The sequence below is a fragment of the Meriones unguiculatus genome, chromosome 14 (genome assembly GCF_030254825.1).
Source record: "Meriones unguiculatus strain TT.TT164.6M chromosome 14, Bangor_MerUng_6.1, whole genome shotgun sequence".
Lineage (NCBI taxonomy): Eukaryota > Metazoa > Chordata > Mammalia > Rodentia > Muridae > Meriones > Meriones unguiculatus.
This window is the reverse complement of record NC_083361.1, coordinates 14,099,843-14,214,034: the sequence shown is the minus strand read 5'-3', so window position 1 is coordinate 14,214,034 and position 114,192 is coordinate 14,099,843. Positions and strand designations below refer to the sequence as shown.

The window sequence follows — 114,192 nt, the reverse complement described above, 5'->3', positions numbered from 1 at the left end:
CCATCAATATCAATCATGTTGTGTGTGTGTGTGTTCGGTCTTTTTGACACAGAGTCTCTCTATTATGCAACTCTTACTGTCCCGGAACTTTTTAGGTCAACCAGGATGGCCTCAAAGTCCCGAGTGCTAGAATTAAAAGCATCTGCCACCACAACCAGTTTTATTTTATTCTTAACACAATTCATTTAGTCTGTAAATATTTATTAAATAAATATTATTACTACGTCCAGACAGCAAAGAGATGGCAGAGGACAAACCAGCCGCTCAATAAATACGTTGCAGTATAATGCGTCAGATGCATGCCAATGCCCTCTTAAGGAATGAACAGGAATTGCTGCAGGACAGGACTTCCTTCCTGCCTTGCTTAAAAGCCTTGCGAAGATGAAGCTTCTCTTAGCTGAGGTACTGTAAAATGCACAGGGTGGCGAGATTGTTATCTGTTTGTTCTCTTCTCTTGTAATCCTGCCGCGCTGTTTATGAAAGTTCCTTCAAGAATGAAATTTCTCTCTGGGTACCGCCGCATCTTCTAGTATGTAGCTTCTAGTATGGTCGGGACTCAGGAACCGATTTGTCAAATAATAAATGCTCATTTAAAAATCAAACAAAACCCTCCAAAATGGCTTTTTTTAGAGAGAGAAAAAAAAAAAGCTAGGACAAAGCTGTAAAGAGCTGGTAAGAACAGTTCATGATGGGATTGTAGAGGGTTAATTACATAACTGAAGCGTGTTTGCAAGAGCTGGGAGGAGAGTGCATTTAGTCAAGGGGACAGGACAGACCAAAGCCTGGGGATTCCCTTGTGTAGCCAGAAGTGCTTTTTCATGGTCAGAAAAGGAAGAGGAGTGTATCCAGATGACAGAGCTGGCTGCTGGCCCTTGCCCTGAAGAGCGGCCTCCTCGGTTAAGTGACTGGTAGCTCTTAGGATCTTTGGTGGTGTTTGGGGCGATAGGGAGTGCTCCTGGAGCACCTCTTCTTTGCTGTCTGCCCTGGGATTGGGTAGTGTATTCCTTTAACCTCAGGACTGAGGTAGATTCGGGATCTCCGCGAGGCCAGCTTTGCTCTACATACCAAGTTCCAGGCCAGCCAAGGCTACAGACAGACAAAACAGACAAAAAACAGACACCATAGGCAGGTGTAGTGGCATAAGCCTTTAACTCCAGCACTTGGAGGCATGAGGTCAGGAGTTCAATGTCAGCCTGAATGCAGACAGCACAGCCTATGGGCTGGAAGGCCTCAGCACTTATGACGTCCACGTAAGATTTGCCTTTCGAGTATGCTAAGTTTATTCACAGACGCATTCCTTATGATGTCACCCTGACAGAGAAGTTAAACAGGCGTCTCTCCAAGCGAAGGACAGTTGTTTAGGCAGAGATGCTGCTGAAGGGATGCCCTGGGGAAACTTCTCTGGTGAGGACCCTTCGGAAGCAAGAGTGGATCGACCCAGGACTGCCAAGCCCTTCAGCTATGACAGGCTGGGAGGATGGCACTGGCGGAGGTCTTGAGAGCATAGGCCAGTGGCTAACGCTGACAGGCCGGCCTGTGTGGGCTAAGCGGCAGCGATGGAAGTTCAAGGGTCACGCACAGAGCCTCAAGTCTTCTTGTAGACGGGTATTGACACAGAGGCTAGGAAAGCTGTGTGGTCCTGCAGACCCACTCCTAAATTTCTAATTTTTTAATTTCCCTGGGTGGTACCTTTGCACTGTGAGGGCTCACAGCTTGGGACTAGTTCACTAGCTTATCAGTGCCAGCTTGGGGTTAGTTCCTTAGCCTATCAAGGTCTGCCCTGGGCTAGGTATCTGAGCCGCCAGATGCCCTCTCAGTGGCTCGCCTCTGAGGTCCAGCCTTTGTCAGCACTGGCAGCAAACTGGTATCTCACGTGCATTGTATTACCCTTAGTAATACAATGAAATGATTTTTACTTGAAATGATTTTTGAGTCACACAAAATGGTTTTAAGTTATTTTCCTTACATCCCACCCCCTTGCTCTTCTAGGACTACATGGAGAGATGCTCTCAAGAAACAAACAAAGAAACAGAGATCATTTGGCACACCTTACCATCTCAGGTGCCTGATGCGCCTCTGTAATGCCCCTGGCCCTCAGGATGCTCTAACATTTAGGGGTTTTGAAATAACACGTCTTACTACCATTGCATATAAATAAAAGCAAACAATAACACAGCCAAATTCAGAAGTTTTATAATACCACTAGTCTCTCTGTCCCAAAGTCAGGACCAGCCTTGGGTGAGAAATCCAAGCCTGAGCTTTACAAGAAGCCAGTCTGGGGGTCTCAGAAGCCATGCAGTTAACCGGCATGGTTCGCTAACGCTTTCAACATCCTGTGTTATTTTGAGGACAGGCACCACAGTGGTGAAGTCATGTGTTTGTTCTGTGTGAAAATTTAGGCTATCATTGTTTTTGAGCTGCTTTACGCACTTCTACTTTTTAGTCATCTTTTAGGTTATTTGAAATTTGTTGCAGGACTTTTTTTTTGTGTGTGTGTGGTTTCAGAATGTCATATCCTCCTAAAATTTTGGCAGTGCTGTTAAGTATCAAGGAGAAAGAGGACGTTTGGTAAAAATTTCCAACACATACTTTCCAGGACCCACGTAAGCTGGTGCGATCTTGGTTAAGCTGTGACTGTGTTTGGCCTTTCTGTGTTATAGTTTTATTATGGTGCATAAGGACATCAGAGTTGCTAAAGGGACAAACAAGCCATTGATATGGACTAGGATTTAGGAGCTGCTTGTTATGTGGGTGGATGAGGAAGGTTTGAGCTAAATCTGCAGCAGGTACAGGTCTGAGGCCAGCCTGGTCTACAGAGCAAGTTCCAGGACAGCCAGGGCTACACAGTGAAACCATGAAAAAACCAAAAAACCAAACCAAAACAACAACAACAACAACAAAAAAAACCAACCAAACAAAAACAAAACAAAACAGTCCTCTTTAGACGGAAGATCTTTTTCCCATTTTTGAGACCAGATTGCCAAGGCCCAAGAGTCAGGGAGCATGCGTGCCATCTGGTGGCCTTCCTTTGAGGGTTGCTGTGTAGCCTTCCTTGCCGCCTGGGATTCTGCATGCCTACAGGCTTGGGTGGGCCACCCTATGTGATGGTTTCACCAACGGAGGGTCCAAAGGCAGCTTTCAGACAACCACGTTGCTTGTCACCACAACAGAGCCATTTGTGAACGAGGCGTCTTGCAGGTCTGAGATCCTATAAGGAGTGAGCGTTCTCCGTTCCCCTCCCCTCTGGTGGGGAAACCTCTGTCGCTGAAAGCTCTTCAGTCAGGTGGTCTATTTCTCGGCCCTGTGTGAGTTTCCTTGCCTGGTTGTTTCTAGGTTCGTAGCGTTGGTTCCATCTGTACTCTTGGAGTGCTTCTCCGTCATTCTGACCCAAGGTAACAGTGGTATGTGGCATTATATAGATATGGTTTGGTCCAGTAGCAGTGGTTTGAGGGTTTTTTTGGTTTTTTTTTTAAACTTTTCATTGATTCTTTGTGAATTTCACATCATGCACTCCAATCCCCCTCATCTCTCAGGCTCTTCGTATTCGCCTTCTGAACTTGCAATCTCCCTCACAAAAGAAAACAAAGAGTAAAAATGAAGCAGAAATTGAAAAGCCACCTTGCCTCGGAAGCTGTAGCGAGTCGCACAGTGCATCCTTTTGCCCACACAGCTTTACTTGCAAACGTTCATTACAATGAGTCAGTGGTCTGGTTCGAGGCCTCTGGCTTCTGCTACACCATCAATACTGGATCCTCACACAGACTCCTCTTGCATATCCTGTTGTTGCCCTGTGTCATGGAGATCCTGCAGCTTTGGATCTGCAGGACTGACCCTTCACACACTCCAGTAGTTAACAGACTGGGGTAGATGTTGGGGTAGGCCAACTCAAAGCCCCAGGTCGAGGTGGAATTTAATTTAGTCAGCCCGGCCAGCTTTCCTAATTTGCCCAGGTGAGGGGCAGGGACGGCTCTCTCACTCTCCCACCCCTGGGGTGGGCTCTCTATCTGCCTGCTTCTGCAATCCGAGTGCTGGGATTAAAGGCCTGTGCCACCACTGCCTGGCCTGTTTAACATTTCTTACTCACGTAGGTCAAGTTTGCAGATAGGACCTGGCTATGGGTCTTGCCTTAGAGTTTCTGTTGCTGTGAAGAGACACCATGATCATGACAACTCTAATAAGAAACAGTTAATTAGGCTGGTTTACAGGTTCAAAGGTGTCAGTTCATTATCGGCGTGGTGGGAAGCGTGGAGGCAGGCAGGCAGACACGGTGCTGGAGAAGGAGCTGAGAGTTCTACGTCTGGGTCTGGATCCACAGGCAGCAGGAAGAGGAAGACACCAGGCCTGGTTTGAGCATTTGAGACCCCAAAGCACACCCCACCACTAACGACACACTTCCTCCAATAAGGCCAAACCTCCTAATGACACTCCCTAAGCATTTAAATGTGAGTCTGTGGAGGCTATTCTTATTCGAACCACCTCAGGTCTGCAGGGGGAATTCAAACCCTGCGGTGTAATACAGCATGTAAACACTTCATCACACTCATGGAGCTTTGGGTCAAGGACTAGGCCCGAGCCAGGCCGAAGTGGTGCACGCCTTTAATCCCAGTACTCAGGAGGCAGGCAGATCTCTGTGAGTTCGAGGGCCAGCCAGGGCTACACAGAGAAACCCTGTTTTGAAAAAGAAAAGAAAAACAAAACAAACAAACAAAAAACAAATACCCCCAAAACTAGGCCTGAGGCATCTTGGTCCTTCTCTGAAGAGTCAGTTGTTGGAGGTAGCTGCCCAGCCTGAACTGAGCCTGCGCTCTGTTCAGTCACGAGTCTGGAGGGTGACAATGGCTCAGCGGCTTCCGGCTGGGACTTAGCTAGACTGAATACTACATGGCCTTCTTATACTGTCTCTGGGTGTGCCATTTTGAACTTTTTTTTTTTTTTTTTTTTTTTTTAATATCACAGCAGCTGAGTTTCAAAGACCCCAGAGTGTAAGGCAATGCGTGGGTTTTCCTTCTTTTTCCTCCTCGTCGCTAGGAAGCAAATTCGGCGACTTGGACAGTGTGGCACAGCGTGGTGCTCTGCACAGCCACCATCTTCATACTTGCTGAAGACATTACGGCAGTCCTCTCGTAGCAGGAGGGTGGGGAGGACCATGGGACCCTCACCTGAGGATCCAGCCACTCCTATGTAATTCTGCCCTCCTTGTATGACATATCCCTGGGGTCTTGGGGAGCAGCTAGAGCCTATAGACTGGGAAAACCCAGAGGAGGGCTCCACCTATGCAACTATGGCGAAACCATGGTCCATGCCGACTACAGACCTTCCAGAGAGGCGCCCAGGCTCCTGCCCGTAACCCTGCTCACAGCGCTACATAACCCTAATAAACCCATTGGTTCTTCATGGGGAGTTTTGGTGGACTAAAGGTTGGTTTGTTTATTGGGCATTAGAAAGGGGGCGATATGGAAGTTGCCTATTTCCGCCTTTACCATCCCCCACGGAGAAAACCCTCCCAGCACACATACGGGAGGCGTGACCTCCAAGCCGCCTAATCCCAGTACTTGGAGTTTGGTTGTCGTCCCGTGTGTATGTTTGTTTATGTGCAGGTAACACATACATGTCTGTGTGTGCGTCTGCACAGGGAGGTCAGCGGTTGACGTCTGGTGTCTTCCCGAGCTGTTCTCCACTTTATTATGATCCTGACTGTCCTGAGATACGGTTAGCCCTGGTTGGCCTGTAACCCGCAGAGATCCGTGTACTTCTGCCTCCTCAGGGCTGGGCTGGACTTGAGGACAGGGGCCCCCATGCCCGAACTTCCCTAACTTAAAATTTGTAACAAGGTCTGGGTAGCCCAGGCTGGCCTTGAATTCCTGATTCCCCTGCTTTTCCCTTCTGAGTGCCGGGGAGTATACCACGTTGAGGAATGACACAGGCGGTTTAGGGATGGGGGGGTTTCGATTGACTTTATTTTGGCAAAGCGCCACTTTGAAAGTTTATTCTTCTCTCGTACATTACAAACCCACCACAGTTTTCTCTCCCTCTCCTCCCAGTCTTCCCCCCACCGCCCTCCCTCTCCCCCGGACCCACTCCTCCATTTTCCTTCAGGAGAAGGCCTCCCAGGGACACCAGCCAAACATGGCCTGTCAAGCTGCAAGAGGACCAGGTACCTCCCTCATAGTAAAACTGGATGAGGCAGCCCAGTAAGACAAAAAGGGTCCCAAACACAGGCAAAAGAGGCAGAGACAGCCTCGGCTCCCACTGTTAGGAGTCCCACAAGAACACCAAGCTACACCACTATAACATATATGCAGAGGACCCAGGTCAGACCTATACAGGCTCCCTGGTTGTCGGTTTAGTTTCCGTGAGCTCAGGTTAGTTGATTCCGTAGATTTTCTTGTGGTGTCCCTCTGCTTGATTCAGTCCTTCCTCCTCTCTTTCACAGGATTCCCTGAGCTCTGCCTAGTGTTTGGCTGTGGCTCTCTGCATCTGCTCCCATCGGTTACCGGATGAAGACTGATGATGCAAGGCTCAGGTCTACGAGTACAAAAGAGTTTCATCAGGAATCATTTCATTGAAGTCAGAGTGCTGCTTTTATGTGATTCTGTATAAATACGGCCTCGAGGTAGGTAGGAGTTCATCTCCTCCCGCTCCTGTCTGCCTATGTGTATTTGTCTGCGGTTGTACCTGCCTGCATGCGGCTCATCCATACACGTGCCTGGGTGCTTGCCGGAGGCTGACTAGTGAGGTGCCCCTCACCCAGAATGCGTAGAATCTGTCTCATCTGCCTGCCGTTCCTGCAAATCTCCCAGTCTTCCAAACTCCCATAACCTTCCTCCTCTCCTGGCATCAGAGCTTGGACCTCACAGGAGGCCCATGAGAAAAAGCTATTTCTCCTGCCTGCCTGCAGACTAACATTCCAAGCTAACAGTTGGGTAGATCAAAAAAGTGAATCCACCTTAAGCCACCTTAAGCTAATGCAGTAGGAGGAAAAATTATCCCTTTAATGATACAATGCAGTGTTTCTTCCCAGAATCTCCACCCATAGAGAAGTTGCTCATGGAGCTGAGCCTCGTCGCAGCTTCAGGGGTCTGCCGTTTTTTAAATTACTCAAAAAAGTGTAACTTTTCTTTCTTTTTTTTCCTTCTATCTCTCTCTTTTTAAAAAAATCTTTTCTCTTTAAAAATGTATTTACCTTTATTCTATGTGCATCAGTGTTTGGCCTGCAGGTTTGTCTGTGTGAGGGTATCAGATCTTGGAGTTACAGACAGTTGTGAGCTGCCATGTGGGTGCTGGGATTTGAGTGCCCTTAACCACTGAGCCATCTCTCCGGCTCCTTGTTTTTATCTCTTTTCATTAAGATTTTACTTTTTTTTTCTTTTTAATTGTTTATATCTGCGTCTGTGTGTTGGTTTGTACACCTTAAGTATAGTGCCCACGAAGGCCAGAAGAGGGGTCAGATCCACTGCAGTTGGAGTTAGAGGTTGTGAATTGATCAGCAGTGCCAGGAACCCAACCCTGCCCTCTCCAAGAACAGTCTATCGCCTTATTCCCTCTACCTCTGCTCTAAGCATGCATTCCCTAAAACTCGGGGCCTCACTCTTTCTCCAAAGCTCTCTTCCCCACCGTCCGACTGCTTGTCCACAGCCACGTGGCTAACCTTTGTGCCCAATTCAGGGGGATATGGCTCTCTCTCTTCTCCATCTCCTTCAAGCACCTGCAGAGAGATTTACGCCCTGTCTGCCCTGAGGTTTTTCTCTTAAACTCTTAAAAAAAATTGTCCGAGAGCTTCCTTTTGAGTCTGTTCTTAAACTCTTTTATTAATGAGACTGAGAGCTCCGAGAGAGGAACCTCAATTTCCATGGTAGTAAGTGGCAACATTGGTGGGACTCCCCAAATTTTCCAGTGATAATGAGAGTTGAAGGCCATCCTGGGCTATCTGAGGTCCTTTCTCAAACAAAACAAAACAGAAACAAAAAGGAAATGAAGATTTGTAAGTCTGGCTCAGTGGCACATGCTCGGGATCCCAGGAGAAGAACGCATCGTTGGAGGTTAACCTGGGCTAAACAATAAATAGTAAGACCCTGGAGAGAGGGAATGGGGGAGAAAAAGTAGAGGAGGGGAGGAAAGGAAAAGAAGGAAGTTACCATGTCTTCTTTCCAAGTTCCGGGCCCCTGAACCCCTCGCATTCTCTGCCAAGCAAAAGGACCAGAGGTTAGTAGCCTTTTCAGTCACAGCTGTATTTGACTGAGGTAGCTTCTGGAGAATGAGGCTGGCCACCAGAGAAACCTACCCTGAACTGGGGGGGTGAACTTTCAGCCATCACCTCCCCCCACCACCAGGGAAAGGGACCAGAAGTTGAGTTAAATCTTCAAAGGCAAATAAGCTGATCTGTGAGGTCCAACTGACCGTAAAAACCTTAATAAATAAATAAATAAAAATAAAAATAAAGAGATCTGATGACATGCAGGATGGACTTTACCTTCTCACCTCCCTTTCCCCCAACTCCCTCCCCCCGTGCTCTGGCTCTTTCTGAGTGGTGACCTTTGTCTAAACCACTCCACACAAGCCCATGTATCCCTGAGTTTTGTGTACCCTTTTAGTAAAGGATTGAGCCCTAGGGGAGGGTTCTAGGGAGCCTAGCTTGTGTTGCTACCAGGAGGCAGGTTCTGCTGACAGGGGGACGAAAAATGAGGGCATGCCATGTGGTAGAGAGAAGGTGACAAGGCTCCCTGAGGGGACTTCAGCCCCGGAACAGAAGGAAGAGGTGAACAAGCTGCTCGCTTAGCAAAGACAACAGCAGACTCTGATGTTTCTGGACTGACCTCAGGCAGCCGCCCACTGGTCAGGGGCACAATTTTGAAAAGTAATAGTATTTCTCCTCCCTGTGCACAATCATTCTGACCTGGAAGCAGGCTGGCGGCAATAGTTCAACCCCCGAAACTGAGCTCCTTCTATGGTTGATGTCACCTGCTGCTGTTATTATTACTATTTTTGAGACAGGGTTTCATGTATTCCAGGCTGGCCTTGAACTCACTATGCAGCTAGATGACCCTGGACTTCTCACTCTCTTGTCTCCATCTCTGGTTTATGGGGTGCTGGGAACAGAGCACAGGGCCTTGGGCATACCAGGTGAACACAGTACCAACTGAGCTATATCTCAGCGCCTGTCTTTGATTTTTTTTTTTTTTTTAAATAGCGTTTCCCTGGGCTGTCCTGGCTTGCCTTAAATGTATAGCAGTCTTTCTGTCACTAATTGTTGAGATTACAGGCATGTACCACCATGGCCAGCATTTGCTCTTCCACCCTCACAGAGCTCATACAACTTGGACCTTGGGCTTTACCGTATAGCCAGGGCTGCCTTTGAGTTCTAGATCCTCATGTTTCTACCTTTCCAGGGCTGAGCACACAGGCCACCCTACCTGGCTTCACGTCATCCTCTTCCATAATTGTTTTGTCTCCTCAGGGTTGGTTTCTGCCTAAGGGTAAGGCTGAGGAGGGACTGGTCATGCTTCAGCTACTGAGCTGAGAAAGCCCAGGTGTGGGGAGAAGAAAGGGTTCAATAGGCCAAGTTCTTTATAGTCTTGGACTAAACACTTCCCCCATTAGCAGCGTGTCTATCTGCAGAGCAGAGCAGAATTTAGTTCAAAGTGTGAGGCAGCAAAAGGGCCACAAACAATATGAAAAGAGACTTGCCAAGCCTCTTATTTAATTTTTGTGGTCCATCTATAGGCTCAAGTGATCCCGATGCCCATCAAAAAGCAGCCTGCAAGTTCCTGCAAACAAACCTACACAGGCCCGGCACAGTGGCCCACGCCTGTGATCCCAGCACTCAGGGAAGCAGCGGCAGGTGGATCTCTATGAGTTCGAGGCCAGCCTGGTCTAAAAAGTCAGTCCAGGAGAGCCAAGGGTACACAGAGAAACCCTGTCTTGAAAACAAACAGACAAACAAAAAAAAAAAAAAGAAAGAAAGAAATTAGTGATTTTTAGGTCAATGAAGAGGAAAAAGGGGTTGAGAGTATATCTCAGTGACTTGAGCTATATAGCATGTGCCAACGCCCTGGGTTCAATTCTCAGCACCGTGAAATACATACACAGGCGTGCATGCACGTGCACAGAGGCCTTGTGGGTTTTGCTTTGACATACTGACCAAAATCTGAGTTGATTTTGGGGGTTTACCGAGGGCATTTTACGGGACAAAGTTTTTCCTCAATAACAATTCCCCTCCGCCTTTGTCATTTGTATACCCAGCTCTACTTCTAATTTCGGCTTGGGTATATCACAGGGCTCTTCTCTACTCTATAAGCACTCTACCCTGATGGCCCAGCCTGGCCTCCACTGGCGAAGCTGTTGGACAGTGCAGGGGCAGAGGCAGGTCATGACGGAGATCATGCAGCTCATTCGTTGCAGAGGGCCCAGAGCTGGTTCACCTTTGTGTCCCCTTGTGGTAGTCCCTGGTCTGTCTCAGTGGGGCAGAAGCACGGAAGGCCTAGGCTTTGGCTTGGCCTATCCTGTGAAGTCTTCATTAAATTCCTATCGTGACACCCCCACAGGGCCCACAGCAGGTGTCCACAGAGAAGTGTAGGATCTATTGGCGTGGGTTCGGTGTAAGAACCGCCTGACAATAGAGAGAAAAACAGTGGGTGGCCCAGGGCAACCCAACACTTCACCTAATGGGTGCAGGGACTCCCCGACATAGGATGGGTTCAGGCCTCGATGAGCTCACCGCTCCCCGTATGCTGAAAACATAAATGGGAAGTGCAGAAGTTTGGGGCGCTATCACACGCCCACACATTAGCACTTGGGAGCTTGAGGCAGGCAGATCATGAATTCCTGGCCAGCCTGGGCTACGCTGTGAAACCCTGCGCACTGGTCAGTTCTATTGTCAACTTAACACAAGCTCTAGAGTCGCCAGGGAAGAGCGAGCCAGCCTCGGCTGAGGAATGGCCTAGATCAGACGGGCCTGTGGACACGTCTGTGGACCATTTTCTTGACTGCTGACTGATGTAGGAGGGCCAGCTCGCTGTGAGTGCTTCCCTAGGGAGGTGAGTCCAGGCTGTCTAAACTGAGGGACTGAGGGACTGAGGGACTGAGGGACTGAGGGGCTGAGGGACTGAGGGGCTGAGGGGCTGAAGGGTTGAGGGGCTGAGGGACTGAGGGGCTGAGGGGCTGAGGGGCTGAGGGGCTGAGAGGCTGAGGGGCTGAGAGGCTGTGCTCAGCAGTTGAGCACGCACATGCTAATTGCAGATGTCTCCAGTACGGCTCATGACCACCTTTAACGACAGCTCCAGGGGGCCCAACTCCAGCCCCTGCACTCACGGGCACTTCCGCATTCACCTACTCAGATTTAAAAAATGACTTTAAACAGAGAGGAAAGCAAGCAAGCTGGCTGGATGTGAGCAGAGGGAGCAGGAAGTAAGCAGCTCCTCCGTGTGTCCTGATTGTGCTGCTTGAGTCCCCGTGCTGATGTCCCTCGGTGATGGGCCAAAGATGAGATAAACCCTCCCCATGTTGGTCTTGGTCCTAGTGTTCATAACAACAGACGCTAACTAGGACTTTCTATTTAGAAGCTTGAAGAGTTCGTCCATTGAGATTTTTTGAACGAGCTGGAGAGACGCCTCGGTGATTTAGAACATTTAGAAGAGCAGCAGCTCTTCCAAAGGACCCCTCAGCAGCTTACAATTGCCTGTATCTCCAGTTCCAGGAGATCCAATGCCCTCTTCTGGCCTTGGTGGACACTGCATACACATGGTGCCCAGACATACATGTAGGCAAAACACCCGTATACATGAAAATAAAAATAAATATTTAAAAATATATAATAGGACGTAGGAGAAAACAAGTAACAGGACAGGAGCCTACTGCAGTGGGCCTCTGAAGGACTCAACCTAGCAGTGTATCAAAGCAGATACTAAGACTCATAACCAAACCTTCGGCAGAGTGCAGGGAATCATTTGAAAGAAGGGGGAGTTAGTATGATGTGCAGAGGATAGGAGCTCCACAAGGACAAAATATATCTGGACACGTGGGTCTTGTCTGAGACTGATACTCTACCAAGGACCATGTATGGATGTAACCTAGAACCCCTGCTCGGATGGAGCCCGTGGTAGCTCAGTAACCAAGTGGGTTTCCCTAGTAAGGGGAACAGGGATTATTTCTGACATGAACTCAATGGCAGGCTCTTAGACCTCCCCGCCCCCAAGGGAGGAGCGGCCCTGCTAGGCCACAGAGGAGGACATTACAGCCAGTCCTGAACATACCTGATAAAACAGGGTCAGATGAATGAACTTGGAAAGGGGCAGGGAGGAGATGAGGGAGGGAAGGTGGGATTGGGAGGGCATGAGGGAGCAGAATACAGCTGGGACACGGAGTTAATAAAATGTAACTAGTAATAAAAATGAAAAAGAAAAAATATATAATAAAAGAAGTCCAGTGACACAGCTCCAGGGAGAGGCACTTGCCACCAAGTTGGAGGAGCCAAATGAATCAACTCCCGGCTCCACAAGCTGTCCTCTCGCACATGCGTATTGGAGTTGGCATAACCTCCCCGTACATTAAACAAGTGAATAAATAAATGGCATTTTAGAAATGGAAAGAAGCTGGTCGCAGTGCAGCATGCCTGTAATCCCCACACTCAGGAAGCAGAGGCAGGAGGATCTCTGTGAGTTCCAGGCCAGCCTGGTCTACAGAGTGAGTCCAGGACAGCCAAGGTTACACAGAGAAACCCTGTCTTAGGGGAAAAAAATGGGGAAAGGCAGAAAATGGCTCAGCAGGTAAAGGTGCTTGCCATCGAGGCTGCCCATCAGAGTTCAGTCCACAAGGCCTACGTGGTGGAAGGCAAGGACTGACTTCTGCACTTGTACCAAGTACTATGGTACACACACACACACACACACACACATGCACGCACGCACGCGTGTACACTAATTAAATAAATATTACATAAATAAATGTAATCTTAAGAAAGTCAAAATGCTGAGTCGGGAATGTGGCTCTTTTGGCAGAGCGCTTTGCTCGGCACGCATCAGGAAGCAGTCGTCTGCCTATTTTGGGTGGGTGGGGGGAGACAGGGCCTCTCCGTGTAGCCCTGGTTGTCCTACATCTCACTATGTAGATCAGGCTGGCCTTGAACTCACTGAGGCTCTGCCGCCCACGTGCCGGGATTAAAGGTGTCCGCACTCATGCTGGGCTAGCGGGGTTCACCTGTGAGGGCAGCGCTCAGAAGGTAGAGGGAGGAAGAGCAAAAGCCCAGGGTTTGGCATGACAGGACGGCTCAGTGGACAAAAGGCGCTTGCCAGGCGGTCTTGGCAACCGTAGTTGAGTCCCAGAACCCCAGTTAAAAGGAGAATGAGACTGATGAGAACTGATAGACTGAGATCAGAAAGGAGAGGAGGACCTCCCCTATCAGTGGACTTGGGGAGGGGCATGCATGCAGAAAGGGGGGGTAGGGTGGGACCGGGAGGGGAGGAGGGAGGGGCTTATGGGGGGATACAAAATGAATAAAGTGTAATTAATAAAAGTTAAAAAAAAAAAAAGAATGAGAGAACAGAGGCCTTAAATTGTTCTCTGACCGCGCACACACAGCAGCACCTGGGCCTTCCCCTGACTCCGAGCATTAAAAATTAAAGAAATTCAATGTCATTCCCAACTAAATATCAAACTCACAGCCTGGGTGACAGGAAGCTGTCTCAAAAGAAAATAAAGTACACTTCCTGTTGAATGTGAATGACTGTGTGTGTGTCAAGGTTTCTCTGTGTAGCCTTGGCTGTCCTGGACTAGCTTTGTAGACCAGGCTGGCCTAAAACTCACAGAGATCTGCCTGCCAGAGGACCCGGATGACAGTGGTGTGCCAGCGCGCCTGGCTGCGAATGACTTTTATACCACTGTAACGTGGATGAAAAATAAAACTGAGGCCAGGCATGTCTTCAGTCCCAGCATTCAGGAGCCAGAGGCAGGAGGATGCCAGCTAGAGCCACACGGTGAGAATTTGCCTCAAAATAATCAACAGCTAAATTGAACTATGGTAACTTGGAGGCCCTCCATCCACGGACAACACTCGGTACTCGTTTCCTTGTTCTTCCTACCACGTCATGTTTCCCGCTGCACACAATTGTGACTCTTGGTCTTTGTAGGAAAGCACAGAAACTGTTTTAAAAGATTCATTTGTTTAATTGGATGTATGTGAGTGCTCTGTTTGCATCAGATCCCGCCTGTCATAATGGGATGGCTGTGAGCCACCATGTGGTTGCTGGGAATTGAACTCAGGACCTCTGGAAGAGCAGCCAGTGCTCTTAACCACTGAGCCACCTCTCCAGCCCTGAACATAAACTTTCTGTTGTTGGATTTTTGTTTGTTTGTTTGTTTTTGTTTTTGAGACAGAGTCTCACTAGGTAGCCCGGCTGGCCTGGTATTCTAGGTAGACCAGGCTGCCCGTGAACTCACAGAGATCAGTGTGCCTCTGCCTCCTGAGCCCTTGGGATTGAAGGCGTGTGCCGCCACCACGCTCGGCAGGTGAGCTTTCTGAAGAAGTTAATTTTACATCTAAGTCTGCTCTGTTTACTTTGTGTTCGGAGACGGCGGCACACCCCTGCCTCAGCCCTCCAAGAGCCGGGGTGACAGCTGAAAGCACCATATACGTGGCCAGAGTTAACTCACGCTCACGCCGCCTCACTACCGCTTCCTAGTCAGGGTGGTTACGCCGTTTCCCATCTAAGCACGTTTGAGTAAAAAAGGCAAAGGGGTGATTTCTCAGTGCTAAATAAATACACACAGCATGAGTGCCCCTTGGGGCAAAACTGGAAGGATCGCTGTGTGAGAGATGACGCCGGGGAAGCCCCGAGGCCCCCGCCATGGCAGCTGCTATCGTTACGACTGTTACTGACATTACCTTTAAGGGGTCCAGTTGAAAATTAACATTGAGTCATCCTGAAATCTAAATATATGTGTATACATGAATGGTGCACATTCACACACACATCACACACACACATCACACACACACACACACACACATATAAGCCAGCTTTTGAGGAAGGGCTCATTATAGAAAAACCAGATGAAAAAAGATACTAAGCTTCTCAATTCTTTGCAAAAGGCCAGGAATCCTTTCAGTTATGGAAATCTCAGAGAAGTTTCTGGAAGGCCCTGAAGGGAAAGAGGTCAGTGATTTCTCTAGTTCTAGTGAGGAATCCCCGAAACTGAGGGTATGCGACCAGTTGAAAAAGGGGTAGGAAAGAGGGGTGGAGAAGAGGGACATTCTGCTCAGGGTCATTCCTGATCTGAGATATCTGAGGTTCTAAGAATTACTGTAACAGTTCCTGGAACAGTCTGGACCGGCCTCCGGGGCAGAGGCTGTGCCAGAGACGGTTGAGGCAAAGGGCTTTCAATCAGAGGCCAAGGTTAGGTGGTAGTGTGTGCGTCTCCTAAGAAGCAGATGCTAAAAGGCCCAGCAGCTAGGGCCGGCCGTGAAAGCCGGGGACAGGGTGCTCCTGACCTTCATTTTCTCTCTGACAGAGGGAGGCTGCACCCTGATGGGGTGTGGAAATGCATCCTTAGGAGAGCTACAGTCTCGTTCCCAGGCCCCTGTGCTTCTTAGGTATACCACGAAAGGGGGACAGGTTGGACAGGCCTGAGCTTATAGTCTCACGTGCTCACTGGTTAAGGCGGTGTCATGAGGCACAGCTTAACTTACTGCGTATAGTGTAGTGTGCCCTTGTGAAGCGGAGTTTCTCCCAGCCCTGTCAGATTCCTGTTTGGAAAAACGGGAGCACCAGCAGTACGTCCCAGGGGGATACATAAGGATTAGATGAAGCATTGCAGGGCGGGTGCCAGTGGTGGGCTGCCTTCTTAGCATGTAGCCCTGCATTTGATGTCCCCCAGGATGCAAACCCTACAAATAACCCAAACCTGCCCTAGGGCAGCAGCTGGAAACATGGGAGCTGCTGCTATGGTTTCCGGAGCCGACACCCCCATTGTACCGCTGCAAGCCCACTGCCCAGAGGGCCTGCTGCCAGCTGTGTTCTGGGTTCTAGAGCTGACAGTGGTACCTTGTGTCCTTCTTTACAGACTCTGTGCTTTGGTCCTGCCCTGGTAAAATGACAGGCAACTAGCAAATGTCAAAACGATGAATAATTTTGTCTAAGTATGGTGGCATATACTTGTTTGTTTGTTTGTTTGAGACAGGATTTCTCTGTGTGGCCTCGGCTGTCCTGGACTTGCTTTTGTAGAGCAGGCTGGCCTCTTCTACACAGAGATCTGTCTACCTCTGCCTCCCTGAGTGCTGGGATCACAGGCGTGTGCCGCTGCGCCCGGTGGTGGCATATTCTTTTAATCCCAGTACTTGAGAGAGGCAGGGGCAGGCAGATCTCTACAAATTCATGCCTGACTGGTCTATGTAATTCCAATACATCCAAGGCTACATAGTGAGATCCAATCTAAAAAACAAAACAACGAAAAAACCAAACCCACCCATCACCCCCACAACAACGGACGATTTTCACAGACAGAGAAGCCGTGGGAGATTGGAAAGAACCACTTGCCGAAACATCTGGCAGCCTGTTAGGCTGGCATGGCGTCCCAGAGACACCTAACAGACACCGGGAAGATGCTGAAGACACGGCTTTTGACTCGGCCTTGCAAGCTGGACGACATCACAGGCATCCTGGACAGAAAGGGTGAGAAGCTGCTTCCAGAGCAGGTGGTTGGTTGGTGTCAGGCTTCAGTCCACCCTTCAAGGGAGCCAGTCTGTCCCTCACAGCAGTAAAGGAACCAGGTCCTCCTGAGAGCACTGAGGGGGGACCAGGGACTTTTTTTTTTCTTTTCTTTTAGGATGTCGCTATGGAGTCCTGACTGGCCTGGAATTCACTATGTAGACCAGGCTGGCCTCAAACCCATAAATCTCTGCCTGCCTCTGTCTTCCGAGTGCTGGGACTAAAGATGTGTGCCACCATGCCCAGCCAGGCCAGAAGTTTTTTGTGGGTTTTTTTTTTTTTTTTTTTTTAATTTTAATGTACCCAGCTGTACAGAAGGTAGCTGGATATGGTCCCTGAGAGTTCTAGCTGGGTCACAGCCTGCTGTGATGTTATTGAGTCTGTAGGTGCCCTAGGCCCTGGCCCTACCTAAGTACAATGAGCTCTAAGCTCTACAAGTACAGTTTATGTGGAGAAGGAGCCAAAGGCTCAGCCCAGGCCCGGAGCCAGGGCTCTTCCCTTCCACTCCGGCTGGGTCTGAGTGTGAGTAATATTTCTTGCTCATTTCTCCCAGTTCTGCCTCTCCTTCCTCTATTAAAACTCCGCCCTCACCTACGCTTGGGTTAGCACATGGCTGGGCAGCCAAGTATGTCATTCCCAGCCTCTCTTCAAACTGGTATAGTGTGCGACTAAGCTGTGAGCAGGTGCCGCGTGTCCTACACGCAAATGGTATCCTTATAAATGAATAGGTTAAGTGGGAGTGCTGGCAAAGGCCCAGAAGAAACCCAGCCTCAGGACCAGGAGTTGGAGCCCAGCCTTGCTAGCGTGGAATTGTATCTTAGGAATGTTTTCTCGTGGAGCTCTTATGTGTGAGAGAAAAGAGCTTTCTATCTTATTTTGACTGCGTGTCAGTCACTACAGCAGCCCAAACTCAGAGCTCAGTCAACTATCCACTGGGTTTCAACCGTCTTCTCGTTTGCTCCATATACTCTCCTGGAATTCTGGTCCCGAGACCCACCATGCTCCAGGGGAACCTTCTCCCCAGACGACACAAGCACCCTGTCCTGGAAGCCAGCCTATTATTCCATGCTTGGATTCGAGACCTCAGTCACTTAAAACAAATTCTCCTCATATCTGAAATGTCAGAGCAGGGCTCGGTGGCACAGGCCTGTGATCCCAGCACTCTGGGAGGCAGAGGCAAGGCTGATCTTTGTGATTTCGAGGCCAGCCTGGTCTACTAGGACAACTAAGGCGACACAGAAAAACAAAATAAATAAACAGATATCAGATTGTGAGGTTGCTTGTTTTTTTTAGGTGCTGGCCGGCTTGCCTCTGGGGCGGCATTGCAAAGAAACAAAGCAATTTCCTCAGAAGAGACCATAGAAACAGGCACCCAAAGCATATGCGTACATAGCAAGAGGGCAACACTACCAGAGGACCGCCCACAGCCTCCAGTCCTGCATACCGAGGAAGCTCTCATTCTAGATGCCTTCTCCCAAGAGAGAGACACCACGCACACAGCCAGACACGGCACACCCAAACACAACAAAGACAGCACAGGACACGCGCGGAAACTGCCACTGCTGTACTGTTTATTGTCACTGCCTGTCTGGGGCATCCGGTTTCTTCCACAGTTCTTTCTTGGGAGCGCCTTCCTAGCCCTACCCACCTACCCCTTGCTTTTTGCTCCCATCTTGCGCTTTTGCCGGGTCTGGAAGGACTTTTTCAGTATTCCCCCTCCAGAACCTCCCTTAGGTGGGAGAGAGTCAAGCACAAGCAAAGGTCCTGCCTACAGCTGCTAATTTCTCCAAGGTCCTGTTATCCATCCATTGTTGGGCGTGGTGTCCTGTATCCTTTGCTGGGTGTGTTGTCCGTGGTCTGGCCTCATCTGTAGAGAGGGAAAGCAGGCGGTGAAAGGGACAGAGACCTAAGTTTGAAGTTCAGCTTTCCTACTCATTTTTTTTTTTTCTCTAACCTTAGAGAGGTACTGGCCTCACTTTCCCTTTCTGTAAACCGAATTTCCTCTCAACTGGAAAGGCTCTATGGGAAACTTTTTTTGTGTGTGTGGTGGTGGTGGTGGGGGCTCAGGTCCCAGGGAACTCAGTCAAATACGGGTCTCATTTTACTCCAGATGTAGATGGCGACAGTGTTTTTCCATTTTTTGAAAGGTGATTATGTGTGCACATACGTAGTCTCACGGGCATGTGCCACTGTGAGCATGTGGAGGTCAGGGGCTGTGGGGGGCACAAAGGTCCTTGTACTCTCAGAGAAGCACTAGGAGAACCAGAAACGTTAACCACGCAGGCATGTCTCCTCAGTGGAGGAGAGAAAAATCAAAAACCTGCCTTCCATCCAGCAAGCTGAGAGTGGATTTTGTTAGCGACCCAGTGGCCTTTCTGCTATGTGGGGAAGGCAGCCCTCACCCACCTTTTTGCTGTATAGCTCACCCAAAAACCCCAGAATGATGATCCCAAATTCTACACCTCTCCAAACTGTTACCCATCTGTCCTGTGGACTTGACGGCCAGCTGACCTCTGCATGTGGTCAGAGACCAAAACAGACTCAAGGCCTTTTAGCTCTGAGCCCACCCTCACGGTCACATGTACTCTGTAAAAAAAGAGTCTGTGTAGACACACCTTAAGCTTTATTGCATACCTAAAACTGGGTAATTGTTGCCTGGAAACCTCTTCCCAATTCTACTGTGTTTTAAATATGCTGACAGTGAACTACCCGGCGTCAGCCTTCTCTAAAGCCTGATCTGAATTGACGGAAGCTGATCTGCACGGGGTTCCACACTGTCGTATTTTCCCCGCCCTGATGCCTGCAAGGTGTCCCCTCAAGAAAACAACTTGAACCCGTTCCTCCCCCCTTTCATCACCTGGGTCCCAGATGCTTTGTGGCAAGTGCCTTCACCTGCTGAGCCATTTCACCCTCTGGGACCAACTTTTGACTCCCCACCTGGTTGCACACTCAGGCCGCTAAGCGAAGCTACCTTTACCTGCTCGCTGGCTCTGGGCGCCTCACCTGCAGCTCTGCCTCAGCGCCAGGCCTTTTTCCTCTCGGAGTTCTGGAACTTGGTCAGCAGCTTCCTCTCATGCCCGCCGGGGCTAGGACGGTTGGTGTTGGCGGCAGCTTCTCTCTTGGTTCGACCTTTCCGACCTCCCCCGGCTGGTGGAGCAGGAGGGAGAAGGGACAGGGGCAGAGGAGAGATGTGAGGTTCAGAGGGCAGGCCAACGGCCAGGAGCACAGAGGTGGGAAGGGCAGAATGGCCAGAGGGTGGTGGTCGCTGTGTGACCTGGACACACTGCCCCCTGGCTGTTTACTCGTGTGGAGAATGAGGGAGGCTCAGATGTGACCAAGGAGCTGCCAAGCAGGTCTTACCGACGCAGGGGTGGGCCAGACTGTACTGGTCATACTCATCCAGGACGCTATCTTCGTCCTCTGGGTTAAGAGGTGGCCGGGAGGGGCTGGCTGGTGGTGGCAAGGTGGCCATTATGCCTGGTCTGCTCTCTCCAGGGCCTTGACTGCGTCTTGGTTCCTGCAGATCTGCCTCTCCCGGTTCCCTCACCCCTCTTTATAATGCTGTCTCCTCCTCAGACCACAGGCTGGCTCCCGCCTTCCAAGCCCTGTCTGATGCAATCTGGCCTTTTCCGAGAACTGGGCCCACACACACCAGCCCTGAGCAGAGAGGCACACCCTCCCCTACCTCCTCCCTCATAAGGCTCACCCTCACCCGCCTGTGTTTTTCCACGTGGAAAACTTCTGTCTCCGGCGGAGGAGGGAGCAGGCAGGATCTGGGCATAAACAATCTTTGGGAAGTTGGCCAGGGAGAGCAGAGGGCCTCAGATAGGCCATTCCTCTTGGCCACCAGCCCCTCCTGGGCCTGGGCCATAGCCACACATTACCCCCTCCACTCCCCGACACACTCTCAGCCCTGGTTCACACTCAGGACTTGGTAGCAGCATACATAGTGAAAAAGGAGAGAGGAGGGGACACAGACACACTCCATGCTAGGTCAGCAGTTCCCATCCTTCTATTTTTAGCAAGTCCCTTACTCTACTTCAATAGAGTCTCCAGGGACTTCTGCCTCATCCAAGATGGAGGCTGGCTACCTGGTAGAGACAGCAAGTACCCTGCATTCAACACTCTGCCCCCTGATCCACCTCCCTCTGCCCTTCCTTCTGACAGAGTCTTCCTGTGGAGCCCAGATGGGTCCTCCAAACTGCAATTCTCCTGCCTCATCATCCCAAACGCTGGGATTGCAAACTCAACAAGTCAGCTCAGATCCAGTGTCTCCTGTGTGACTTCGGATGCGTGTTCTCCCTCTCTGATGGCTTCTGTTTCCTCCTTTAACAGAGGATAACACTAACTTCCTCCATGGGTGAGAGGCCAACAGTGACATAAATGCCTGGAAAGGCCCTGGCAACCCTGGCAACAGTGTAAGGAGGTGTCCCAATTGCCCATGGCTTCCCAAAGAGTGCCCTCATTTCGACAAAAAGAAGAGTGGAAAAAGAGGAATTAGGAATAAAATTGTAGGCTGGCAGGACAGTTCAGTGGGTAAGGAAGGCATGGACTTGCCTGACCACCTGAGCTCAGTGGTCCTCAGGACCCATAACTTGTCCCCTGACCTTCACAAGCTGCCCCCCCCACACTAAATATAACTTTTAAAATTTAATAAAATACTGTATCGATGTGCATAATAAATAAACAGGTCTCTGTGCCCCTCCCCCACCCCTTTTGTTTGAGTCTCACTTTGTAGCTGTGGCTGGCTCAGAACTCCACCTGTAGACCAGCCCTGTGTAGAACCTGGAGATCGGACAGCCTCTACCTCCTGAGTGCTGGGATTAAAGGCATACCTCACCACACCCAGCCAGTATGAATTCAACTATGAATTAAACATTACAATTTTAATTTTTCCAGTCCATACCGGCCTCCCCTGTGTTAGGATTACAGACGGGCACATGCCATATCACCAAGCTTAGACCTTTTTTTTTTTTTTTTTTTTAAGACTAGCTTTCTTTATGCTGCTCAGCTTGAAGTCAATGTCCTGGGTTGAAATGATCCTCCTGCCTCCGCTATGACTTCTAATGTATATAGATACACCACCAAACCAGGTCCTAAGTGTGTATTTGATAGGAATTAGCATGAATTTAAGTTCAAATAAGAAACATGAGAAATGGATATTTTTGTTTGTTTGTTTGTTTGTTTTTCAAGACAGAGTTTTTCTGTGTAGTCTTTGTTGTCCTGGACTTGCTTTGTAGACCAGGCTGGCCTCGAACTAACAGAGATCCACCTGCCTCTGCCTCCCTGAGTGCTGGGATCACAGGTGTACGCCACCACTCCCGGTGAAATGAAATTTTCTACTCTGTTTTTTTATTGGAAAAAAAAAGTTTTTGTACAATGTATTCTGATCAAGGTTTTCTTTTTCACAGACTCACCCCCACCCACTGAACTCCTTATTCTCTCTTTAGGAAACAAACAGCTATAATAATAATAATAATAATACCATGAGAAATGTGAATGAAAAATTAAAAATGGAGGACATGACTGCTCCTAGATATGATGGAGAAGGCTTATGGAACATATGAGGGAAAACACAGCCAGAGCTATCTGGAAGAGTCCAGAGTGAACATGGGCCTTGTGAGAGAGACAGGAAGAGGCAGGGCGGGAGAGCAGAGAGAGGGGAGAAAGGGCTGCGAGTGGAGCCTGAGACCAAGTGGTCAAAGGCAAAGAGAGTATCTGGGAACCCAGAGATCAAGAGGCAATAAAAAGGAAAACATACTGGCATGGCCAAAATGACTGGGTTATACAGGAATCAGAGAAGCTGCGGGGAAAAAAAAGGCCGGCCTTGGGTTGGAGAATGCCAGCCAGGATGTCTCCATAACAGGCGCTGGCAATGCTAAGAAAGGTTGACCGGCAGCGTCTGCTTTTGATATGTTAACAGACACCTCGATTAATTGTTCATCCAAGGGCTGAGACCTAACAAAATACACGAAAAAAAATCCATAAAAACACAAAATCAGAAATGATAATGCAAGCAAAAGGCCAGCAAGACCAAAAAAAAAAAAAAGTCTGAACAAAACAACGTGAGACGAAAGGTCTACAAAAACACCGGTGTTCTGGCCATCTGCTGCTGCCTAGGGGGCCTACCCTTTACTGTGGATAAGATAGCCAGCGGGATTCTATTGGAGAAAACTAATTTTTTCTTTGTCAGTTTGGTTAGGGGTGGGAGGTTGTGTCCACTTTCCCCTCTCGGCACCGGGACCCCATGTGGCTTGAACCTGGGCAGCCCCTGGGCATGCTGCCACGGTCTCTGAGCTCATTTGTGCATCAGTCCTTTGTGTGTGGAAGACGCTGTTTCCTTGGTAGCGTCCCTACTTTCCGGCTCTTGCAATCTTTCCACTGCCTCTTCCGCCTAGCTCCCCGAGGGAAGAGGAATTTTCTACTCCTGATGGAAGGATCTGAACCCTGTGAGTCATGTTAGCCCAGAGAGGGTGCCCACACCAATTCCATCTGTGTCGCTGTCTCCGGGCAGGGAGTTAGACAAAACATTCCACATCTGAAAGCAAAGCAAAACTGGATCCCATGAAACCGGACCCTCTCCACCCGGGGCCGCCGTTATTCCTCCGCTCACTTCTCAGGCCGTGAGCCTCCTCATTGCTCTTCCATCTTTGTCCGTTCCCTCCAAGCCTGCTGCAGCAGGTCCCCGGATGCCCTGGTTAGGAAGACGCCGAGCTTCTATTTGCTGCTCCCTCACCTGAACCAAAACAAAACCAAGCTTCTGTCTAGCAGATCCCGGTGCCTGTGCTTTCCTTAAAGCCCCGGATGCAGGGGCTGAAGAGAATGCTTGTGGGTGAGAGCACGTGCTGCACAAGCAGGGAGACCTGAGTTAAGATCCCATCCCCCGGGGGAAAAGCCAGGCACGGCTGTGTGGACACCTGGATCCCCACACTGTGGAGAGCAGTGATGGAGACGGAAGGACGGCTGGGGCTTACAGGCTGCCAGCCCAGCTCCAGTTCAGGGACAGATCCTGCTTCAAAGGAATAAGGTATCCTCTGCCACCAGCGTGTGCTCACACACACACACACACACACACACACACGCTCACACACACACCCAGAGCCATGTGCTTACATCACAGTCACACACAAACATATTCATACTCAGAGAGAGAGAGAGTGATAGATAGGTGATAGAGATAGTTAGATAAATAGATGACAGAGATAGATAGATGATAAACAGAGAGAGATAATAGCGATAGATGATAGATGGATATGGAGATAGATGATAGAGATATATATGATAGATAATACAGATAGATGATAGATAAGTAGATAATAGATAATAGAGATAGATAGATGGATAGATAGATAGAAGATGGATGGATGGATAGATAGATAGATGGAGTAAAAGAAAATGTAAACTTAGAATATAAAAGTAAAAACAGAAGCTTGCTTGAATCAGAGCACCGTTGGGCTAGTTACAGACCTCACAATGAGATAAAAGAGAGAATAGCATTATGTAGCCTGGTCCTGGTATCACTGATGAGAAATTTCAGTTACTAAGGAGACTAAGGCAGGAGGACAGCAAATTCAAGGCCTGCCTGGGTTACAAAATGAATTCAAGTCTAGCCTGGGAAACTTGGTGAGACTCTTAAAATAGAAAGTTAAAAGAAGACTAGGGACAGAACTCAGAGTGGAGAGTGGCATGTTTGAGGCTCTGGGTCCAATCCCCGGTGCAGAAATAACCAAGGCACACACAAGTGAAGAACATTGAGCAATACTGCTGCTGTGGAAAAGCTAGAGATCCCAGCATTTGGAGGCTAGAGTAGCACAGTTTCAAAGTCAAGATTCTGAGAAGCTTTTTCTTAACTATCTAAGATGGCTGGCCCGCCAAGGGCCAGTATTCCGTAAATTCACCCACATTACAAATCATTTATGAAAAACATTTTAATGTTTCCCTAGCTGGTGTAACTCCTTTTATGCAAAGGCCCCACAACATCCCAGAACATGATGACCCAGAGATCTTGGTTCTTTCATTTCCTTTGTGCTTGATTATAAAGTAGTCAATATTTTCAGATTATGAAGTCAAGCGCCTACTACTGGGATGAGACTCAGTCTCCACTTCTGTTAGAATAAAAACTAAGCGAACCTCCTGCTCCAGTGTGCTTGCTCCTGGTTTGGGTCATGACACACTCTTTCTATAAAAAGAAATTGCCTTTCTGGTTCATGTTCTCTTTATTTTTGTAGTTCTTTATGCGACACTGAGATTCTTCTTTTTCAACAAGGCCAGCCTGGGTTACACAGAAGAGACCCTGTCCCAAGATCAACATTAAAACAAAGCACAAGATAAATAAACAAACAAAACAAAAACAAAACAAAAAAACCCAGAGCTAATGTGTAGTAAGAATTTTGTAATTTTATTTTATTTTTTTTAAACACAGAAATGTTATGGGAATATGTTTTTGTTTTAATCCCAGTTGTGGGGAATATGAGGCTGCGTCACAGCAGCTGACTATGATCTGCCTCGTGCTCTGGCAGGAATGTGTTTTTGCTGGCTCCAGATAATTTCTGCACTTGCGTGACATTTGGAATTCTGGGAACTTTTCAGAGGGAATATAAACGTGAGAGCCCTAGAAGGTGTGTGACTGGTTGGTGGCTGGCTTTTGCTGTTGGTTGTGCTTGGTTGTCAAGTAATCATGTGCAAAGAGATGAGAAGAAATTAGACATACTGACGGTGAAGTCCAGACTTGCCCCAAGGAACTCGACGCCCTTAATCAGAAGGAAGAAGTCTAATGAAAATGATGCCTCCCTTCCTTTCTATCCTTTTTTCTCTCCTATCTAATGTCAGAGTAGGGAAAGGGTGGAAGAAAGGAAAAGGAACCCACAAAGTAGCAAACACAGGCTACACTAATGTACCAAGAAAATGGCATTCTTGGGGCTGGTGGGGCTTTATCACCATGACAGCAAAAATATTTCTGTCCTATGATGTAGGTCGGAGTCAGGTGGTAGGGAGAGATATTGTAAATAAGCTTATTAGGTCCTAAATGTGGGACACGCGGAAACACAACTGTTCTACTTTTCTTTTCCTTCCCAAAGGCACACAGAGTTCTCCTTGCCTCATTGCCGAGCCCCGTGCTAGCTGTGAGCTTCCTTTGTTCCTGTATAAAGCCGGCACCGTAAGAACACCTGTCTGTGCGTGACAGAGCTTAGCCCAGAGCCAACACATGACATCCTGTTATTTCCTTATTCCTCAGGGAAGGAACACAGAGGCTCTAGGCTGTCTTTCTCAAGGTCACAGCGCTATGACTGGTGAAGGACCCATGATCTACACACAGACCCCGGCTGGGCAAACAGTGGCAAGGGTTTGCACTGTATGCGTGTAGTCATTTGCCAGGTGACTCTCTCTGCGCTCTCTTCCTACCCAGGCATTTGCTTCTTCTGTGGACCAGGCCTTGTACAGAGCGTGTAGAGAACTCCATGTGCCTCTTGAAAGCTCTGTGAGGTAGGGAGATAGCTCTTCAGTGTAGCAGTTCACATCCCTGTCCGAAGTTCCACATATATGCCAGCCATGGTGGCACTTGCCTTTAACCCAAGCGCTCGGGGAGCGGGGGGAGCTGAAGCAAGAAGGTCTCAAGTTCAAGACCAGCCTGGGCCACATAATGCGTCCCTATCAAATAAATAATAAATAACAGACCAAACCAAGTCCAAGCAACAACCCCCCCCCACACACACACCAACAGCTACCATCTCTGCTGTCACCCTATATTACTATCTTCACAGCTTCCATTTTACATTAGCCAAAGTATTGCCAGGCATGCTGGTGCACTTCAGTCCCAGCACTCGGGGTAGGTAGAGGCAGGTGAATCTCTGAGTTCAAGGCTAGCCCGGTCTACAAAGCCACTTCCAGGTCAGCCAGGGATACACAAAGAAAAACAAAACAGACAAAATAACGTAAATTTTCACTTGTTTATCTTTTCGTTACTTGTCTCTACTAGAATCAGACTATTGATTTGTTTAGTCATCGGTTAAAGGCTCTGGAATCCAGCTGCCTGGAGCCCAAGTGTCCCTCCTGTTGGCTGTGTGCCATCAGGTGAGTTATTTAATCTAGGTCTTTGCTTCCTTGTTTGTGGATGCTATTGGGGTCTTTATGTGCTTTAAAAGGACAATTCTTGGAGCTCATGAAATGGTTCCTTAGGTAAAGCCTGATAACCTGGCTTCAATTTCTAAGACCTACCTACTTGGTGGAATCAGAGAACCAATTCCCGTAGATTGTCCCTCTGACCTATATACAAGTTCTGTAGAGTGTGTGTGTGCCTCCCTCCCTCTCTCTCTCTCTCTCTCACACACACAGACACACACACACAGACACACACACACACTAACTTCAAAGAGGGCAGAATTCTTAGCTTGGTGCTGTGGTGCATGCCTGCAATCCCAGCTGTCTGGGAAACTGAGAAAGAGGGATGACAAGTTTAAGGCTGGTCTCAAGATGTAGCAAGATCTTGTCTCCTCCTCTCTGTATTATTCTCTCTCTCTCTATTACTTGAGACAAGGTCTCACTTTGTAGCCCTAGCTGGCCTGGAATTCACAGTGTAGACCAGAGGGGAAAAATCATTTCCACAACTGTCTGATTAAACAAGCTTCATTCAGAGGTGCACAGGGGCCTGGCCAGACAGCTGCCTCACCTTAAGCTGGGGTTTCAGAGAGAAGCCCCTCACTGGCTTTTGGGGTCCCTTTAATGGGGAATGGGTTAAAATTGATAGAAAGCAGCTGTCGAAGCGGGGTGGTGGTGGCACATGCCTATAATCCCAGCACTCGGGAGGCAGAGGCAGGTGGGTCTCTGGATTTCAAGGCGGCCTGGTCTATGGAGTTAGTTCCAGGACAGCCAAGGCCACACAGAGAAACTCTGTCTCAAAAAACAAAAACGAAAAAACAGAGAGAGAGAGAGAGAGAGAGAGAGAGAGAGAGAGAGAGAGAGAGAAAACAGCTGACTGGGGATGGGGGACTGACTCGGGGCTCAAGGCTGCTCGTGGGGCAGGTAAGTATGATAGAAAACAGCTGTCCGGATAATTGGCTGTCAGAAAGGAGGCAATAAAAATAAGTGTAAGAATACATCATGTGGAAGGAAGGTGTCTGGGAAGACAGATTTTGGTAAGGCAAAAGGGCAATCACGGGTTCAGGAGTCAGCAAGGAAAGGGGTGCGTCCATCATGGGGTTATAAATTTGGGGCGGGTTGAGAAACAAGGTCTTCAGGATACCTTAGACTTAGGAAACAGAAACTTACAAGGTATGGAGACTTAGTAACGATGTATAACAATGTGGCTCCCGTTTTGGTTTCACTCCAAGTCGAGAGATCTTCTGCCCCTTGAGCGAAGGGTTAATGACCCACAACACAGAGCCTCAGGTGAACTGAGAAACTGTGGACTGAGCATACTGATAAGTGCAGCTGCCTGACAAGAAAGTCAACCTCTCACGAGAACCTCAGCTGGTGTTTACAGCCTTGAGACTGCAGGGAACAGCTCTGCAGATGGAACTGTGTAGCCCTAAAGTTCCCTTTTCTGCCCTACAGTCCCTCCAACCTCCTGCACCTCCAAGTCTCTCCCGCATCCCCAGGAGACACTGTGGTCCCTCATTGCTCTGATCAAGGGCAGCCTGCCTCCGTGAGACTGGTCTTCCCCTCATTTATTTTCACGTCACCTCATCAATCCTGATGCAGTACTGAGTACTGGCATTAAGGGGGTTCACCATGCCTGGCTTTGCTCTTTGGTGAGGGGTATGAAACAGGTTCTCTCTGCATGTTCCTGGCTGCCTTGAAACTCACTACATAGAGCAGGCTGGCCTTGAACTCACAGAGATCTGCCTGTCTCTGCCTCCATAGTGTTGGGATGCTGGGATCCCCATATTCAACTTGCCTCTCGTTTTGTTTTTAAGACAGGGTCTTAATACTCATCACAGGCTGACCTAGAACTCACGTTTCTGCTAGGATTACAGGTCTGTGCCACTGCCCCAGCTAAGACTCCATCTTAAGAAGAGAAAAGGGGATGGGGGCATGTTAGCACAATGCCTTGAAGAGAGTATTGTTCTTCACCTGGACAGGCATCTTGTGTATCCTCCATGCCCTCAACACACAGTTCAGCAAACTGTCAGGCATGAACTTTGACAGGTTTCTCCAGTACTGTGTGTCTGGCTTCTAGATGCTCTGCTCTGAAGCGTCAGAGACACCTCAGCAGCTGGGCCTTACAGATGACCATGAAGATCCTGGGATCCTCTGCGATGGAGTGAGGGGAAATGTCCCCCGCTGGAATCTTGTGGGAAAACTCTAAAATTCCACTCAGATCAGCAGGACCTCAAAAGTGACTCATTGGAAAAACGAAGAGGTAAGTTTTCACATCCTATGGACTCCAGGTATGCATATAGTCAACCACAAGGAATTCTGGGATTTTGTTTTGTTTTCTTTGGGGGTGGGTGTTGCTGTTTATAATTCATTGTACCTTTATAAATTTCCAGGAGGTCGCCAGGAATACCTAGGACAGCCCAGTATGTGCCTGGCCCCTGGGACCCTCAACTCTAGGCAGCACTGGGCATTTCTCTTGGTTCTGTGATCTCATTTTTAGCATGAATGGATGCTGGAGTTAACAAGTGCTTAGGAAGTACTGGTGAGAGCTTGAACTGTGCATACCGCCCTGATACTCCGGTACTTCTTGCAGGAGTTTCTCCTATGGCAAGTTAAGAGGTAGGGGCAGGGCTGGGGATGGATTTTCCTTGGCAGACTGCTTGCCCAGCATACCTGAAGCTGTTGGTTCTATTCCCCGGAAACTGGGTGTGGTGGCACACACCTGTAATCCCAGATCAGAAGTTCAAGCTCATCCCTGATACTTCTGCTAAAATTCCTTCCCAGGAGACATAAACACAAGGTCTATTTATCCTGAGGTCCCAACAGAAAATGAAGGCATGATACTGCCATAAAGTTCACCTAGGGAATCAATGAGCTTCCTTCCAGAGCAGAGGTAAGAGGGGTTACCTTCCTGGACATAGGTGCTCCTTCTCCTACAACACCCAGTAGGGTAAGCACCGTCCCCACCCCGCCCCCGTGTTACCCCAGCCTATACACAGACCCTTCCCAGGCCGAGAGCAGTTAAGGCAGAGTTACAAACAACATGTGATAGGGTTTTATCACCTGGATGACAGTCTCATGACCTTCCTCACTCCTCCATGAGGAGGTGGAAACAGTCAAGAAGCCCAGCTAGGAGAATTTCTTTTTCAAAGGGAGCAGTTGCACTTCCTGATGGCAGATGCTTGGAGGACAGTCACTCACAACAGCTATTTGGCAAGTTCCAGGCTAGCCTGGGCTCTGTGACAAACAAACGTATCTCAAACAAATAAACCAGGTAGTATTTTTTTGCATGAACTTTGTGGTAATAACAGCGGACTATGAGTTATACGTGTCTTAGCAAAATATAGGTGTCATATATTTTTCCTGGTAACTAAAAAAAAAGGACAAATAAAACAACATAATAGAAGAATAAAGAATAAAAATTTGACTCCTAGATAGAGCTCCAGCAACTAGCAATCACAACCCTCCTTTTAATCTTTTCCAAAAAAGACTTATTTATTCTATTTTATGTGTATGAATGTTTTGTTGAATGTCTGTATCATGCACACCTGAAACTGTGGGCAATTGTGAACCACCAAGTGGGTGCTGGGACCAAACCTGTGTCCTCTGCAAGAATGAGAACTCCTAACTGCTGAGCCAACTCCCCTGCCCTAACAGCCCATTTAACAGATAAAGACATGGAATCCTACTTAACAGATGATGAAAGTAAGGCCCAGGGCTGAGGGTAGAGTTCAGGGCTAGAGCGTGTCCTCAGCCTGTGAAAAGGCCAGAAAGCAATGCCTCAACCTGCGAGACAAGATGATAGGAAAAGAAAACAAGCACCAGAGAGGCAGCATTCTCTGTTGCTTGCATGTTTAGGCACAGGCCACGGGCAAGACCCTTGCTTGGTGCTGAGGACATGAAAACAAAACCACCACCACAGCAAAAAAGGTGTAACACTCGGTACCTTGTTCTCAAGGAGCTCCCAGACTGAATGATGGAAAGCAGTGTCCATAGAGAGTAATGGGAGAAAAATTGGCACCTGTTCTGGAGAAGTCCGAGTGAGAAGGACAGCAGAAGTCAGCTGGGACAGCGGAAGTCAGTGGAAGTGTCCTAGGAAGTACAGGAAGTGAGTGTGGTTAAATCAGAGGAGCCTCGTATAGGGAATTCTACTGGATTTGGAGGCAACAACCCAATCTCAGCTCAGAGATGCTCTGAGAACCCAGCCTGTCAAGTCCACCAGAGGCACACACCTGTTGTTGTGACCTGCTTAACCCATTTAAACTCTATAGCCCCTCCGATGAGACCTATTTTAGTTCTTCACATAACTGAGGCTTCTCTGTTAACACCTGGTGTCCCCTTTAGCATATCAGAAGCCATTTTGTCTCCAAGTCTCCATTTTGATTATAAGGTGAAATTAAGTTCAAGTTCTCAGGCCTATGTGCCTGAGACCAGGATACAATTCAATAGTCCAATACTTGCAAACAAAACAATAGATGAAGGGAGAGATGGCTCAGTGGTTAAGAGTGCTGTGTGCTCTTCCAAAGGACCCAGGTTCAATTCCCAGTACCCACATGGCAGATCACAACTGTCTGTAGTACCAATTCCAAGGGATCTGACACCTCCACACTAAATGCACATAAAAAAAAAATAAAAATTAAATTAAAACAATAGATGATAAACGCATGTTCTGCTTGAATTAAAGATAATGTAAAGATAAATGTATGTTCTGTTAAAGTTAAGAGGGCAACATCCTGCTATGTTCCTTACTCCCAGAAAGCTGGAAAGCCCCCAAGAGCTCCCCTATGCTAAATCCTAGCCAATCAGCTTAAAGTGCTTTGTCTAGCTACAATACACTTGGAACACGCCCTTGAAACAAAATTGATTATGTTTAGCTAGTCAAAATGATATAATGTTCCCTCCCCCTAACTTCTTACACCTGGTTACCTGGTTATAGTTTTTTATGTAAAAAACCTGCCTTAGAAACAAACTGGCATCAGAGTCCCACTCTGGAGTCCAGATTTCGGCCCTGACTGGTCAGTTTTTGTTCAGCGTTCAATCATCCATCAGAGTCTGGTGTCCGAGCGGTTAATGTGCAAGTATTCCTGAACCCATAACACTGTAATTCCAGCTCCTGGAGGCTGAGGCAAGAAGATGATGAGTTTAAGGCCAGCCTGGGCAATTTGCTAAGACCCTGTCTCAAAAGCACAAAAATAGGCTGAGCCTGGTGACCCATGCATTTAATCCCTTAACTCAGGAGGTAGAGTTAGATGGATCTCTGTGAGTTTGAGGCCAGCCAGGGCTGCTAAAAAAAAAAAACCAAACAAAAAAAACAAACATACAAAAACTAGGCCAGCAAGTTGGCTCAGCAGGTAAAGTGCTGGCCATCAAGTCCAAGAACTCAACTTCCATCCTCAGGAGAGCAGAAACCAGCTCCTGCAAGTTGTTCTCTGTCCTCTACACGTGCGTGCTGTGACATGAGGGGCCCCCCAACCCCCACTCCACATACACTCACCGAATGGATAAAGAACCCAGTAAACACTACAATAACAAAAGCACTGTCTCTCTGCCCACAGACGAGCATGTGATCAGCACGTATTCAGTGCTATGTGGCTTCTTCTTATTCAGGGGGTAGAGATACTCAGATGTTCAAACCCTCTCATTTTAGATGTTACAGTTTTTAGAGAAGTAGTTCCTTCATAGTATAGACTCTCACTTGAGCTATGCAAGTGTATGCATTAGGTCTGTTAGCTTTAGAAGGGACGCAGTGGCTAGGCCCTGGGAAAGCTGTCAGCTGCCCTGACAGTCACTAAAGAGGTTGCTGTTTACAGAGAACTTAACTTTGTTTGATTTCGAAACAGGATATTTCTGCGTTGCCCAGGTTGGCCTTGAATCTCTCCGCTCAGGTGATTTACTTGGCTCAGCCTCCATAGTAACTGGTGTTACAGGCCCGTCACAAGAATTTAATAAGTCTGATTCGCTGTCAGTCTGCATTCGCTGTCAGTTCTCAACAGTGTCCCTGTGAAATACGCTCTCTACCAGGGCGGACTGCTCCTGGAGACCTTAATGCACTACTGTTTTGTATATATCCGCATAGTCATAAAACATTAGAACCCCAGGACTAGAATGATGGTGCAGGAGTGCCCATCTTCCCAGGAAGAGCTCAGTTCACCAGCTCACTTTAGGCAGCTGACAGCTACCAGAAACTCCAGTTCCAGGGAATCTTTCGACCCCCTTTCGCCTCTCAGGGTGTCTGTACACACACTTAGGCTGGGTCTGGTTCAAGCATGTACCCACACGGACCCCCATGAACACACACACACACACACACACACCCCTGAACATGGTGCTGCACACCTTTAGTCCCAGCACTCTGGAGGCAGAAGCAAGCAGATCTCTTGAGTTTGAGGCTAGGCTCAATTACATAGCAAGTTCCAGACCGGCCAGGGCTACATGGTGATAGCCTTCTTAAAAAAAAAAAAAGAAAAGAAAAGAAAAGAAAAAATATATAAAGATTTAAATAGATTTATTTATTTATGTATGTGGGTCTTTTGCATGTATACTTATGCACCAGAAGAGGGTAGGTTCCACGAGACTACAGTTACAGACAAGAGTGAGCTGCCATGTAGGTGCTGGGAATTGAACTCAGGACCTCTGGAAGAAGAGCCAGTGGTGTTCTTTAGAAACCTTTAGCCACCTTTAGAAATAACTCAGCATTGTTACTAGCCATTTGATTCATGAGTTTTGACATACAGTCTCTATCTGATTTTTGTCTTATAAATGTAAACAGCTTGACTATTCAAGATCATCCATGAGGGTAAAAAAGCAAAACAACAACAACAAAACCCTAACAGCCAGGTGTGATGGTGTACCTATGTAATCCCAGCATATTTTACAGATGGAGGCAGGAGGATGGAGATTTGAAGCTGGTGTGTACTACATGCTGAGTTCTTGTCTCAAAAGACAGTTGGAAAGATGGTCTGGCTCTCAGAGTGCATGCTGCTCTTGCAGAGAACCCAAATTTGGTTCTCAGGGCCCATATTGGGCCACTCACAATGGCCTGTAACTCTATGGAATATGACACAGCTTACTTCATCCAGCATTTGTACTCACTCCTGTGGGAACACACACACATACACACTCGTAAAAACAGACAAATAAATCTTTTAAAAAGATTTCAATATGTGTGTATGTGCACACTCTGTGTGCCTGGTGCCGGAGGAGGTCAGAAGAGGGCATTGGATCCCCTGGACCTGGAGTTACAGATGGTTGTGAGCTGCCCTGTGAGTGCTGGGCATTGAACCTGGGTCCTCTGCAAGAGCATTAAGTTGTCTGACTGCTGAACCATCTCTCTGGCTCCCTCCTCCAACTTTTGTGTAGGGGCAGGCTTCACTATGCTGCCCCAGCTGGCCTGGAACTCACTTTGTAAACCAGGTCAGCCTTGAGCTCACGGAGGTCCACTTGCCTCTGTAGGGATTAAAGGTATGTGCCACCATGTCTAGCCAAAAATAAGATAAATTGTTAAAAAAGAAAGGAAGCAAGGAAGGAAGAAAGAAAGAATGAACACATGATGTTTATTTTCCTAAAATTATGCTATCTGGCTCCAGTTATAGTTTCATATCCATGTCTAACTGTAGCCAATTTAAGCTTTCAAAGTGAGAAATCACTCCAAGCACTTCAGAGATTAATAAGGCGAACTCTTCAATAAAAGCATGAGTCTGGGGCCTAGATAATGCTCTAGGGTTTGAGCCACCAACAAAAATCTCCCATAGCTTATAGTTTGAGCTGTAACATTGTGATCTTATGTAGGCATTCATCTGGGGCAGGGGGATGGGGGAAGAGGTGGATTTTCGAGTTCTCACTCCAAGTTACATTCTCAGCAGTTAGGTGGGTTTTCTACAGATAGAAAGAAGCTGCCATCTTAGGTTATATTTAGATTTAGATTACACTTTGGGGGCCGAGAAATACAGATACAGTGCTCTCTCTTTCTCCTCTCTTTCTCCCCCCTCTCTCTGTCTCTGTTTCTCTCTCTCTGAGAAAAGATCTCTCCATTATGTGGGCCTGGGTGTCCCGAAACTACGTAGAGCAGCTGGCCTGGAACTCACAGAGCCCTGCCTGCCTTTGGCTGCAGAGTTCTGGGATTGAATGCCTGTACCTCCATGCCCAGGCTGGAGCTGACCTCTAAACAGCTTCTCCTCCTTGGCCTCCTGCACGCTGAAATCACAGTCCTGTGCCACTGTGCCCCGTCCTGGAGGAGGCTTAAATGTTCAGAGCCAGGGCGAGAGATATGTGGGTCCAGGCCCTGTAATTTTTGGTGATGGCCCCTTGAAGAGGACAGCAATCCAGGTTTAATTACTAACTGCCAGGTTAACACAGAGAGCCAGGAGCAGCGGTGCCAGGCTGTGTGTCTACAGGCTGGGGTGTCCCCGGGCGGCACTGTGGAACCCATCCCAGGCACTGCCCCCACACCCAAGAGTCCAGCTCGGAGGCTGCTCCCGAGCCCAGCACCACCCAACACCCCCAGCAGGCTTCTGTCTGTCTGCCTCTCTGTCTGTCTTTGACACAGTCTCAACTTGTAGTCCAGGCTGCCTTGAACTCTGACCCTCCTGCCTCAGCTTCCACAGTGCTGGGGTTCATTGTAGGCACGCGCTGCCACACCTGGCTTTGAGACGTTTTGTGTCAAAACGTTATGTTTAAAAATATTATTTATTTACTGAGCATGAAAAGGAGAGACAGTGAAATATATCTCAAACTCCCCATAGTGGATATAGCTTAGGCTAGGATTATGGAGAAGTTTATTTTCTCCATTATATATTGTGGACTGCAGGCTTTGTCCAAGTGTGTAAATTATGAACAGACACAAGGCCATTGCCCTAAGTTCCTGCATTTCACCCTTCCTTCTGTCCCTAGATTCCATGCATACTCTGCCACCTTCTGGTTACAATGTGGCGTTTGAGCCTGTGTGCACCAGGCTCAAAACACATTAAATTCAAATCAGTCTCCTCTACCTGTCTGCCAAGGGAAGCCATATATGGAGAGAAAGCCCCTTGTTTTGATCGAATGAGTACTGAGGGAGCATGATCAGGGAGAAACCGGGAGACATGCCTGCAGCTCCAGGCATGAAGGCCTTTCCCAGTGACAAGAGAGCAGAGGGTGCTGTGAGCGATACTTTTGCAGTGGAACTTAGCAATGCGAGTGGCTCTGTGAAGCAGCTCGGGAACTCTTCAGTAAAGATCTCTGTAACCCGTCCCCAAAACACACCCCCATTCCTCCCCTTCTCCTCCCCCTCTCCTCCCCCAGCTCGAAGTGCTAAGGACTGAACACTAGTCTTTGCATTCCCCACCCCTCTTTGTTTCAGACAGTCTTGCTACATGGCCCATGCTGGCCTGGCATTTTCTGTGTATCCCAGATTGTCTCAAACTCACAGTCCTCCTGTTGTTGGTGCTGAGATCACAGATACGGGCTGCCTTGCCTGCCTTTTCTACAATGTTTCAGGATTCTTTGGAGAAGGATTTGAATGTGACATTCCTCGGCCTTCAGATTATAGGGGAGAGCACGAAGACCCCGATTTCCTCACATGCCTCGGCTTTTCTAGGAAACTTCTGGTCAGCTCCACTGTTCTCCCCAAATGGCTCAGTGGACGCAGTCTCTTGCGTCATTGGGAATCTATTCTGAGAATTGGTGATAGACTGCAATTCCTGGTCCTGCAAAGCTGAAGACCAAAGTCTGTGACGGTCACCACACCAAAATGCTGCTTGCCATAGCCTTCCCAAGCAAGAAACAGCACCTTCATTTGCTCTTTTATTTAAAGAAAAAATTTTTTAATTAAAATTTTATTTTATTTTTTTTGTTTTATTTATTTTTTCTTCTTAGAGACGGGGTTTCTCTGTGTAATAGCCCTGGCTGTTCTGGACTTACTTTGTAGACCAGGCTGGCTTTGTACTTACAGAGATCCTCCTGCCTCTGCCTCCCATGTGCACCACTGTCTGGCTTATATAAGAAATATTTATATTAAATGCCAAGCCGAGAACACAGAAAGGAGCCTGGCCATCATGGAGTTTCCTATCCATGGAATAACAGACAGGATAGACAGGAATCAAATGCCACTGCTGTGAGACTGAGGCTCAGTGTTCGAGTGCTTGCCTAGCATGCCCAAGGTCCTGGGTTTGAGTCCCAGAACTACACGCCCCCACCACTGCCTTCACTACCTAAAACTGGGACTTTTGTGTTACTGTCACAGGGACAGAGATCTTCATGATATTGTGAGAGACTGGAATTGAGGATGAGCCAGTTGGGAAGGCCTTCAGTGAGTAAGAGCCGTAGAGGAAAAGGGGGAGAAGGGGCCGGAGACATGGCTCAGCCATTAAAAGCACCAGCTGCTTTTCTGGAGGACACAGGTTGGGCTCCCAGGACCCACAGGGTGACTCAACCATAGGTCATTCTAGTTCCAGAGGATCAAAAACCCTCCTCAGGCCTCTGTGGACACTGCACACTTATGAACACGTGTGCAGACAAACACTTTTGTGCATAGAATTAAAAAATGAACAAATCATAGAAAAAGGAAGGGGAAGTGGGGGAAGAGGGAGAAAGGAGGAAGAAGAAGAAGACAGGAGGGAAGGAGAGGAATGCTCTCTGAGCATTAACAGTGGCTCTGGGGGAGGAGAACACTGAAGAAGACCCAAGGGGCTAATGTGGAGCAGGGGTGAGTCGGGAGAGAAGGAAGTGAGACAGGAAATAGGGGTACCGGAGCATGAACATATTTGCACTTTCCAAAGGCCACTCTGGTCAGAATAGACTTTGAGAGACTCTCACTAATGGCTATACAGTCCAGAAAAATCTTCATACAGGCCACGAGGGGGCAGCATGAGGTTGTATAGCATGGCAGTGTTTGCGACTACCCAGAGTTGGCACTTAGCGGTGGGTTGGCCGTAAGACCTGAGGGAAACAGGGGTGTCAAGGACCACCTCCAGGCTCTGGCTCCGAAATGTACATCAAGTGAGAGGCCGTGAAGTGAAAACTGAAGTAGGATGACAGGCTGTTTTGTCTTGTGGCAGGGTCTCTACAGTCCTGGCTGTTACGAGAGCTTGCGACGTAGGGAGGCCGGCCTCAAACTCAGAGATCCTGCGTCTGCCTCCCAGGTGCTGCGACTAAAGGCATGCCCAGACAATAGGTTTGATCTGTTTGTTTAATATAGAATTTATTTTTATCTTATGTGCATAGGTGTTTTGCCTACACATATGTCTGTGTGAGGGTGCCAGCTTCCCTGGAAGTTGGAGTTACAAACAAGTGTGAGCTGCTACGTGGGTGCTGGGAATGAAATCTGGGTCCTCGGGAAAAGCAGCCAGAGCTCTTAACCACTGACCCATTTCTCCAGCTATATTTGTTTTTGAGGACAAACCAAGGGGGCTGGAGATTTGGCTCAGAGGTTAAGAGCATTGGCTGTTCTTCAACAGGTCCTGAGTTCAATTCCCAGCAACCACATGGTGGCTCACAACCATCTATAATGAGATCTGGTATGCAGATCTTCTGGCATGCAGGCAGAATATTGTCTAAATAAATAAATAAATAAATAAATAACTCTTTAAAAAAAAACTGCAAGTGGTGGCACATACCTTTAATCTTAGAACTCTTAGACTGAGGCAAGTGTATCTCCATGAGTTCGAGGCTAGCCTGGTCTACAGAACAAGTTCCAGGACAGCCAGGGATAGAGAGAGAAACCCTGTCTTTATATCCCACCAACCCAAATGAAGAAGAAATGTTGGTCCTGAAGAGATGGCTCAGCAGTTAGAAGCTCTTGCTGCTCTTGCAGAGGACCCCAGTTCACTTCCTAGCACACACATAGTGGCTCAGAGCTAGCTGTAACTCTAGCTCTGGAGGATCTGACGCCCTCTTCTGTTCTCCTTGAGTACTAGTCATACCTACAATGCAGGCAGAACAATCATATATATGAAATAAAGACAAACACACGTTTTAAAAGAATGGAAGGTGGTTTTCTTATTTGTTTTTTACTGTATTTTTAAGATTCATTTTATGTGTATGAGTATTCTGCCTGCGTGTATGTATATGCACTGCAGCAGAGGGTATCTGATTCCCTGCAATTGGAGCTATGATGACTATGAGCCACCATGTGGTTGCTGGGAATGGAACCCAGGTCTACCGCAAGAAGCGCTCTTCTTACTGCTGAGCATCTTCTGAGCCCTGGTTTTTGAGCAGGGTCTTGTTTATGCAACCATAGCTCGCCTAAAACTCGCTATGTAAACCAGGCAAGCCTTGAACTTACAGGTGATCCCTCTGGCTCTGGCTCTGCCTCTGGAGGACTATGATTGTAACAAGGCCCCAGACCTTAGTAGGCTCCCAGATCTTAGCACAACTGCCTCCATGATGAAAGTGCCATTCAGACTATAGAACTCAGTACATAGACAGCACCACCGGCCAAACAATGAAAACAAAGTCTCGTAGTTTGGGTTTCATTGCTGTGAAGAGACACCATGTCCACAGCAACTCTTACAAGGTGCTGGAGGAGCTGAGAGTTCTACATCTTGATGTACAGGGCTGCTAGAAGGAGACTGTCTTCCACGCTAGGTGGAGCTTGAGCCTAGACCTCAAAACCTGCCCCCACAGAAAAACACTTCCTCCAGCAAGGCTACACCTACTCCAACAAGGCCACGCCTCCGGATAGTGCCAGTTCCTATGAGCCATGCATTCAGACACGTTAGTCTATGGGCAGTGTACCCACCCAGACCACCACACACAGGCCTAATCCATCAAAGTCCATAGTTCTGGGAAAGTCTCTCAATGCACTAACCTTGCTCTTTGGCTTCTGTAGCTCTGCTTCTGTTCCTGTTAACTGAAGTATGCCAGCTCAGGATATGGTTTTTGTGTCTTTAGGCACAAAAGGCACAAAAGGGGAAAGGCTGGGGCTACACTGGGATCCCAAACACCCGGTGTTGTTGCCATTTCACCAATAAAGACTTTCTATTGGCTTAAACCCGTGTTCAAGAAAAAGCAACCTAGAGGAGAAAAGGGTTTATTTGGCCCTTCAAAGTGACAGTCCGTCACTGAGCAATGTTGGAACAGGAACTTAGGCAGGATATTGGAACAGAAAATATGGAGGATTGCTGCCTGCTAGTTTGCTCACTGGCTCAAGCTAAGCTATCTGCCACCTTCTTCTTTTTTTTTTTTTTCTCTCTGTTTGTTTGCGACAAGGTCCCATTGGCTAGTCAGGAACTCCCTATATAGAACAGGCTAGCCCCAAACTCACAGATACCTGAAGTGCTCGTTTGTTTAAACTCTCTATTTTATTTGGCATATTTAGGCTTCTACTTCACTTCCGCCAACCCTGCCCTGAAGTGTTGTTTCTCTCCTGTCTGTCTGCTCCAAACCACCACAGGGTCCACCCTTCTGTCTCTGGTCTCTCCAAACTGCCACTCACCGAAAGCCATGCTTTCTCTTTCTGGGCTCTCATATTTATATCCCCAGAGCCCTGGCCCACTCCCCTCTCCATGCAGCACTCGGAAGGCCCATAACAGCTGCAAAGACCATGCTCCACAAGAGACAATTAACAGCTGTGGACAAACTGAAGCCCAAACTAAAACCCCACGCTTGGGATTAAAACATATTTACATAACTGAGTTTACAAAGAAATCACAACGTCCATCATAGAAACCCGTCTGTCTTTGCCTTCCACATGCTGTTGATTAGCTTTCTTATGTAGCCTGAGGTCACCTTCCCAGGGAATGATGCCACCTATCATGGCTGGACCCTCCTCCAACGATTAACAGTCAAGACACTTCCCCAGAGACATGCCCACGGGCCATGTCTCTCTGGGAAGTCCCTCAGTCAGTTGAGACCACCTTCTCAAGTGACACCAGGCTGTGTCAAGCTGACGGCTCAAGTTAACTAGCACACCCGACTAGACAGACAGATCCAGCAGAAGAAAATTCTTTTCTTAAACTTTAAAAATTATGTGTCTCTGTGTGGGAATGTGCACGTGAGGGCAGGTGCCAGAGGGGGGACAGAAGCATCAGTACCCCGGGGCCTGGAATTACAGGAGACTGGCAACTGGGGTTTTTGCAAAGCAGTGTGTGTTCTTAATTGCTGGGCAGCTCCCCGGCTCCATCATTTTAAGGAAAGTATCTTGACAGCTTACTGTGTGCCAGGCCCAGTGCTGTGTACTCAAGTGCCTACATGAATGGGGCTGATCATCTTGTCCTTATAGAATCTGTGATTCTATCAGAGACGAACAACATGTAATTATAGACTTTAAAAGATTTTTTTTTTAATTATTTTGTCTGTGTATGCGTTTCTGTGTCTGTGCACCTGTGTGGTGTCCTGAGGCCAGAAGAGGGCACCTGACCCCTTGGAGCTGGAGTTACAGGCAGTCGTGAGCCGCATGATGTGGGTGTGGACATTCTAATTCTAGTCACGACTGAGGAGCAGGTGCTCTTGACCATCAAACCACCTAGACCTTTTAAGGGTTATGTCCGAATTACAAGGATAGATACTTGGGGTAGGAGCAGTCCCTAGGGATTGAGAGCAAGGGTCCTACCCCTGCGCTAACTCAGCCCACGAGGTAGGCCTCCCAAGAAATACCTTGGTAGGTAAGTGTCTGCGTGTCTACATTCATTTGCTGAGAGGATTCTGTAAAAAAAAACGTGACTTCTAAACCTAAAACTGCTTATTTATAATTTAAGAATGTTTTCAGATATATTTTAGGTTCACAGCAAAATTTAGCTTGAAGGGCAGAGTTCTCATATGCCTCCTGGATGGCCTTCCTTCGTTATCCCCATCAATCCGATGATTTTTCTGTTTTTGTTTTTGTTCCTCTGTTTTTCTTTTCCTTCTGGTGCTGAGGATCCGATCCCATCACCTCCCACATCGTAGGCCGAGGCTCCATACGTGCGGTCTTTCGGGTTCGCTTGGTTTCTATGAAAGCTTTCGGGAGAATATGCAAAGGCACGGAAAACGAGCATTCTGATCTATTAAACCATCGTTAAGCAGATCAGGGCACAGGTGTCGAAGTAAAAACTACGTTTCCCAGGGTGCAATGCAGTACGTCACAGAGAAGTACCGGGCATGCGCAAAGGAGTCCTCCGCGCTCGACCGCGCTCATAAGAGAAAATAGCGTGTGTGGTTCTTGACGCGCCGCGAACCTTCGAACACAAGTGTGATACTACCCTGCGAGGAAGCGTTCCAGCGACTCGCCTCTCCCCGCCGTCGCAGTCACCACCGCGACCTGCTGTTTCGCCCCAGGCTCGGTAGGTGGGATGGGGCCGTGGCAAGGCACCTCCAAGCAGCGCGGGGACGAAAGGCCAGCGTTCCTGCCCGGCTCCCGGCTCGCCGAGGCGGCTTCTGAGGAGACGCGCACGCGCCCTGGACGGGGAAGGGGGCGGGGCTGTGGGAGCCTTCGCCCTGGGGCCTGCGCGTGCGCCCTGCGTGCTCGAGGTGGGAAGCCATGGCTTGTCTAGGGGCGGCCGCCCCGATGAGGTCGTCGACCCGAGGGCGGGCGCCAGACACCAGCTCCTTTCACGGCCCGCTCAAAAGCCCGTTCATTTTCGAGGTGGTCTAGCTCCGTAGTCCAGCCTGGCCTCGAGATCGTAATCCTCCTGCCTCAACGCCCAGTGCTGAGGTTACAGGCGTGAGCCACACGTGCCCCGTCTTCCCCGACAGTAACTTCACCCTCCAGCTCACCCATCTGTCGGTGCACACGTGCATCCGTGCATCCAAGGACGTCTGCCTCGACTCTTTAGCGCTTCTCCTGCCTGTCTCTGGTCAGCCCTCCAGGGGGGCCTGGTCTCCCGCTGTTCCGCGGAAACGGCCCTACCAAGTGACTTCTGGGTTGCCAAGTTCAATGATAAAGACTTGGTGACATCCTCTTTTCATTGCCCCAGTTTCCCAACTCGTGGCTCCATTTCTTTATCTTTAATAGTTACACCATCAAAATGCGTAAACCCTTCAGCCCGCCCATTTGCTCACTTCCCGAGCGCCACCTATTTCACGCTTTAAATAAAATTTATTTTGGTGCCAACTCTCAATTTTCTATCTTTTAAAAGTACCTAGTGTGTGCGTGAGGGCAGGCATGTTCATGCCATGGCACTTGTGTGTAGGTCAAAGGACAGCTTCCAGGAGATGTTTCTTTCCTTGCACTATGTCGGTTTCTGGGACGGAAGTCAGGTCATCAGGCTTGTTGAAAGCACTTGTATTTACTGGGCAATCGCATTTAACCCTGAATTTTTATTTATTTATTTATTTAGAGGCAAGATTGTGTGTGTGCATATGTGTGTGTGTGTGTGTAAGTGTAACAGAGCCCTAGCTATCCTGGACTCACTTTGTACAGCAGTCCGGCCTTGAACTCACAGAGGTCCACCTGCCTCTGCCTTCCCAGGTGCTAGGTTAAAGGCCCGTGCCACTCAAAGTTATATCTTTAGCTCATGTCTTAGATAATTAGTAAATACTACTGGAAGGAATCATGAAGGTAACACCACTTCTGCATAGGTGGGAGGTAGATAGTCTCTTGGAAGATGCTGGTAATGAGCAGTTTTTTTCTGGAGACAGAGGAGACCTTGAGTAGCTCAGCCTCCAAACTTGCAGTGTTCTAAGCTGAAAGCCTGCCCTAAGGGGAGTTCAGGCCTCAGCTCCATCCAGGAATCTGATTTGAAGGCATTATGTGCCAAGGCCTGTAAAGAACAGAAAGATGGCTACAGTAGCACCCCTGCATTCTCCAGGTGTGGCATCTGGTAGGAGAGCTGTCGGTGGAACAGTTCACCGGATCCCTGAGTGACAAGTGCAGGAACACAAGTTTGCTCTGAAGGCCGAGACTGGAGAAATGTGAGTTCTGTGCTGGCCTCGACTATACAGCGAGACCCTGTCTCAAAAGCAATAAAATAAGTTGGGCATGGTGGCACACACCTTTAATCCCAGCACTGGGGAGGCAGAGGCAGATGAGTCTCTGTGAGTTCCAGGCCACCCTCTCTGGGTTCCAGGTCTACATATCAAAATCCAGGACAGTCCGAGTTACATGCTAAGACCCTGTCTCCAAGCAACAATAAAAACTTAACGAAACAAGAATAGAGTATATATGCAAGGCTGAAGGACTCTCCAGAAGTTTTGATTGGCCATTGCCTTGGGTTACATGGGGAGCCTATGGCTGTTTGTGAGCAATATTGTCCTTCCCCCAGTTGCTTGTATCAGTAGTGTGTTCTTGGAGTGCCACGAGGTGAAAACAGTTGATAAACTCTACTTTTAGAAGTTCTGTTTTGTTTATTTTTAGAGACAGGGTTTCTCTGTGTAGACTTGGCTATCCTGGAACTCGCTCAGTAGACCAGGCCGGCCTCAAACTCAGAGATGCACCTGCTTCTGCTTCCTGAGTACTGGAATCAAAGGCAGGCACTACTACCCCCCAGCTAGAAGGTCATTTTGACAACTGTGATTTAAAACTTTAAAGTTGAATAAATTAGAGCGACCTAGAAGGGAGACAGCACTAACAGGGGGAAGTGTGTTCTTGTCTGGTAAAGAGTGGGCCAGGGTTCACGTGTGGTCAGTCAGAGAGAACAGATGACTCCATAGTTTTCGTACTAACTTTCTGATGCTAAAAGTGGGGACAAAGATACCTCTACCCCCACCCCAATGTCTAAATGAATGTGTATAAAGATTCTTGCAAAGGTTTTTAAAGTGGATCGTCTCTGTTGAAAAAAAAAAAATGCCAAGTTGGTATCACTGAAGTAGAAGGTAGTTCGGTGAACATTGACCATTGTGAGTTGGCTAAGGGAAGCTTGAGCATTCAGGCTTAGGTCACACAGAACTGAGTTTGAACCCCATCTTTACCACTTACTATGTGTGGACCTTGGTAATTTATTTCTCCAGACTCAGTTTCCCGCAAGTACCAAACGAGCAGTCCTTTTCAGGGCTGTTAGGAAAATGACCTTCATAAAAGCAGTTGGCACATGATAGTGCTTAGTGAGGAATGGCTGTTATTTCCCTGCTAGGTTTTCTAGAGAAACAGAACCATTAGGATGCAGCATGGATGTACACGAAAGAGTGGGTTAGCATGGGTTATGGAGCTGAGAAGTCCCATTGTCTGCCATCTACAAGCTGGAGTCCCAGGAAGGCCAAAGTAGGTCCAGCGTAAACCCAAAAGCCTGACAATTGCAGTTTGAATGTTGACCAAATTATCCTTTATGAGCAGGAAACATCCTCACAAGCACCTTAGAAATAATGTCTTATTAATTGTAGTATAGTCAGATTAACACATAAAATGAACCATTATGTTTTCCTAACCTTTTTTTTTTTTGTCCTGGGACTCAGACCCCAGGCCTTGAGGAAGCTAAGCTGTATTCACTGTCCAACAGGGCCCCTGTGCTCTTTACAGTTGCTACATTGACACCACCTGCTGCCAATGTCTTTCTTCTGTTTAATCATAGTGACAGGATCTGAGGACCCTGTAGCACTTTGCAGGAGACAAAATGTTTCTTCCATGATTTCCTTTCCTATGAAAATGCAGAATTGCAAGAAAACTTGAATTCAAAGGAAGAGCATAGGCTGGCATTTTCTGCCTTGTACCCAAATCTCAATTTTAGTGGTATTCCTGAGGTACTGGCCTTTCAGCAGCAGAGGACAGTGCTTTCCCATCTTCGGACTCTTAGCTCATCTGACCACTCTGAACCTTCTTTCTGGTAGCTCAGTGGGGCCTTTTCCTCTTTTCCTTTTTTCTCATTCAGCAGATAGCCTTTTTTTCCCTACTAGTTCTAAGGCTTTAGCAACAGCCTGTAGGTTGATTGTTCTTACATTCATAAATTGATAGTTCTTACATCTCTAATCTAAGCTCCTGATTCATTATATCCTATGAATCAAGACTCTTTTTTTTTTTTTTAAACCAGAGTCTATCTTGTCAAACATTTAACATGTTCTCCCGTCTGACCTGGAACTTGCTTTGTAAACCAGGCTGGTCTCAGATACACAGAAACCTGCTTGCCTCTTTCTCCAGAGTGCCAGAATTAAAGACACATGCTACCAGCCACAACCTGACTTTTTTCTCTCCCAAGACTTACTTATGTGTATGTGTTTTACTTTATGTACGTTAAGTGCATCATGTTCATGTTTTGTGACCTCAGAGGCCAGAAGAGGATATCTGATCTCTTGGAATCGAGTCATAGTTTTGAGCCGTCATCCGGAACTGAACCCAGGTCCCCTGAAAAGCAGCTTTGGTGTTTTGAATAGGTGTGTTTGAATGCCTGGCCATAGGGAGTAGCCCTATTAGTATGTGTGGCCTTGTTGGAGGAACCGTGTCATCGTGGAGGTGGGCTTTGAGGTCAGATATGCCCAGGCCATGCTCAGTGAGACGCACAGATTTGGACTGGGTCTTGCTATTTAATAGCCCCAGTTAGCCCTAAAGTCAAGTTACTCCTGCCCTGCCTCCTGTGTGCTGGGATTATAGGCATGCCATCATGGCTGTTTATACTTCTCTCTCCTTTTTGGTGTGTGTCTGTGGGGGTCATGGTCCCACTCTGTAGCTCTGGCTGTATTGTAACTTACTATGTAGACTAGGCTGACCTTGAACTCACAGAGGTCTGCTTGGAGTGCTGGGATTAAAGGTGTTCACCACTGCACTCAGCTCTTTTTTTTCTGGAACATATTCTTTGTGTGAAGATGAATAATTCTGTGGTGCTAAGGATAATTTTGTAGGGGCTGGAGAGGTGGCACCACAGCAGTTAAGAACACCTGTTCTTGCGGAGGACTGGGGTTCTATTCCAGCATTCACATGGCAACTAACAATTGTCCTTAATTCCAATTTTAGGGAATCTGACCCCTGTTCTGACGTTAGCAGGCTCCTTCATGCATGTGTATGCACATACATATACTCAGGCACACATAAAATTAAAGAAATATGAAAAAATAGTGTTGTGCTGAGCATTGTGGTGCACACCTTTAATCCCAGCACTTGGGAGGCAGAGGCTGGAGGATCTCTGTGAGTTCAAGGCCAGCCTGGTCTACATAGTGAGTTCCAGGACAGCCAGGGCTACACAGGGAAACCCTGTCTCCAAAAGCAAACAAGGACGGTAGTGTGTGTCTGCACAGATGCAGGCGTTCTAGAGTCTCACTGCTGGCAGTAAAGCAGCACATCCAACCGTGAGCGTCGTCTGGCTGTTCTTCTGAAGGCTCAACCCAAGTGATTCATTCCCCTCCTGTGAACAGACAGGAGCATGAAAACATGTCAATACAAAGGCTTGTGTAAACCATGTCACGCGGTTCGCGCCATAACAGAGGCTTCTCTGTGCAGATGTAGGTGGGTTACTGCAGCCCAGTGGTCTTAGGGGCCCACGAACCTAGTGAAGGTCTTGTCTCGGGAAACAGACTGGGTGTGGCATCGCATATTTCTAATCCCCGCACCCGAGAGGCTGAGGCAGAACTGTGAGTTTAGGTCCATTCTGGCTTCAGAGTGTGGCTGCTTGCTTTCCCCCCAGGTCTTGTCTCCTTGAAGGAAGGAACTCAATGTGATGTCCTTACTGGAGCAAATTAACACATCTTCTGGCACATGTTATGCAGCTATTGATCTAGCAAATGCCTTTTTCTTGGCACCTGTTCTTAATGACCACCAGAAGCAATTTGCTTTCAGTCGACAAGGCCAGCAGTGTGCCTTACAGTTTTACCTTAAGGATGTATTAACTCTTCAGCCCTGTATTGTTATGGTGTTGAAAACCAGGAGCTAATAGCAAGATGTTACAAGGTAAAAATTTTATTTTTGCTAATGGGCCAGTTTCTCTTGGTAAGAGAATGAAGTGGCCCAGACCAGAAATAGAAAGGCCTTTTTATACAAACAAGCAAGAGCTTAAAAATTGGAATTTTGCAGTTATTTTTATGATCATGAGAAAGGTACATGTTATGGATTTATGGTCAGACAGTTAACATACTTTGGTCAGTCAGTTCTTGGAACAATGGAAGCAATTTGCAATGTGTAATTTATAAGATTATTGAGGAAGAACAAGTAAATAAAAAAGTTGACCTCTAATAAGGACATGGTCAAAGTAACATTATTTAACTAAAAAGAAAAATGGAGTCAGCTGTCCCTTAACAGTGTCATAACTTAGAATTCTGAGATCCTGATTGTCTGTGTCTTCCATAAAATATTACATTGGTTCACAGTATTGATGACATTATACTGATTGGACCAAGTGAGCCGGAGGTAGAAACAACTCAGAACTTGTTGGCAATCCATATTGTGCATGAGAGGATGGGAAATAAGTCCAACCAGAATCCAAGGGTCTCTACCTCAGTGCCGTGGTGTAGGATGCAGAGATACTCCTTCTAAGGGGAAGGATAAGCTGTTGCACCTGGCCCCTCCCACCACTAGGTGTAGCTGGGTCCTTGCTACCTTGTGGGGTTCTTTTTTCCCCACCCCCACCCCCGTGTCACCCCCTAACACTAACTAGATAGAAGAGAAACAAGGATAGAGGGGACAGAGGAATTAGGAAAATCTCTGAATCAAATTTCTTTTGTTTCTTCTTTAACCATGGCTACTAACAAACTTCAAACAACCTCACTCAATGACCAACAACCACCTGACCCCGCCTCTCGAGGCCCTCAAATTCATGTACCCCCTGAAAAGTTCCCAGAATTCCAAATGTCACATAGTTACAGAAACTATCTACAGCTGGCAAAACCATGCCTTTGCTATAGCACAAGGCGAATTATAGTCAGATGCTGTGCTCAGTTCAAAGCAGCCCATATCCTCACGCCTGAAATAAAAACAAGAACACTTTCTTATACTAGTTCTGTTTTTAAAAAAAATTTTTTTTTCACTACATTCTCCCCTTCTGTTTTACGCTATTAATTGTGCTGTGTATGGAGGGTAATTATAAACAGAGACATTTTTCAATGAAATAAATATTTTTCAGATCAGTGGCCAAGGTTATCAGGAGACTTTTACTGTTCATTTCTGATCTTTGTCAGTTTTGATGGTATCCGCAGTTTTTCATCTCCTGTGGCTATGTAGGCGACTATGTGTCCCTCACTGGCTTCCCTTCTGATGTTAACACATCCATCCGGGGCCAAGTCGGCAGCCATGCTGCCTGCAGTGCCAAGTGAAGGGTTTTCGGTCTGCATGTTACTGTTGTAGAAAAGCTATTAATATTTACTATTAATATATATATATATAATTATTACAGCGGCTATTCTTTAACCCACTATTATATAAATAAGTATACACAAACACCTGTTAGATTTATAATATGCCTATACATTGGAACTGGGTAGAAAGTAACCCCCTGGCTATCTTGATATCGCCCAGCCCCACCTCCCATGCCGTTTGCTCTACCCATTTCTGTCTGGGCCACTTCCCGTCCAACATGCCATAAATACTTGCACATGTTTTCATCTGGGTTGCTTCTCTCCATTCACCAGTCCTCAGAGCAAGTTCCTCCTGGCCACTTATTTCTAGTTCATGCTTAATCCATGGTGACTCTGCTTTCTTCCTCCTCTTCTCCTGTACCCCTCTTTCCTTCTCCTCTCCATGACCCTTCTCTCCTCCAGACCAGCAAACCTGAGCTTCGCCCCCTCCCCCCGCTGTGTCTAGTGTAGGCATTTTTTATTGGCCAAATCAGGGATAATTCAGAGGCAAGGTTGCACAGCATCGCTTGCTGTGCGTGAGCGTTTGCTTGTAGAGCAGTAACAACGGTGGGGGAACAGGCTGTTAACACAGCAGCTGCAGACAATGCTGCAACATGTTTCTCCTCAGCTGAAATGACTCATAACGTTTGCTTCGGGGCCCAAGCCAGGCCCCCAAGACTGTTTCCAAATGGCAAGAAATTACCTTGAATATCTCTTTTGAATCTGCGTTCCTGAACCTAATGGTGGCCTTTGCCGAATCAAATCTACACCGAGGAAGACTGGGTGTTCTTTCTGTTTGAGATTAGGAAAACCTTTGCCCCTTGAAATGGCTCATTCACTTTTCCGGCACAAAGTACTGTTAGCTCACTGGGCATTTTGAGATCTGCTTCTTTGACCACAGCTACAAACAGCCACCAACCCCACCTTTGGGGGCTCTAGCATTTATGTGCCCTCTGAAAAGTTCCCAGAATTCCAAATGTCACACACTCACAGAATATCTTCATCTGGCAAAACCACGCCTCTGCTAGAGCATGAGGCAAACCATAGTCAGATGCTGCGGATAGTCAAGGCAGCCTCAAACCCCTGCAGCTGGGATTAAAAAGGAAACACGCTCCTAATATGTCTGTGTGTTTTTTTTTTTCAAAGAAACCAAAATTCCAGAATTCTTAAAAATGTTACTGCAACCAGGAAAGCATCGCAACAGGTAGTGGGTCTATTTGGATTCCGGAGCACATTCCTTGCTTGAATGTGCTACTCCATCCCATGTACCAAGTGACACGGGAAGCCGCTAGCTTTGAGTGGGGCTTGGAATAGTCAATCAAAAGATGAAGTCTATTTAGCAGAGCAGAACTTAGTAAACTAAACATTTCAAAGAGAGTTTGAACTGGGTGCGCAGACAGGGAGCAGGCCAAAGGGTTTGGGCTGGAGATTTTTAAGAAGTTTTATATATTAGAGTATCCAGGCCCAATTGCAAAATTGTCTTTAATTATTTTCCTACATGAATTTCCCTAAGTGTATTATTTACAGTAGTCAAAAAGTGAGTACAAATCAGATGTCTGTCAGTTGAAACACTGAGAGTGTTGCATATCAAAACAAAGGAATACTATTCAGTACAAGGAAATTTAAGTATAATATAGGCAAATCCAAAAAACAAAAACAGAGAAACCACAGTAGATTGGTGTTTGCCCACAGCCAAGGTATAGGTATGCCAGGGCATTGTCTGGATATTCAAGCTGTGCGACCTCTTAGCACAGTTTCATCACCTGACAGAAAAAGCCACGTGCCCTATAATATTCCCTTTCTGTTCTCGTTATTCCTTTCCTGCTCAGGTTTCTATATTCTGAATATTTCTTACAAATGGAAACACAGTCCAGGCATGGTGTACCCTAACCCTAACCCTAACCCTAAGCCTGTAGTCTTAGCACCCTGGAGGTTGAGACAGGAAGAGTGTGTGTTTGAAGCTAGTCTGGGCTACCTGGTAAGACTGTGTCTCAAAAAATAATACAAAGTGAAATGAATGTGCTGTGATTGCCTCCCCCACCCCCTTTCTTCTTTGGAGACAGATCCCATGATGTAGCCCTGGTTGGCCTGAGATTCACTATGCAGACCAGGTTGGCCTCAAACAGAGATCATTCACCTGTCGTTGCCTCCTAAGTACATGCTGCAATTAAAAGTGTGTGACACCAAGATTTGCGTATGACTTGTTTTTTTTGTTGTTTTGTGTTTTGACACAGGGTCTCACTATGTAGCTCTAGCTGGCCTGGAACTCACAGAGATCCACCTACTTCCCTTTGCCTCCCAAGTGCTGGGGTTAAAAGTTGTGTGCCACCACACCCAGGTAGTATGACTGACTAATTTTTTTTAAGATTTATTTTTATGTTCATTGGTGTTTTTGTTTCCATGTATTTCTGTCTAAGGGTGCCAGATACTCTGGAATTAGAGTTACAGGCAGTTTTGAGCGCCATGTGGGTGCTGGGAATTGAACCCTGGTCCTCTGAAAGAATAGCCACTGCTCAAAATGGTTTTGTTTTATCTTATTTATTTATTTATAGCCAAGATTTTAACTGAATAGCCCTGGCTGGCCTGGAATTTAGTTTATTTTAGATCAGGATGGCCTTGAACTCAGTAAGATCTGCCTGCCTCTGCTCCTGAGTGCTGGGATTAAAGGCATGAGCCACCACCATCCATCTCTCATGACTGATTCTTACGGTAATTTTTTTCAAATTTATCTTGTCAAAACCTATTTTAGTACTTTTCTTTTTAGGACAGGCTGGCCTGCAGCTCACTATGTAGCTGGAGCTGTCCCCGAGTTCCTAAAAGTTACCAGGTTAGAGTTACAGGCATGAGCAACCATAACCCGGTTTGTGTATTTATTTCAAGATATGTTTTATTTTATGTTTGTGTGTGAATCTGTGTGGAGGTATGTGCATGTGTATGGTCGTGCACGCCTTTAATCCCAGCATTTGGGAGGCAGAGGCAATCAAATCTTTGTGAGTTTGAGGCCAGCTGGTCTACAGAGAGAATTCCAGGACAGCCAGTGCTACACAGAAAAACCCTGTCTGGAAAAAAAAAAAAATTAAAAAAAAATTTATATGTGTGTGTGTGGGAGGGGGAGATATGTCCATGTGGTGCCTGTAGAGGACAGAAAAGGATACTGGATACCCCAGTCCTGGAGTTAACGGTTGTTGTCAGATTCAATGGAAATTCCATTTTCCCAAACTCCAAAAGGCGAAAGGGACAACAATAGCCATCTGCCTGTTAGTATACCAAAGCTCATGTCAGCCTCCAGGCTCCCTCGGTGTCACATGTACCTGTTACACATTTCAGAGTCCATGCTTCCATCCTAGCTCTCCTCACCTCCACCCCTTCCTCCCCCAGCCACTCGTTCTTCTTAATAGCCCTGCTACTTTGGCTATTCTTTCTCACTTTCTTGTCCCATCCAGTGGGAGTACAGTGGGTTCCTAAGGAGGGTTGAAAAGAATGGTGGACAGAGATGCGAAGAAGGAGGCCAAGTCAGTTTGTCCGATCAAAGCCTCATTTATTTGAAATTTTTACCCCACTTATGTAGGGAGAAGGCAGGAAAGGGGGGAGGCTAATTTACTGCTGCAGGAGATAGCAAGAGTGCTTTCATGGCTTGAATATTGCACCTACAAGATACCATAAGGATGTTTTCTTAAGCTATCTCAAGGATGCTCTAAGACAAACAAACGGATGTCCTCACAAATCTATCACCCATGACCTGGGGTCCTAGATAACTCTTCCACTAATTGGCTTTAGGTCTCCACTAAATGACCTTTGCTCACTATTTGGCTTTGGCTTCAGTAAATAGCTTTGTCTCCACTAAATAGCTTTGGCTCACTATTTGGCTTTGGCGTCAGTAAATAGCTTTGGCTCCTGGCACTTTCTCTCTTTTTTAAAAGTATATCTGCCTCTAGATTCTTAAATATTTATTCATTTTATATATGAGTGCTCTGTCATCTTTACACATACCAGAAGAGAGCATCAGATTGTGAACCACCATGTGGTTGCTGGGAATTGAACTTAGGACCTCTGGAAGAGCAGTCAGTGCTCTTAACCACTGAGCCATCTTTCCAGCCCATAGTCTCTTTTATCTACAATAAAAACCTTCTCCTTAAGCATACTCTCTAACTCTTCCCCCTTAAAAAAAAAAAAAAAAAGATAGCGGCAACAGGACCTGTGTAGCCCACATTCCTCTAGAACTCAATTCTTCTGCCTCTGCCTCCCACGTGCTGGAATTACAGGTATTTACCACAAGACCCCACAATACTTTTATTTTTAAAGATTTATTTATTAATTATACAGTATTCTGTCTGCGTTTGTGCCTGCAGGCGAGAAGAGGGGCCCAGATCTCATTAAAGATGGTGTTAAGTCACCATATGGTTGCTGGGAACTGAACCCGGAACTTTTGGAAGAGCAGCCAGCGCTCTTAACCTCTGAGCCATCTCTCCAGCGCCCCCACAAAACTTTTCTATTCTGTTTGTCCATTTTGTATCGTTTGAATAGTACAGTGCTGCATTCAGTGTGTCTGCATGCCAGCTAGCACTGTTCGTATGTTTCCTTTAGATCATACCATATGTTCCTGTGCATGTGATGTGGGGTGTTGTGGTTTGTTGTGGTTTCTTTTTCTTTCTGCAGTACTAGAGATTGAGCCCTGGGGTTCTCTTTAGGCAAGCACCCTTGACCTGAGCTACCTCTGCAGCCTTTTTTTTTTTTACTTTTGATATTGAGACAGGTTCTCTCTGTGCCCGAGCTATCCTCACATCCAAGGTCTTGCCTCAGGCCTCCTGAGAGGTGGGGGTTATAGACTGACATGTACTGTGCTCCTTGTGAATTTTTTTTTATTTGCTTTTTCTTGGATAATTTGCTTTTAAAGAGAGATAATGTTATTGTTTGTTGGCCATTTATATAACTATATAGGTGAGATTTTGTCTGCTTTGTTTTTTGAGCAGGGTCTCGCTGTGTAGCCTTGGCTGTCCTGGAACTCAGATCCACCAGCTTCCACCTCCCTAGTGCTGAGATCAAAGGTGTACACCACTACTCCTGAGTAGATTTGTTTATTCATTTACTTATTTAAGTGGGATGTACACCACTACTCCTGGATTTGTTTGTTTGTTTGTTTGTTTGTTTGTTTAAAACAAGGTCTTGCGAGAGCCCTGAACATGCCGTCCTCCTGCTTGATCCTGCTAAATACTGAGGTTTCAAGTGTGTGTTCCATAGTTGGTTTGGCTCCTGAGTGTCCCCATACAGGCCCGCATGTTAAAGGCTTGGTTGTCAGTGTTCAGGGAGGTGGTGGAGACGTCAGGACATAGGACCTAGAGTGTACAGATACTGGCCAGTTGTCATGTGCTGTTTGAGCACACTGAGAGGCTGGCTCCGGAATGGGGGTTGGCCCCACCATTTGAGACCCAAGCATGTTTGTCTCAGTGTCCTCTAAAGTCCCTCATCTGGGGATGGGATGGACTCCCTAACCCTGTGACAGGAGAAGAGACCAGCTAGAAAGTGAACAGTTTTCTACACAGGGTACCTTTGTGTATGGCATCCTGTGTGCCACAGTGGGGACTGAGCAGCCATGGGACGCTCATCCATGAGAGAACCACTCGTTTGGAAGCTCCAGCCGACTGCCTCAGCTTCCCCACTCAGTTCTGCTCGATGTTTCTGAGCACACAGTTTGATATTGCCTTTTGTTTCCTCTCTCAGTTAGACACCTCCAGTTGTCTCTCCTGGGTATTTGGGGGATGAATACATTTAATTGGTCATGTTTTGCTGCCTGCTGCTTTTACCTGCTACTTGCTGTTTATTCTTTTCTTTTGCTTGCTATATGAGTCATAATAAACTCACTCATTCACACTCAAAAGTGTGGTTAACAAAGATTATCTCCAGACTGTACAGGACAGGGCTGGGCAGTAAGTTAGGTCATTCGGGAAGGAAGAAGCAGGGCACAGTTGAAGGGACTGGACCTCAGCTCCTCTGCCGTTTGTTTCCTTGCTGTCATGAGGCAAGCAGGTCTCCAGTGTCATGGGTCTCCCGCCCTGGTATGTTGTGCTGGCACAAGTCCAGAGCAATACAGCCAAGTGACCATGGACTGAAATTCTGAAGTTGAATCAAAATAAGCTTTTCCTCCTCCTTATAAGTTCATTATATTGGTATTTTGTCACAGTAGCTTTCAGAAATTTTATTTCCCTATCATATTCTGTTAGTTTTATTCAGAGAGCAATCTAAATCCATTCTTCTGTATTCAAATTTTTAGTTGTCCCTAGCATCACTTATTTTTTTTCCTCACCGAGTTATCATTGCATTCTTTGTTGAAAATTAGTTAGCCATGGATGTGAACATTGATTTTATTTTACTTTTATTTATTTTATGTGCATGGCTATCTTGTCTGCAGGTATATCTGCATCATGTATGTGCCTAGCGCTCAAGGAGGTCATGGAGGTCATGGGATCCCCTGAGATTGGAGTTACAGACACCTTAAGCTTCCATGTGGTGCTAAGGATAGAATTAGGGTCCCCTGTAAGAACAGCCAGTGCTCTTAACTGCTGAGCCGTATCTCCAGCTCCAACACTGATTTTTGATCTCTGTGTTCTGTTTCATTAGTAGATGTTTTTCCCTAGTGCTACCATGCCATCTTGATGGTCCTTGAGGCAGGGGTGCCAGAGAGAGAGCCGGAGAACTGGGCCCAGTGAGGTGGCGGTGGTGCCATTTGAGTACCTGTCCTGGTTGGCTTTTGTGGTTTTTTTTGTTGTTGTTGGGTTTTTGGATTTGTTTTATTTTTTTGTCAACTTGATACAAGCTAGAGTCATTTGAGAAGGAAACTCAGTTGCGAAAACACCTCCGTAATAATGGCCTGTGGTTAAACCTGTGGGGCATTTTCTTAGTGACTGCTGTGGGCGGGCCCAGCCCCTGTGGGAATGCTAAGCTTGGGCAGATCGCCCTGGAATGTGTAAGGAAGCAGGCCGAGCAGACCATAGGAACCAAGCCAATAAGCTTCATTCCTCCATGACCTCTGCTTCACTTCCTGACTCTAGATTCCTGTCTAGAAGTCAAGTCCTAGTCTGACTTCCCTTCATCATGGACTTTAAGCTGAAATAAACCTGTCTTCCCTAAGTTGCTTTTGATGAGGGTATTTTATCACAGCAATAGAAACTCTTAGCTAAGATAAATTGGTGCTGGAAGTGGAGTATTGCTGTGTCAGATCTAACCATATTGTCTTCAGGAGGATTGTGGAAGGACTTTGGAACTTCGGGCTGGAGAAGCCATGGGTACTTAGAGCTTAATGGGCTGTTCTGTGGAGCTTGGAAGATAAGAGTTCTGGAGAAATGTAGATGATGGAGGCCTGGCTCGTAACATCTGAGAGCCACTCAAAGACTTTCAGGACAGTTTGTGTAATATGTTTGAATTAAGAATCTATGGTATCTGGTCAGTTGCGGCTGAAGAATCGGCTGTGATTAATAAGAGACCAGAACCACTACAGTGAAACTTCTGCTTTACTGGGACAATCGGTGCTTGTTAGCTAGAGTTGAGAAATACATAGTGATTAGTAAGAGGCCAGCGTTAGAAACTGATCCAGAGAGAGCCACAGCTGCATCAAGCTGGCAGCCAAACTTGATCCTGTGTAAGAGTCTCCCTCATGTTACTGGTTTTGGTGGCATGAGCGCTGTAGGATTTGAAGGGGTCGTGGAGAGCCCCTGAGGCCTGGTGTTGTGAGAAGTCATTGGTTAGGGCAGCCTCAGTTGCAGTGGAAGCTCCAGGATCAGAGGGGTCATAGAGAGTGACTGAGGCTTGGCGCCATGTGGCAGAGGCCGAAGCCATGAAGAGAGCTCATCAGAGGCTATTGGTGAAGATGTGGCCCAGTTGCCATGGAGACACCAGCATATTTGGAGAGGTTCCAGGATCATGGGATGAGTGCCCAAGAAGCAATGGATGGAGCTGGTCTGAGCCTATGAGACAAACTATGTGTTCTGTGGATAGCAGGACTGGAGAAATAGAGCTGTAAATGAAAACAAGGACACAACCACCATTCCAGGGTATGGTTGGGGAGAAGGATTTTTTTGTAGGTATGAGGGAGAGAACAGCCAGAGACATCTGGAAGGGTTCAGACTGAACTGGGTCATGAGAGGAGAAGGAGGGTAGAGCAAGCAAGAGAGGGAGAGAGGAGAAAGGAAAGGGGACCAAGAGGACGAAGAGAGAATGTGACCAAATGGCAGGGTTGTATAGGAAAAGAGAAGCTTGGGGAAGGGGAGGGAAGGGAAGGTAAAGGGAGGAAGGAAGGGGGAAAGGAAGGCAAGGCAAGGTCCTGGGCTGGGAGAGGTTTAATGTAGAGGGCAAGGCGAGAAGTGCTGAGAGGAGTCACAAGTGCTGAGTGAGCTTAAAGGCCAAGCGTACACTTTAGTATGGTCATGGGCACCAGGGTTGGCCATTTGTCCTGTTTTTCTGGGATGTGACAAGGTGCCTCGGTCAATGGAAGTCCAGAAGATTGAGTCCCAGATAATTGTGCCCCTTCTTAAAGTAAGAAAATATTTTTTAAAAAAGGGGGGAAGAGAGAAGCACAGTGAAGAGACCTTGGAGTATTAGACATTGGAAATTTTAGAGAGGTTTTTAGACTTTTTAAAAGACTGAACTTTTAAAGTGTTTGAATTTTTAAAGACTGGGATAAATCGGGGTTTGGAGACATATGACCCTGTCTCGAAAAATTAAATTAACTTAAAAAAAAAAAGAGTGTGGGAGCTGGGTGGTAGTTGTTATGAAATATAATGTGGTGAGGGGTTATCTTTGGTGGGCCCGTGCAGGGTGTGCCCCTGAGAAATTACACCATGCAACACATCTGGTGCAAAGGAGGTTTATTGGAGGAGGGGAGAGGAGTGAGGACCTGGAGAAGGGATGGAGACAGACAGGTGGACATGTAGGTAGACAGACAGGGAGCAGACAGAAAGCCGGGAGGACTGAGAAAGGGGCCGCAGACAGAGGGGGAGACTGAATGTAGAAAGAAAGAGAGCTGGGTTGGCTACTGGTCCTTTTATCCACAGCGCACACCTGGCGCACCTGGTGATGATGTAAGCAGTTGCAGTGTCCTGAGAGCGGGCCAGTGGAATTACATGTACACTAATAGTGGTGGGGTACGCCTTTAATCCCAGCACTCAGGAGGCGGAGGCAGGTGGATCTCTGTGTTCAAAGATATCCCGGTCTATAGAGTGAGTTCCAGGACAGCCAGGGCTACACAGAGAAACCCTGTCTCAGAAAAACAAAGCAAAACAAAAGACTGAGACTTTTAGTTTTAGTTTGCAGTGTGTTTTATATTGAGATACTGATACTAATATGAGATCTTTGTGCATGAACAAGAAAAGAAAGGTTAGAGTTGAATAGTCATGTGATTTGTGTGTCAGATTGGCAAGGAGTCTTGGTTTGTTTTTTGTTTTGTTTTTCTGTTTATCAACTTGAAGCAAGCTAGAGTCATCTGAGAAGAGGAAAATACAATTGAGAAAATGCTTCCTTAAGACTGACCTTTAGGCAAGCCTGTGGGGCATCTTCTTAACTAGTGATGGATGTGGGGTGGCCTGCAGATGGTCCTGGAAAGTGTAAGGAAGCAGGCTGAGCAAGCTACAGGGAGCAAGCTAGCAAGCATCATTCCTCCATGGCCCCTGTTTCTGTTCCTGCCTCCAGTTTCCTGCTTTGAGTTCCTATCCTGACTTCTCTTTGTCACAGACTGTATGCCAAAACAAAGCCTGAACCCCTGTTTTTGACGATGGCACTTTATCAGTGATAGAAACCCTTACTAAGATAGTTCCATATCATCTGATAATTGTTTTTTTTTTTAATTGTTAAATATTAGTACTTCAAACTTGCATTACATTCTCAAGATGATTTTAGGTCCTTTGACTTTTTGTGTGAATTTTGGTGTTTGTCAACTGCTGAGAAGCCAGCTGGATTTTGATTGGGATTGCATTGAATCCCGTAGACCAGCAGGGAAGTGCTGCTGTCTGAACAATATTCTGTCGTCTCATCCATGAAAAGAGATCCAGTGGGGCCCCTTCTTCCATTTATCTATATGTTTATGTAACTTATATGTGAGTGGTGAATGCCTACCTTGGTCTGCATAGAGAGGACAGAGGACAATCTTTGGTGTTTACCTTCCCCTCTTAAGGCAAGGTCTCTGTGATGATATAAACCAGGTTGTGCTGGCCTGTTATGTGCTGTGCAGACCTCTTGAGGTTTCCTGTTCAGTCTCTCCTTTCCTGTAGGTGTGCTGGGATTACAGGCACTTTATTACTGCCTCCAACTTTACATGGGTTCTAGGGATATAGACTCAGGTCGGTATGCTTGTGCAGCAAGCACTTTTACACACTGAGCCACCTCCCCAGCCCCAGTATTTTTCCAATTACTTTTTGTTAAACAAAGCCCCCCCCCTTTTTTTTTCTAATTTCTTTTTTCTCTCTAGTAAGAAAATAATGCCCCTTTGGCTTGGAAAACATCTTCATATAACCTCTTATTTGAAGTGGGGTGTGGTGGTGCTTGGTTATCATCCTGGCTACTCTGGAAGCTAAGGCAAAAACTCAAGTTCAAAGCCAACAATCCCTTGCTTGCCACCTCACTCCAGTCTCTGCCTCTGTTGTTATGTGGCTGTCTTCCCTCTGTGAGGTTTTTTGTTTGTTTGTTTGTTTGTTTGTTTGTTTGTTTTTTCCTCTTGTTGTAAGGACACAGTCACTCCAGGTAAAGGTCTTGTCCTACTCTTGACTTACATCTGCAAAGACCCTGTTTGCAAATAGGTCGTTTACATGCAACCAAGCACTAGGACTTCACATATCAGAAATACCGTCCAACCCACAGCAGGCAATGACAGCTTTCCCTCCTTTCTCTCCTCTCTGACCAGATGCCCTTCGCAGGCCCATCTCATGGCCCTCGTGTCTGCTGATTCCCGAATTGCAGAGCTTCTCACAGAGCTCCACCAGCTGATCAAGCAAACCCAGGTGAGAGCAAAGCTTGGGCTGTGGCCCTAAGCTGTGCAGAGCTTGGCTGTTCCGGGAGACCTCAGTGCACGAGTGAAGAGCGCATAAAGTGGGAGGCGGGACTCTTGTCTCCACTGCCGTTTCTGTTGGGTTTTCTGTCAAGTACAGGATTTCAGGTCCGCGAGGCTCACAGTGTGCTGCACGCAGGGGTAGAAGTCCACACCTGTTTAAGAGACCTAACTGCCCTGTTAGGTCAGGGGTTAAGCTCTTTTTTTCTCCCCCCACAATGGATGGTTTTAGAGTTGCTTAGCATTTTTTGCTGAGGCCTGCCTGACTCTAGAGGCCCTCACTGTCTCTAGGTTGACTTCCATCCTTTGCCTTTTTCCTGTAAGAGAGCTCAGCTTTGATCATCTTATCTAATAAATGATCTTTCCCCCAGCATGCAGCCCCTCATTGATCATGAATTTGTCTGGTCTCACGATGCACAGGCCACCTTCTGCCTCTTCCCAAGGCTCCTTTCTGTCTGTGGGCCAGTGTTTCCTCTGCCAGTCGTGTTCATATGTGTACCGATGGCCTGGGTACAGCACAAGGGCACACGTTTCATACCACAAAGTGCGTAGTGCCGTATTTCAGGACTCAAAGGCGACATTCACATGTGTCTGCAATTTGTCCCCGTGGGTACCAGGGAGTTGGGTCTGCCCGGTGATGGCTAGTGCTCTAATCTTTTTTCGGACTTTGATTTTTGATTATGGGTGAGAGCCTACATGTGTGTTTTGTTGGCTACATGCATGAGGTCATTCATCAGATTCAGAACCTTTGTCCTCTGGGATAATAGCCAGTTAACCTAACTGCTGAGCCATCTCTTCGCCCTTAGTGCTCTAAATCTCATTTCCTCCTATATTTTAAAATAGCTTTTTAAAAATATGTGGCATGTGTTTGTGCCTGTAGCATACTGTGACATGGTGGGCATGGTCTCTCTATGTAGACCAGGCAGGCCTAGAACTCGGAGACCTATCTGCCTCTTCCTCCCAAGTGCTGGGACCAAGGGCGTGTGCCACCATGCCTGGCTTATTGGCGTTTGTAGTCACACACTGGTTGTTCTGCTGAACCACTGGTCCAGTGAGCCAGTAGGAAGCAATTCCCAGAAATTCCCCTCTAGATACTACCCTTTGTAGTAGGTGTACCCTGAAAAATAAGTCATAAAATACCGGTGCATTCTTGCTAAGTGAAAAGGTCGCAGTGGCTTGCATATACTTCATTCCAGCTGTGTGACAGTTCCAAAAAAGACAAAACTGGAGAAAGTAAAAGGATAAGTTATTGCCAGAGCCCTGGGAGAACTGAAATGGGATGAGAAGTTCAGACTCACCTGGAGGCTGTTCAGAGCAGTGGGACTTCTGTATGATACCGTAATGATAGCTATACAGCTGAGCGTCTCTCAAAAGCCACAGGACGGTGTGACGCAGAGGGAGCCTTAATGTAGACAGCGGGCTGCTGTTAGTGTAAAAGGTCTGCCTCACGGCCTCTCGACCTGATCCTTACAGGAAGAGCGTTCGAGGAGTGAGCACAACTTGGTGAACATCCAGAAGACCCACGAGCGAATGCAGACGGAGAACAAGAGTGAGCGACCGAGGGCAGGAGAGGAGGGGGGTGGACGGAGCCGAGACCAGAGCACGGGTTTAGAGTGCCTTCAGAGCGATTTTCACTTCATCTGCCTATTCCAAAGTTGCTCTTTAGGGCCATTGTTTCCTTTGGCTGAATGACCTAAAGTGACAGGGGATGACGACAGACTGCCTTGCATCAAAGGACCTCAGAGATCCTCAGCTCAGGACTGGAAACTTGAACGTACATTTCTTGTATACATGAAAACTCTCCCTTATCTTAGAGCTCATGGGCACAGGGCTTTTCTGGAGTACAGCTAGCTGTGGCCTCCGAATAGGCCCCAAGGCAGGCCACACCCCTCGGCCTGAGGCTTTCTAACTCAGAATAGCTTTGGGCAGTGCATACTTCTTGGTTCTCTGCACTTGTCATGGTATAGACAGGTAACAGGTTAGAACATGCTTTTCAAGAACATGTCTTTACCATATGGAAATGTGACCATGTTGAGCAGGGAGCACTTTTTAAATTTATGTTGCGGGGGGGAGGAGTGCACATATAGGTACTTGTATATGTGTGTAGAGGCCAACCTCATGTTTAATTCTTCAGGCACCAATCCCTTTTTGGTTTGTTTGCTTACTTGTTTTGAGGCAAACTATGTCCCTATGGAGCTCTACCTGTCCTAGAACTCACTGTATAAGGCTAAGCTGGCCTTGAATTTGCAGATATCCACCTGGCTCTGCAAGTGCTGAGATTAAAGCGAACGCTACATCTGGCATGCCTGGCCTTTTTTTTTTTCTTGGGTAATAGAGTTTGGTTCCTGGTACTTGCAAAGCAAGTGCTTTCCATGCTAAGCCATACTAACCTCCTGGGAGCATGTTTGAACTCCTACAACCTAGAATTCAGGCCCTGGCCTCTGAGCTTCCTCAAGCCAATTCTGGTGGTCTGGAACCCGGGCCACATACTGCAATCTCCTTTTGCTCATACCTCCTCACCCTTGTGTTTACAGTTTCTCCGTATTACCGGACAAAGCTGCGTGGCCTCTATACAACTGCCAAGGCTGATGCTGAGGCCGAATGCAAGTGAGTACCACCCTCGGGTGCTGCTGCTCTGCTCCCGGCCTCTGGGGCTGGGCCACACAGAAGACCACAGTTTGCCTTCCACCCGTGAAGAGGCCCCTGCTTAGCCTCTCCCACTCTTGAACCTTCCCAGGCTCTTCCTTCCTTACCCATTCTTCCCCTTTAGCTTAGTGGTTTATAGAGGGCAGTAAAGCAGCGTCATGTCCCTGTCTGTAGTCTTCTGGTCATATGACCTGCCAGTCAAGTCACTTGAAACCCTGTTGCCCTGTCGTTGAAATCAGGATAATACCAGTCTACTAGATTGTGAACTACAGTGGGATTATGTAAAGAGAATGCCAGATTTCACCAACTGCTCTGACCCTCCCCCGCCATGGAAATACACTGACTATTGCAGCCTGTAATGACAACAGGGACCACCGTGTGGCACCACTCTGCTCTTGGTACCATTCCAAGTACCTTCTTTTTCTTTCTTTTTTTTTTTTTTTTTCTGATACAGAGCCATACTACATAGCCCTGATTGGCTCACCATGTAGACCAGGCTGGCCTCCAACTGTTAGAGATTGGCCTCCCTTTGCCTCCCTAGTACTAGGATTAAAGGCATGCACCCCCACAGCTGGCCCAAATACTTTGTATATTTGTTTATTTCACTTGATCCTCAAAGCACTCCTTTGTTGTAGTTTATAGTGTCCCAATTTGCTGTCAAGGAAACGAAATCATAGAAGGATTATAAAACCTGTACAACTAGCAAATGAGAAGCTTGGCTCCTAAGGCAGAAATCCACACAACTTGCTAGGTGCTGAACAGGGTTTCTCTGCGTAGCCTTGGCTGTCCTGGACTTGCTTTTTAGACCAGACTGGCCTTGAACTCACAGAGATCTGCCTGCCTCCGCCTCCCTGAGTGCTGGGATCAGGGATCAGAGGCGTGCGCCACAGCACCTAGCTAACAAAATGGATTCTTGTGAATGCCTTTCGCCTTCACCCGGGCCAGAGTAGCTTACATAAGTCAGAGTGCTGCATGTGTTTTTCCAGATTTTGTGTATTTTCCTTTTGTAGTGCTGGGGATGGGACCCAGCCCTTTAAGCACACTAAGCATGCTCTGTGCCAAGTTACACCCCCAACTCTTCATAGAGTGAAAAGCAAACTGCCCCTTCCTGTCCTCCTGCTGGCGGAGTGGAGCCTCAGAAATGAATTTGTTGTGAAATGACTCTGGCAAGACTTACCCAGCGATCAGCACTTTAGAAAGCTGTTTGGAAAACATGGGCCTACGTTGAAATCCTTTTGCTAATTTAAATTTTCAGGCTCTTAAACAATATAGTCAACCTGTAAACACCCAGAGACCTTCCCAACCCAGCAGCTGGGAGAAAGAAAGCAAGCAAGAGAGATGAAGCTGCTTGGTCCCACCACTCAGGGTACTCTCCATCTAGGTCAGACAAACCCGTGCCACTGGGTGACACTGAATTCATCCGGGTGATATGTAATCAACACCGTGCCGTTTCCTATATATCATGTACATTTTTAAATTTATTACCTATCTTATAAATTGAGACGTGATTATAAAAGTGAAATAGTCTCAAAATTAGAACATCAGTTCATATCTAAAACCGTGACCCAGAGAACGTATTCATGTTTCCTCCTGAGACAGGCTCTGTCATAGTGCAGACCTCAGTTGCTCAGTGTCTTGTCTCCAGTCTTGCTTGATCTGGACCAGCTTTCAGGTTCTCTTAGCCCTTTGTGATTGACCTGCTGGAGGTTATGCATTAGTTATTCTGCAGTAGGGCCTCCAGTGGGTGTGTTTAGTGCTTCAGGCATTAGCACCACAACAGTAGCTTTCTATTACAAGGCCCGAGGTACTATTTATCTCATTGCTTGATGTGGGATCTCCCAGGTTTTTGCTTTCCATTGTATAATCAGCAAATGTATTGTTGGGAAATGCTTTGTGACTATTTTGAATACACCATTTCACATTACCTGTCAGTTTGAATGTCCCTTCCGTTTGTTTGTTTGTTTGTTTTTCCTGGAGCATTGGGCTGGGTTCTGGGCAGGTTTTGTTGTTTCCTTTGATCTCATATAGACTGCAACTTTGGACTTACAACGTGAAACTATATTTTGCAAAGAGGCCCCAGCAACATCAGCCTTTCACAGTACCTTTGGCCTCCTGACCATTTATTGCTTTATGGGGGTACCTCATTGTCTGAGTCTTAACACTCTCATGCTAAAGATTTACTAAGGGTTTGTGGAACCAGAATGAAATGACCCACAGTGGAGTTGTTCCTGCTGATTAAGGTTGAAGCCTCCTCTGGGAGATTTCACTCCTGCCAGCTCGCCTGCCAGCCTGGAACCCTAGTCAATTGACTTCTGGAGGTCCAGGCTACAAGGCTGCACAGGAGTAGGAATGGCTTCAGTCTCACAGGGATGAGTCCCTGTAAGCTGGGGCTGCTCTGAGCTGCACTGGTCTTTCTAGGCCCCTGGGGTGTTCTGTTTCTCCCCCTGGAACAGCCCCTAGAGTTTCACTATCTTACTTAAACCTCACTGTATTGAAAATTGCAAAAGAAACCACTTAACGGAGGGAGGGTTTATTTTGGCTTCATGTTTTGAGGCCGAAGCATGTTTGTCATGGTAGGGAAGCTGTGGCAGCAGGGGCTACATGACGTTGTACTTAGGAAGCTCGGGCCAGAACCCATAAGGTCAGCAGTCCACCAGGCCACTTCCTTTACCAAGGCCCCACCTTGTTAAGGATCCACAGCCTCCGCAGAAAGCTCTAGCCAAGGACCTCCTGTTCAAACACACAAGCCCATTAGGACGTGGCATTCTCAAACCAGAACTTCCTTCTTACCATTGAGGAGTGTTACAGTGCAGAGTGTTACAGTGTCAGAGCTTTGGCAGGATTTCTGCAGAACTGGCGAAAGCAGTGTCAGTGACTCGCAGTGCACCTGCTTCTGAGTTGTGTCTTCCACTTTCTACTGCGTGGCCCTTTGTGCTTTTGTTGTTGTTTGTTTCTTTGTTCATTTGTTTTATTATTTATTTTTTTATGCAGCATTCTATCTGCGTGTGTGCCTATGCACCAGATCTCACTAGAGATGGTTGGGAGCCACCATGTGCTTGCTGGGAATTGAACTCAGGGCCTTTGGAAGAACAGCCAGTGCTCTTAACCTCTGCGCCATCTCTCCAGCCCCTGTTCATTTGTTTTTGACGCAGGGCTTCTCTCTGTAGCTCTGGCCGTCCTGGGCATGCTTTGTAAACCAGGCCGTCCTGGAATTCCCAGAGGTGCCTCTGCTTCTGCCTCCCCAGCGCTGGGACTAAAGGCGCGCCACCGTGCCTGGCTGCTGTCTATGCTTTCACAGTTGAAAAACAGGGTTGCCTAGCTTGCAAGTGGCCGTTGGTTCCTTCTCTAGCACTGAGAAAGAAATCGCAGTCATTGTTTGGTTAATGTTCTGAGACTCGTCCTTTGATGAGTATCACAGAGCCCTGACACACACTTAGAGGCGCTGACACCCACTGTGTCCTCTTACACGATAAAGAGACGTGTAAGGCAGCTGCCAGTGTCTCGTGTGTTTTTTTCAAGAGTGCAAGTTAGTAAATGTCTAAACCAGTGGCATAGTCATTATTGTAATCAAGGGTGACCGAGTGTACATGACTGGGTGTGTCCTGCTTGTATGTGACTGTCAGTACAGAGCATGTAACATGTTACACTGCGACGTTAAGCTGTACAATTTGCTCGTCTTTATTATCCCATGGGGCCACTGCCACAGGATTATGACATATACAGACCAGTTGACTGAGCTATTTGGGATAATATTGTCGTTTCCTTCCACTCTTCTTTATTTGTTATTTATATGATGTTGTGTATGCATGTGGTTTATGTGTTTATGCGGTATGTACAGGTCCGCGGGCACGTGGCTGAGTGTGCATGTGGAGGTCAGAGGTCGACATTAGATGTCTTCCTTGGTTATTGTCCTCCTTAGGTCTCTCACTGAGCCTGGAACTCACTGATTTGGCCAGGCTGTTTGGCTCGTGAGCTCAAGGGATCCAGCTGCCTCTGTGGTAACCCGTGCTGGGGTTGTAGGCGCACACCGTGATGTCTGGCTTTCACACGACTGTCAGGCTGGCACAGCAGGTCCCTAACTCCTTGGGGCATCTCTGCAGTCTCCTTTTGTGTTGGAAGCAAGGCCTCACTCTAGCCCAGGCAGAGCTGGAGCTCATTGTGTAGCTAAAATGACATCAAACTCAGAACAGGGTTGCAGCAGCCTCCTAAGTGGTGGGATTGCAGGTGTCAGCCATCACCCCGGCAAGGTCTGTTGTTCTCGGCCTGGACGTGGTTTGGGGAACCCAAACCCCATGAAGCCTATGCTAAATGCTCACCCAGCATGCTTTTCTCCCTTTCCTGCCCAGCATCCTCCGCAAAGCACTGGATAAGATAGCGGAGATCAAGTCTCTGTTGGAAGAGAGGCGGATTGGTGAGTGGGAGAAAATGCAGGCCTTTTCTTGACCAGGCAAAGTTGGGACTTGGGGGATAGCAGTCATGGTCCCTGGCAGGGGAGCATGGGACACAGTGGAGTCACCCCACAGGGCTGTCTGAAGCAGAGTTTGCCTAGGTCTCTGTCTCACCCCTCACACTGCCCTTGCTCATCCTTGCCAGGGCTGGTCATCTCTCTCCTTTCTACAATCTGTCACTCTTTGTATCCCCACGCCAGCCACACATTTGAAGCCGGCTCAGGCCCCTTCCAGGTCTCCTCAGGTACCATTTCCGTGGCTTCCTGACCTCTGTCTTGGCCCCGGGGGCAACTCTTTGCCTCTTAGTGCGATGACGGTACCATTTTTGGGTTTTTTTGGGTTTTTGTTTTGTTTTGTTTTGTTTTTGTTTTCAGTTGAAGAGTGTGATGAGCCATGGCTGACGAGGCCAAGGGTCTACACTAGATAACCTATGCAACTTTTGCAGAAGGTCCATACACTAATAGAAAGGAGACCCACATAGGTGTATCATTGCAGGAGTTTTCACTGACCCAGCAAAGTTACATATCTAGCACCCATCAGGAACCAGACTGAAACCTGCATCCAGGAAGCCCTCCCCCCATGCACATTTTTAGTTCTTCTTTATGAAGGGGCCACCCTCCTGACATCTCACCCATTTGTGAGTTAGACCTGTCAGTTCCTTAGACATCAGCCTCGGGTATCTGTTAGAATGGATATGGATGAGGTTTGGGGATCCCAGCGTAATGTGTTCCGCCTCAGAGCAGCTGTCGGGCTGTGACGGGGTCAGGCACCACCCACAGGGCCTCAGAGGTTCACTTGCTTCCCACAGCGGCCAAGATCGCGGGTCTCTACAATGACTCAGAGCCGCCAAGGAAGACCATGCGCAGAGGGGTGCTGATGACGCTGCTGCAGCAGTCGGCCATGACCCTGCCCCTCTGGATTGGGAAGCCTGGTGACAAGTGAGGGCAGGAACTAGCCAGGGAGGGCTGGTGTCGGGGGTCCAGACTAACAGGCTTTCTCCACAGGCCCCCACCCCTCTGTGGAGCCATTCCAGCCTCAGGGGACTATGTGGCCAAACCTGGAGACAAGGTGGCTGCCAGAGTGAAGGCTGTGGAAGGGGACGAGCAGTGGATCCTAGCTGAAGTAGTCAGTTACAGCCACGCTACCAACAAGTGAGTGTGCCTGACTGCATTCTCACCACAGCAGCTTCCACAGCATGGGAGGGAAACTTCCCCCAGAGGGTGATGGGTGGGCTCCCTCCAGCTTCTTCAGCCAGTCATCCTCAGTCCCAAATGCAAACTGTACCCTTTGCCCCAGCACCATTTCTTTTTTGTTTGCCCACAGGTATGAGGTAGATGACATTGATGAAGAAGGCAAAGAGTGAGTATCCAGGTGGGGCGCAAGCTTCACCAAGCTTCCGGAGAAGCCTTGCTGGTCATTCCTATATTGTTTCCCCCAGGAGACACACGCTGAGCCGTCGGCGAATCATCCCACTGCCCCAGTGGAAGGCTAACCCTGAGACAGACCCTGAGGCCTTGTTCCAGAAGGAGCAGCTGGTGCTGGCCCTCTATCCCCAGACCACCTGCTTCTACCGTGCCCTGATCCACACCCCCCCACAGCGGGTAAGGAGCCACCGTGGAAGGTCTTTAATGACACCAGACCCTTAAGGGTTGGTCCCCATCACTCTTCCGGATACCTGCCTGGTGCTTTCTTACTGTCCTTCGTCTCCTAAACATAGGCTTCCTCTTGACTCCAAAGCTCAAGAGGTAGGCAGGTGCATCTAGGGCTCAGGGCAAGGAGAGGCTGCCCTGGCACAGAAGCATCTTGACCAGGCCTTCCTGTGTGCGTCCCTCAGCCTCAGGATGACTACTCAGTCCTGTTTGAAGACACCTCCTATGCAGACGGCTACTCCCCTCCCCTCAATGTGGCCCAGAGGTACGTGGTGGCTTGTAAGGAACCCAAGAAAAAGTGAAGCGAGCTGGCAGCCTCATGGGAGAAGACAACAAAGAAGTTCCTATAATCAAATAAACACTCTTTCCCCTCACCATGTCTCCTGGGCCTCACTGCTTCAGACCCTCTTGCCATCCCTTATCAGGCACGTGGGATTGATGGCCGCAGGAGGGAGGAAGCCCAGTCAGCTCCCAGTGGCATTTATTCTTTCAGGTAAAATACAGTTTATCTCTTCTGTTTTTGCATGTTTGTACTTTGAGGTTTTTTTTTTTTTTTAAGTGCTAGGATCGATTGCTTTCCTGACACATGTTGATAGAGCCCTCTGCCTTCAGCTACATCCCCAGTCCTATTCATTCTCCTGGCTCAGATTTCCTGTAGGCACACATTAGTCTGGGTTGGATGCATCACATTTTACTCTTGAGGTCACGAGGGATCATGTCAGCTCGCCTTGGTTCCCAGCGTAGCCATATCCACTCACAGTTCCCAGCGGAACTTGAGGTCACAACCTGCCATCATCTTAGCATAGTGGGCATCAAAGTGCTCGTTCTGAGCCACGGTGAAGGTGTTTTTCCAGTCCCCAGCGATACCTGCAGGGAGAGACCGAGATGGAGAAACCAGATTCATAGCACAGGAGAGGGCCCACGTGACTGCATCCAACCTCCCTTCCACAAATACTCCAAGTGCCCATCCAGACGACTACCCACCTTTCCTCATAAAGGGAGAAACACCGTGGTCCATAACATCCGTGGGGATGGTGGTGTAGTTACTCATGGGGTTCTCCTTCATCTTCTTGAAGGATGTGTGGTGAACAATGAGATCCACGGTCTCCTCAGGCAGGGAACGCCCCAGAAACTCTAGGACCTTCTTGATCTCCCTTTTTGGGTTCTGGAGCAGGGAGAGGATCTTAGTTTGGATGCTCATTGGAATAAGATTGGAGGGTCACCCGCAGGGAGCAGGTCACTTCTCTCAAGTTGTTCTCAATCCTGGTGCCCTCACTCTGACTGAGCCTCTTTCCCTGGGGTGAAAAGGTAGCTTCCTATCCTGCCATTTTGGCATGATCCCTGTGGGTTTCTTCTGGGAGAGGACAGGGTGGCTGCTGGTGCGTAGGCTTGGCACCTCTGGAGCAGGGAGAAGCAAGAGCAGCAATAACGGCACATATGGCTGACACTTATTCCATGATAAGGACTGTGCAGCACTCTGCTGAGCTGTGCTGTGGTCCTACGTCAGGAGGTAGGATGGGAAGTGCTGGTCTGGAGTGGGGCTACGATAGGATTGGGGCCCAGAGGGCCAGGTGCGGTTGCTGCCCACCAGGTGTGACACAGGAGGAAGTGGCAGCAGGTAGTCTCACCTCCTTCATGTCTTCATAGAAGAGGTAGAGAATGGGGTGTTTGTGTCTCAGCTCCCACCATTCCTTCACATGCTGGTACCACGGCCCATAGGACACTGGGGAACAGGACAGGGGAAGGACACGGGCCTTGTCAACACCAGCTGTGACTCCTAGGTCCAACCCTCTGCTGCCTGCACACTCAGACCCACCTTTCCCATCCATGAAGTTCTGCAGGAAGCTGTCCCAGGTGCCCGGATCGGGGTGCAGCTTGGCCATGTTGTAGAAGTTATAATAGGAGACAGCCACATCCTTTGCATTTCGGGCAATGTAGATCACCTGCAGGGGCAGACAGTTCTCAGTTTTGGTTCCCCGTCCTGCTTTCCTGTCACCCTTCACAAGAACAAGTGAGTTGGGGTACCTTCTACCACACTTGGGATGGCAGCAGAGAAAACAGGCCTGGGAGTTAACTTACTGACATCTCGTGTGGGTGTCACTGACCTCTGATGCCAAAGTCCTGGCCATCCCATTAGCTAACTGTGTTCTATCTGACTCCCTGTGGTCAGCACATCCACACGGTAAGTCTGGGGCCCCACCAGCCCTTCCTCTGTGTCCTGTGAGCACCTAGACTCTGCCTCTCTAGTTTACATGGAAGAGTTCCATTTTCCTTGTCATGTGAGCCTTGCCAGACAACCAGGGACCCTCCGTATGAGACAAAACAGGCCTTAAGTAGTCCTGAAATCCCCAGAAGGACAAACCAAAGCTAGGTTGACCCCAGGCCCCCCCTCCCCTGAACCCCTTTGCCTCCTCTCACCCCCCCCTTCCTTTTATGGTCTTGAACTTGCTGCGTAGCAAAGGCTGACCCTAAACTTCCGATCCTTCTGCCTCTTCCCGATGCTGGAAGGTACCCCTATAATTGGGGGTTTTTGGTTGTTTATTTTTACCTTGACCTTCTGATCCAGCAGACTCTGAGGGAGCAAGGACAGGGGCAGATGTGTCTTCAGGAGCCGTGGGGCTGGTGTCTCTTCTAAAGTTTCAAGACCTACAGTTGAGCAGGAAACTTCGTTAAGCTGGGGCCTGGTCCTCCCTTTCTCCACTTGTTTCTAGCATCCCAGTGTACATACCTGAGGGAACCCCTGGGCATCTGAACTCAAGGAAGGGTACCCGTTGGTAGATGGGGGCCCGGCGACACTTTTCTAGCTTGCCACCATGATAGATCATGTCCAGGATCTCACTCATCCAGGTAGTACCTGGAAAGGAAGGAACAAGTGGTAGTGGGGCTCAGGGTCTGGACCTGCTTCCCAAAGAGTGTATGTAAGGGGAACCCCTCCTCACCAGACTTCGGGTATGTGCTGATAAGCAAGTCATCAGGCAAGGGTGTCAAGTTCTGCAATGGCCCAATAGCCTCTGCAAAATACTTGATGAGTGGGACGCCCTTCACAGGCACCAGTGGTGGGCGGGAATTATCCTCAATCAGCTCCATGTTGCTGCGTTGAGAACAGAGTAAAACCTTTTCTAGCAAAGTCACAATACCATGTGCTGAACTTTTCCTTTAAGATTGGGACCCTGAGGCTTTCACAGAGCTCACCAAGGTGGGCAGGTAGATCTGGGATCAAAGGCAAGTCTAACTTCGGCAAAAGTCGCTACTCTGGCAGCTATACCTCTGCTCACCTGCGGAATGCCCCATGCCCCTTGTGCCCAAGCAAACAGCCCAGGCATTAAAGCGCTCTGAGACGGAACCAGTACAGTGTTTATGCTTTCCGGCATATCCCAGCAAGCACTTCAGAAAACTTTGGGCAGCCGCTGGGTGTCTCTTACTGCTTCCTAGTGCAACTGTCAGCCCATGGCCTGTGGGTGCCTCCCCACTCTATTCCCCCTTCTTGGGCTTCATGTTACTTTCAGAAATGCCCCAGACCATCTAGACCTGATTTTACTCTGAGATAAACATAACCAGTTTAGCTATTAAGCTTGTTGCAGGGTTGGGAGAGACTTTTTATTAAAATGAAAAAGATTCTGAAAGCAGCCGGACAGGGGAGGGGACTCGGACAAGCTCCCAGTGCTTTTCTGAGGTGGGGTGTCCACGGGGAAAGAGCAGAGATCCTGGAGGCCCAGGCAGGGATCAAGGAAGACTAATCAAAGTGTAGAAACCAGCCGGCACTTGACGAGCGCTGGAACCAGTGTCTGGGCAGGACAATGGTGGCCACCCCGCTCTGCCACTCACCCGATCCTGAGGTTCTGAGCCTCGCCTCCCCGGTGCTCAGTGGTAGAGATCTTCGTGTGGGTGTTGCAATGTGGGGAATGCAGAATTGGTCTTTGGGCTGAAGATTTTTTAAGTCCCAAGTGGGAGGGAGTGGAAACAGTGCTAGGACTGGCTGTTCTCCAAAAAAAAAAAGGGGGTGGAGATGGGGCGGAACCCTGTTACCCCCACTGTGGACTGCACGTTTAGCCTGTAGAAAACAAGGGGGGGGGGACTAGGCAGAAGGCTGAAAGGAAAATGACTTTATTTCCTGCTTCTGGCTCCTTCCTTGCTCAAGATAGATCCAGGCCTTTTCTAGTTAATCGATTCCAGCAAAGAGAGGGAAGTAGCCCGATGGAGACAGTCATTCACGTCCTGCTGGCTCCAAGCCAGTCTTGAGGACACCCTGGGTTTAGATTATTGAAACCACAGCAATACCCGGAAATTCTGGCTCACGTCAGGGAAAGTTCAGAATGATGGGAGGGAGCAAGGTCAGGGAACTGGAGGTTCAGCATAATTGGGAAGGCTGTTCGTGAAATGTGAGTCTAAAGGCCCTGAAAGGTAACCTAGCCCTCATGCCTTCATGGCTACTGGCCTGCTTCAGCCAGTACTACATATGACTGGTGAAGGTGGGTTCCCAGGAGGGTGTTTAACCTCTGGACTTGCAAGTGGTTCTCCAAAGACAGGAAGAGGCTGCAGCTGGGAGAGTCCCAAGGCCCCGGGATGGGGAGCAGCCCTGCCCCCTTGATCTTTGACGCTGTAGAGGCTCTCTACATCACAGGTGTGTGTCTCCTGACCCTTAGCTCAGAGGAGAGCTGTGGCAAGCCAGACAGCAGGACCCTCTGACAAGAGACTTAAGAGCTTCCATTTCTCTGGGGGAAATTCTGCTTGAGATTGTATAAACTAATGACATGATCACTGCAAGGTTTGGTATAGGGGAAGGTTTTAATTGTAGCTATGAGGGAGAGTACAGCCGTGGGCTTCTGGAAGAGTCCAGAGAGAAATGGACTGAACATGGCCGGAAGACCGTTTGGGCATGGGGTGACAAGAGATGGAGACAAAGAAAAGGACCAAGATAGGAAGACAAAAGAGAGAGCCCATGAATGTGTGTCGCTGAAATACAGGTTACAGGCGTGAGAAGCTAGGGGAGGGGCAACTTCTGAGCTGTGGGGAGTTTCGGGATGGGATTGGGGTGAGAAAAGCCAGGGTACCAGCCTGGATCTGAAATGTGTAACAGGTAGTTGTGAGAGGCTCTCCTGCACCTTGGTATGCTAACAGGCTCCAAGGAGAGCCATTTGTCCCTTCTGCCAGCGATGAGGAAATGGAATGCTGGCTTTGGACCCGGCAGAGACAAGGTCTCACACTGTAGCCTGGGCATGGGATCCACTAACAGGCACCTATGGAGAGTGTCACCAGCAGAGCACGGCGTCTATGGAGGGACAGTGTTTAGTTGCATCTCACAACTGTAGCAGTCCCAAAATTTTGCTCGCAGGCTACCAAGCAAAACTTGTGGAAACTTTCTTTGCCAGTGCAACGGATGCCAATGAAGAGGGAGGAAGTAAAAGACTAAAGAGAGCTTAGAGGGTAAAAGCACTTGCTGCCAAGCTTGATGACCCAAGTTCAGTTCACAGGACTACAGTGAAAGGAAGGATGACTCCTATGGGTTGTCTCCTGCCCTCCACAGGTGCACCATGGCATGAATGCATGACATGCACACACAAAATGTGTGTTTGTGTGTGGGGGGGGGGGTTGGTCTTAGTTTAAAGGTGGTCTCTCCGGCTGCAGGGCAGGCTTAAACCTTAAATTTTACACTGTGACATTTTGTGTGAGAGCGTTCCTGGGGTGTCCATCTTGACACTGTGTTCACTTTAAAGGTCTGTACCCCGGTTCTGTCTGGGAAGAGGCATATTGCTTGGGACTAAGATGCTGTGGGGGCCTCAAAAACAGGAAGTAATCACGTTAGTTATCCCGGGGTCTTTCCAGCCACAGCTCCTGGGAGGAGGGATTAGGGGAAGGCTGGACAGATTGAATGACAAGCTTGACCCCACTCTCTTTAGCCAGCTAAGAGTAAGGTGACTGAGGACTGCTGGCTCTGAGACCGAGGTGAGGGACATCGCCTACCTTTTTTCTGCGCCGTAGGACAGGGTGCTGGGTAAATCTGGAGGTCAGAAGCACCAAGACAGAGGTTAACAGGTGACACAAACGCCATGACTACCTCAGCTGTGCAGATGTGCAGGAAGCTCGGTGCAGCGCCTCCTTCCTACAGAGTGTTTCATGTTAGAGTAGTGTGAAGACGGGTCCTCCAGTAAGAGATCTCAGTCACTTGGAAAGCCAGCTGGGTGGATATCAGAAACCCCAAAGTATACAAACTGGGAAGTCCCCGGAATGGAATGAGAATCTGCAGTTTCTCCTGGTACACAAAGAAGGGAAGTCTCTGAGTGATTTTAGCTTTGCTGAGCAGCTGACCTCTGAACACTGTGGGCTCAGCACCAGTTTCAACATGATAAAGCAGGAAAATCTCCACCTTAGCTGCACGCCTCTCTCGCTTGCTGGGCTCCACATCTAAACCTAGAAGCAGCTCTTCCAAGCCACTTCTGTGTTTTCATTTCCCTCCATCCGTGTTTCCCCTTGCTGTTTTTATTTGAGGGCTGTTGTGTGGCACTTGCTGATCTTAAACTATATGTAGCTTGAGAGGATGGTCTTGAGTTCCTGATCCTCCTGCTACTGCCAAGTGCTGGGGTTCTAGGCATGGGATGCCACTCCCAGCTTGATTTTTTTTTTTTATTCCTTTTATGTTTTTCCAATTGTGCTCTCATACCTCTTCTTGTTTATTTATTTTATTATTGCTATTTTCTCTTCTGCTTCCTAACATGATTTTCTTGTCTTCTCTGTGTTTTAACTATGGATTCTATTTTCTCTTTTATACCTTCTTCCTTTATTTCACATTATTTCACTTAAATCTTTTCTACTTTTACTTCTTTTTTTTTTTTTTTTTTTTGAGACAGTCTCTTATTCAGAAGTGGCTGTCCTAGAAGTAGAGATGTAGTCTAGGTTGATCTCAGACTCAGAGATCTGCATCCTAAATTCTGGGATTAAGCATACCTCATGATGCCCAGTTATGCTGGGTTTTGGCAGTTTATTTTTTTGTAGTTTTGATGGCATCATAGTTGACTTCGGATTTGAAGAGCTTTTTTTTTTTTTTTTTTAAGAGGAGGTTTCTCTGTATCTGGTTTGATTTGTGTAGTTGTTGGTTCAACTGTTTATTGTGTTTTTCTGTGAGGGATACTGGGGATCGAGTCCTCAAATGAAGGCCACACCCATCCCAGCAGGTACACAAATCAGAACAAAGCACTATGAAAAACAACATGGCATGAGCCCTCTAAAACCTCACAACGCCTCAATTACCAGATCCAAGATACTGAAAAGGTAACATGCTGGAGAAAGAATTCACAAGTTGGGTACAGCGATGGTTGGGTAGTAATCTAATAGAGAAGAAAGAAAACAGTATTCCAGCCAGTTAGGAAACAAGATCATAAGAATCAGCAAACCTCTTTAGGAATACTAACTGTAAATGGTCTAAATTTTATTTTATGTGTCCGGGCATTTTGCCTATACATATATGCCTGGTACATGCAGAGGCATTAATCTCCTGGGACCAGAGTTCCATGTAGTTGTGAGCCTCCACGTGGGCTCTGGGAATCAACACACAAGTCATCTTGAGTAGCCAGTGCTAGAGGCTCGAGTCAGGCGTGGGGGAGCATGCTTTTCATCCAGGTGGAAGAGACGGGAAAGGTGAGACAGTGAGACTGTTTTGTTTTGTCAAGACAGGGTTTCTCTGTGTCACCTGGGCTATCCTGAACTTGCTCTGTAGAGTGGGCTGGCCTTGAACTCACGGAGATCAGCCTGTCTCTGCCTTCCTGAGTGCTGAGATTATAGGTGAGTACCACCACAGCCTGGCTGGCACACTTGGGAGGCAGATGGTGGTTCTCTGTGAGTTCAAGGCCAGTCTGGTCTACTTACTGACTTCCAGTACTGCCATAGAGAGACCATAGTTTCTCAAACAAAGAAACCATCCAGATACATGGGGACTGAACGATAGATTTCTGAATGACCATTGAAGAAATCAGAGAGGACATTACGAATTCCTAAGAACTGGGTCAACGGACGTGACTCAGTCGGTAAAGTTCTCACGTAGCATTCACGCGGCTGTGAGTTCCCGAATCTCGAGGGCTTAGAAAAAATCCACCCACAAATGAGTACATGAAAGAGAGCAGGGCAGGCATTAAAGAATGGAGCCTAGAAGCACACTGAAAGGTCAATGAAATGGCCATCGGTTGGTTTTTGAGAAGACAAGATTGACAAACCTTTAGCCATACAAACCAAAAGAAACAGAGACAGCTCAACTGAAATTAAGGATTGTCAATTGTGGTAGAAGACTCCAACACAAGCACCAGCTCCTTACAACCTTAGGGACAGCCATTAGGTAAGGGCAAATCCTTGACTGCTCCAGGAATTTTAGGGTGAGTCAAAGTGAAGTGTCAGTGAGTTTAATTATTGAGACAGTCACAAAGAAAAGGACAGTACACGCGCCAGGACCTGGGTGCGTGCTACTTAAAGAGAATTGTGCTTATATTTCCTTACAGTGGCTATATGATCCTAGGGTTTTTCAAGTTGCATTCTCAAAGGATGCTGCCTCATCCTGCACAGCATCCGTCCCTGAGTACTTTTGAGGGAATAAAGAAATAACACAGATGCTGAGGAGTGGTGGCACAGGCCTTTAATCCCAGCACTAGGGAGGCAGAAGCAGTCGGATCTCTTAAGTTCAAGGCCAGCCTGGTCTACAGAGTGAGTTCCAGGGCATCCAGGACTACACAGAGAAACCCATCTACAAACGAATCAAAAAAACAAGATAACACACTGACACAGGTGCAGAAGAGCTGGGGTCAGATGGAGGAGCTGCAGCACTCCAGAAGCTTAGCGTGTATGCTACAGATGAACAAGGAGGCTACACCAGAACACGGAATGAGGTTTAGCTAATCGTGGTGGGAGCACTCTGTGAAAGGTCAGTCTGCAGGCTGTAAACATAGGAGTGCAGGATGGACATTTTCTGCAGACAGTGTCAACATTTACCCCTGACTGGAGGAAGCCTTTGCCATCTTGCTGAACCTCACCCGGGGCAAGGCTTTAACCCTGCTTTGAGTCCTTGATATGGCCATGCCCATGTAGACAACAAACACTCACTCTGATAAAGTGCCTCCTTTCTTAGATTACAGCTGACCCTGCCTCCCGTTTTCTTTATGCTGCCTCAGAAACCTAACACGCTCAATACTCCCTGCAGGGTGCAATTTGTGACAAGGTATAAAGATTAAACAAATGGGCTGGAGTGATAACTCGGTGGTTAAGAACACCGCTGCTTTTCAGAGGACTCTAGTTCAGTTCCCAGGACCTACATGAAGGCTCACATCAGATCCAGTTCCAGGGGATCTGATGCCCTCCCTATTCTGATATAAGCAACAAGCGCACGCTTGATGTACAGACATATATATAGGCAAAACACTTACATTAAATCTGAGAAAAAATAAGGACCAAGCAAAGATTGAGATTTAAGGTTTAAAAGTCAAGTAAAAATGTATCAGTGGTTTACTCATCTTAAAGATTTCTCTCTGTAAGAGGTTATAAGGTAGTTACATACCTGAGAGATGCTGGTTAGACTTAGGAATGAGAGCGGAGTTAATGTGGTAAACCTCAGGTTACAAACACCCTCGTCCTAAGTAAGCACGCGTCATGTTCTTTTCCACATCCTTGTTAGGGATATCTTTAGAAAAATATATTTCCTCTGTATCCAATTTTCACTCCGTTCCTCTGTATCCAATTTTCACTCCGTTCAGGGCGTAAGGGCCCTTGCCGTGCAATCCTGGTATTCGGAGTTAAGGTCAGCCTGGGCTACATTGTGAAACCCTGCTTTGCCAAACAGGGAGTGGTGAAGAAAAGGGCTAGAGGCTGCAGGGAGTAAAGAGCACAGGCACTCCCCTGGGGACTCACAACCATCTACAACTAGTTCCAGGGGATTTATCACCCTTTTCTGGCCTCCACGGGCACCGGACGTTAACCTGTGTCCTTTGGAAATGCAGCAAGTGCTCTGAAACACTGGCCCATTTTTCTGGGTCCCATTATACTTACTAATAAGCTTTAGAGTACAGCTGGACAGATGTTGATCTGCTCTAACCCATTTACACTATCCCGCCTACCTCCTAGCTATGTACCCCATGTTACTTCTCATCTAGTCTCACCCTGGCCACTTCTGCTTCATCCCTGTCCTCGTGGCCCCCATGACCCTCTCCCCCGCTCCCACTCCCTGGGAACACACAGGCTGGGAACAGAACAGAAGTCCTGCCTACTGTCTCCTCTGCCCAGTCTCGGGCGCTTCTGCTTCTTTATTAACCAATCAGAGATAACTGGGGAACAGTTTTTACATAATACTGAGTTAGGAAATTCCTTAAAAGCAATGATAATGCCAGACTCTGTTAGCATTTAGCTCACTGCTGGTTCAGCAGTTAACAATTAAATATACAGAGACACAGCATAATGCAATGTGAATGAAGGTCACCTTATACCCTATTTCTTTTTTCTTTTTTTTTTTTTTTTTTTTTTTGAGGCAGGATTTCATGAAACTCAAGCCCATATGAAATGTCCCAAGTAGCTGAAATGGCGTTGATTTTCTGGCTTTCCTGAGTATAGGAATTATAAGCATGCACTACCTCTTTTGTGGTTCTGGGTTACCTAAAGACTCCATGCATTCTAGGCATGTACTCTACACATCCAAGGCCCACTGACAAGTCTTTTTAATTGTTGGTTTTTTTGGTGTTTTTTTTTTTTTTTTGAGGGGGGACATGTTGCACAAGTCATAGTGTGTGTGTGTGTGTGTGTGTGTGTGTGTGTGTCTACCTGTGTATAGGTCAGAGGATAACTCACTGGATTCATCCCCCCAGCCCTTCTACACTGACTCTCAAGGATTGAACACAAGTTGTCAGTCAGACTTGACCCACTAATCCCAGGGGGAGAGAATAAGGGCACTACCACAAGTTTTGAGACAAAATTGAAGCAAGCTTTATGAAATACTGGGACCATGGCCAGAATATGACACTGAATTACATTAGTCAGGGGCTCATAAGGCAGAACTCACAAGGCTACATATGTCCAGCCTTCATCCAATCAGAAGCAAACAAATATCCTGATACACTTCCTGCCTTCATGTAACCATGCACATATCCTGTGCAGCTGGGGCAACCGAGTTTGTACATGAACAGCACATTGCATTCCAGGAATGTATCTGTCCTTGGTTAACTGGGGCTTTACAGGTTTCAGGCATTTTTGTTTTACATCTCTTTGTTTGACTTTTTTTTTTTTCCTTGCCTGTCTTGAAACATGCTTTGTAAAGCAGGCTGGCCTTGAACTCACAGAGATCCACCTGCCTCTGCCCCCTGAGTGCTGGGATTAAAGACATGTGCTAGCACCGCCATGGGGCTGTATTCAAGATTGCTTAAGCACAGCAATTTAAACTTAAAACATGTTTGTTACAATAATGATTAAAGATACTGCAGCATTTGGTATAGAGGAGGTTTATTATGGGAAAGGGGAAGGTGGCAGAGACAAACTGAGACTATAGACAGAGTTAAAATTTTTCTAGTAGGGGTTGGGGATTTAGCTCAGTGGTAGAGCACTTGCCTAGCAAGCACAAGGCCCTGGGTTCGGTCCTCAGCTCTGGAAAAAAAAAAAAAATTTGTCTAGTAAATGGGAAAAGTGAGGAATCCCAAGACCAAGGGAAAAACTCATCTGGGATCCGTTTGAGCTATGGCAGATCCAGGTCTTCAGACTTTTTTTTTTTTTTATTTCTTGAAACTTTTCAGTTTACAAAGGAAGTATATCAGTATCACCATTGTATTGAGAGCCATACCTTAGAAAAAACAGGTAACAGGTGTCTGCAAGACAGCAGGAGTAGACTCATGCCGTTAGGACCTAGTAAAAGCTATGGCTTTGGGGTCAAGTATTCACATTAGACAGAAATGTTTTTAACATGATGAGAAGCATCTTTAACTATTTCCAGAAGACAACCAAACAGAAATTAAAATCTCAAGCTTGTGACTGAATAATAAGCAGTCAGTGCTCCATCAGCTTATCAGAACTCTATTGATCAGTGTCAAAACTCTGAACCTTTGGAATCTTATAACAACATAAGCACAATAGCATAGAGGTGGGGAGAAATCTGAAATATCTTTCATTTTTAATATGCCTTAAATTACTTTCTTAGATCATTACAACTTGCATTTACATACCTTAAAACACCTTTTTAGACCCACAAGCACTTTACAAATGCAAAAAAACTTGCATTTACCAACCTTAAAATACCTACTGAGACCCTCCAATCTTCCTTGCATTTATCAGCTTTGAAACATCTTCTTAGAGAGGCTTTCCTTCATAACTTTCATTTACCAACCTTGAAACATTATCCTAGATCCTCAATTTTTTAGGTCCTCATAACTTAAACTTTCATACCCTCAGACCTTACATAAACTTTATATCTTTTTATCCAGTTATTCACCATAAGACAGGCAATTAACATGAAGCCTGTGAGCAAGGCAAACCTGTTTTCCTTTCTAAATAAGAGATCTCGTACCTAGCAGTTCTAACTAGCTAATGAATTGACTAATGAACTAACAGTGGATCTGACTGTCAGCTCTTTAACTGCGAAGCTACCATTAGTTTAGCTTAGCCATCAGTGTGATCCGAGACCTGAGGGTAAATTATAAGCTAAATAAATGTACCAATCTATGTACCAATCAAAACGACAAGCGACAACTAGTCAGTCCACCACCTAGACAAGTGGTCCCTGGCTCCTGTGATCTTATGGCATCATGAGCAGAGGCAGTCTGGCCATCAGGCACAGAAGATGAGAGACTGTTTCTGTGGAAAAAAAGAACATGAAAGACTGATCTCACCTCGTCTTCAGCAACATGAAACAATGACTCTCCAGGTGTCCACAGTATAAGCTGAGCCCTAGTGGTGGGCCAGTTGGGGTAGCCTTGCCTAGTGGTTAGCATACCACCATCCAGACTCAAAGTCATCTGTCGTTGTGCCCAAATCTTCTCAGAGACTTTGGAGAGCTACTGCCTGGATTTTGGGACTCTGTGTTATAATAAAATCTACACATATCAAAATGCCATATTCCACAGATCTCTGACAAGCTTGACGACCAGCATAAGAGTTACTCTTTGTCTCTCTTTAGTTATCTGCTCTAAACTGCATCCTGTAAAACAGGATGTTATAATCTCTAATTCTGGCATATTCCTTAGATAAGTGTTTTGGGGACATATCTATATCAAGTAGATCTACATAGGCAAACTTTGTAGTTCCCATCCTAGGCTTAACGTTGAAATTATAACAAGAGACTAGGTAAAGCTCAATCTTGTAACCAACTGCAGTCATTAGCATAACTTTAAATACATTTCTGAACTAAGATCAAAGCAAAAAACTCTCAGTCAGATACAGTTCATAGAGGGGCTGGTGAATCTTGCTGATCCTACCGTAGTATATTGTACTAAGACTGAACAGCAAAAAGCTTAAAGGACAAAAGTTTCTCTTAACACTAAACAGAGAATTCAACACAGCTGGCAGCCCTCAACAAAGATGGAGGTAAAACCACGCTTCCACACTCTTTAGCCCTAAACCAACATGGCGGCTAGCCAGCAATTTAAAACAAAGCCATCAGAAGTCACTGGTGGTGTTGCTGTCTCATGGTACAGTACTGTGGAGTATTTACAGCTTCCCATGACCAAGTTCTAACATTGTCATCAAATAAGTTTTAGAACCAGCTACGTAATAGAACAGTAAAGAAACAGCATTAAGCCATTCATTCAGGAACTGGCAAAAACAGACAGCCAGGCACTTCAGATCAGCCTGTTAATCTGAATAGATGTTCACAAACCAGGGTTGAATCACACATACAGCATACTGCAAAAATACAACCTTGAATTTTATATATATTAATATATATGTATATATATATAATATATATGTGTATATATATGAAATCCATAAAGCTATTATTATAAAATACCTGATAAATTTTAAAATGTTTCACAGCCTTAAACACATTTTTGAAAGAAATCTGTTTTTGCAATATCAAAATAAAGTACCCTTTTTAGGAGTGAAGTCACAAAGCATAACCATAATTTTAAAAGTCAAAATCAAATTTTATCAGTGTAAACAATTTAATCTCTAAAAATCAATACCAATTAAAAATGAGACTTGTCTTCTTAGTCTAAAAGGAGATAGGATGATAAACAATTTATTACGACTAAGAGGTTCTGTAATTTTTTGCCTTATCCCACACCACGTGGCAATTTCAAGATGGCGGAGTCACATCACATGGCAAGTCACATGGTTACTGTTTAAAAACATGTTTCTATAGATGTTACAAACACCTAATGCACACATGTATATGTTTTAAACAAGGGTTTGAATTCAAACTTTAAACAGTACCCAATAACTGTTAATCTATAACCAAGACATACAGAGCATATTAGCCATTTAAGATCACTCAAAAGTAAAGATGTAATGGCCATACATACATTTAAAACAGACAAAACTTTCCTTACTCCCTTCAGCTGTAATTTCAAGCACTTTGTTATCTGTTGAATCTGAAGGAGTCTGATGCTTAGTAGCAGTGTGGCGGGGGAGAGGGCACACGCTGCTGCCATCCCTTGATATGCCTCCTGGCCTTTGCCCTCTCATGCCAACCCCCGGAAGAGAAGTGGCTATCACCACCATGTTTCCTCCCGGAGGCAGGCTTGTACACCTACAGCCATTACTGCCGGCCTGCCTACCTCCCCAACAGGATCTTTTCCACCCACAGCTAAAGGCTAGAGGAGCAGACCTTGTGCTCCATGGCTCCAGCCACCCTGCCAGGGACCTGCGGCTTGTGCTTGAGCCACCATAACCCGCAGCTCTGCTGACCTAGAACTAAACTCGTTTTACCATGGTTAAATCAATTTAAGAAGACCCACTGTACAAGGACAAGGACATTCACAAACAGGCATGAACGTTCCCGGGGGAGACCTGGTCGGCCAGAGAATTGCGGTGGTAACGTTTGCTGAATCCAGAACCAATTTGAGAGCTTCCAGGCTCTCCCCAAAACCGAAACCCGTGGGAACTGAGCTTCTCCCAAAGAGGTGGCAAGAACCTCTGGCTGGGGGATTTACAGCACATCCGCCAATCCCAAGGGCCAGTTCCGACTCCTTTTGCAAAAGGCAACCAAAAACCAAGAAAGTAGACACCAGAAACGAGAACACAGACACAAAGAAACACTAATCATAAACCAGTATCTCTTGAGACACAGATACGAAGAGTGCTCACTTACCGGCCGGTGTTCAGCTCCAATGCCAGGATCCTAGGTGGCGGAGGGGGAGGTGTCTTGGGGATCCCAGACGAGCCCCCAAGTGTTGTGCCCAGATCTTAAGGTCCACAAAGACCATCAGGAGCCAGACCAAGTATGCAAAAGCAAAGAGCTTTATTCAGGCTTAAGCTTGGTCTGTCCACCGTCACCAGTGCGGTGGAGCAGAGAGGAGAGCTCCGAGCAGCTACATGGCAGGGTTTTTATGTGGGGCTTGAGCAAGAACCCAGAATTCCCAGCTTAGCAGTTACACGGTTGGATGATATTCAGCAAGGGCAAGCTTGTTACCGAGTGACTGGCTGACTAACATCAGGAATGTTAGGTGGGTGGGCTGCCCAGCACAGATGGCCCACCCTGAGATAAGATACCTTCCCATTCTTGTGGTTTTCTCCAGGCTATTCCTTGGGTAATTTTATGGTTTTCTTAGTCCTGGGATTGGTGACCTATGGCCTGTTTCCTGGGACTGATGACTTTTGGTGGGAGGGGGTCAGGACTGGTCGTTTCAGCATCGCCATTGTTTGTAATCTGCAGTGAAATACACATTGTAAAAAAGGCAGTAGACACATCTTTGTGTCATAGCATAGCAGAGGTTTAGGAAATGATTTTGGGTTAACAGCATGAACACTCTTTAAGGTGAGCTCAGGGAAGGCAGAAGCTTATGTGAAGTAGAAGAGACAAAAGCTCGTTTGATCTTAATTTTCAGTACGACTGCACATCATGAGAGAGGCCCTTCTTCCCTCTCTCCAGAGGACTGGATGCATATAAATTTAGCACAATGGGAAACATTTTTAGTCTACACTAAACCAAGGGAAATTCAAAATCTTGAGCTTGGAACTGTGATAGTGGACTATATAGAACGTTCTACCAGAGTTAGAGCTCTGCTGATTAATGTCAAAGCTCTAAACAGCCTTAATACAACAGTAGCACAGCAACAGGAAGATATCTGAAGCATTTTTCTTTATATATATATCTTAAGTCACCCTCTTATAACCATCTAGGCTTTCACTTCTATTTGTTAACCTTAAAATACCTTCTTAGACCCTAAAATACTTTTGGGTCCTTATAAACTAAGCGTCTGTATCCTTAGGCCTTAAGTAAGCTTTCCATCTTTCTATCCATTCATTTAGCCTGAGACAAAGAAGAGATTTCTAGGAGCAGTCACTGTCCTTTAGCTAAAGGGATAGTTAAGTTACATGTGAGACCTGTTTATCTTTAACATGAGGTCTCTGAGGCAAACCTGTTTGCCTTTTAAAATAAGAGATCTAATAGTTAGTAGTTTTAACTAGCTGATGAATTGACTAATGAACTAACATGGTGGATTACCTTGGGGTAAGGAGCTGATTGCCCGTTTTCTAGCTATTAAGCTACCATTAGCTTAGTGGTCAATGTGATCAGAGACCTGAAGAGGATAAATTGTAACCTAAATGAATCTATATATGAATCAGTGACAGAGACTAGTCTATAGTCCACTACCTAGACAGTTGACCCAGGTTCCTGGGGTCTCCATGGCAACATGGGCAGAGGCAGGCTGGCCATCAGACACAGAAGATGGGAGGCTTTTTCTGCAGAGGAGGAACATGGGAGCAACTGACCTCACCTCGTCTTTAGCGATGTGAGACAATAACTCTCTGGGTTTCCTGTTTGTCCAAAGTTCAGGCTGGGTCCCAGCAGCGGGCAGGGCATTGGGGCAGTCTTCCCAGCGGTTAGCATAGCACAATCCAGAGTTGGAGTCATCGGTCATCGTGCCCAAGTCTTCTGGGAGACCTTGGGGAGTTACTTTTAGGCTTTGGGCGTCTCTGTTATTTAAACATATTAAATGCCATATTCAGCAGGTCTCTGGCAGGTTTGAGGGCCAGCAAACCTGAATTAGGCAATCTTTGTCTGTCTTTAGTTATTGGCTCTAAACTATGCCTTACAAACATAAAACAGAGGTTTTGATCTATAATTATGTTGTATTTTGCAGATAAGCGTTTGAGGACCACATCTAGCTCAAGTAGATCTAAACAGATAAGCTTTGCTTGTTTCTAGTTACTTTCTGTTTAACTTTGAAAACATGTACGGGAGGCTAAATGAAGCTTACTCTTGTAATTAATCACATTGGTTCTTAGCATGACCACAGATATATTTCTGAACACATTAAAGGATTTGATCATCTGTAAGATGACTGACTGTTAACTTGCATGTCTTAATCATCATTAGAGACTAGGACTTTAGGTTTCATCCCTATTAGGTTGGAGCCTTAAAATCATAAACATAGTCTATAAAGAAACTAGGAACCTTTTTGATCTTTTTGTGTTATACCACTATAGAGCATAATAACAGCTTCCTGTATGATTTAGTTTTTAAAAAGTCTATAGCTTATAAAAATATAAAGCTATGTTGTAGACTAATAACAGCAAAAACAACATGGTTTTGAGGCAGTAATTTTTAACCTTTCAAGAGTGAAGACAGAGCATAACAACCAAGTTCTAACATTGTAAACAACTGAATGTCTCTAGAATTAATATATTCCAACTTGGAGAGATGGCTCAGAGGTTAAGAGCCCTGCCTGTTCTTCCAAAGGTCCTGAGTTCAATTCCCAGCAATCACATGGTGGCTCATAACCATCTATAGTAAGATCTGGTGTGCAGGCAGAATGTTGTATAAATAATAAATTAATCTTAAAATTAAAAAACATATATATATCCCAACTTAAAAAGTGTTTTTGGGATCATGTGACATTGTTTAAGATTATCTAAGCACAAGCTTTCAACTACTAACCCCGAGTTAAGAGTTTTTACCATATCCTGTTTTTGCTTTTTGCTGTTGTTTTTTTTTTTTTTTTTTTTTTTTTTGGTTTGATTTTGACCCTGGACCTTAAAAATATGCCTGGGTCTGAGAAAGGGTGAACAATAACTCATTTCCAGAGTTAGCAATACAGTAGCACAGTATAAGGCAACTTTAAAATTACATTTGTATTTATTACATCAAATTTATTAGCCGGAAAGCCTAGAGGTGAACCCCAAGCACAGGCAGCTGGCTGCAAGAGAAAAAAACAGCTTTGATTTATGCTTTCAAGAGCTAGTAAAGAAATAAGTAGTTAGAAGTCCGTTTCAGATTAGCTTGTTAATCTGCATCAACCTTTACAACGTTGAAAGTTCACCATTGTATAAAGAATATTTCGAACCGGGTTGAATCATATATACAGCATGTTGTAAAAGTACGACTTTGAATTTCCGTAAAGATCCATACAAGTTTAAAATGAGATTTGTTGCTTTCTTAATCTAAATGGAGATAAAATAATAGAGAGTCCATTAGGACTAAGAAGCTTTCTAATTGGTCATCTTAAGATGGCAGGTTGCAAGCCATGTTGTCGACAGGGCTGCTGTTTAGAACACTCTATGGGCATTTATCTTTAAATTAGAGTTGCATCCAAGTTACATGTATGTGTGTATATATATATATATATATATATATATTTTGAAAGCAGAGTATAAAAAAATCAGAAAAGATTTTGTTTGTTTGTTTTGGCTTTTCAATATAGGGTTTCTCTCTGTAGCCTTGGCTGTCCTAGACTTGATTTGTAGACCAGGCTGGCTTCGGATTCACAGCAGTCCGCCTGCCTCTGCCTCCCTGAGTGCTGGGATTACAGGCATATGCCACTGTTCTCGGCTCAGAGAGAAAAGATTTTTAAGGGTTGGGAATTAGAGCCTCAGAGATGAGAGGCTTTGGGAACAGAGAGCAAAGTGTGGATATCTGGGAATGATTTGTCTATGGTTGTAAGAATTTGGAAATTTAGTATGCCAGTTTTGGCCTTTGAATTCGGCCAGGTTTTTGTAATAAAGAGCCCACTGAAAGGGGAGGTTGAAGGTGTGAGCTTGGGACTCCTGCAGGCCGGCTGCAGGAGAAGGGTAGAGCCTAGCAATGGGTCGGTCCACGTTGGGAGGCTGAGAGTCAGAGGCACATGAAGAAATCTGACTCCAAGTACAACTCGGGACCAAACTAACAGATGAGTGGGCTGCACATACCTCAGGAGTGGTCTTGGGAACAGCTACTTGCTTTGGAGCAGCCATTGACAGGAGGAAGCGTTTATCAAAGTCTGTGTTCCCATGCTGGCGCACACAGCATGGTAGAGAGACCACATGTGAGTGAAACAGGATATGGAGCGAGGAAGAAGGTATAAAGAAAGGAGAGGTTTTTTTTTTTTTTTTCAGGTTCCCCCAATCGCATGGGCAGTGTAATGAGGCTACTTAGAAGCCAGGTGTAGGGATCTGAGGTTGTTCTCCGGAAGAGATCCCAGTGGAGAGCCTGGTTGAGTGGACCCATGTTCCCATGGTGAGGTGAGAAGTCAGGTACTGAGCCAAGAGCATCCCGGAGGACAGAGGTATGAAAAGTGAACAGGTACAGGCTGTCCCAGCAGGTCATCACACGCTGGTCAGGGACTGAGAGCAGCTTTGCCGTGGCAGACACAGTTCACCTAGGACCAGGATTTTCGATAAAGAGTAAACCATGCTGGTAGATGAGGGAATCTTAGGGGAAGGGCCCAAACGAAGGTCCAAGGTTGGCAAAAATTGGTTGGTGTCAGATGGAGCATCTATGATCGGTGGACCAGAAAGTGAGCATATGGGCGGACATAGAAGGGATCCTGGGGTGCCAAGACAACGGGAGAGCCCCCCCAGTTACGGCACCAATGTGTTTAAAGGCACTGCAACATATTTGGTATAAAGGAAGTTTATGTTGGGAAAGGGAGAGGGGGAACAGAGAGGGCAAGGAGGGAGGGAGAAGAGGGCACGCATGATAGAGGGGGGGAGAGAGAGAGAGAGAGCTTCGGTGGCAGGCGGGTCCTTTTTATCCAGCACTTGCCTGGCAGTGGCAACAGGTGATAACGTCAGAGGTTGCTAAGATCTGCCTGGCTGCCTCTGCCTCCCAGAGCGCTGGGATCAAAGGTGTGTGCCACCACACCCAACCCTATGAAAAGGAACCAAGCTGAAGCCATTTTGAATAGGGGTCAAATAAAGTTTAAGTTCCCAAGACCTCCCAGGCAAGTGACAGAGACATCCTGCTTGGCAGAAAGAAACATGTATGTGGGTGACATCCATCCTGGTTGCTAAGTGAGACATGAATGCTAGGCAAATCGCCATGCCACAGTTCTGCAGTCCACCCAATGGGAACAGGATAAGTGTACCACAAAGACACACTCCTAAGGAGGTCCCCTATCCCTAAATCCCTGATTGGTGGGGAAAATGTAGCTGTAACTTGGCACAGACTATTTGTGGATTTTGGGCTTAAAAACTCCCATAGCATTCTGGTTTGGGGTCAAAGTTCAGCTCCTGAGTCTGTTCTATGGCCCTGATCGAACAGTAGTGGCCTGAGTACAATGATTTTGTGTGTGTGTCATCTGCTTAAGTAGTAAGGTGAACATTCGAAGACACAGTCAGGTCCCAGTTCTGTGCTGTGGTCCCTCGCTAGTCCATTTTTGCTGCTTAATTCAAATAAAGCTGTTGCTTTGCTGTACTCTCGTACCTGTCGTGTGATTTATTTTGTGTGCCTGGCCCTTTAAAGGATCCCCAGTTGACCTATGCCCTTCAGTGTCAGTTACCTCTTGGACCTCTGGGAAGAGGAGAGAATAAAAAAGCCAGCAGAGGCTGAGAGATGTTGAGGATTGGAGTAGGATCAGAGAAGACAGTTGGTGACAACTGAGCCAGGAGAAGCTGAGTTGGGCCAGGGAAGATACTGTTAGAAGACAGGAGAGGAGCCCACAAAGTAGCAGGGAAGAAGAAAAAAAAAAAAAAAAGCTACATGTGCCTGCTTGGGTTGTTTTGGATTTTCAGACACCAACACATGCTCATCAGAGATATCAAGATGATTGCCTTCCTAAACCCTGCATAGCCGCAGCGATGACCCCTGCCCTCTGGCAGCCGGCCTCGGTCCTCTCACCCTGCTCCTCTAGGCCCTGACTTAAATAAGCACAAAATGCCATTTTGACTTGAGCAGCAGGATCGACAGTGATGGGCTGAAGGCACAGGCATTGGCGCAGGCGTACGTACCCTGTAGATGGTCCCTGGATGGGCCATACACCAGTGGGGATTCTGGGCTTTGAGCACTTCGGGCAGAGGCCGGAGGTGATTTCTGTGACCTCAAAAACCGGAATTACTGTGTGACCGAGATGAAAAGCTGCTCTCCAAAAAACTAACAGAACAAAACCAAACAACAAACCATTTCATGGTCATCCATTTGGAGGCTCTCTCTGCCTACTGTCTATGCTGCCTTCACCACGTACCCTCAGACCACAGGGGGTCCTGCTGCCAGACTTAAGGGGTGACACAGTGCTCAGGGTTTCAGATTCTAGGCAGCTGTACTTGCTTGCTCCCCATCCTCAGAATCACAGTCATCAGAGGCAAGACGCGGACTGCTGGCAGGTTCTGCAGGCCTCACAGGAGGTGCTGTCCAGTCTTGGGGAGCTCAGGGCTCCTTATCTTAGGGTTGATGTGACTACAGTAACCTCGGTATCCCACTGGCATCCAGACCATTAAAAAATACTCCCGGGGGCAGTGCCCAGCCTCAAAGTGTGGCAGCATTCCGGGAGATGCCATACTTGAACCAGAGAAGGTCCTCGGGACCTGCCCATGCTATCTGCTTGTAGACACTTCATTTCTCCAGATACCTGCCACTACAGCTGTCAGCCCCGACCTCCTGTCCCTGTGGTGTCCCTTCTTGAGCTTCTCAGGCTGTACACCTAAGGCCAGCGCTCAAGGTGTGGACCTGTTAGCGCCCACCTGCCCAGCCCAGTTTCCCCTTGGCACTAGGACAAATGCAGTCTGTCGAGGCACTGGACTCGTTTGGGGGTTCAGTGTGAGTATACAGGTGATCCCCTTACCTGTCCCAGGGACACAGCAGCGTCTTCTGTCATCGCCTGCCCCTGCCAGCTGTGTGCTGGATAAAAGGACCAGCTGGCCACCCAGCTCTCTCCGTCTCTCTCTCCTCCCTCTGTCCCCACGCTCTGTCTGTCGTGGGTGCCCCCTTTCTCTCCCACCCCTTTCTCTGCCCTCATGGCCCACTCACTCTACACCATCCCTTCCCCAAGCCCCTTCCACTTCTGCAGGGCAGGATGGGTGGGGGCACTTTCCTTTCTGTTGGCTGCAGATCAGCAAGTGAGGCAACAAGCTAAGGTCAGGGCTTTCTCAGGTTTTCTGAAAACTTCCTGGTGTGTGAGAATTCTAAATGGGAGTGATGGGAGTGGGCGAGGAGAAGGGACCGTGGGTGGGTCAGAGCAGAGGAAGCTGTGGAATGGTCAGGCATCCAAAGGTCTTAGAAGGACCCTCATTAGCACAGTGGCCAGTCTCATAAGGATCCTAGGAGGAGGGCTGGAGAGATGGCTCAGTCGCTAAGAGCACTGTCTGCTCTTCCAAAGGACCGGGGTTCAATTCCCAGCACCCACATGGCAGTTCACAACTATCTGTAATCCTAATTCCAAGGGATCTGATACTATTGCACTGACTAATGCAGATAAAATAAAATAAAAAGGGCCTAGAAGGAAGAGATCCGAGTAACAGGCTGGGTGAGCCAAAGGGCTCTGAGGAGAGCAGGCAGCCCTCTTCCACCATCTGTTTTAGTGTTTGTGTAACTGGCCTGGCAGAAATAAAGATCTAAATAGACACTTGTGTCTCTCAGGCTGACTATCAGACTGTTGAACCAATGGACCCTAAAGAAATGGGAACCACCTCCAGGATTATCATACTGAGAAACTAAAGGACCCCAGCTAGAGGGAGCCGTCTCCCTGAAAGGCTCACGACTTCAGCAACTTGTCCAGCCATCTTACCAGATGAGATGGAAGCCGGATGATGTGACAGGGGCTGCGAAGATGTGCATACCAACTTTGACCCATTCAGGGCCCTGAAGATGGAGTCAGGGGCTTTGTTGAACCTCTCTGTCCCTCTTCCAAACATGACCTCCCTGAATAAATAAATCTTTTTATGCATTTCATTTTTTGGGTCCCCCCCCCCAAGAAAGAGTTTCTCTGTCTGTAGCCTCAGCCATCTTAGACTCAATTTATAGACCAGGCTGGCCTCGAACTCACAGAGATCTGCCAGCCTGTGCTGAAAAAAGGTGTGAGCCACCACCACCCAGGCTGCTTTCCAATTTTAAGTTGGTTCTTTTAATTGGCTTATTGAGGCTGGGTGGTCACACTGACCTGGTAAAGGCTGTGCCTCCCAAGAACAAAACATTGAGAGTAAGGTCTAGCAGCAAGCTTGGCTCTGAAGGCATGTGGGGGGTCTCGGTGGTTAGAACTTGTAGAGTGTGGCACCCGACAGTTTGTTTCAGGCTTACGTATGTAAGTGCAGTGTGATTTAAGTGCCCTGGTGTACCACAATCCTGAGCGCACGAGGAAGCCGAATTCTGAACTCTTCTCAGACGTCACTGCCTCCATGAAGGTGGGCTCTAGAGAGGCTGTGTGTGCTATCTGAAGGGCCTAGGAGAGGATAGGGTGTGGTCTTGGTCATGCAGACAGCATGGAGGTCTCCTAGACTACTTAGCCACCTCTGATCCTGAGAGCTTGTGGGGTTCCAAGTACGGCCCGGCCCTAACGGATAGCCAGCTTGGAAAACAGATGGTACGTCTTTTCCCTTGAAAAGGCAAGCCTGCATGTCTGACATTCCTGGTTTCCCCAGGGCTGTCTGTGGGCACAAGGACCTCTGTGCTCCCAACTGAGGCAGGCACATAGGCCCCAAGTCAGCGATCCTCCTCTCCTGAGCCTTTGATTATTCTACTCAGTCAGCTTCAGACAGCCCAGCCTTATCTGAGGGGTCCTCAACTGGGAGACTGTCTCAGCCACAGTGGCCCTCGGACATGTCCTCGGGAGCGTTGACTGATGTGAGAGGGCCCAGCCTACTGTGCACAGCGCCACGCCTGGGCAGGTGGTCCCGGGTGATGGAAGAGTGTTGACTCAAGCACCAGCCGGAGAGATGGAGCCGCTAAGCAGCCCCTGCATGGTTTCCATTCCAGGTTCCTGCCTCCCTCCCTGGTGGGCTGTCACCTGCAAGTGTAGGAGGAAACAAGCCCTTTCCTCCCCAAGTCGCTGGCCCCAAGGTTCATCGTAGCTGAGGCTAAGAGAATGAAGACAGCAGCCGTTTCCTCTAAGAAAGGTAACAGAGGAGCGAGGCCGCGCAGTCAGACCAGAGCCTCTTCCCTTCCTGCCCAGCTCTGAGAAAACGCCGGAAGGCATCCTTAACTCAGCCATTTTATTGTGCTCAGGTAAAAGCTGCCGACCACTGAAGAGGAGGCAGAAGAGGCCCCGGGGGGGGGGGTGTGTGTGAAAGTCGGGGGCGCTTCAGATCAGGTCTCCAGCAAGTCTGTCCAGTGTTCCTGGAAGGACAAAGGCTTGGTCAGAGGTAGTCTAGGAGGGGTGGGGGAGGGTGGGGCTGAGTCGCCTCTCACCTCCTCTAATTCCAAATCCTCTTCCTCCTCGGTGTCCACGCGGCACTGCCCAACCAGGTGTCCCCAGAGGACTGACTTCCTACAGCTGCCAAAGGGTGCAGTCGGTGGAGACAGCAGAGGGAGGCTTCAGCGAGCCAGGGCGGGCACACGGGGGCACCTTCTCCCCCAGGCCTCCAGGCTGGGAAGGGGTCCCGGACTCACCTCGGACACCGGCCCTCCAGGGGCAGCAGCTGCCCGGGCTCCTCCTGCAGGAACTCCTCGGCCAGGCAGATGATGTGGGCCCTTAGGGTACAGCCGGGGTGCGGGCAGCACAGGGGGCCCTCTTCATCCTGTCAGAGGTGGCAGGTGAACGGATACGGAAGTGGCCTGAAGCAACCGAGGGCAACACGCAGCCTGCGGGACAAGGAAGAGACAGGGAGAGAGCAGGACGCCCGGGAAAGAGCCGTGACTCCAGGAGGAGGTCAGGAACCGGCTCACTGGGGATGCAGGGGCCGGGTGGGAGGATCTAGCGGGCTCCCAGCGGGTCCTGCTGGGTCAGGGTGGGCCGGGCCGGGGTGGCACGACCCCCCAAGTGCCCCTACCTGCAGCGCGCGCGCACACAGAGAGCAGCTGGACGGGGCACCCGGATCCGGCTGGGGCTCGTCGTCGGCCTCCCTCACCGCGAGCCGTTTCTGGACCGAGGGCCGGGCCGGGGGCGGCCCAAAGGCAATGGGCATGTGCGGCGGTGGCGCCGGGCAGAGGTCGCGCCGGAAGTCGGGCCGCAGCCAGCGCACGGTCAGAGGGAGGCGCGCCCACGGAGGAGCCCGGAGCATGTGCGCCAGCACGCGCAGGTGGAAGGCGAAGGCGGCCTCGCCGCGCAGGCGCGGCCCCACGTGCGTCAGGCGGCGCGAGGCTTGAGGATGCTGCCAGGCCCATTCAAACTACGGGAGGGGACGAGCCAAGGCAAGGTCAGGGGACCCTGGGCGAGGCCGTCCGGACAAATCCTACGCCCCCCAGTCTAGCTCGTTCTTAAGACACCTTGCTGGCCTGGCGCAGTGGCACATCAGGCCTTTAATCCCAGCGCTCAGGCAGGTAGATCTCTGTGCGTTCGAGGCCAGCCTGGTCTACAAAGTGAGGCCAAGTCAGCCAAGGCTACACAGAGAAACCCTGTCTTGAGAAAAACAAAACAAAACAAAACACCTTTCTTACCCGAAGGGCGGCCACAGCAGACGGGAAACCGTGAAGGATTAGCACCATGTCCCTTGAGGAAAGAGGGGGCACGGTGAGTCCCCATCCCACCTCAACCCAGCGGAAGCTGAATCCCACCACCAGGCCTGTGCTCCAGTTCACACCGAGCGCAGTCACACCGCCTCACACCCGGCCGTTCTGACTTGAACCTTTCCTGGAGGTGTAAGGCCCCAGCACCTGCCAGCCTCGGGTCCTCACCAAGTCTGCGATCCCTCTATGAAGGTTGTTCTAGTCCCAGCCTTGCTGACAGGGCCTCCGTCTCCTGATCCCAGTCTTTGAAACCATATTTACTGGTGCGTATTAACCACGAAATAACAGGTTATGTCAACAGTCTCTTACTTATTTTAATATCACTTATTATAATCACTTTCTTTCTTTTTTTTTCTTTGGTCTTCTTCCTCATTCCAAATAGTTCTCTTCCCACTTTCACAACTTTCCTTTAAATCTCGAATGAGAGAAAATTTGAGGGATTTGCCTCTCCCTGAACCCAGTGATGGCCAGCTCCACCTATTTTCTCACGAGTGGTTTAATCTCATCGTTATGCTGAGTCGGACTGCATTTGGGGACGGGAGAGGTGATTCGGTTCGGGGAACCTGGGCTCAGAACTGTCTGTAACTCCCATTCCAGGGGGTCCGGCGCCCTCTTCTGACCTCCGCACGCATGGCACGAACATGGTGCCAAACAGGTTTAGCCAAACACTCACGAATCCAATAAAAATGAAATTTAAAAAAACAACTGCGTCTCGCATATGTCACGTTTTCTTCACCCACTCACCTGTTGGACCGGCGCCGTGCTGACCAGTTTTAGATCAACTCGATATAAGCTACAGTGATCAGAGAACAGGGGGCCTCAACTGAGAAGATCAGACTGTGTAAGCCTGTAGAGCATTTTCTTAATTAGCGGTTGACGGGGAGGGCCCAGCCCACTGCGGGTGGGGCAGCCCCTGCTCTGGTGGTCCTGGGTCCCCGTGGCCTTTGTATCTGCTCTGGTTTGAGTTCCCATCCTGACTTCCATGACGAACAGCGACGGGGAAGTGTAAGCCGAATACGCGCTTTCCTCCCCAGTAAGCTTTTTCGGTCACGGTGTTTCATCACCGCAAATAGTAACCCCAAGACGGGCACCTCGGTTGATCCCAGAACTTGGTTAATGTGTTTAATTTTTCTTAGATTCATTTTGTTGTCTGTGTACGACTGTTTTACATGTATGTATGTATGTATGTGTGTGCACCACGCACGCGCCTGATTGGCGCGGAGGTCAGAAGGCGGAGCCTGGCACCCTGGCAGTGGGGTCACAAGGCAGCACTGAGCCTGTGGCTCCGGTCCCCCCGATTAACCATGCCAACTCTCAACCCGGCCTCGGCAGAGTGCTGACAGCCACAGGGTGCCGCCTCCCTGCCTCGCTCGCCCGGGTGACAGGCTAGGCGCCGCCCGCGATCACACACACACACACACACACACACACATATACACACACAGGAACCGGCTCCACCTCTGTCATTGCGGTCCTGCCCCAGCGGCCCGCCTCCTGCCCAGAGCCTTCCGGCCGGGCACCGGCGCGCTCTTACCAGGGTCCTCGCCCGCTGGTCCGCCAGGCGCCACCTTTTTTGCGACCGGCGTTGTGCTGCCGGACCCGACGAGCAGGATTGACCGTGAATCCCACGTAAACGCGGCCCCGATGCCGAGGGTTCTGGCAGTAGAGCAGGTAGACCCCGAAGAAGCGCCCCGGGTTTGCTGCGTGTCCCATCCGGACCTTCTGGACCGAGGGTCCAAAAGGAGGGGGTGGTTTCCGGGGCCTCGGACCTCGGAAAGGTCTGGATTTTAGGGGGAGAAAAGAAATAAAAAAAGCACTGGAACAAGGATGATCGTGCAGCGACCTGGAAACGCAGAGAGGGTTGGTGCGCCGCCTGCCGGCAGGAGAAAAATGTGCAAAGGCGGCTGGACGAGCCTCCGCCCTCCAGCCCGGCCCGGATTGGCTAACTGCTAGGCGGAAGTGCCGCCCCAGGAAGGGCGGAAGTGAGCGGGGGCGCAGGAAGTGGCTGCAGTGAGGGCGGAAAGCCGGGTGGTGGGATCCGAGGCGAGGTCGTGTCCATGCCGGGCTGCGGCTCCGGCGCGCCGTGATTATGGAGCTCAGCTCTGACTACATCCGGGAGAAGTTGAGGCAGCATCTGGAAGCAGAGCATGTGGTGAGTGCGGGGTCTGGGGGTCGCGGGCGGCGGGGAAGGGCTCCCGGGCGACTGCCCCATCGTCCGGGTCTCCTGTCGGCTAGGAGGTGGAGGACACGACTGTCAACCGTTGCGCGACCAGCTTCCGAGTCCTGGTGGTGTCGGCCAAGTTCGAGGGAAAACCACTGCTCCAGAGACACCGGTGAGCCCCTGGAAGCCCCTCGTCCGGCGCGGCGGCGGGCTCGAGGCGCCAGCCCGGTCTCCGTCCCCCGCGGTGGGAACTAACTCCCTCCCAGAGCCCCCGCCGTGTGGCCCCTAACCCTGAGGGTTGCTCCTGCCTTTCTGGTTGGAATTCTGTGCCCTCCTCGAATCCCCACTTCTTGGAGACCTCTCTGAGCTCCTTGGTTACGCTAGCCTCGGAAACCCACCACCCCAGCCGAGGCCGGTCATTTTCCAATCCCATCTCTCGCCCCAGGCTGGTGAATGAGTGCTTAGCCGAAGAGCTCCGCCACATCCATGCCTTTGAGCAGAAAACTCTGACCCCAGAACAGTGGACCCAGAACAGTGAACGTCGGAAATGTGGGGCCCAGGCCTGAACAGCCATTAAATTGTAAATCTGGTCCAGCTGGTGTCAGTGTGCTGTTTGAGGACTGAGGCTGCGTCGAGGATGTGGCTTTTCCCCCTGACTCTCCTCCAGCCATCTTTTTTGGCAAGTTGGTATGGATTTCTCTCCTGAGCCCTCTAGGTCCCAACTTAAACCAATGAAAGTTCTGTTCTTAAGTCTCTGTCAAGGCTGCCTTATAAGCCTTCACTGTCAATCCCTGTGGTCCCTGTACTGTCACCAAGGTCAGCCCTCAAACAAACAAACAAACAAACAAACAAAAACAGAGTGTTCCTGCTCTGCCAGCCCTCAGGACCAGAAACCCCAAGCATTTTCCCATGTCTCCCTTTCTCCAGCACCCAGAGGTATCAGAGACAAGATACAGGATTTCTGTCAGGTTGTCAGTCTCTTTTATAGGCCTCAAGAGGCCTGATGGTCACTCCAGATATTCAGTCCCCTCCCACAACCAATTCCTCACCATTGTGTATCTCTGGATTTTTTTTTTTTTTGTCTTTTTTGTTTGTTTGTTTGTTGTTTTGTTTTTTGAGACAGGGTTTCTCTCTGTGGCCTTGGCTGTTCTGGACTTGCTTTGTAGACTAGGCTGGCCTCAAACTCACAGAGATCCACCCGTCTCTGCCTCCCAGAGTTCAGGGATCACAGGTGTGCACCACCGCGCCTGGCATTTGTTTTGTCTTTTACACAGGGTCTCAATATGTTTTCCGGGCTGTTCTTAAATCCATGAGCTCACATGATCCTCTTGTATTAGTGTTCCATGCAGCTATGAATACATGTCACCACCAGACTCAGTTCTTCCCCATACAGTCAAGGACTGTCCCTGCCACTTGATTAAGCTGGGGTCATAGTAGTCACTGCTCATGCCTTCTCCATTCCCGGTATCATTTCCTGAACATTTTCAGTTCCTCTGGAGGACTAACAATTCAGTCTACTCACAAGGACCCCAAAAGGGAACACAGGAAAGATGTGGAGAGTAGCCTAGCCTGTATCCCCAGACGACTGACCCCTTCACTCCCCAGATAGCCCTCCTCCAGTTTATAGGGTGGGAGGGACTTGCCCAGGATCACGTGCCCTGTCAGAGGGTGAAACACAAGTGGGAAGGCAGATAACTCCGTGTTGTGCTGAAGAGGAAAGGGCCTGGGGTCCTGGGCACACTCTGCATTGTATGAATTCGGCCCAGTGATGGCCATGGCACCCCCTAGAAACGCTCTGTGTCACCCCAGCCCTGGGGTTTCCCACCGAAGGGACACCAAAAGCTGCTCGCACACCAAGAGCACGCCTTCAGAAAGCATGCATCCCTATAGCTGTTTGACGGAGTGTTTGCCTAGCAAATGTGAAGCCCTAGGTTCAGGCCTCAGTGCCATAAACACCAGGCATTGTGGTGCATACCCAGGATAGCGCTGGAGAGGTAGACGAATCAGGCGCTGAAGACCATCCCGGCCTATGTGAGACAGTTACAAAAACAAACACCTTACTCCTGTCAATGGGGTTGAAGAGATCTGTTCTTTCCTGTTTTCATCGGAGGCCAGGTCCTCTGAAACCCACAGGAAATGCTTGGAGGCAGCAGGGGAATGCTGTGAATGACAAGTCATGCCTAACCCATGACTCCAGAAATCCCTTCAGCAAACTCTGCTCCATGTTTCAGTCCAGAGTTAGGCTGTTTCCTTTCTAAGTTTTGTCCTTAGGCTACGTAGTCTTTGTTTTGTCTAATTTTTTTCCCTCAAATTTTTGTTTGTTTGATTTTGATACATGGTCTCTCTCTGTGGCCCTGGCTGCCCTGGAACTAAGAGATCTGCCTACCTCTGCTTCCAGAGTGCTGAGACTAAAGGCGTGTGTCATCACACCTGGCTTGTTTGTATTTGTGGGTGTGGGTGTGGGTGTGGGTGTGGGTGTGGGTTGCTTGTGGGCGGTGTCGAGTCTCCTGAAGCTGGAGTTGCAGGTGGTTGTGAGCCGCCTGATGTGGGTGTTGGGGATCTGAACTCTGGTCCTCTGGAAGGGCAGCAAGTTCTCTTAGCCGATGAGCTGTATCTCCAGCCTAAGGTAAATGTTTACTTATCTATGTGTGTGTGAATGTATGTGCATGCAGCTATACACGGCGACAGAAGAGGGCATCAGATGTCTGTCCTCTGTCACTTTCTACTTACTCCTTTGAGGCTCACTCTAGCTCTGAACCTGGTGCTGTGTCTTCAGGCTGACAGCCGGCCAGCCCCAGCAGTCCTGTTTTATCCACCTCAGAGCTTGGGTTTCAGGTATCTGCAAGCTTACCCAGATTGTTACGTGGGTTCTGGGATCTGAATTCCAGGCCTCAGAATTGCAGGGCAAACACTGGAAACCACCAAGTCATCCTTCCAGCCTCCCCCTTCTCTCTTTTTTTGTTGTTGTTTATTTTATTACAGTTGTTTTTTAAGACATGGTCTCTGTTCTAGGCTGAATTTCTGACCCTCCTGCCATCACCTCCCAAGTGCTCAGATTATAGGTGTGATTGCCATACCTGCTTTATGCAATGGGAGGGATCAAGCCCAGGGCCCTGTGCATGCTGCCAGCCAGGCCACATCCCAGGACCCATCTGTTTCCATCCTGCTTGGTTTTGACGCATCTCACTTTATAAGCACTCTCCGTGGCTTGAACCCCACAGCAGTCCTGCTCAGTCTCCCAGCACTTGGATGACAGCTGTGGCCAGTCAGGAGTCTAGTTCCTTTTGTTCTCTGAGTCTATAGTTTGAAAACCGTCACCATCACCATCACCGTGTGTTTGTGGGTTTCCCCACAAGCAACAGTATCGGTGTGGTTGTGTGCAGTCTGTGCTGGAGCTGACGAGGAACTGGTAATCTGGGGTCAGGGCCGGGGCCATAGCTGGAGTGACAGAGCTTTCATAGCATATTCACAGGCATGACTTTGGTCCCTAGCACTTCCAAAGAAAACACAAGAAAAGGTTTGGGGCGACTGTGGACATTCTTGGGGCCTTAAGATAGGGACTCGGACAGCTCAGACCTCCCACTCTGAGATGGAGTTAGGAAATAGGAACCGTCTCTCTGCTCCATCACTGCAGGTGCCCTACCAACCAAGGCCCCACTCCCATACATTCGGAAGTGACCGGCAACCCGACTGGGGATAACACATTCAGAACCAGCGAGGGGAAACCTTGGGGCTAGTCAGTTCACCAGAGTCTGAGAGGTACCAGAAAATAAAGCCATTTTATTATTTCCGTCTTATTCACCATATGGCCTGAGGGTTGAGATGGGAGCAGACTGAATGGCTGGCCCCCGCCGAAGGCTCCGGGGTCCTTTACTTGGCCTGGACAGTCTCCTCCAGCCTGTCCAAGCGCTCTTGTAGCTTTTGCACCGTGGCCTGCAGATTCCTCAGCTCTTCCTCCAGCCGTGACACGGTGTCCTGGGAGACCCAGCACTGCATTAGGCCCAGCTTTTCTGCAGCTTCCCTTCCTCTTGACTTCAGCTGCCCTTTCCAAGGGCTGGCCCTTCTGGCCCAGCAGCTGGCTAATTTGATGACTGCAGGCCTGGCTTCTAAGGCCTCGGGGTCACCCACTCCTTCTCTAAGAGTCTCCTGCCATTAGGAGCCTGGCATCTCTGAACAGCAGGCTCTTTACTTATGAGACACTGAACCATGCAGTCTCTGCCCTAAGCCATCTTCCTGGCCTCTCGCCCAGCTCCCCACCGGCCTTACCGAGCTGGGCGTGCCGCTGGCCTCTGGGGCAGCTCTTCTGCGAGCACTGTCCAGGCCCCTGTTGACTCTCAGCTCCCGGCTCTTGGGGGGCACGTAGCCATCCTTGAGGGAAATGAGGAGGGGGCCGGCATCCCGACCGCCCAGCCACTCCTCGGCTGTGAGGGCAGGGTCGGGTCCTGCGGTGGGTGGATACAGGTCCTCCTGGAACAGGTCCGACTGCGGGCAAGGCCAGGGCTGGTCATGAGAGTGTTTATAGTCCCGCCCCACCCTCAAAGCCCCCACGGTCAGTTCCCGTCCCAGCACCCAGGGAGGGGCACAGGAGCCTCACCTTCCTAGGCACTGTCATGGCAATGGGCTCACACTTCCGCTCATGAAGCTTATAGAATCTGTGGAAACAGGAAGATGAGCGGCACCATACAGCATGGCTGGTTGGGTACTGAAGGTCTGGTTAGCGTCAGGGGGTCAGTCACCTGGCAATCTCACACTTGTTCACTTCCAAGCCGCGTTTGGGCATGTAGCCCATCCCACGCTGAGACTCCTTGGAACTGAACATGGAGAGATAGTGTAGGAACGGAGCCTCCGAAGTGATCTCAAAATACCGGATGGAGCTGTCACCCTGCGGGTTGCATGGACAGGAGAGTCAGTACCAGCCTTTATGCCCACCTCCCTGCCCCCGGCCCTCCCGACCCAGTCACCTTGCCACAGAGGTAGACAATGTTGGTGTCGGGGTCAAAAAACGGCAGCAAGACTCCGCTGCTCGTGTCCAGTTCCTGCAGGGACAGTGGCTCCTCCAGGTGCTTCTGTGGGGGCAGGTGGGGATAGCGACAGGCAGGGCCGTGTCAGCTCTTCCCGGGACAGCAAGCAGGCAAGGGCCCTCCGACTCCCCATCTCCCAGGTAAACTGAGGCCGTGGTCATGCGGTAGGGCAGATGCCCAGCCCACAGCTTCCCATTTCCCAGCACTCACCGTGTCCCACAGCGCCACCTGCCGCTCGCTCATGCGGCTGAACCCCGTGGTGAGAATCTTCCCTTCCGACACAAACACAGCGTGCACTGGCCGAGTGCCCTCGTGGGGGCGGTCCTTCTCCTGAGAGGAGAGAAAAGTGGTAGGTCGGCTTCTCCCAGGCTCGCCACGGGACCAGAATCCTGTGGGCGGAGGGAGAGCAGCATCCAAGGGCCAAGGTTTTGGCTTCAAGGCAACTTACGGCCACGACAGTGCCTTTGCGGGGCTCGATGATGCGGACGCGCTTGTCGCGGCAGGAGGTACAGATGAGAGCGCCGTCCCGGCTCCAGTCCACACTGTAGATGGTGTCCGGGTGCACATCCGGGCCCAGTGTCAGCACAGCCGCCCCGGTGCCCACATCCCATATCAGGATCACATTGTCACAGCCTGCACAGTTGTCCAGCATTTAGCCTCGAGCTTTGGCCCCCCGTCAATTCCCCCAGCCCTCCCTTCCTCACCCTATGGCACCTGCACTGAGCAGTACGTTCTGGGCTGTGGGGTGCCAGGCCACGATGCCAACCCGCTTGGTGTGACCCTCCAGGGTGACGACAGGCTCCCGCAGGGGCAGCACCAGGCCCCCGTCAGGGATCTCCCACACCTGCGGGAAGGGGCGAGTGAGTCTCTGGGCCTGTCTAGTCCAGGTCCTTCCTGAAGGCCCCCTCAGAACCCACATTCCTACCCAGACTCACCATAACTGTGCAGTCCTCAGAGCCACTGGCAATGACATTGTCATTGTGTGGGCACCAGGCGATGTCCAACACCGGGGCAGTGTGGCCGCACACGAGGGGCACGTTCTTGTCCACTCGTCCAGTCTGGGGGGCACAGCAGGGCTTCTGATGGGGGCACTTTGGCCTCCAAACCCAATCCAACCTCCCCACACCCCTGCAAAGGGACACAGAGGAAGGCTGTGGGGTCCCTGGGAGCACCAGGATGGCGGGACCTGGCCTTTGTCCCAGGACCAGGAAGGCTAGCACCAAGCTGCCGAGACCCTGGCCTTCTCTCTACCTCAGTGTCTTCCCTGGGTACCACGGGCCCAGGGTGAGCATAGGGTCGGGTTCCCAAGAGGAGAGTAAAGGGGCTATAGAATGTGTCTTGTGGACAGGGGCCTGGAGGTCTGTCCCGACGCCTCTAGACAGCAGCAGAGGTTTGGAAATGGCCTCTCCTGAGGGCCAACTGCTTCCTGTGTAGAGAGCTGTGCAGGCCCAGCTTCAGCCCCACAACCACTTCCTCTTCTCTTCTGCTTCCATCGGCCCTTTTAAGGTAACAACTTGGGGCCTATCTCCCCTTCCTGTTTCACCCCCTAAAGAGTTCAGGACTGTACTGGGGCTGAAGGGCAGCAGGCTCAGAGGGCAGGAAAAGGCTTTTGCCTCATTTTCACCTGTGAGCCAGGGCTCACAACTTGGCGAGTTCCCAAAGGCTTAGCTCCTCGCGGGCCAGACCTGGAGTCCTAACTGTGAGAATACTGGTGCAGCCCTATCCCGAGCAGAAAACCCCAGGGCAAGACTTGGGACACCTGCCCCCTTGTTTTGTCCCCAGAGAGCTTAAGGAGCAAAATGGCCCTATCACATTTCACAGATAACACGGAGCCCCATGAAGGCCTGGTCACAGTCACCTACTCAGGACCCCACAGTCTCAGTGAACCCTTCTCAGGAGCGTCGTGGTCCCAGAAGCTCACCTTGCCCAGGGGCAGCACCAGGAAGGCCCCTCCCCCACTGGCCTCACAGATCAAAGCCATGAACTTGGGGTTGACAGCGCAGAAGCCGCTGTCCCAGGTGGTCTGTGAGACACGGACATCCTCGTAGCACTGGTCAGCCTTGGCTGGCTGTCCGAACACGTGGCGGAATTTGCTGGAGCGAACCACCTGCCGGCTCATCCTGAGGGACATGGATTGTAAACTTTTCTCTAGATCAATTCCGGTCATAGACTGCCAGCCCCAGAGCAACCGTTGGCCTGTCTTCAAGAGTCCCAGCATCGTGTCTGAGGCACCCCGACCTACCACTCTCCATGACAGACAGTCTCCCCAGTTTTTCTTCTGTCAAACTCCCAGGCACTTCAAGCCACACCCTCAATCCTGCACCATCAGCCCCTTCCACAGAGCCCGAGAAGGTGTAGCTCCGAGGGTCTGGTTCTTGACTGAGACAGTGCCTCCTTCCTCCTGGTCCTGAGACCATGGACGTGGGTTCCCTCCTATTGACCTCTCCAGATCCTACATCCCTCAGACCCACATAGAGCCTCCTAAAGGATGGGCAGGGCTTCTCCTCCCTGGCCTGCCTGCTCAGCGATGGCACACAGGAGGATGTCGGCCAGCTGGCCGAGGAGGGGACGAGGTAGCAGGATGGCTTCCCCGGGTTTCTGGCCACAAGAAGCAGCCCTGGCTTGGGTCCCAGCACCTCCCCACACCTCTGCCTCTTAACCTTGGCTCGAGAAAAGCAGGTGCTCTTCAGAGCCATCTCTGTTTCCGGCAGGCTGCACTCAGGAGAGGCCCACAGTGACTGCTCCAGGGTCGGAGGAGATGGTTACCCACCGGGGCTGGGCGGCCAGCCAGTGAAGCCCAAGGACTGCCCCCATCCCTGTGCTCCAGAGCCCCATCCCTGGGCCCAAGCCTTCCACCTTCCTGCTCAGTGGAGCGGCCGCTGCCCTGGGGAAGGCATCCTGCCCAGAGCCTCTGCCCACCTCCCCAGCCACATCTGTCCGCTCTGCCCTAACGGGAGCCCTTTCTCACTGGCACCCCAGCCCTCAGCGGCCCTGGTATCCCCGAAGAGGCTCCTAGGTCCACCCAGAAAACAGGTGAAGTGCGTGAGCCAAGTCTCCAAGACAAGAAGGGGACATAAGCCCCCAGCGAGCAGTCTGGATTTGGGAAAAGGACACCCCAAATTCAGAGGTGGGGGCGGAAGAGGTGCCCCACCCGGCCTCCTCCCCCACCCAGGTACCAAGCCCGGAAACCACGGAAAGGGGAACTTGGCCTTTTCTTGTTTTGCACTCAACCCCTTCCTGTCTCGAAGCCCAGGGCAGGCTCACCCCACCCTGCCCACCCCCACCGCCCAGAAACTCCTTCTCGGGGGGGGTGGGGAGGCATAGGTTCCGAGCCCAGCTGCGGCCGCTCCCAGCGCACCCACCTCCATCTTGGTCACGATGGTCCTTAGCGCCTCACCTTGGAGCGCTCTGGGACCTGCTTGCCCCCTCGCACTCCTGGGTCCTCGGCCCTCTCGGTGGAGCTCACGAACCGGCTCTCTGTCCCCAGCCTGGCAGCCCTGACAGCTCGCCCGCCCCCGCAGCCCCGCTCCCACGCCGGCGCTGGCCCCACAGGTGGCCCATGGCAGCGGTGCCCGGCCCTGGTGCCCGGCCCTCCCCCGGCGTCCAGCCTCACCTGCTGCGGAGGGCTGAGCGTGACCCCCCCCAAGCGGAGGTGGAAGGAGAGAAGGATGGAGGAGCCGCGGGCCGGCCAGCGAGGATGCTCTGTCAAGACAATGAATGAGCAGCGGCCGAGCGCCGGCCTCCTCCGGGTGGCAGCGCCCCTTTGGGCGGAGCTCGGCGAGGCCCGGCCCCCCGCTCCGGGGCGGCGAGCCTGGGACCCGCTCCCCGCGCTGTCACTGCCAACCCCCACCAGAGGCTGACGCGAATCGGCTCTTTTTTTAATGTCAAAACGCAGAAAATATCCCGTTCTTTCTTTCCTCCCTCCCCCAGCCGCCCGCAGCCTCCCCGAGGTCCTCTCCCTGGCACGGGAGAGAGCTCCAGAAGGCTGCGGCCAGCCTGAGAGCTTCTCCGCCACGGGAGGGACCGCGCCTGTCGCCCCTGAGGACTCCAGGGTGGCCTCGGGAGTCATCTCTCCTCTCTAGGGGCTCAGGCTTCAGTGGGGACACCCCTGCCCTCTGCTTGGCAGGGTCAGGGCCCAGAGGAAGCACAACAATTGGGCATTATGGAGCACCTGTTCGGTGCTAGGGCCGAGAGGGCAAGTGAGTCAGGCTGCCGCCTCCACAGAGCTCCCTGCCCTGTTGAGGGGCGGGAGGCGTCCGCCGCCGGTTCAAGGCCTCTGAGCGCACGCAGAAGCCTGATGTCAACCACGCAGAAGGACCGACATCCATCCCCGTCCCTCGGAGGCCGGTGGGTTGTCACACGAGCAGGGCAGGGCGGGAAAGGCCTTCGCTAGAACCACTGTTGTGACTCCGGGCTGTCACTCCTGTGGGTGACCTTGGGCAGGTTAATTTCATCTCAGCCCCAACTTTCCGTCTCCGAGGATCTTAGCTGCCTCAGAGAGAGAGAGAGAGAGAGATGAGCACTCTGGCCGGGTGGGTATCTGCGTCTCTTCCGAGTGGCAGGTGCTAATAATGTTAGCCAGATGTGGTGGCCACACCCGTAACCCCATCCCTGGGGAGGCAGAAGAATCCCGGTGATGCCAAGGCCAGCCTGGCCACATGAGAGACCCTATGGGGAAAAAAAAAGTTTCTTTCCATTATTGTCACTTGCCAACTGTCCTGAGAGGATGAGGAAACACCAGACATGGCTTTGGAGAAAAGCAGTGTGTGTGTGTGTGGGAGGAACGGAGGCACAGCGTCATCAAAGTTCAAGGACACACAGGTGTGCTGATAGTCATCTGTAGTCTGAGCACTCAGGAAGCTGAAGCAGGGGGCCAGCCTGGGCTACCTAGCAAGACCCTGTCAAAAGAAACTGCTCTTTGAGGGAGAAGCGGTTCAAAGGAACAAGAAGGGCCTGGCTGTAATTCTGCTGAGGAGCCGAGTGATCCTGGGCAAGAGGCCCAACCTCAGCTTCTGTAGGTGAGGAGCAAAGGTGTCCCTGCCTACCTCACAGCTCCTGGAGCTCAAACGCAGCGACGTAGCTGTCATACAGTTCCTCGGGGCAGGATTTTATTGTGCCTGAGGCTCTGTGACTGGGCAGGGACTGGACAGTCTTCAGCTAAAGTGATGACAGTGGCCGTGCTGTGAATGCAGCTCAGCCAGCAGCAGCTGACAGGGTGCTTGCAGAGCATCCTAAAGTGATCTCCAGCGTCGAATAAACTAGGTGTGTGGGGGGGGGGCGGCGGAGAGACGGCTCAGTGGTTAAAAGCACTTGCTGCTCTCACAGGGGATCAGGGTTCGGATCCCCGCACCCCCCTGGTGGCTCCCAGCCATCTGTAAGCATGAACATGCAGGCAAGCGAAGCAATCATACGCGTTGCAAGCTTACCATTCTGTTGCTGTGAGGAGATGCCATGACCCAAGCTACTCTTATTAAAGAAAGCTTTTAACTGAGAGTTTGCTTATCAACTCGGAGGGTTCGTCCAAGATTGGTGTGGCGGGAAGCAGGCAGGCACGGTGCTGGAACTAATGGGGAGCTTTGCGCTCCGATTCACAGCCAGGCAGAGACAGACAGACAGACAGACTGGGTCTGCTGTGGGCTTTTGAAACCTCAAAGCCCTCTCCCAGTGACACGCTTCCTCCACCACGGTCACATCCATTCCAACGAGGCCACACCTCTAATCCCAAATAGTTCAACCACTGGCAACCAAGCGTTCAAACACGTGAGCCTGTGGGGTCCGTTCTTGTTCAAAACGCCACAGACATAAAATTAAATTTAAAAATCTAAGCCAGGACACGGTGACACACGCCTTCAATCCCAGCACTTGGGAGGTGGAGGCTGGCAGTTCTCTGATTTGGAGGCCAGCCTGATCTACAGAGTGAGTTCCAGGACAGCCAAGGAGGGCTACACAGAGAAACTCTATCTCGGAGAAATAAAATAAAAATCTGAAAACGAAAGCAGATACGATGGTGCGTGCCTGTAATCCCAACACTTGGACAGCAGAAGTAGGAGGCTCAGAAGCTCAAGATCATTCTTAGCTACCTTAGGGAGTTCAAGGCCAGCTTGGGCTATGGGAGATCCTGTCTCAACCCTCCCCAGCTAATAATTATAGCCAGTGTTTATCGTGCAGCTACTATCTATGAGACTGTTCTAAACATTATAGATTTACATGCTCGCTGGGCATGGCGGTGCATACATGCAATTCCAGTACTCTGGAGGCTGAGGCAGGTTGCCAGCCTAGGCTACACAGCAAGACCCTATCTCAAAAACAAGGAAACAAAAAAAGGTATTATGTTCACTTGATCCTAAAAAACAGCCCCCACCCTGAGGGTGGCTACTACATGGTGGTACTCTCCGTTTGGCAGGGGGTATATGGGCACACACCACCTGCAGCCCTGGAGGGCCTGGAATCACGCTCGGACAGAGCACACACACAGTGGTGAAACCCGAGCCTTCAGGGGCAGCGAGCCTGCCAGGCTGGAGAGAGAAAGCTAGGCAGCTACACGCTGTTCTCAGATGCCAGGCACAGTCTACAGTGTGGGCAGGGGAAGACGTGGAGATGCTGCCGAGGACAGACACAGAAACCAGTGGGAGGGAGCTCTCCAAGGCAGAAGTCTACAGAACACAAGAACGAGTGTTAGTCAGTGACAGGTGGGCCCAGCATCTCGGAGGTGCGTGTGTGTGTGTGTGTGTGTGTGTGTGTGTGTGTGTGCGTTCATGCATGCGTGCGTGCGTGTGTCTGTTGGAGACCAAACCCAGGGCCTGGAGCACGCCAGGCAAGCATTCTGCCACTAGACTCTACCCCCAGTGTTCATCTGTGTCATCACTCTGATTTTCCTTCCGGGGTGGAGCGCTCCATTGTGGACCATCTGGGATTCCACATGTGGCCATTGCTTCTCTGTCCCTTTTCCCCGGCTCAGCCCCGCTGATTTGATCTGTACAGTGAGACAGAGGCTCAGCTAGGAGCAGCGTAAGGTGGGGAAAGCCCTCTTTGCACTGAAGATGTAAACACAACCCTAAGGGAGGGCGTCTTGTCGCCATGTAGGAAGAACTGGTCAGAACAGCCCATGCAGGAAACTGCAGAGGCCAGACAGAGAGCCAGATTTTAGGCATCATGGGAGTGTCTGGATCAAACTGTGCCAGAGTCACTCAACCTTTCTGTATAGTTATGTATAAGTTTGTAAGGGATTTTTTTTTCCCCCAACATAAACCAGTAAGTTTGAATTCCAAATGGTCTAGCTGCCCTGGAGGGAGACAGGATCAGAGGCCCAAGCAGGCAGATATGCACGGTAAAGACAGACAAAAATACAGGAAGTCCAAACTGCTGCAGGAGGTTCTCAAGGCCTTTTCTAGTCTGCCTGCCGCTGAAGAGGCTGTGGAACTTGACAGGGCCCAGTGACCTGGAGAGACCTCGCTGCTCTTTCCTCGTGGCTCCTCACCGAGTGATGTTAACGTCTCTAGAGAGTACAAAACTTGCTCGTTTGATGGAGTAGGAAGACATACATGAGTGTGCCATGTATATGAAAGGTGACAGAGCCAGGGAAAAGTCTCCCTGGTTCTGGTGTCGTCTCTCCTTCCTGTGAAACACGCCTACCTGAGAATGGAAGCGATCGGAGCACAGTAGAGGCGCAAAAGAAACAAGACAGGACCAAACGATCTGCCTCAGTTACGGTTCTATGGCTGTGATAAGACACAATGGCCAAGGCAATTTACAAAAGAAAGTGTTTAATTGGACTTACGGTTTCAGGGGTTAGAGTCCACGGTGGCAAAGCGAAGGCCTGGAGACAGGACAGCTGAGAGCTCACGCTCACAGCTTCATACACAGCTCTGAAGGGGGGGGGTGAGGGGTGGGGGGGGGTTTGGGGTGGTGGTGGTGTCTCACTGGGAACTAGAGAAGTGCTTTGAAGGGCTGACCCTAGTGACAGGCCTCTTCATCTTTCCTGAACAGACCCATTCATTAGGAACCAAGAATTCAAAACCTGCGGCCTTCGTTCTCACACAAACCACCACAGAGAATTAGTATAGCAATTAAAATCGGAGTAAGGAAACCTGTGTTCTATGCCGGGCAGTGGGAGGCAGAGGCAGGCGGATCTCTGAGTTCGAGGTCAGCCTGGTCTACATAGTGAGTTCCAGGGGAGCCAAGGCTACACAGAGAAACCCTGTGTGGAAAAACAAAACAAACAAAACAAAGGAAGAAGAAGAAGAAAAAAAAAAAAAAACAAAAGGAGAAGAAGAGGAAGAGAAAACCTGTGTTCTGGGCTGGAGAGATGATGGCTGACAGTTGAGAGCACTGGCTGCTTTTGCATAGGACCCAGGTTCAATTCTCAGCACCCACTAGTGGCTCACAACTGTCTTTAACTCCAGTTCCAAACCAAGCTTGGTGGAGCACTCCTTTAATCCCAGCAGTTGGGAGGCAGATGCAAGCAGATCTCTATGAGTTCAAGGCCAGCCTGGTCTACAGAGTGAATCCCAGGACAGTTAGGAACACCAGTTTCCAAAACCAAACATACAAACAACAAGAACAAAAACTCCAGATAAAGGGGATCCGACTCCCTCTTCTCTCCATGGACGTCGCACGCATGTAGCTCACAGACATACACGCAGGCAAAACACCCGTGCACATAAAATAACAATAAATAAAACTTTTAAAAGAAAAAGAGGCCACGTTTGCTTCAGCCAGGGTTACCAAGGAAATCCGGGACTATCTAGCAAATTGCTGCCATTGACACAACCCTTCTTTGTGAGTTTATTGTTGTTCAGTGAATTCTGACATTGTGGAAGGACACAGGCCCCGTTGCTCTTCCTCACTCTCCCTCTCCCTGTCTTTCTCTCTCTCCCTCTCATTCATTTTGAGACAGGATCTCATCACATGACTCATGCTGTAGACCAGGCTGGCCTCAGACTTACAGGGATCTGCCTGCCCCTGCCTCCCAAGTGCTAGGAATGAAGGGGTGCACCACCATGCCCAGCCTATCTGTTTCTGTGCTCATTCCTGTGAAATGGCTCCGTTGGTGAAGACCGGCATTGGCCTGACCTTAGTGTGATGCCTGGAATCCCCATAGTAGAAAGATGGAACCGACTCCTGCACATTGTTCCCTAACCTCTGTACACACGCTGTGGTACACACACATACACACGCGTGCACACATGCACAGAGTGGGGAAAAAAACACTCAAGGGTTATAAATAAGTGGTGAAGCAATTACCCAACATGTTCAGCTCCTAAGTTTCATGTTTAGACCCACAAGAAAGGAAAAGAGGTTAGTTAAGCAAGCAGGCTAGCTGGGGAGGATCACACCCCTAACCCCAGCACCGGAGGGAGCTGAGGCAGGAAGCAGGGCCAGCCTGAACTACACAAGAACCAGGCAAAAGAAAAGGAAGGAAAGAAAAAGACGCAGTAAGTGTCCCCTGTGCCAGGAGAACCCGTCCCCTACCACTTCCCATCTCCTCCCCCTTGCACACTCAGGCTTTGGGATTGGCCAGCTTTTGTCTCTACTTCCTCATCACCTCCTCTCTCCCGGCCTGAGGCTTCTGCCTCTGCGGTGCCACACAGTCTGGCCGCCCGCCATCCCGCAACTACAGTAGGAAATGCTTCCCTTTGGGTATCTAGTATTACAGCCCGTTGAGAAGCACTTGTGTTCAGATTTTACTGTAGGTATTGACGGCAAAGTTTTGTAGACTTCATGTAAACAACAGACGTGCTTATTCTTTTCCACAGTTTGTTTTATTTGGGACTTCCTGTGACTCTAAATCTAGATACAAAATTGAGAATAAATTATCTGTAAATTAAGGAAGGAAGGAAGGAAGGAAGGAAGGAAGGAAGGAAGGAAGGAAGGAAATAGAGACTTCTTTTTCTCTGTGGCCCAGGAATGAAGCTCAGGGTCTCAGTGTGCTGGGCGTGGTCCCCCGAGGCACGCCTCCAGCTCCTCCACCGTCTTCCTTCATTTGATAACCATGCCAAGCCTTCAATGGCGGGCTATCCCTTTTTGTGGTACCCTGGAACCCCTCACAGTTTTATCCACGATGTAGTCTCAGTCACCATCTTTTGTCCACACCCTGCAGCCTGTGTCTCTGACTGAAATCCCCTGCCCTTGGCCTTGTGGCTCTGACTTGTATGTCCCCAAAGCACCTCAGGTTCGTCCACCTTGGGGAGAAGAAAGCCTTGAACTTGAACCTCTCCCTTTCACTCCCCTTTGACCAAGGCTACCAGAGTTGAGTTACTGCTCCATTGCACTCGGCCCCTGACCAGCCTGTTGGCCACCTTGCCTTCTTCTGAGCCCATTAGACACCGTCTTCTTTTACAAGGCCAGAACTAATCATAATAGCATGTTTGGTTGTTTTCCTTTTTTGCTTTCAGCGAAGTCTCTATACAGCCTAGACGAGCTTCAAATTCAGGATCCCCCTGCTTCAACCTCCCAAATTCTAGGGCAGCAGGTATATGCTACCACGCCTGTTTTTTTTGTTTTGTTTTGTTTTTTAACTTATGTCTACAATGGAAATTTCCATCACCCTAAGTTGTGTTATGCTCCTGCTTTGAGCATAATATTTTTTACAATTTATTCATTTCTTGTATTTGAAGTATTCTTCAAAGACATCCTGGGCCTAAAATTTTTTTTTTTTCCACAGCCCTTAACCACTATATAAACTGCAGCCCTCCACTGTGCAGGCTTTCCCCTTTCTTCAAAGTTAACTTTTACAATGCAGGGTTTCATCTATTTAGTTTTTGTTTTTTTTTTTTTTAACATGGCATAAAGTCACAACTCCAAATTCACTGTTGTGTGTGTGTGTGTGTTGTCCATGAATATTCTAACATTATCTATTCAAAGGCCAGGCGTTTGTTCTTTCCTTCATAGCATAGTCTTGGCATCCCCGTCTAAAACCTATTGACTTTAGTGCTGTGGGTTTCCTCCTGAACACTCTAATCTGGTGTTTCAATCTTTGGAGCTATTCTTTTGTTTTATTTTGTTGTTTTGGAAACAAATTATTAGTAGTCCTGGCTAGTGTGGAACTCCCTGCGTGGCCCAAGCCTTGAACTCACAGAGCTCACCTATCCTCTGCTCCTGAGGGCTGGGATTAGAGGTGTGAAGAATGGCCACACACCTTGTGTGTGAATCTATTCCAAATCTATTCCGTTTTGTTGTTGTTGTTTTGTTTTTTGAGACAAGGTTTCCTCTCTGCAGCCTTGGCTGTCTTACTTTGTAGACCAGGCTGGCTTTGAACTCACAGAGATCTGCCTGCCTCTGCCTCCCTGAGTGCTGGGATTAAAAGCAGCTTGGCTTGGCTTGTGTGTGTGTGTGTGTGTGTGTGTGTGTGTGCGTGTGTGTTTTCTTAAGCCAGTTGATTTCCGTGGCTTGGTAGTAGGTTTTAAAGATGAGAATCGTTGCTGGGATACAGAATTAACAAAATGTAACTAATGAGAAAAATAAATTTATGGAAAAAAAATGAGAATCGTCGAGGCTGTCAACGTTATCCCTTTTCAAGATTACTTTGGTGGCATCTACATGGCAAATTTACATCTGTAATTCCAGCATGCGGGAAATGGAGGCAAGGGGATCCCCATGGTTTTGAGGCCAGCCTGGGCTACAGAGGAAACCACGGCTCAGTGGTTCAGAGCACTTGGTGCTCCTGCCTAGGACCTAGGTCTGTTTCCAAACCCCACACGGTAATTCACCACTGCCTGTAGTAACCCCGGTTCAGAGAATCTGACACCCCCTCTGGTCTGTTAGAGCACCAGGCACACTCTCCATGCACACACGCACGTGCAGGCACTCACACGCGTAAGACATAGATGCCTTTTTAACGAGAAGAAAGAAGGAATTGGGGGGGAGATCTGTGGAGAAAGGGCTCCACGGGCAGGTATGATGTCTGAACCATGAGGACATCATACACACCATCTTTTTTTGTTTGTTTGTTTGACAGAGCCTGCCGTGGTGACCACGTTAACTACCTACTGTTACTCTGAGAAAGCACCAGGAGCGAAAGCAACTTGTTGAAGGAAGGGTTTGGTTTTGGTTGTGGTTCCGGGGGTCAGAGTTCATCACGGGCAGGGGGGCGAGCAGCAGGCCTGGCAGCTGCACCCAGACACTCAAAGCTCGCCCTAGCGATGCACTTCCTCACGCCAGACTCCATCTCCCAAAGCTTCCACAAACTCCCAGACAGCATCACCAACTGGGGACCAGGGGCTCCAATGGCAGATACTATAGGGACACTACCACAGCGACCAGGCCAGAGCCTTTAATCTTGGCCCCTGGGAGGAATGGGAAGGTGTTTTGTTTTATTTGTTTGTTTTGTTTTGTTTTTTAATGTGTTCGAGGCTAGCCTGATCTTCATAGAGAGATTCAGGCCAACCAGGGCTATGTAGTAAGATGT

At 48.7% G+C, this 114,192-nt stretch overlaps 6 protein-coding genes and 1 long non-coding RNA gene across 11 annotated transcripts; 3 read left to right on the top strand and 4 right to left on the bottom strand.

Annotated features, from left to right (window-relative positions):
• Positions 1–18,246: 18,246 nt before the first annotated feature.
• Positions 18,247–20,317, bottom strand: Nupr1 (nuclear protein 1, transcriptional regulator). Of its 2 annotated transcripts, none has more exons than XM_021635825.2 (3): positions 20,058–20,317; positions 19,675–19,844; positions 18,247–18,564 (listed from the first exon to the last, which is right to left on the bottom strand). In XM_021635825.2, exons 1-2 carry the CDS (start codon positions 20,167–20,169, stop codon positions 19,714–19,716), a joined length of 243 nt encoding a protein of 80 aa, XP_021491500.1. In that variant the 5' UTR covers positions 20,170–20,317; the 3' UTR covers positions 18,247–18,564; positions 19,675–19,713. The 2 variants fall into 2 exon arrangements, with proteins under 2 accessions (XP_021491500.1, XP_021491499.1); XM_021635824.2 differs by having other exon boundaries at positions 19,701–19,844; positions 20,058–20,305.
• A 21,513-nt stretch (positions 20,318–41,830) lies between these two features.
• Sgf29 (SAGA complex associated factor 29) lies at positions 41,831–69,018 on the top strand. Of its 2 annotated transcripts, none has more exons than XM_060366843.1 (10): positions 41,831–42,028; positions 59,758–59,854; positions 61,375–61,450; positions 62,436–62,508; positions 66,894–66,958; positions 67,804–67,933; positions 68,000–68,146; positions 68,319–68,354; positions 68,434–68,596; positions 68,713–69,018. In XM_060366843.1, exons 2-10 carry the CDS (start codon positions 59,780–59,782, stop codon positions 68,722–68,724), a joined length of 777 nt encoding a protein of 258 aa, XP_060222826.1. In that variant the 5' UTR covers positions 41,831–42,028; positions 59,758–59,779; the 3' UTR covers positions 68,725–69,018. The 2 variants fall into 2 exon arrangements, with proteins under 2 accessions (XP_060222826.1, XP_021491592.1); XM_021635917.2 differs by having other exon boundaries at positions 41,834–42,028; positions 68,830–69,018.
• A 90-nt stretch (positions 69,019–69,108) lies between these two features.
• Positions 69,109–74,629, bottom strand: LOC110547991 (sulfotransferase 1A1). Of its 2 annotated transcripts, none has more exons than XM_060366842.1 (8): positions 74,606–74,629; positions 71,584–71,735; positions 71,373–71,498; positions 71,193–71,290; positions 70,461–70,587; positions 70,273–70,367; positions 69,629–69,809; positions 69,109–69,511 (listed from the first exon to the last, which is right to left on the bottom strand). In XM_060366842.1, the coding sequence occupies exons 2-8, from the start codon at positions 71,729–71,731 to the stop codon at positions 69,399–69,401; spliced, it is 888 nt and encodes a 295-aa protein (XP_060222825.1). In that variant the 5' UTR covers positions 71,732–71,735; positions 74,606–74,629; the 3' UTR covers positions 69,109–69,398. The 2 variants fall into 2 exon arrangements, with proteins under 2 accessions (XP_060222825.1, XP_021491591.1); XM_021635916.2 differs by lacking the exon at positions 74,606–74,629 and adding an exon at positions 72,470–72,620.
• LOC132647153 (uncharacterized) lies at positions 72,666–91,895 on the top strand. The gene is made up of 2 exons (XR_009585447.1): positions 72,666–73,265; positions 91,584–91,895. It is a non-coding gene; the product is annotated as an uncharacterized LOC132647153 (long non-coding RNA).
• A 1,242-nt stretch (positions 91,896–93,137) lies between these two features.
• On the bottom strand, positions 93,138–96,317 carry Slx1a (SLX1 homolog A, structure-specific endonuclease subunit). The gene is made up of 6 exons (XM_021635801.2): positions 96,139–96,317; positions 94,536–94,587; positions 93,929–94,267; positions 93,549–93,676; positions 93,348–93,432; positions 93,138–93,275 (listed from the first exon to the last, which is right to left on the bottom strand). Exons 1-6 carry the CDS (start codon positions 96,315–96,317, stop codon positions 93,246–93,248), a joined length of 813 nt encoding a protein of 270 aa, XP_021491476.1. The 3' UTR covers positions 93,138–93,245.
• A 307-nt stretch (positions 96,318–96,624) lies between these two features.
• On the top strand, positions 96,625–97,355 carry Bola2b (bolA family member 2B). Its single transcript, XM_021635802.2, has 3 exons — positions 96,625–96,756; positions 96,840–96,937; positions 97,211–97,355. The coding sequence occupies exons 1-3, from the start codon at positions 96,694–96,696 to the stop codon at positions 97,329–97,331; spliced, it is 282 nt and encodes a 93-aa protein (XP_021491477.1). The 5' UTR covers positions 96,625–96,693; the 3' UTR covers positions 97,332–97,355.
• A 3,170-nt stretch (positions 97,356–100,525) lies between these two features.
• Coro1a (coronin 1A) lies at positions 100,526–105,560 on the bottom strand. 2 transcript variants are annotated; one of them, XM_021635936.2, is made up of 11 exons: positions 105,400–105,560; positions 103,708–103,906; positions 102,722–102,844; positions 102,501–102,630; positions 102,235–102,419; positions 101,997–102,116; positions 101,727–101,831; positions 101,502–101,647; positions 101,360–101,417; positions 101,032–101,247; positions 100,526–100,740 (listed from the first exon to the last, which is right to left on the bottom strand). In XM_021635936.2, the coding sequence occupies exons 2-11, from the start codon at positions 103,903–103,905 to the stop codon at positions 100,636–100,638; spliced, it is 1,386 nt and encodes a 461-aa protein (XP_021491611.1). In that variant the 5' UTR covers position 103,906; positions 105,400–105,560; the 3' UTR covers positions 100,526–100,635. The 2 variants fall into 2 exon arrangements, with proteins under 2 accessions (XP_021491611.1, XP_060222824.1); XM_060366841.1 differs by lacking the exon at positions 105,400–105,560 and adding an exon at positions 105,149–105,276.
• Positions 105,561–114,192: the final 8,632 nt, after the last annotated feature.

What these genes read in the sequence shown, in the direction of transcription:
- Nupr1 (XM_021635825.2), bottom strand. Translation starts at nt 20,169, where the DNA reads ATGGCCACCTTGCCACCACCAGCCAGCCCCTCCCGGCCACCTCTTAAC. An exon ending in TCTGGCCCACCCCTGCGTCG is followed by an intron (nt 19,845 to 20,057) that starts GTAAGACCTGCT and finishes CTGCTCCACCAG; the next exon opens with CCGGGGGAGGTCGGAAAGGT.
- Sgf29 (XM_021635917.2), top strand. Translation starts at nt 59,780, where the DNA reads ATGGCCCTCGTGTCTGCTGATTCCCGAATTGCAGAGCTTCTCACAGAG. An exon ending in GATGCTGAGGCCGAATGCAA is followed by an intron (nt 62,509 to 66,893) that starts GTGAGTACCACC and finishes TTTCCTGCCCAG; the next exon opens with CATCCTCCGCAAAGCACTGG. An exon ending in GTTGGAAGAGAGGCGGATTG is followed by an intron (nt 66,959 to 67,803) that starts GTGAGTGGGAGA and finishes TGCTTCCCACAG; the next exon opens with CGGCCAAGATCGCGGGTCTC.
- LOC110547991 (XM_060366842.1), bottom strand. Translation starts at nt 71,731, where the DNA reads ATGGAGCTGATTGAGGATAATTCCCGCCCACCACTGGTGCCTGTGAAG. An exon ending in ATGCCCAGGGGTTCCCTCAG is followed by an intron (nt 71,291 to 71,372) that starts GTATGTACACTG and finishes GCTCAACTGTAG; the next exon opens with GTCTTGAAACTTTAGAAGAG. An exon ending in TTCTCCCTTTATGAGGAAAG is followed by an intron (nt 69,512 to 69,628) that starts GTGGGTAGTCGT and finishes CTCTCCCTGCAG; the next exon opens with GTATCGCTGGGGACTGGAAA.
- Slx1a (XM_021635801.2), bottom strand. Translation starts at nt 96,317, where the DNA reads ATGGGACACGCAGCAAACCCGGGGCGCTTCTTCGGGGTCTACCTGCTC. An exon ending in CTGCTGTGGCCGCCCTTCGG is followed by an intron (nt 94,268 to 94,535) that starts GTAAGAAAGGTG and finishes CCCCTCCCGTAG; the next exon opens with TTTGAATGGGCCTGGCAGCA. An exon ending in CTGGAGGGCCGGTGTCCGAG is followed by an intron (nt 93,433 to 93,548) that starts GTGAGTCCGGGA and finishes ACCCTTTGGCAG; the next exon opens with CTGTAGGAAGTCAGTCCTCT.
- Bola2b (XM_021635802.2), top strand. Translation starts at nt 96,694, where the DNA reads ATGGAGCTCAGCTCTGACTACATCCGGGAGAAGTTGAGGCAGCATCTG. An exon ending in ATCTGGAAGCAGAGCATGTG is followed by an intron (nt 96,757 to 96,839) that starts GTGAGTGCGGGG and finishes CCTGTCGGCTAG; the next exon opens with GAGGTGGAGGACACGACTGT. An exon ending in CCACTGCTCCAGAGACACCG is followed by an intron (nt 96,938 to 97,210) that starts GTGAGCCCCTGG and finishes CTCTCGCCCCAG; the next exon opens with GCTGGTGAATGAGTGCTTAG.
- Coro1a (XM_021635936.2), bottom strand. Translation starts at nt 103,905, where the DNA reads ATGAGCCGGCAGGTGGTTCGCTCCAGCAAATTCCGCCACGTGTTCGGA. An exon ending in CTGAGGACTGCACAGTTATG is followed by an intron (nt 102,631 to 102,721) that starts GTGAGTCTGGGT and finishes CCCTTCCCGCAG; the next exon opens with GTGTGGGAGATCCCTGACGG. An exon ending in AGGTGGCGCTGTGGGACACG is followed by an intron (nt 101,832 to 101,996) that starts GTGAGTGCTGGG and finishes CTGCCCCCACAG; the next exon opens with AAGCACCTGGAGGAGCCACT.